At 36.9% G+C, this 136,605-nt stretch overlaps 2 protein-coding genes and 1 pseudogene across 19 annotated transcripts; 1 reads left to right on the forward strand and 2 right to left on the reverse strand.

Moving 5' to 3' along the window:
- Nucleotides 1-1,101: 1,101 nt before the first annotated feature.
- LOC110006331 (uncharacterized) lies at nt 1,102-1,685 on the reverse strand. The gene has a single exon (XM_020675053.2). It carries the CDS (start codon nt 1,683-1,685, stop codon nt 1,176-1,178), a length of 510 nt encoding a protein of 169 aa, XP_020530712.2. The 3' UTR covers nt 1,102-1,175.
- A 2,637-nt stretch (nt 1,686-4,322) lies between these two features.
- Nucleotides 4,323-84,332, reverse strand: HK1 (histidine kinase 1). 18 transcript variants are annotated; one of them, XM_088848101.1, is made up of 15 exons: nt 84,173-84,332; nt 83,787-84,067; nt 51,784-52,026; nt 50,902-51,693; nt 44,970-45,217; nt 43,668-43,827; nt 37,925-38,051; nt 34,088-34,177; nt 18,274-18,468; nt 18,059-18,128; nt 8,826-8,868; nt 7,797-7,946; nt 6,943-7,093; nt 5,531-6,765; nt 4,323-4,780 (listed from the first exon to the last, which is right to left on the reverse strand). In XM_088848101.1, exons 2-15 carry the CDS (start codon nt 84,030-84,032, stop codon nt 4,565-4,567), a joined length of 3,966 nt encoding a protein of 1,321 aa, XP_088704227.1. In that variant the 5' UTR covers nt 84,033-84,067; nt 84,173-84,332; the 3' UTR covers nt 4,323-4,564. The 18 variants fall into 18 exon arrangements, with proteins under 18 accessions (XP_088704227.1, XP_088704229.1, XP_088704231.1 ...); XM_088848103.1 differs by adding an exon at nt 69,257-69,284 and having other exon boundaries at nt 5,531-7,093; XM_088848105.1 differs by having other exon boundaries at nt 5,531-7,093; nt 51,784-52,004.
- Nucleotides 84,333-103,332: 19,000 nt separating this feature from the next.
- LOC105421625 (phytochrome B1-like) lies at nt 103,333-111,531 on the forward strand (annotated as a pseudogene).
- The last annotated feature ends 25,074 nt before the right edge of the window (nt 111,532-136,605 follow it).

The following is a 136,605-nucleotide window of genomic DNA, read 5'->3' on the forward strand; positions in this document are numbered from 1 at the left end:
CTTCTAGATACTTAATCTTATTAAGAGATATATACACATATATCCATAATGATGGATATCAATATGAAATCGAGATATTCATATCCTAGCACTCCCTCTCAAACTCAAGATGCTTTGATACAAAGCAGCTGGAGTTTGAACAATATTAAGTTGTCAAAAACGAGAAGTGATTTTCAAATTGCTTGAACAATAAGCACATATTGCTTGAACAACAAGCTTAGAAAAGCGGCGGTAGAGCTTTTCTATTTCTCTCCATTCTCCATTATTCATTCAATGTTTATGCATGTATTCTCCCACGATTTCTAACATGATATTAGAGCAAGGTTCATGATTTGGTATTTACCATTCATATATATGGGATGAAAGTGCATGGAATTTGTGTGCCCTATTTAAGTCACCATATAAGAATGGTGGTTCCTCTAAAGAGAGGGGGAAATAGAGCCTCTAGTGAATAAGATGCAATTTCCTCTTAGAGAAGAGGGCTTCTTATGAAGAGAAACATTGATGGTGCCTTCGACTCCTACAGAGTGAGAGGTTGATTTCCTGTAGAGAAACGGTTCCTATAGAGATTTTGAGTTGTTTCTCCTTTCAGTGAGATAAAGTCTTGTTTGCTCTCAAAGTTATTCTCTTCCTAGAGAGTGGTCTACTCATGGAACAAAGATGAGAGATCGGCATGGTGCTGTTTGGGAGAGCAGATTTAAAAGAGTTTGCTCGATTGTGTTTTTATCGGGTTTATTCCAAAATCTTTGATATAACTTTTATTAGTATCGTGGATTTTTGTTTGCCGTGCCTGTGGATGTAACCCTTTGGGGTGAACCCCGTAAATATTTGTGTTCTTGTAGTGTGTATTTCATGATCTATTTCTCATACTTTATTTGTCAAATATTACCCATTGGGTTTAGAGCTTCTGCGCACAACAAGAAGCGGTTCCCATAGAGATTTTGGGTTGCTTCTCCTTTCAGTGAGATAAAGTCTTGTTTGCTCTCTTCCTAGAGAGTGGTCTAGTTATGGAATAAAGATGAGAGATCGGCATGGTGTCATTTGGGAGAGCAGGTTTAAAAATGTTTGCTCGACTCTGTTGGTCCATTTCAAAACCCTAAACCCTAAAGCACTTAAACCATTGCTTCAATGGCGCTAGACCACATGCTCCACAACCTCTTCAGGTGTAGAGTATTTCAACGAGGCGACAACAATTTCCTCACTGGTACCTTGAGCAATTGCATGATGACCACCCTCTGCTCATGAGACTCTCTTCTTGTTTCAGCAGGTATGTACTTCGTTTTCTCAGTTCGCTCTATTCTAACTTCACCACCACCACCATGCTCTGACTCTTCTTCACCAGCTGTCGACTCAGCAAGAAACCCTAGAGACACTTGTTGTTCGGGAGTTCGATCATAAAACTTCACAGTCAGTGCTGGATCAGAGGAGGGAGCAAACAGGTTCTCAATGAAGTTATTGCCTGCAAGATCATCAAGTATGAAGGTAAACGACACATTTCCTTTTGCACAGGATTTCAATTTAATAAAAAACCGGTCGAAAGTTTTTGCTGTCTCAGGATCAACCTTCATTCGCTCCTCTTGCAAAGCTTGCAGCTCCTCTGCAGCTCGTAGAAGTACCCCTTCCACCGTTGAAAGTTTTCCACGTTGAGCTTCTGGGGGCATCTCAAAATCCAACTCTGGAATCATAATGGACGTTGAATTAGATTTCACCATCAGAGGAGGAAAATAACGCAGCTGTTAATAAAGACAATGTTGTGAATGAATTGCATATGAGAGAGAGAGAGAGAGAGAGAGAGAGAGAGAGAGAGAGAGAGAGATCAGAGTGCAAGAGAAGCTATGGATTAGAGAGATAGATCAGAGTGCAAGGGAAGCTACGGATTAAGGAAATGGTCTTGAAATTTCTCGACCTCAGATCTGAGGTTGGCGAGCTCACATCTGAGCAGAGGAGTCTATGGCTCTGAAATCAGCTACATGAATCCTATGCTCCCTAATTTTGTTAGCATGTTGACTATTATTTTAGATACTATTGTTAACGTGGTCAAGTCTTTAATATAATAGTCACCGTGCTAACAAAATTAGGTTGTATAGGATGATACTTGATAGGACAGGCTTTCTGTTGAGCCATGTCTCAGTAGGCCCAAACCAATTTGTTGAGTTTCATCTATCTTCTGAAAAACTTGTGCATGTAGACGCCAGAAGACTCCAAAGGCAATCTACTGTTTGTGGATTGCTTCAAAAACCAATTTTGGAATGTGGCATAACATAATCTCTATTATGTTAATTTGATTCTTGCCTTTATTTATCCATTTTGGGTTAATTTGAGTCCAGGCCATATTTCATTACTGAATATTCCCGGAATGGCAGGACGAGTTATTTGTAGATAGCATAATGATAAATTTCTCAGGATTTTGAAACAACCAAGGAAAAAGTCCATCTGGATTAGAATTGCTTGATCCGAATCGGTTTTCAAGAAACCTAGTTCCCTCAATATATCAGGAATGGGTGACTCTCTGACACGGAACGGTTTCCTAGAAGGCTGGTTTCCTTGAACCTGCATCCACTCGTCTCTCAAAAGCTACAGCTCCCTTGCTCCATGTGTTTTACCATATGGGCATGGCTGTTGAAATTTTCTAAAATTAATTCGCTTACAGCAATAAAATCCCACTTACTACTTTTCATCTGGTATTCGAAAATTTAACTACTCGATAGCCACCATCAATATTCTTATTTACAGGTTTTGGAAGAACATAGGTCAACAACAAGTGACTTACTCTTTAGTGTGTTCAAAACCTGGCTCGGGGACCTGAACCGGGTGCCTGCCCCCGGGTTAACTCGGCCAATATTAAACAATAACAGAGGCAAAAGAAAAAGAGAAAAGAGATGCCCAAAAAAAACATCAAACTACACAAAATCTTAGAATTCAGAATCAAAACACTGATTTCATATTGGAGGAACATTAAAATCGTCACAAAAAAATACCCCCAAAATAACCACTGAACCATAAATGAGATTTTTTGTTTTGATACAAAAAAAAAAAATCTTTTAGGGGTTTTGTAGATCAATATCACAGGAACATCTTGGGACAAATTTGAGCTAATTTGGTCAAAAGTGAGAAATCAAAGATTTTTCTGGTTTGGGTTAACAAAACTCCCAAAATTTCAAATCAAGATCTCTTTTGAGCAAAGGCGTCAATCCTGCAAATCATGATACAAACTTGGTAGAGGGATGTAAAACATTCACTTTGAAACAAATTTCAGAAACTTCGATGGATTATTGAAGGAGAAATCGATAGAAAGGCAGTTTTGAGTTTCATAATTGCAAGTTTTTTATCATAAAATTCCACCCTAAATTGGTTTCCATAACATTTGTTTGTACATTTGACACGGGGCTAGAAGACCAGTGTGTGAAAAATGGTTACAAGAAGCCATTAACGAAGGGCTACAAAATGTTATTTTTTAATGAAAATAAAGGGGGTGGGAGACCAAATGTAACCGAGTCCAATTAAGAGGGAAATCAAACTCCGAGTCGACTCGCCAGGTTTTTAAACACTGCCCTTTACAAAGAATCCTCAAAGGGAATTGAGTAACTTAATATAGTTAGTCAGAGCAAGAGTTACATATTCAGGTGTTTTTCACCTGTTTCTGAGGTTTCAACAAATCTCAATTTAAATTGAGAAACTAGAACGTAAACTACTTTTATCAAATAAATTCTAATTTGGATCTGTTTTTGACCTACATGGGATAACAGTTATTGATTGATGTCATTCCCTGATGTTTCAGGGCTCACATTTTTTAAGTGGTAGTGACACCTGAGGCACGGTCTTTGTCAATCATGAGACATGTAGAATTTTCAGAGCCATCCCAATGGTTTCTATGGTTTGTTTGGTGAGACCATAATTTGCAAACCCTGATCAGCTCTTTCAAGATCCGGTCTGGTCTTTGGATCACGGGAATCTGGTAAAAAACCATTTCAATTTTGTCTTCTTGAGGGCCCATAGGTTGTGTTATTCATCATCTCCTGGAAGTACTGTTGTTTAGGACCTAATCAATGGGGTCACAGGTTAACCTAAGCTGCAGGCTTCTCCATTCGGGTTGAGATTTCAGGTTGAGAATGAACCCATGAGGCCACCTAAGCACCTCATGAAACTCGTGTAGGTGACCACGGCCATCAAAAGGTTCACCATATGAATTAGGAAGAAAACGATGGTTCTATACTCCCAACTATTAGATCTGGGATGATTTTAAGTTAGTGGTTGGAGACAATGTGGATAGGTTCATAATTCGAGTATTATTGTGGTCTAGAAGTTGTAAGTTATACTACACGTTTATTGTGCACGAAGAATGTCAAGGATTTTATTCCTTGGATTCTGCCAAATTTGATCATTACAAGCACAATTATGAGACACGAGTAAGAATGATGGTTACATTAGAACTTTTAATATACATTTCTTTGTAAACTTCCATTTTAGTTGGGCCTTCAGATCGTAGCTTGGAGCCTCAATGTTCATCTTTGTCTTGTCTATTCATGAAATACCACAAGCATGCTTGGCTGGGTAGTAGTAAGAATCAGTCAACTCTTCCTACAAGGGAGAGAATTGTTGATACCATCTGCTTAGAATCAATTGGCTTGGTCAAATAGGCATCCATGCCCACTTCCAAGCATTTGGCTTCATCAGATGACATTGCATGTGCAGTCAATGCTACAATCGGAATGTGTTTTCCAGTCTCCGCCTCGTACCTTCGAATTGCTTTTGTTGCCTCATAACCATCCATTCTGGGCATCTGCAGATTCTTGAAGTGGTGATTAGTAATGAACATGGAAATGGCAGATAGATTTTGGAGAGTAAAAAACCGTCGATAAGAAACTCGAGAAATCAAATGAATATTAGGAAATAAATTATCCATATCTACAACAGTCTGAAGCAGGAGGATTTAAAAAAAATTTGTGCAATATAATTAATTTTTCTTCATTAACTGATTTTCTGGTCGACCAATCACATCATACTCTTTGGGAAACCAGCACAGCAAAGTTAATGTTAAATGAAATGGCTCACAGTATTGAGGTTTTATTTGAAAGTTGCTGATGGCGACATGCAGGATGTGTTTTGAAGACATTTTAATACACATCAGGTCGAAATAGACTTCTCTTTCAGGATTTCTTGTAAGAATCCATTTAATCAGTAAAACTGAAATATATTTGTTAGTCTTTAAACTTTTCAACTTTAAGCTTTCTGAGTGCAGATAATTATCCTAATTGTTAATTATTGGTCATTGGTATTAAGGGAAAATGGCTGGGTTTTTCTTTGATCATAAGAGTTGTCGATTTGCATGTGATAATTCTTGCATCCTACCACCCAAAATAGCCACCTTTTCATGAAAATACTACCAAACATAGCTATTCTTGGCATTTCATGAATTGAAATATGATCATATCAAAATGGGAGCATATTGTGGCTTAGAATAAGTAGCGTGATAATAGGTACAAGTAGTTCAGTTAAATGAAGCAGTTGAAAGAACAGTATTCAGAAATACCTGACAATCCATAAGGATAAGATCAAATACTGGAAGATCCTGCAATTGCAAGTTGGATCCAGCTTTCCCATCTTCGAGAGATGCACTGCATCTCCTGCAGCCATCTGCTGCAGAATTGAATCTGAGGGCATCTACAGCCTGCTGCCCATCTCCAACTGCTAATACTGTTGCCCCCATTTTTTCGAGCATGATGGTTGCCACTCTCTGAAGGACTGGTGTATCTTCAGCAAGAAGTATTGTCAAGCCTTGTAATGAACTCTTTGGAGAGAGAACAATCTTGGAACTTTTGCAATCCTTCTGATTGAACTCATCAGGAACTGCTTGCAATCTACCATTTGCGTAACTTCGGCATGAATTATCAAATGGCATCGTGGAAAGTGGCTGAACATCATCTCTATCCACTTGTAACTCACTTGCATCTGAACATTCGGAGTTACATAATGGCTTCCCATGTGGTTCCTCAATAGAAAATGAACAGGACGCTCTTTTGGATGGGTATTCTTGCATTAAACATATTCCATTGTTTCTGTAAGCTGGTCTAGATTTGATTAGGCAGCATTTATTCTCCCTGGAACAACTGTTTTTCCATTTGGGATCTAACCACAATGCTGAATCCCTCAATTGCTTCTTGTCAACTTCAGCATTTCTGTCACAGCTGATCATATGATAGGAAGTCCTACCAAATGCATTTGAAGATTCATTCATATTTTCTGACTTCACAAAACTTTGAGGCATTTGATGAAAGGCATTGAAGTGCTCCATGTGTGAAATTCGCCTTTCATCTGAAGAAACTCCCTTGCAACATGTAGGTTGCAATGTCGAAAGTCCGTCTTCTGCATCATTTACAGCATGATGATGTGCACAACTTCTTAAGTCACAAATTCCGTCATCAGATGTAGCAGAACTGTTGGAATAACAATCATAATCAAATTGGATGGGATCAATTTCATCACGTTCATGTGTTTTAGCTTCAGATGTCAGAGATGATTTTCTATCATTGGTTTTCCTTGCAAATCCAGTCTCCCCCTTCACTGACACAGTTTCCAAAATTTGGATCAGTTTGGATTTGTATAAGGGCCAGTTTACCATTAATTGATAGCCTTTCTTTCTGAGTTCCATTTTTATATTGTTTGATGTGTCATGGTTTAGAATCCATGCAAAGTTTGCTCTACCACTATACTTATCCAAGTAATCAAGTTGTTCTTTCCAAATATATGTGCTTTGGTCCAGTATCTCTGCATCAACCACAACAACAAAATTTTTGGGTCCCATGTATACCTCATTGATATCCTGGGATTCAAAATGCGTAATATTTGAAATGGTGACAATGCTTGCTGAACATCCTCTCACAAGGTCACATTCAACTTCACAAGAATCACAGTTTATTTCACTTCCAAGATGATTATGCGTACCAATTCCAGTATTTCTGTTGTGTTCGAGAGTTTGACAAAGAATTTGCATTAGGTCTTTCCAATCTGAAGCTTCATGAGTATCAATACCATTTCCTCTTAACCACCGTGACATGGTGATTCTACCCATGTTGCCATTAAGGGCAAGAATTACCTGCAAATAAAGAATTAGAATTTTCTGATACTAAACTAAGGTTTGCTTGTAAAACTGGTACATGCTAGAAAGAAAATAGGATTTTAGGATGAGTTATTTGGTGTGCGAAATGATCAGTGTAACAGTGCCACTTCATTCTCAAAATAGATTGGATGGGATGGAAAATGCAACAATCTTACACTACGTGCAATGTCGGAAAATCAATGTTCATCTGTTTAATCCAACTTATATATTGTATAAATAGATACACAGATGTGGGTCCACATGAATCAGTTTAATTTGGTAATAACTTGAGTAAGGAATGTTTTGAATGGGACATAATTAGAATCTTACAAAAGGCTTAATCAGTAGTGAACTGAAAGAGGGAATATCAAAAAATTCATAACTACCTTCTCCAAAATACACAGGGAAGGGCGACGAATATCAAGTATTTATGATTCATCTTTGCAATACTGAAAAGTCAGAATACTTGCTCAATTGTCACACAGATTTTGACTGGAAGGGGAAGCTAGAATTTAGTCCTGAAATGATGGGCTTCGCGAAAAGATTGTCTCACATAAAAGAAATTCTAAATATCACAGTCAAAATTTTTTTAATCACATTCAAAAAAGAAATTCTAAGTACTCATCGCCACTAAAAATGGGAAGAGAGACAAAATGGGTAGATTTTCATCCGTGTTTATAGAAAGCATTGATCAACTTACCATTAGCTTTTGCTGCACATATTCTTTTGGGTTTTTCTGGGGAATGTGGCACCCAAGTTCTACAGGGGCCCCAAAGACCAAGTATAGTTGCATCAAAGTGCCTGGTCCATCCTTTTTAACAACTTTTATTTGTCCACCCATTTTATTTACCTGAAGAATAACTTACTATTAGCTTTGATCAAATATCTATAAGATGAAGAGATTCTGCGAGCAAGTATGCAGAAAAATAAAAAGTAAGATGTACTTCACGATGATATTAAAAAAAAAAAAATTTCAATGAGAAAAATCAGCTGTCCTATTGCAAGCATTGATATGTTGGAAGATGTTAAAAAATTTAACCCTATGAGGCATATTTTTGCATCCATTTTCCTTTGGAAGAACATGCAAAGAGAAAAGAACATGCCTGTTGAAAACATTTCAAAACAAATGCTTCTCCATAGATATCTACAAAATCACAACTGGAGCCAGAATAGACAACTGACTGAAATTCACTTCAATATCTCTCAATACAAGGGAAGAGACAATATGGGTTTTTTGTCTCAATGAGCATACAGAGAGACTAAGAAGGTCATCTTTGAACAATTGCAATGGAAGAGCTTAACATCTCTGACAAGAATTTGTTCCCTTGATAAAGGCAACCAATCCTTCAAATTCTGAAATAACATGATTTGCCTCATCTGAAATGGTGGTCACTTTAGATTCAGAGTCCATATCAAAATCATGATGCCCTTCTTTTAAGGATGAACGAATTGAAATTAGTTCAACTATATTAGAACATTACCCATGGGTGGAACCATCATGAAAAATAGTAATTAATAACCATTTAGTAGAACTCATCAACTAAAGATGCTATAGACAAAACCAAAACCCAAGATATTGTTTCATTAAATAATCCTGTATCATGCACAACTTGAAAACGATTCACAGTGTGCAACTATGTTTAAAATTTCAGTAGTCCGATTTTAACTTTTTTTACAAGTGTTCAACATTTAGATTGGACTTGTAACAGTTGCAGACATCATATCTTACCAAGGTACGCACTATGCAGAGGCCAAGACCTGTCCCTCCATACCTAGAAAATACAAAACCCAGTCAGAGAAGAATATGATATTTACAAACCCATGTTTCTTTTTTAATAATTAAGAACATATTAGATATCTTATTTAGAGTAATGCACTAAAGTCTTAGCGATCATGAAGCTACCAACATATTGCTAAGACCTCAGGGATTTAACTGACAATTCATCTGATTTCACTCAGCTCATGTAATCTCTACTATGGATCTGGCTTGTAGATTTTGGCTTAACTCTTGAGTTGTCATGCAATTGAGGAGGTCACCACCTCATCAATTTGATCTTTTTTATCTTATTATAAGTACTTTTCTATAAAATTTTCTTGTTTTTTCAGAAGGGTCAGTATTTGTTTACTAAGGGTCTACTCATCATTTACTTTGTTAAGTTGTTTCTACTTGAAGAGCATTTAGGAGTCCAAGGAAAGTGGAGGTTTTATGAGGGTTGCACATAGGAACCTGAGGAAGGTGGGAATTATGATTAGGTCTAAATTTCCTTGAGGGTTTGAAGTTTGTGGGGAGTTTCACAAGTGTAGAAAGACCATTTCTTTGTTTCTTTAATGACAATCAACCTCGATGTGCTTTGTCTTCACATGGAAGACAGGATTAGTGGAGAGAGATGGCACCTGGGTCTTCCAAATGCATATAAATAGCTGCTATGACGTGCACTCCCACATATCGCTTAGGGGTGCTTGTAGATAAAAAGCACGCATACTATTTATGCCATGGCTCAATATTCCACTTTTGCTATGGATTGCATGGCTAGACTATATTTTTTGCTTCTCCAAGGAATCATATCCTACGCTCCCCCCACTCCCACCCTTCTAAATGTGAAGATTGTAAATTAGCTGAACCTGTTGATTGCATAATTGATATCAGGTTGTGCCATGCTCAAAGAAATGAGGCAACCAATCAGCCTCTAGTAATTGCCACATCACTGAGGACCTCTCCTAAAGTTGTATCCAGCTTGATATCAATGTTCCAAAAGTCAGAGGCACCCATCTAGGCGGTTTGGAGGCCTGGCCTCCTAGGCAGTTGAGGAGCTTTTAGGGGGCAGGGTTTAGGGCCATGAAGGAGTTCTTAGGGCAGTTTTAAAGCCCCAAAGCCCCTGAAAATGAAAACAACAAAGAGAACTACAAGGACATAGACATCATCAGATTGCAACAAAACTCTTTGTACATGTACACATGACATTCACAAAAACTGATAAAGTAACCATCAAAAGTCAAAGACTGACGCATGATGCCCACTGCTCACATGTAATGTACCACTCAATAACTTAAAATGGCAATTCTATGTCATCACCAACCTTAATGGAATCTGATGATGATGGTATGCCATCATTGTTAGAGTCATTCCTCAACATATTGAGCATCATCCCTTGCCTCATCCGAATTTGATTCATCCTCCTCTCTCAATCCTGTCAACCTCTTCTTCTACATTGCCCCCCCCCCTGCCCCCCCTCCCCTTCCCCTTCCCCTTCCCTTCCTTTGGCTTTGGGATTGAGATCAAGTAGTCCGCACATGCTCAATGGTGTCCCTGCAGCCTCACGAACCAGGGCCCAGGTCAAGCCCTCTCCAGGGAATACCTCATCTTCCCTAGCATCAACTAGTGCCACATAGACACTTTAACTTTCCTTCTGTGTCGTGTGACGACATGTATCGACACGTCGACACTTGTTGACACAATTAGCACGTTGTGGACACCTTATCCATACCATAGTTGTTGGAAATGCCTGGGAACCCGAATCATTTTAGGAACCGAAATCGCGACCGGATCGAAGATTCCGGTCTTAGGAATCGTTGTCCGTACAATAGGAATCGCCAGGAATGAGATTCCTAGTTTTTGAGAATCGCGTTTTGACCGAAATAGATCCAAGTTTCATCCACATATGGAATCCAGATTCCTATCCCCTTGGAATCGACACTTCAAGAGTCAAGATTCCTTAATATACGGAATTGAGTTTCTGACATATGTGGAACAGAGATATATTGATATTTCGAATCGTGATTCTAACATATTTGGAATCAAGTTTTTGAAGTATATGGATCAGAGATCCATGCCAGTTTGAGATTGAGATGTACAATAATATGAACTATGGAATGCATTTGACGACCCCTATCAGGAATCGAGATTTCGTTTTTATGGAGAAGGAAGCGACAAACACATCTTGAGCCTCATCAACTTTAGAACCTATATTGGATGTTTCTTATTAGAAGGTTTTTCAAATTTTAAAGTGATTGTTTTGACTATTAAACTTACAGTCAATCCTTATATACAAAAGACAAGTATTTCTAAATTGTGATGACTTCATTATTATAAAGACAAAATAGGATTATCTTTACACTATGGTTTTACTTTTAATTGTATGTGTTGTATTTACCAGTTATATTTTAAATTTAAAGTAAAAGCGATCCAGGGTGGCACAAGTAAAATAATGAACCCTGCAGCCACTAGAAGCATTCGAAGGAAGATTTCTACTCCAATTGACGTGCAATCAAGATTTAATTCTCGGTAGAATCCATATCCGATATTTTTGGGAACGTCTACCCGCAATTAATGGGTTTAAGTTTTTAAAGATGTGTTGGATCAAGATTCCGAAATTAAGGAATCGAGTTTCCTTGGTTCCGATAAATGGTTTCTAAAGATGTGCTGAATCGAGATTCTGAAATTAAGGAATCGAGTTTCCTTGGTTTCGAAAAATGGTATCTAAAGATGTGTCGAATCGAGATTCCGAAATAAAGGAATCTAGTTTCCTTGGTTCCAAAAAACGGTTTTCGTGGTGATTCCTTGACGAAAATGCGGAATCGGGTTTCGGAACTAGAAACGCGAGGTCGGTGGAGAGATTCCGGCAACTATGCTCTATATGCGTCTCAATATTTAGACCACCAATACTTTGTTGACACTTGAATAGAGTTTGTTTGTTATCAGACATGCCGTATCTCCTTTTTATGCGGAACAACATGGCATTTCTCTTCCAAGTTTCGAACTCGCAACTTGTTGGCAAAGTGCTAAAATGGCAAACCACCACACCACCATGTTTTACTATATTGAACATATGGGAGATATAAAATATTTATTGGATGAAAACACAACATGTCCACCTGTATAGTGCACTTGAAAAGTCAAAGTCCACATAATTTAAATTTTAAATAAAAGAACTTTTTCTATATCTATATACTTCTTGAGGATCGAGGTACTCATAAAAATAGCACATTCACAAATAACACATTTATTACTTGAAGAAGAGTTGAAGTATTTAAATATTCTTACATGACATCTCTCTCACTCTCACTTTCTCCTTCATCTTCTCCTCTATATTTTCATAGAGGCATACACACATATATACCCCATTTATCACGTGTATACATATGCTATTAGGGGCATCAATTTTTTTCTTCTATATATATATATATATATATATTCCTTTTATCATATTAATAAAAGAAAAGGATACAATGAGACCATTTATCTTTGGTACAAGGTGGTCACAATTAATCTTGACCATTGGATGTGAAATTGGGTGGCTACATTTATTGTATTGACCGAGCTCAAAGCTCAAAAGAAATTTTCTCGAACTTTGTGACACATCCAAGCTATCAGATTTCACATCGGATGGTTACAAGTAATTGTGACCTCCTTGTAGCAAAGGTAAATGGTCTCATTGTATACAATCCCATTAATAAATATGGTTTATACATTAAAATTTAAACTACTTTTTACGGATATATTATATTATCAACGGTTCTACAAATTACTTTTGCATAAAACAGTGGAATATATTTCTACTTTTGAAACATAATGAATTTATATTTTCATTTTTAATTTTAATTTATTAAAATTTGAAATTTTTTATGATTTATATATATGATAAATTCATATATAATAGTTGTATGGACGTGACGGGACAGTACTGGGTTTTTAGACAGAAGAATTAGATGCTTAAGACACGTAATAGACACGATACTTGTGTCCGTGGACACTGGCATCAACTTTTGATAATGCTGAACAAAGACAACGTCGTTTAGTCGTTTTTACTAAGTCTATTCCTCTTCTTTGTATGGACCTATTAGATAGTTGTTGAATGAGCAATTAGAATGTACAAAAACATAATATAGATTAAGTTAATAAACTACCTAACTAGCTAAGTAAATACAAGCAATATTACCGTTTCAAACGTGTTCAAGTTGCGATCACATCCAAAAGAGCTACAAGTCAGATTCACTATACGAATGGCCATCTGCCACAAATGTGGGGTGCTTCCCCCATGGCTTGTCCACCATGCAACTATTTCACATAAATATAAATGTAGCACATAACGCATCTATATAAAATTGAAATTTAATACTCAAATCATGAAATCAAAATGAAGAAGTTCTAAGCTCACAAGGAGAGATCTTGGTCCTCTGCCTTATTGCCAACTCATTTCCAAGAGACCCCCTTGAGAGCCTATATTTGCTGTATTTTTCTAAATCCAATGTTACCTTGTCTTGGACTTCATGATCAGAGTTGAGTTTGATATTGCATTGGTTGATTTTCTTCCATGAAATCAGTCTTGCAATGTATCTCATGATCAGGGTTAAGGTGGTCCCCTTGCTAAGTGTAGGGGCCTCTCAAGCTGGTAGTTCCATTTATCTTCTACATTCTTCAATTATTCTTCATACTTAGCTTCATCATTCCCATGAAATTTCTTGCTTCTTAGCATCCTTCATAGCTTTATAAATGTGACCCATCACAGGTTCCTTCTCAGCATCAACCATCTTGAGTACCTTTACTAATGGCTAAGAAACATATCATGCATAATACTAAAGCCTATTTCTAAATCGTGAGTCCATGACAATCTTCATTGCTTCCTATCTTATTTCTTGGCCGACTTGGACTTGTTCCAATCCTCAGACAAAACATTAACCTCAGCTTTCCATTTTGCTCAAACAAAGATTGCAAAGACAAGTAGGAGGTGGAAATCTAGTCACCCCAACTCTCACCAAATCTCTACCCTCAGTGAACTTTCTCATCATGGACAAGACCTGGCCAACATAAATTTCCCTTACAAACTTACAATAACATTACATAACATGTATGTATTCAAAAGGAATCAAAACACGTACCAGCACAGCATAGTATAAAACTCATGTTCTTACCTGAGTGTGTATGTATAAATAGACTGTGATGGTCTTTGCTTTTTCGATGGTTGTCTTCATGGACTTCCTCTTACCAATTGCCTCACGCATGAGGTCTGTGTAATGTGAAATGCAAGGCGACCAAAAATTACGCGGCCTCTTTGCCATCAACAACCTAGCTGCTGCCATATTGGCTGAATACATATTGATCACTATTTAGACCACTTTATCCTCGCCCACCTCCTCTACGCACTGGTCCACCAAATCTTGTCGAAAGCATCAATAAACCTTAAGAACAATGGGCAATTCACCATCAAATTCATAATGCTTCTATTTCGCTTATCATTGCAACCATCAGTCATAATAGTGTAACCGTATATTCCCCATGCATCCTTGTGTCTTCAAAAAGTTATTAATAAGAATCCATAGGCCCTCTTCTACGAGGTCTCTTATGCATGGACCCCATTGGCCTACTAGAAGATCCAACCTCGGCATATATATTCCCTACCTCTCCCCAAACTCAAAAAGTATCCACAGTTCTGACAATTTCTTCATGTCTTTTCCTCACCTACTCTTTCTTGTTTTTAAACCCCTCCAAGTGCTCCAACATCTCTCTCCTAACCTCAGCTGGCACTTAAGTGCATGGGATCACATCCTCTAATATTGTCTAAATGTTTCTTTAATATGTTAATACCGGCATTATATGATCTCCTGCAAAACTTACACTCCACCCTATTCTTGTCAATGGGATTTCGACAAGATCTGTACTTCCAACCCAAATCACTTTGCTAATTTGATCTAGTTCAAGACATTTTCATCACTCATGACTTACAATACAACTAACAAAGTCACAGTCATTCACTGAGTATCACCTAATCAACAAATTTGAAAGATACAGAAGATGAAAGTATTTAAAAAAAAAGGAAAAAAAATTTAAGTTTTAAATGAAGGCTATAATGTAAACAAAACAAACTATGGTGGTCTCCACTTCTTTTTGTTTCCATCTTGTATATACTTTGAATTCCTTTTTTCCAACATCAACACCATAGGATTGTGCCCCTCTATCCTCCAGAGCTCCAAAATCAAGAAAAATAGGAACAGGAAAGGGAATATGAGAGCTCTCTTCCGCACTATGCACCCTTTGAAGAGAGGTAGGGAAAAAAGAAAATAACTCAGAATTTTGCATCCATCGAAATAAAAATTTCTACCTTGACATTGCATCATAGGATTTATAACCCTTTCGAGAGGATGGATAACCAAGAAAAATACATTTCACATATTTGGGGTCCAACTTTTTACAAGTTAGACCAACAACATAAGCGAAGCAAACACAACCAAGGACTTTAGGAGGAACACTAAAATGTGGACGATCAGGTGGAGAAGTATATAAGGAGATTTGTCGCCAAGAACATGAGAAGGTATGCAATCGATGAGATAAGGTGCATAAATATTGCTTCTGACCCATACTTCTTGAGATTCACACTCAAGAGAAAAGCATGACTAACTTCCAAGAGGTGTCTACTCTTACTTTCAGATATCCCTTTTTGTTGTGGGGTATATGAGTAAGAACTATAACGTTCTATGCAAGTTTTTCAAGGTGGGACAACAACTCTCTGTTGCAATACTCTCTACCTTGATCAAACTTAAGTACCTCAATTTTAGTATCAAACTGTGGATGGATCATCTAATGAAAGACCTTAAAGGTTTTAAGAACTGCATCCTTGGTCCTCATAACATATATCCGCGTACACTGAGAGTAATCATCCTTGGTCCTCATGTGACTCTCTCTCTATCTCTCTCAGCTATCTCTCCAACTTTTTCTCTCCTCCTAAGTCTTGATATTTCTTATACTTTTTAATTTCCATAAGTTGAGTGGGGACATAAAAACATGGTGAAAGCCTACTTTGGTAGGTGATCCCTTACAAGATTTCAATTTTTTCGCTCCCAAAATGGAACTCAGAGATCTTAGTCTTTTGGTCTTCAGGATCCGCTCCTTTTATAAATGGAACGAATTTCCTTTAGCTATGCAATTTTGTTCTCGGCCACTATAGGATCTAATTCCGGAGTGATATGGGTCTCGATCCTAAGAGTCGTCGCATCTAGATTCCATTACATTGGAACACAAGGATCTTCTAGTATTCTCTCTCGTCTTGTGGTTGTAAGGGCCATACTTTTGGATGTTGTTCTCTCTCTCTCTCCCTATATATATGTATAAATATACCTCAAGTAATATTTTATTATAAGTTATAGTTTACACTTACGCATAGTTTTACTTTTACATGTATCAATAATTCTCGGTGATCCTCTAAAACGAATGCTCTGCCTTCCTTTGCTTATTTAGTAAGCAATAATAAAAAGAAACTTAGTTCGTGTAAATATAATTTTGGGTTATATTTTCTTACACATAGCTATTCAAAGAAAAGATGGCGGCAATGAAGTATAAGTTTCGCACTTAAAAGTTAAAATTGTAAAGTTCATAATTTATTTAATGAATTGATGTATCTACTATATTAATATAATGAACTATGGAGTAATTTATAGTACCTAATTTATTTAATAAAATTTTACATATCATTAATTAACAACATTGGGAACCACCCTATAAAGCTAGGGAGCCCAAATTAAGCTTAAACAAGGATCTCGTTTTTCAAGTAAATGGAGCTCACTCCTATATAATTTAACCCTCGCTTCATATTATTTTGGATCATTTTTCCTATTGCACACCTTATGTTAAGAAGCTCAAAAACTTGCACTGGGAACTTCGTTTCCAAATCAGAGGATCTCGCTCCCTAATGTTATCATAATTGATCCCATCTAATAGAGGAACTTGATCCCTAACACACCTAGACCAGGTTCCCTACATTTGAGGCTCTGCTGACATCGATCCCAAACATAGGGATCTTCGAGGTAGCTTAGATCCGTCGATCCTACCCCTGATTCTTGAACCATTCCCAACCCTGTTCCCAAAAACTATGGTGCAAATAGAGAAAACATGTGCCAATAGTAATGCCTTACTTCAAATTTTTTGATTTTTTATTTATTTAGTGTTTTTAGAATTAATGTCTTTCTGGTAACTCAAAAGCTCTCTAGAGCACGTGTGGTACCTCCAATCACAAACTAGGTTCAACATCCTGCTTTCGAATACAACGAATATTAGAACAACACATACTCCTCTCAGTAACATGATGGAGACCCTAAGTTAGGATCATCAACCAAGCCTTTGGTTTGATGGTGAGACCCCATTTTGCTGTGAGAAAGTTCTGAGATAAACTACTTTAAAGGAGATTTGGGGTTTGAAGTATGAAATAGGAGAATACATAGACATGTGCAGCACAATTGCAACTTGTGAAACATGTGAATGTACTGCTATCTTGTGATTGCATAACTCCAGCTATATAACTTTCAATTGAAGATGTTCATGGAGTTTTCGCAAGATATAACCATGAAACCCTAGCAGAGAAGAACACAATTATTTCTCCATCAAAATGATGTCAGAGTATATCCATTACATAAAATATATCTGGGAAAAAAGAGAGAGATTTACACTTGCACATAAACATCTAATATGAAAATCCATTGTAGAGACTTATGCATATGCATATACATCAACAGATAGGGCTGCAACACGGTGTTATTTGGTTGGAATGGAAATACATCCACCCAAAAATATGATATGTGAATCTCACTGATCGATGGCAATGTGATATGTGAATCTTAATGACTCTATAGAGAGTCCTAAACATGTTACCATTCAGATGCTAATTCAAACATATACTATAGTAGGCTTCTATGTCTATTTTGTGACTGTTTCCTGATCCTAAGAACACCAATTATCTTCAATGCTGATTTGTCACAGAGGCAATGAATTAGACAGTGTCTTTTTTTATTTTTACAAATTTATATTTTTAATATGTTCGTAATTTTATCTGAGGAGCTGCTGATAAATTTAAATGATGATGCCCATTTAGCCCTTTTAGGAATTGCATCTAAATAAATTACACAATTAAATAGGAGTAACACCAGTTGCCAGAACAAACCAGTGAGATATCATAAAAGGGCCATATATTTACATACATTCGAGTGGTTGATGGGTCTGCTTGCTCAAAACTCTCAAAAACAGATTCCCATTTGCTTGGAATGATTCCTACATAAATAAACAAATAGGAAAGTTTTGATCCCCAGAAATTGATTACCATTTGTGACAAACTGAAAATATTAAAATTTCAGGAACAGCGACAACAAAAAACATGCTATTCATATAATATAATTCACTATAACTTTAAACATACCACAGCCTGTATCATCAACTTCAAACCAAAGTGTGATCTGATCATCCCTCTTGAATGATCCTTCTCCAATGCCACCATGTTGCTTGACTTTCTTTTTAAGGGAAACCTGGGTGTTCTGTTCATCAAGCCATGGCTTTCTTTTGCAGCTGAAATTATTGGAGAATCCAGTCCATCCTCTTAAAATGAGATGCCCCGCTATTCCCAATTCAGAACATCAAAATGAGTGAGTTAACCTTATAGATAATATATCTTGAGAATCCCAAAAACAAGACTGATCAACATAAATAACATTCATTTTACTCCTAATGGTTCCAAATAAGTAACAAGCATTGTTATTCCTAATGGGCTTGTCCTTGAAAAAAAACAATTGGTATTCACAAGCTTTGAATTGCCCTTTGTCACACTCTGCCATGATTACACAAGATAACAGCAGGCAATCATTGAGAAACTTCAGTAACAAATCAAGATCGACATCAATATACAACCAAAGATTAAGTTTTCTTGAGAAGTGGACTTGTCCAACTTGGATATCCTATGACAATTCCTTACTTGGATGCTACATGTTGTACCTTGTCATGCCAAAACCTGGTTGAGCACCTACAGGAGTCCAGACAACTTCTGTAGTCTGAGTCATGAAATGCTGTCACTAACAGTAAATTAAGTGATGAACAAGTGCAGCCTTCTACTAAGAGTAGACCAGAAATGGACAGCAAAATGCACTGAAGGCATGTGCAATTTTCACGGATAATTGAACATAGATGTCCCCTGAATGTGACAAACTGTCTTCATGAAGTAGGATCTTGGAGGAGATCATCATCAGATGCTGAAAGCCCAACATTAAGCTCGACTGATATGTCAACCGCCGTCCTATAAGACAAATAAGGCTTGTGGTGCATTTCCAAGACCATAGATGACCTTCCTAAGTGGATGAATAAGGAAATAATCATTCACAACCCCGGAAATATAACTTATCCTTGGTATCATAATGTGCATCTGTATCATTTATTCATTTCCTATTTATTTTTTTTCACTTATTGATTGTGGTCGTTCTATACAAGAGCTGGTCCAAGGATTGCTAATATGTTGTTAACAACCACATACTTCAAGTCAACAAGTCACGATATCGAGGTCACATTATCAGTCTTCTCTCCAATAGGAGCAACAAAAAGCTACATTGAGTTTAAGTTGGGCAATTCCCAAGCATATCCAGCAGATTTTAGATCAATTGACCGTAGAGTGTGTCTCAATCTTGTGCATTTTGTTCAACATACCTTACAGCAATGTTTTAAAACTGTCCATCTCAGGTGCCTAGGCAGCACCTTGATGCACCTCATCTAGGGCTATGCAGAACCACTAGGCAGGGCGCACACTTAAAGGCTGCCTAGGCATCTGAAAAGGCGCATAAGCAGGAGTTTCTCAACTCAGCCGAGGCACCTGCCTTGGGCTTGCCTACCCGAGAACCCAAAACTCCCTTGGAGGTAAATGCATTGGAGGGATATTCTTACCCTTCTTGAAAAACAAATCAACCAATAAGTTCTTGAAGTCAATCTTAAGATTAAACAAAATACCATTTTTGAAGAAATCGATTTTGATGTTGATTGGATTGGACTACGTTAGAAAATACAAGAGAGGTTGGAGAGGAAGTGTTGAGGACTTTTTGAGTCTAAATATCTACAACAGCAGCTGATGATTGGGCAAGAAAACGCTAGTTCCCTAAGTTCTCTATTAAATTTCAATGTATTTTGAATTTTCCCAGTTCAAACAGGAGGGGTGTTACAGGTTGCAAATATGTTTATAACCAGGATAAAATGATCAAGATAAGGTTTAATGTAATTTTTGCTATCAAGAAACAAATGAGGGAATTAACAAATCAGAAAAACATCTTGCTGCTATTGGGGGGATGATGCCCATGTAAAAACGTTTCAGCAGATGTTAGGAAGGATGCTGTAAAAATAAAAAAAGTGGATAAGGAGGTTATGATTGCCAAGTTGACGGCCGGGATCAATGTTTTGGTGATGAGGAGGATGATGATGATGGAGATACTGATGTAGGTTCCTCTTTGGCTAGTAGTAAGAGAATCAATTGAGTTTAGGAGGCCCCATGCAAAAGTCGGTGTTCATTTTCCCCCCAACCTTGAGGCTATTGAACATGATAGGGAGAAGGGAAGAAGCAAACCACCATTGAAGACAAATTAAAAAAACATAGGGACCGGGTTTACCAGTATATTGCTGATGGATGTACCATGGGGGCATTTCCTTTAATACCACTCACATAAAAAGTTATTATACAATGTTTGAGGATGTTGGCCGATTAGGGCTAGAACTTAAGGGCCTAAACCTCTAGGAGCTCAGAAAGCCACTGTTAAGGAGTACCTCTAGACCCAAAGGGTTGCATGGAGCAAATATGGGGCTACCACATGATAGATAGCTGGAGTGATAAAAAGTGGTGTAATGAACTAGATGGTGGAATTGTCCTCTCGGACAATGTTTTTGAGACATGTTGGTGCTTTTGCTCATCCTCATGATGTATTGTACATCTTCTCTCTGGTTGGTAAGTACATTGAGGAACTTGGAGAGAAGCAAGATATACAGGTGGTCATAGACATGGCTCAGCCAATATGGCTGCTCTGATTTTATTGCACCAAAAGCAACCTTGTATTTGGACACCAAGTGCAGAACATTGTCTTGGCCTCATGCTTAAGGGAATGTCTAACATGCAAGGGGACACTTTGTGATAGACTAAACGTTTGTTTTTTACCGATTCATCCCGTGTGGGTGACTTTGGACCCTCACATCCATGTAATCATTCTCCCCAGCAATACAATGTTAACTTTCTCTCAAAAAAAAAATGGGACACTTGATAAAGCTAAGTCTTTGACGGTGTTCATCAAAAATAATATGAGAAGAAAATGCACTCAAAAGAGGGATTTGATGAGGCCAATGGCTACAAGGTACCACTACCATAACTCTACAGGGCATCATCGATCACAGAACAAGCTAATTGTCATGTTGAGCTCTAGAGATGGCATGTGATATTGTTTATAGAACTCATTTTGGAAGGAGTTAGTTTACTCCATTGAGGTTTAAAAACAAGCATTGTGTATGGTGAACAACAAGGTGTAGCCAGCCGTGGGCTTTATATTTGATGCAAACAAGGGAGCCAAGAGAGAGAGAATTTCGCCTTGGAGAATGATGAGAACCTGTATAACCCTATATGGAAAATTATTGAACAAAGTGGGACATAGAGCTTCATCACCCCTTGCATGCAGCTGGGTCCTACTTGAACCAGGGGCGTTTAGGTTCCATGAATGAAGTCAAGGCGTAGGTGGTCAAGATGATGAGGTGCCACAATGTGACGTCCTAAGTTACGTTTCTACTAGATCCTGAGTTAACATCAAAACAAAAAAAAAGAATGAAACGAAAATGAAAGAAAAAGAAAAGAAAGAAAAAAGAGGGCATTTAGGTCCCAGGAAATGAATCTTCAAGAGATGTATTTCCTAGAATTACAGTTGGGCAACCTGTTTGGCACCCAAATTCGGACGCAATTCTTGAATTTGTGCCTCCATAAAAGGCAACATTTTCAACAAATCCCCATCCAAACAGATAGTCGGAATAGCCATCTCGATGGATTGGCATCTTTATGGTCAGGAATAAGTACTATTCAGCCCAATGAAAAACGTTGCATTTCTAGCATGTTTAGAGAGAGAAAGGATATAGAGAGAGGGCACAATTAGAGAAGGAGAGGAGTAAGATAAAGACACGTTCGAGAGAGAACGTAGATCGGAGAAAGAGAAGATAGTGTGAGAGAAAGGGCATGGTTAAAGAGAAAATGGAGTTAGAGAGAGTATAGAGAGAAAGGGCACTAGAAAGACAAACGATTTCGAGATAGAAATGACACTTCAAAAGAGGGAAAGGAATTGTAAAGAAAATGAGCATCAAGTTGACGAGAGAGAAAGGAGTCAAAGAGAGAAAGGGAGTGGTTGGAGAGCGAGAGAGGAGCTAGAGAGATAAAGGACACAACCATTCACATATTAAGCGCTACTATAGTTACCAACACACCCAAGAAGGGGGTCGGTCCAGCTCCAGAGCTCGACCCTACATTCTAAGGGAAGGGATCTCGATACTTGATTTTTTAATTCAAGGATCGCGATCCTCAGTAATATAGGAACCAAGATCCCTATCATAAAAACCATGGGTCCATGAATAAAAGGAATCAAGCCTCCACATTGCAATCAAAATTCCTTTTACAATGGGACCAAGGATCTCCATCACATTTGAGATTTTTTTACCATGGGACCATGGATCACCAACTGACCAACACATTTGAGTTGTCTACAATGTTTTTAAACCAATGAGTTCTTGACAATTTAGCATAGATTCTTTACTTTGGGAGGTTTTTATGACCTATTGTTATATTTTTTTAGACACCTCGTTATTAGTTTCAAAAAAAGTGGCAAGAGAGGGCAGGGAGAGAGTGCCAAGCAAGAGAGATCTTATTAAGAAAGAGATAGGGGTGAGAACAGAGAAGACAAAGGATGTTGGGTTGCAGTAATTCAAGCCTGGAAAGAGGTGGTCGTTGAGAGGATTAACCTCCTTTAGGCTAATTTAGTAGGGTCATGTCCACCTCTCAAAGATCTCCAAGTTCTACAATCGTAGTGCTCAAGGTTGCAGAGAACGCAAGTGGTTTGCAGAGCTATCTGCGAATCACAAAGGGCAGAGCTTCGTTACAGCCTGCGATCAGAATCTTTGTATGGTGGCCATTAGCCCAATCTCAGTTTCTAAAAAATTTTAACATATAAATTTATGAAGCACACTCAAAAGGATAACAAAAAACAAGACGTTTTTTAAAGATGGGAATTTTTGTATTTAATGATATTTTAAATTCAGAAAATGAATTAGTCAAATTGTTAAATAAACTTCCTTCCCTAGCCAGATTACCCTAATGAAGTCCTCTTTGGGGGCCACGATTTTAAGCTGGACGACCTTGATCTCGTGTACTTTATTGTTCGATCCCAATATAATTGGATTGTACTCCCCTTCATTTTCGGATAAAGGCCCCTTTGTCTCAAGGCGTATGGATCTCGATTTCTGCTTGTCTCAATCCCGCGATCCCAATCCCGATCTGGGATTTGATACCGATCCCACCAACTATGAGTTCGATGTGCAACTCATCCAATTGCAAGAGGAATTGCGTTCAGTTGAGATGGTACTTGTCAATAATTAAACTATTTCATGTTCCTAACATTCATTTTAACTTTAAATTTTGAGACTACGTTTTGTATTTATAATTTTCCACTCCATGCTCCACGCTTTATTTTCACAAAGGTTTAGGTGTCCAGGGGGATCTGGACACCTAGGTGCATTGTTGGGTGCCTCGGTGTCAACCCCCCCACCCCTCCCCAAATAAAAAAATAAAAAAATGAAAAGAACCAAAAGAATAAACAAAAGAAAAAAAACAAATATACATTTATGCATATATAGAGGATTAAGGTGGGTGTCCTTACGCATCATGCACCAAGCACCTGCCTTAGGGCAGGCCACCTAAAAGGGCCATATTTGGTTAGATTAAGCGCTTCGGCACCCACCCTACCTCAATGAGGCCACCCAAGGCTCAATGTAGACTTTTGTTTTTCTTACATTAATTTTCACATAATTTCACACGGAAAAGGAATAGGTTTGAGCAAAGGAAGCTCAATGATTCAGCGTCCAGAACAACCAAAGGCTAAAGAAATGCTTTAATAAGCGTGACAAGATTGACTTCATTTGAGTGAGTGAGTGAGTGGTTGGTTGATTCTGGAGGTCTTCCCTCGTGAGGGTTTGACGTATATGGTTAAACAAGTTTCAGGGCTTGGTTCAGAGCCTAGGAGAAGCATTACAGTGCAACATCTGGTACACAACGCTCTTGAGAAGCAAAAGAGAAAGAGGAGGCTGATCCAGAGGAGACAAAGGAGGGTCATTAAATGGAGGAGGGTGATAACTATAAATATGATGGGCTACATTCAGATGAACGTGTTAGGGTTGAAGGTGAATAAGAAGACTAGAGATGATGCAATTCATTTTCTTCTGTTTGCTTGTTTCTTTTGGTTCTTTGTTCTGTCTACTAGTTTGTGATAATGTTAAATGGGTAGTGTCATGTGGTACATTTTAAGTGTCTAGTACTCTAGCATAAAATGCTAGTACGGCAAGACACATCCGTACAAGTACTTTGTTGAATAAAATAAGTAGGTTTTTAATATATAATATAATTTCTAATTTTATTACACACAACACTAAATGGCCAAGTGGTAGATTATGTTTCTCCCTATCAAGATTCCAATGTTTGAGCTTGCAGTGCTGAAGGATTATGTTTTTTATTATTTTGTATTAATTATATCTTCACATTATATAAAACTATTCACAGATCATTTTGATCACCACTTGCGTGGTGGTAAACCTCACCACAATTTTCCAAGAGGTCCTGGGTTCTAAACATGCGCGGTTTAATGTCTTTATTTTTAGCATATAAAAGGATAAAAAAATTAAAAAGAGAGCTTGTAGTAGGATTAGAACTCAAAACTCACTATCTTCCATAGGAAGAGCCAATATACTCAACCATGCAACCCTTCGGACCTAGCTGTTAAAAAAATGTAAGTCGCTTCTATAAGATGTATTGATACCTACTAAAATACCATGATGCCATATGATACGTACGATCAACATGTTGGGGCCACATGTCCAAGTGTGGAAACTTGCTAAGTGTTGACACATGACATGCGAAACAATAGATATGTTGAAGTACTCATATAACACTGGTTGAATAAACATTTGCTTTCAATATATGGAATGCAGATTTTCTCTATCATATGATTCATTTCAAACAATTTATTCAATCATTATAGTCCACAAAAAGACTTGGAAAATTTCATAACAAATTCCAAAAATAGGAAGAAATTAAAATAAGAGCAAGTTGTGTACGGACGCTAATGGGGGTGGTCAATTACCAAATGGGCACACATTTGCCTGAAATTATGAGCACCACACCTTCCCCTCTCGTGCAGCATTTTTTTTTTCTAAGTTGCTCTCCTGTCCAGTAATTCAAATACTAGATAGGGGGAAGGCTAATTTTGGTTGTTTGTTGAGCTACTGGACTCTTTGAATGTACAAAACCACCTCGTCACCAAAAAACCTAGTCTCAACCGTATCTTTTCTTCCACCAGATTGTTCCATCCCAAATTCAAAGGCGAAGATCTTCATGAAAAACCCATTGCAAATCCTGCAATTCTATATACAAATATGGACTCGAGAAACCCAATCTCTCTCTCTCTAACTCTCACAACAGCCTCTCTCTAACCTTTTTTCCCTCTTTCTCTCTCTATCCTTCCACTGCCACTGTTAAGAAGGCCAAATCCTCCTCAAGTTCAAATAAAAATGGGGAAACCCACCTCCACTCCTTCAATGGAACTCAACCAATGGCTAATCACTATAACTAGTGTGGAATCACCTGTGATTCAAATTCAATCACACAAATCTCTCTTTCTAATTGAAAGCTCTCTGAAAAAATCCTGATTCAATATTTGACTTAAAGAATACCAGGAGATCTTTCTTCTCTCTCCAGTTTCTAGTAATCTAGAGGGAGAAAGTTGACTCTCTTAATCAAATCTAGATCGGGCAGAAAACATTTTTTTTGGTGTTATGTGATTTGTATAGTGCTTTTTGACTTACCCGATCTTCGTTTTCATCTGTTGAAAAAGCTGTGTACTAGAATTTGGCCTCAAAGAGAGGGAATTAAACCAAAGTAGGTAGGAGAAAACCAGACCATGAAGACAATAGAATGGTTTAGAGAGATAAGGATGGGAATTTTGTAGAAAACATAAAGGGGAAAATGAGGGAAGAACAGTTGGATCCTTGCGCTATTTGATGAGGAGCAAGAAAGAAGTATGGGGCATCCAAATCCATGAATTGCCAGATAGCTCTTTTCCGTCGATGAGGTGGTTTTGTACATGAATTGTCAGATAGCTGTCAGGTATTTGAATTGCCGGATAGCTCTTTCACTTTTAAAATTAGCCATTTCAATTTCTGGCATTTGAATTGCCGGACATGAGGGGAACTTAGGAAAAAAAAATACCACGCAAGGAAAGGGTGATGCTCTGTAATTTCGGGCAAATGAGTGCCCATTTGGTAATTGACCACCCCTAATAGCAGTGTTCAAAAAAGCGAATTGCCCAGCGCCTAGACGGCCGTCTAGGCAGTCCAGAAGGCCTGGGCGCATTGTTGAGGCCTAGGTGGCCAAACTAGGCGACAGTCCCTGGGCAGCCGCCTAGGCAGGCGCCCAGCGTCCAGCCCTGGGCCGGCCTGCGCCCCGCCTAGGGGCGGAACTTTTATTTTATTTTTCGTTGTATTGATTTTTTTTTAAACATAGAGGGTTTTAAGGACGTTTTAGGTTCATTTGAAACCTAAACCCACAAGAACCTTTTTTAGAGAGAGAAACCTCAAGAATACTAAATTTTGTTACTTTCATTGGATCGAAGTGTTTCTCATAGTTACAAAAACGGATCCAAACATCACACAAGTAGATTTGATTTAGTTTTGGAGTTTTCTAATTCTATTAGATGGTTTTTTTATTATTTTAGCACCATAAAACATCTCAGAGGTGGGAGTTTGGAGTTCGAGCAATCAAAGTAAATGCAAAACTTTATTTTTTAGATTGCTTGTTTTATTTTGAGATGTCTTCTTCAGGATCTAGTCGAACTGGAGATCCGGGTTGGAAATATGGATATAACCCGAATCCAAATGACAAAAATTGCATTAGATGCATTTTTTGTGAAAAAGATACAAAAGGGGGCATAAACCGGTTTAACAAACATCTTGCCGGTACTAAGGGAGATGCTACCCCATGTAAAAATGTTCCTGAAGCTATCAGAGTGGAGATTAAACAATATATGAGTTCTGTAAAACAAAAACAAGAACAAAATCCTTGTCATTTGAATCGATCTACTTCTACTACTTCTAAAAGAAATGATCCAGGTGGGAAGTATGGTTATAACTCAAAACCAAACGATAAAAATTGTATAAGGTGTAATTTTTGTGAAAAAAATACCAATTGGGGTATTAACCGGTTCAAGAAATACCTTGCTGGTATTAAAAGGAATGGTACTTCTTGTAAAAAAGTTCCTGAAGCTATTCGGGATGAGATTAGACAACTTCTGAATTTAAAAGAACCAGAAAATGATGAAAATGAGCCTTGTTCTATGGAAATATCTTCTCCAGGTTCTTCTAGAAGTGGTGATCCAGGTTGGAAGTATGATTATAACCTGAATCCAAATGACAAAAATCGTATTAAACGTAATAATTGTGGAAAGGATACCATTGGAGACATTTACAGGTTTAAAAAACACCTTGCCGGTATTAAGGGGAATGTTGCCCCATGTAAAAATGTTCCCGAAGCTACCAGGAAGGAGATTATACAATATTTGAGTTTAGAGAAGCACAAAAAGATAGAAAAGGGTAGAGCAGCCAAGACTCCTAGGGCCTCATCTGCACATACTAGTAAGAGGGAGGTAGAAGAAAGAGTAGGAGGAAGAGGCAGATTCAAAAGAAACAGAGAAGGACGAGCGTTATATTGAAGAGGTAGATGACTCTGATGATGATAGCCTCGAATCTGATGCCTAAATTGAAACTTACCCTATTCTTTCCGATGACGATGATGATTGAAGACTCTTGGTATTGAGTGTTGACTGTTGTGTCGAGTGTTCACTTTTGTGTCCTAGACTGTATATTTTCTGAATTTTAGTATATTTTTCTTATTTTTAGTTTCTACTTACTAGTTTCTAGTTTCTAGTTCTACTATTTAACTTTTGTGTGTATAGTCTATAGTGTATCAGACTATCAATGTATGCTTGTTTGGTTTTACTGTTTCAGCATTGTATTAAAATATGGATTATGGTCTTATGGATTATCAAAATTCTCTTCTAGACTTCTATCTTTTTTTTTTTAACTAGGATTATGGTCTTATGGATTAATCATTATCAGTCATCAGTTTTTTTTTTTTTTTTAACTGGGCTACTCAGGTTTTGGGCGCCCGCCTAGGAGCTGGGCGGCCTGGACCCCCATGGCTGCCTGGGTGCCGCTTAGCGCTTTTTGAAACTCTGCCTAATAGTGTCTGTATGTAATTTTCTCTTAAAATAATTAAAGTGATAAACTTTTATGAACAACATAAAAATCAGTGTTTTAAAATGCGGTTGCATCGCCGCATATGCAGCCCCATCATGCGAGATACGCTCCCATCCGCATCGTGAACTGGCGCATATGCGCTTTTGACAGATGCAGCCACATATGCGCCGCATCAGGCTGCATCATGGTTGCATCTTGCATCGCGCCGCATCTGTTTTCGGGGAAAATTTTTTCGATTTTGCCCCTTGGGGAGGGGCAAAATGGTCTCTTTGTGGTTTCAAAGTTTAGGGAAACTGTTTGGGGGCTTATTATACCCCCTAAATGAAGATTTCCAGGCACTTCGTGGCTTTTTTTGCATCAAATTGAGGGAAAAAAAAATCTGGCGAAAATGTTTTTTTCATTCAAATCTTTGATTTGGCGGTTGTTTGATACTTGGATGTTCATTTGATGCCTTTGACTGTTGATTTGGGGATGTTAAGGTGAATTTGTGATAAGAAATTGGGGATTTAAGAGGCCGTGAATAAATTGACCACTACTTCACAGAGTCGGTAACTTTTATTCCATCTTGTACAATAATACTGTTATACTTATTTTTGGGGCAATGTCTTCTTCCCAATCTTCTAGTAACAAGGATCCGGCTTGGAGATATGCTAAACTAAAAAATCCGAAAGATAGAAATTGTGTGATATGCTTGCTCTATGAAAATACTTATATTGGTGGTATTTTTCGACAAAAAGAGCATTTAGCCAAAATTTTTGGGAATGTAAGAGCATGCCCACAAGCTACAGATGATATAAAAAAGAAGATTAGAGAATATTTTGATAGATTGAAAAAAGATAAAGAGAAAAAAAAAAAAGAAAGAAAGGAATTACTTGATGATATGCAATTATTTGATGATGTTGATGATGATGGTGATGATGATACGTCTGAAGTTGCTAGGCAAAGGGGTACTCATACTCCAACCTCAAGAGAGAGGGTTATAAATATTGATGGTAGTGCTGAGAGATGAACACCTCTCTCTAAGGGGCCAATGGATTCTTTTTTCACCCCTAGCCCCGAAATTGTGGTTCAGGAGAGAGAGAAAAACAAAACAAACCACAATTGACAATAAATATAAGAAAGAACAAAGGAAGTCGATATGTAAGTGGATTGCAAAGTAGATTTACATGGCTGGCATTCCTTTTAATACTATAACTCTGGATAGTTTTGCATGTATGGTCCAAGCAATTAGGCAATATGGCCTAGGACTTATTCCTCCTTCACAACATGAGGTTAAGGAGCCTTTGTTGAAGGATATTGTATTTGACGTGAATAAAATTTTGATTTCTCCGAGAGAAGGGTGGGAGAAATATGGGGCCACTATTATGTGTGATGGTTGGTCCGATGGGAAATTAAGGGCATTCATTAATTTTTTGATTAACTGCCCAACAGGTACGTTTTTTGTTAAGTTTATTGATGCATCAGACAAGTCACATGATGGTACATACTTATTTGGCTTGATGGATGAGATTGTCGATTTTGTTGGGGTGCAAAATGTGGTACAAATTATCACTGACAATGGTGCCAACTATGCTGCAGTTGGGCATTCATTGACTTTGAAAAGGAAGCATATGTTTTGGACTCCTTGTGCAGCTCACTGTGTTAATCTTATGCTTAAAAAAATGGGTACAACATCTTTATTTAGTGGGGCGATTTCAAGAGCTATGTTTGTTGTTAGATTTATTTACAATCACACCATAGTCCTAAGTATGATGAGGTCTTTTACAAAGAAGAGAGAATTAGTGAGACCAGGTATCACTAGATTTGCAACGTCATTTCTCACTTTTCAAAGCCTACCCAAGAAAAAAGTGCTGAGAACCATGTTTGCTTCAGAGCAATGGAGTCAAAGCAAATGGTCAAAGCCTAAGGATGGAAGAAAGGCTGAAAAAATTATTCTGAATACATCTTTTTAAAGTCAAATAATTATTGCATTGGAGGTGGTTCGCTCTTTAGTGAGAGTGCTTCGACTAGTTGATGGTGATGCAAAGCCCGCCATGGGCTACATACACGAGGCAATGACTAGGGCATGCACTGAAATAAAAGATGTTTTAAAGGATGATGAAAATATACGTAAGGCTATACTTGAAATTATTGATAGGAGATGGGATACCCAGCATTACAGACACCTCCATTCAGTTGGTTATTTTCTAAACCCATCTCTTCACTACAAGCACCCATCCATTGAGTCAGATCTTGTAATAAATGGTGGGTTCTTAGATATGCTGGAGAGGTTGGTACCAGACCATGAATTGATTAAGTTCAAGTTAGCCTTGGGAAACGTTGGGAAAGATATTGCCACTCGAAATAGGGACACTACAGATCCAGGTAAAGGCCAAAAGCTCAAAAATAATCTTACTTGTCTCTTACTTTATGTATAGTTCCATTATTTATTTTATACCCTTAATTTTTAACTATATTCTAAATTATAAGATATTATACAGCTGCATGGTGGGCATTATATGGAAGCGAGACACCAAATCTACAACGTCTCGCTATTCGAGTGTTGAATCTCACATGTAGCTCATCTGGTTGTGAGCGCAATTGGAGTGCATTTGAGCATGTAAGTCCTTTACTCCTTATTCCTTAATCCTTATTTCTAATCTAAAATCTAATTTATCTGATTTCAATTTTCTACCACAGCTGCATACAAAAAAAAGAAATAGGTTAAAGCAGAAAAAGTTAAATGATTTTGTTTATGTGTAGTATAACAAACGGCTTAGGGAGAGGTATGAAAATCACACGAAGCTCAACCCTATTCAATTATATGAAGCTGATGGTGATTCCATAAGTGAGTGGACCATAGATCCAAGACAAGAGCGTGTGTTTGAAGGTGAGGATCTTACATGGTTTGATGTCGAGCTAGCAATAGGGGCTAATGAAGAAGATCAACCTAACACTAGAGCACAAAGGAGTTGAGGAGCTGTTGGGTCTAGTCGCACTCGCACATTAGCTTCAGAGGTCGAGGAGGAAGCTAACTCAAAGGAGACCGATGAAGAAGAATACATGGAGACCGTCGAGGATGATATTGATGATGCGCATGACGACTGTCAAGATGACTTGTCTGATTGATATTTGAAAAAAAGAAGTTCAAATTTCAAAATTGACTCTCAAAATGGATGATTGTATTAAGTTATTATTTATTAACTATTAACTCTTCTTGAGCTTGACTTTTGATTTGTATTTTGTAATATCATTATTATGTGCTTATGGTTGTACTTATGGTTGTTGATGGTTGTGCTTAATTATAGTTGTGCTTGTGGTGCAAATTTGTGCTGATGGTTGTTGATTGTTGAATGCTTTATGAAGCTGGCTTCAAGTTTCTAGTTTCTATCAAGGAATAGTGGATAACTAGATATAGAATCTTCGACAACTAATAGTTTTGAAGTTAATCATTAAACTAAAATACCTACTATCACATATATCACCTTCATATTTTTTTCTATGCATTAACTTATTTTTTTACATTTTTTAAAACTTTTTTACATTTATTGACCTAATCATCGCGATGCACCCGCATCCGGGCCGCATTGAGCCGCATCGGCCCCCACCGCATTAGGGCCGCATCCCGCATTTTAAAACACTAATAAAAATTATACAAAAAATGCATCAAAAATGTAATTGATAACATCACAACCATAAAACAGCCTTTTTGCACAAGAAAATTGGAGAAAATATATAACCAATATTTTTTTGATAAAATGTAATTTCAAGCGCCACAAATATTACTAGATTGATTAATAATACTAAATGGGATTGTCTACAAAGAGACCATTTATCTTTCGTACAGAGGTCATAATCATTCCCACTCATTAGATGTAAAATTAGATGGCTTGGGATGAGTAACAAAGTCCGAGAATTTTTTGTTTTTTAACTATCTATTCAATGAAACTCGTACAACCACCTATTTTCAAATTTAAAGGACGAGAATGATTGTGACCGCCATGTACAAAAGATAAATGGTCTCTTTATAGACAATCCATACTAAATATCCAAACAATTTTATGAATTTAAATAAAAATAAAAATTTCATGAAATTTTGAGGCCGGTTTCCCAATCCTCATGCTCGATAAGAATCGAGGCTTCAAATCCTTTCCAAAGTTTTCTTATGCAAACACAATCAAAACCCCAAACCAATTTCGGGTATCGACTTTTAATCTAGGAGATCCAAGCCATTCCAAATTTTGGATAAATAGTATATCCAAAATTCAAAACTATGAAATCATACTTTCTTTCCTTTTCTTTTCTTTTTAAATTTCATCGAAGATTGGCCATCGTTTTCGAAGAAATTGAAAATTCTCAAAATCAGGCAAAAGCTTGATTCTTTGATCTGCAAAATCAGCGGTTTTTTCTTAAAGCTAAGACTTCTAAGCTAGTGAAAATTTAGCTTAGAGTTCAATTATGGATAAAAACTTGGGGCCAACAAGTGAGAAAAGGAAAACAACAGGGCATATTCCTTTTTATTTTCTGATGCAACATATAGCACTTGAGCAAGTCACTATGATATATGCCCAAGAACTATACGTAGATTCCCACCCCAAATTGTGTACCTCATAGTTGACTCAGTAAGGTGCCAAGGCTGAGAAACTTGGCAGAGCCCTAGTACACTCAACTGATTTTTCAAAAGCTGATAAATAATTATATTACACGCAATACTGTATGTGTGTAGATTCATGGCCTTGCTAAATAGGGGACGCCCCAGTCTTGAGGCATCCGCATAGGCATGTCAGCACCTTTTGAAAAACTGATTTGCAAATCTCAGTTCCTTGTGTGAGGTATGCTTAAAATCTTTTGCTTATTGACTCCTTGACCCATCCTCCACTGCCATCCCATGAGATCCAGCATGTGCCACATTTTTTAGACACCTGTCAGTAGTACCATAAGCAACTGCATCTGAGTTGCTCAACTGTCTTATTCATTTGATAGGACTTTGATAATACTACTAGATTAGTAGTAATGGACAATGATATTGCACAGTTCACAAAAGCAGCCAATCTCCAGTCTCAACCAAGTCAACTCCAGCAAGTGATTTTCTCATAAATGTGAGCTTCACAAATCCTCAGCTGTATTACTTCTTTGACAACGCTACTGAAAACAAAGAAAATGGGCCTTTCTGTATGAAACTTACAATGGGTAGTAAATGATATGAACAAGATTTGTGAGCGAAGAAATATGCTAATGGCATTAGATGCAATCAGATATAACCAAGAGAAGTGTTCAAGGCTACAAAGCAAACGTTGGAAGAGAAGGCACCTCACGTTAAATTAATCTGTAAAATCTGAAACATAATGAACAAAAGCTACTCAGTGAGCACTTATCATAATGAAATCATGAAATGCTGCATGGTAACCTGATTCTGCTGCGCAACGTGACCATGTCAAATTCAATAGTAAACATTACAGTGACATTACCTAAAGGTGAATAACAGCAACTCTGTCAACCGCTCTAAGTTTCATAATTAAGAATGACAGAGCATGTCAAATCCTGAATCTAGAACTAATGGATTCCACCGCTGTTCACATTATTCATATTACTGGAGGGCATGCGCCATTTATGCAAGGACATGCCCATTTCTTTAAAGGAAGTATATTAAAAAAAAGAAAGAAGAAACAGCTTAAGGAAGCACTTACATGATGTGAACTTAATAGAGTTGCTGATGAGATTTGCAAATATCTGAACCACTCTAGCGGAGTCTCCTCGAACAAGTTTTGGCATATCATCTACAAGCAATAGCAAGAAAAGCAAATTATATTGCATGCGATGTAATTTGTAACATCACTAATTCTTGATGAAAAACACAATAAACTAGGAAACTACTCGATTAATTGGATAGCTTTGAGAGAAGGCAACCTCATTAGGAGAGGTACCTTGAATTGCGTCATTCAGTACCCTTTATAATAACTACTGACTCAATCATAGAACATAATTAAGTTTCAGTTAATAATATGAACTAATGTTTTTATTTCTTGTTCGACATAAATCAAGTTCTAGTTGCTGCATTTGAATATCAGCTGAATCATTCTTGTCTCGCTTCATTTCTTTGAATTTCATGCAAGGTTTACATCATAGTTACTGGGATCTCCTAAGGAGGTGGTCGCTCCAGCTCCAGAAGCTGGATCCCACAATCAGGGAAAAGGGTCGTCTACTCCAAGATTATTTTTAATTTAGGGATCTTGATCTGCATAAGTGGGGATCTAGATCCCTGGTTAATGGGATCCAGATGCCTCGTATCCAAAGTATGGGTCCATGTTTAATTAGAATAGTTCCTCCACGAACTTGGAATTGAGCTTCTTCTACATTAGGAATCAGGTTCACCGACTCATTTGGAGATCATTGACAATGGAAGCGTGGATCACCAACATATTTTAGTTGCTGTGAATGTCAATTCTTCGGTCTAAACTATGAGCTATAGACAATTTGACACAAATTCCCTACTTAGGAAGGTTCTTTATTCTTTTATGACCTACAATTTATCTAATAGCATTGATTCTTACATCGTTTGCATTAACTGTTTACACACCTTGGTAGTCATGACTTGTGACTGGTTTCAAAGAAAGGTGATAGGAGAGGGCAGGGAGAGAGAAGAAAGAAGATGGAAAAAGATAGTGAGGATAAATGAATTGTGGTATTAAAAGTGAGAATAGAGATCGTGATTGAAAGGCTTAACTCCCTTGAGACTAATTCATTGGGTCCTGTCCACCTCTCAATTTTTTTTATTTTCATTTTTTTATTGTGGGGGGGGGGGGGGGGGGGGGGGGCGGCGATCACAATGTACCCCATCAAAGAATTTGGAGAGAATACGATAATGCACAAAACTCCCCAATTTGTTAATATCTGAGAGAGAGAGAGAGAGAAATGTCGCAAGCATTGTGAATGAGAAGCAATGATTGCAAGCCCACCACTTTTTGAGAGAAAGCACAAAAAGCGTCAAGAGCATGAAAAATTTAAATTTTTAGCATTAAAAATATAAATATGAAGAGAGAGAGAGGAGGGGCCGGGAGAAGAGAGAGGGATAAGAGGCCTTTGCCCTCTCATTGACCATATCCCCATATGGCAACTAAACGAAAGGACCCTGAGGAGGCAAGTGATGGGGTTATGTGGCCATTTAAAGGCCCAATGAGAGCAAGTACTGAAAACTTTATATAGTAATATGATAGACTATGTGCCATGGTCCAGATAGACTGCGTGGTACGGTCCGGATAAACTGTGTGGCATGGTCTGGATAGACTGTGTGGCATTACTAATGCCGTGACTCACGAGAGTTTCGATGGGCTAGGCTCGGGTTGATGCCTAAACATGTAGCCCTGGGCATTGTGCACAACCGATAAGGGTTTCGTAATGGGGTTATTCCTTGATGAGGTTAGAGCTATGCCTAAGGTGGACTGGATGTGATCCATGTATGCGGTGGATGGCTGAAGGGGCCAAGGGCCAAAATCCTCATTATTACCATCGCACAACATGAACACTAGATAGCCATCTAGGAAGCAGCCCTCTGGGGCAGGTCATGTATATGTGCCAAAGAGATGTCTCCTTGCAACAGTGGACTTTGTTGAAAGGACCCACAAAGTATTGTGCAAGAATTGGACCAAGACTTGTCCTCAGAGAGAGACATGTACTCCATAAACTAGGATCGTATCTCCTTCACTTATTGGTTGGCTTTGATGGACCAAGCATGAACCCCTGCAATGGTATGTGGGTCATGGGATCTGTTGGGTGAGTTTGAGAAGATGACAATGGGATATGGTCGTTTAGAATAGATGGGAGTCCTCAATGTATTTGTGGTATTCCTAACTCTTTGGATCTAATTCCCAACAAATTCATTTTAATATGTTTAATTACACTTTATTTGATTTTTAGAATACGAAAATGAATTTTTGAATCTCTATTTTATTTTGGCTAAGAGGTGTTTCAAAATAGCCTAAAGTGAATTGTATGTTAATTGTTTCCAAGAGAAAATAAAACTATTCATCAGTTTGTAAAAATTAATCATAGAATTCCAAAAATTAACTTGAGGATGTGGGGGCCCATTTGAGTTGTGGGCCCACCACCCACAGGCATATTATGAGGAGGCATGGACAAAAGTGCCCACAAGGTGGCACATCCCACCTTCTCTTTTCCTCTTGAGTTGGCTTGTTCAATGAGCCTCCTAGTTGATGGTTTATTTTTGTGGGAAGTGTTTTGACATGAGATAATTGATTTCAAAAAAGGAAACTATTGTGATTGATTGAAATCAATAAATAAATGATCTTATTTTCTCTAATTAAAAATTGATGGGAATAGAGTTACGAAAACTGAGGGATAATGGTTGTAACACATTCTTTTAAATCATGATGGCTGACTTAAGGAATATAAGGCTAAGATCTCTTCACCCCACAGGTCTCCAAGATCTACGGTTAATATTAAGTCTCACAATGATGGCAAACTCTAAATCTAGCTTTTGCACTATAAATGCCCCTTCTGTGGGGGGTAAAACTCTACACATCAGAGCTTAGTCTCTCTCTCCCCCTCAGGCAGACACGCCCCACTCTCTCTCTTTTCTCTCCTGTTCAATTTTTCTCTCTACTAAGGTTTAAATAATTATTATTAAAAAGGGGCACATCCATGGTTGGTAAAGCCTAAATCTTATGAGAAGATTCCCATCCCATGTTCCCATATGCTTTCACTCTTGAGTACGGGTTTTGCCTAGGCTTCTTGAATTATGAGACTAGGTTAGGACCGAGATCTCGTGTGCCTCAGTGGGGGAGACCCCGGGTGGTGTGTATGAAGTCCTTAGTGGTAACCTGAGGCAAGGTATTTGGTAATTCTAATAGCTCCATGTTTCTTCATTCAACTTCATGCATTGTGTTTTGTATGATTGTAAAGAATTGTAATGGCTTGCAAGATATGATCCTAGATTCTATTAGGACTTATTTTATGAATAAAATTATAATTTTGAACACTTGTGAGTGTTCTAGCGGGAATGAATAAAAGAAAATTTTTAATTGTATATGCTTAGCTAGATCATATTGTCGAACTTTCATGAAGACCCAGTCAACAACACTGAGATTTGAATTGTTGAATTCGAAGTTGATCCTGAACTACAGTAAACCTAGTTAAGTGATCTTCCGGAGCCTAGATTCAAAGCTTCACGGACCCCGATCCCATATACTTTATCATTTGATCCTAGACTATATCATTTTATCATTACTTTATAATTTAAGTAATGCTCCCTACATGTTGGGATCTAAATTCATTTACCATATGATGTATGGATCTCGATCCCCCAACTACGAATCTCCAAGCATCATTGATCCCACACTCCCGCTTCCCTCGCTTAGATCCCTATGACTATAGTTTACATTCTCTTGTGTCTAGGAAATTATTTTTCCTTACAAAGATGTAATTCATCAGGTATGAAGTTTTCATTAGGTGTGCTATAAAAACAGTAGTTAGTCAGAAACTTTTAAAGATAAGGTTGCATAGCATACCAGCTAGATCAAGCACGATCTCTACATTATGATCGATACACTGTACAGAGAACATGTCCACAAGCCCTTCTAGTTCTCTCTCCAAGTCAAACTCAGCATCTTCTAAAACCAACTTTCCAGATTCAACCTGCACTATCTTACGCTGAGTGAAACTGAGATAAAGAGAGTGAAACCACTAACTCGCACATTATTACAACAAAAATAATAAAATGTATTAATCAAGTCCGGTGCTAGAACTAAAATTAAAAAAACTACAAAGAACAAAACCACATTTTTACCATTGTTAAAAGTTCTTTTATCTATGTTCTAGGACCTAAGTGTCCTTTCAGATTTTGTATGGGGAATTTTCCCCCTCATGTTTTTTAATAATATAGAAGTTGGTTAAGAGGTGCATGAGGGGTCTGTTTTGAACCTCACATCTCTCATATCTCCCTCTCTCTCTCTATTCTTTTTTTCTTTTATTTTTTGTCTCTCTACTTTCTCTGACACGGTATAAGAGCAGATCTGATCTTTCATCTTCCCCTTTCTCTAAACCCTAAACTTTCACCTTCCCCTTTCTTTAAACCCTAAACTTTCATCCTCCCGTTTCCATTTATATTCCCGTTTCTCTAAACCCTGTACTTCCATCTTCCCTTTGTCTTCATCTTCTCTTTCCCTTAAATCCTAAACATTTATCTTCCACTTTCCTTTCACGAAAAAAAAAAAAAAAAGAGAAAGAAACCAGTGATGCTGATATTGTCAAGGGGTACCCTAAGACCATTCAATAAAAACCCTAGGGTTGTTTCCTAGGGTTGTTTTGTGTGCAAAAGGCCATCTAATCTGCTGTTAGTGTGGTGATGCTGCTGCGTGTGTGTGTTCTCTTTCAAGAACAAGATCTACTATAGTTTCAATAATGGTGGCGTGGTGATGCTCAAATGTATTTAATGTGGTATTGCCCTAATTTATTCAAGTGTGAGAACATGACCAGATCTGAATGATAAGTATCTCTCCACTTTATTTGGCTTCTAACATTGTATTAGGGTTGTCTGAGTGACAGAAATTTCCCAATCCTGGTTGTCATCTTCCCCCTTTATTTTATATACTCATGGACAAGGAAATTAAACCTAGAAACCATAATCTTTCTAAAATTGACAATACAAATCACATCGGTAAAATTAAAGGAGTCTGATTATGTTGTATGGGCTCAATTTGTCAAAGTGTCCCTTGGTGCCTCGGGTAAAGTAGAATACTTGATTGAAGATAAACCTAGTAAATCTGATTGTCATTTGAAGTGTGGATGAGGATGGATCGGACAATCATGAGTTGTCGAGAAGTATGGAACCCCAAATAAGTGCTAAACCCCAAATAAGTGCTAATGTGATGTTTCTTGATATAGTTAAAGAATTTGGGACACTTCGAAAGAAACATAATCATCAGATGAAAATAACTATGGGTATATGATCTGTTTGAGAAAATGTTTCAATGGCAACAAGGTAATAAGAGTGAGAATATTATTACAATACTCTAAAGGGTACGTGGGAGGTGCTAAATCTATATCAGCCTATATCTAGCGATGTGGAATTACAGAAGAGGCACATGAAGAGTTTAGGGTCATTATCCTTAGTACTATTCGGTATGTGGACAGATCTTGACAAACAATCAACTACCATCGCTCACAAAGGTTTACGCACACATTCAACGTGTCAATATATCTGCTTCTCCCACTCCTTCTGGCTCAATATTAATGATGGATCAGCCTTGAATTCAGTTGTATGGAGAGGTGATGGAGGCAGAGGTCGAGGACATGGTCATGACTAAGGAAGAGTACGAGGTCAACGTCATGGTCGCAAGAGTCGAGGAACTCGCAAGTGTAGGCATTGTGAGCATACAAATTATACATTTGACAAGTATTGGAAAAAGGTTGGTACGCTTGCCTGTGCAAATCAGGCTATTTACACATCTGAGAGTGATGAACCTTATCAAAATGGACCTGGTGATTAACAACAACAATCAGATTTTGCTGGTGACCCAGTGTTGCTTTCCAAATAAGAATATAATATACTTGTTAAACAAGTTCAGCAATCTATGGTTCATCTTCCTCTTCTACTGCCACCTTTGCCAATTCACATACTTTTGTGCTTCTTACCTCTCAGAAACCTGCTCCCTTGGTTATTGACCCAGGAGCCTTTGATCACAACTGAAGAGTCCTCTATTTTGAATTGCTAAATAAGTGTACTAATGCACAGGCAGGGACTTAATGTGGCCCCTCCCATATCTATATAAATATCCCTTTTATACCGAATGGTAAAAGGACTCGGCCCTTTTATGTTCATAGGGATTCATAGAAATATGAAGGATTCTTTTCTTCCTTACCAGCTTGGTCTTGTTGCCCCCGGCAACAAACATGAATGAACCATCGAGTGGCAAACGTGTTCGGATAGCCCAAAAGTCTTGATAGTTAGCTCTAGATCTTCCGATCGAAAAACAATGCCGATGATGCATAGGTGCACTATTACATGGTGGGGATTGCAATGGATGCACTTCATTCAAATGATACATGGGAATGGGAACGCACTAAGTTACCAGCTGGAAAAAGGGTTGTTGGGTGTAGATGGGTTTAAAAAATCAAATATCAACCTGTGGCACCATAGAAAGATTAAAAGCCAGATTGGTAGCAAAGGAATACAATAAAACATTTGGCATTGACACCTAAATTTGCCCCTATTGTGGCTGGCAACAAGGGATGGCGGTTGTGGCAACTTGATGTCAAGAATGCTTTTCTCCATGGTGATTTACAAGAAGAGGTGTACATGGAGCAACCAAAAGGGTTTGTTACTCAGGGGGAGTCAAATAAAGTGTGTAAGTTATGGCCTAAAATCATCACCACGTGCATGGTATTAAAAAATCAGTGAAATTGTTACGGCATATGGATTTCAGCATAATCATGCAAATCATTCAATGCTTATTTGAAAATAGGACCCCCGAATAATTGCTTTAGTCATCTAAGTTGATGACATTGTTGTTACTGGCGATAATGCAATAGGCATCGGTGATTTAAAGAGACATCTACAACAATATTTTTAGAATTTAGGTTAGCTAAGGTATGTTCTCGGAATTGAACTAGCCACATCAAAGCATGACACTAGTTCGTCTCAAAGAAAATATGTGATTGATTTGTTGACAGAAACTGGAATGTTGGGTGCTACACAAGCGGATATGCATATGGATTCAAATACAAAATTATTGCCTGATCAGAGGGAGTTATTAGAGGGTGCAGGAAATTACAAAAGACTGGTATGGGGCTGATTTATCTCGCCATCACGAGGCCTGATATTGCTTTCACAGCAAGTGTTGTGAGTCAGTTTATGCATGCTCCAAGGATTCCTCACTGAGATGTGGTTTATAGAATTTTAAGGTATCTGAAGGGAGCTTCCGATCGCGGTTTGATTTACAAGAGAAATAATTATTTAGCCATTGAAAGTAATTCATGTGCTGATTGGACATCTTCAACATCAGACATGCGGTCTAAAACAAGTTATTGTACATTTACTGGTAGAAACTTGGTAATATAGAGAAGTAAGAAACAAAATGTTATGGCTAGATCTAGTGCAAAGGCTAAATATAGAGCAATCACACATACTACATGCGAATTTTCCGTATGTTAATTTCACCAAGTTGCACCTAGGGGATTCCCTTTTTTTGTGCAAAAAATCAATGTCTTACAAGTTACAAGTTACAATTTACGAGTTACAATCTCTTTGAGACTTGTATGATTGTCTCATCCGTAAATATATTATGTGATTGTACTCATTGTAGTATTGTATTGTTGTACTATTACGTTTTCGTCTATTTCATGATCACGGGGAGTTTGGGGCTCTAAAATTGCCCTAAAAACTCCCTAAGGCTTTAAATCATGCCTTCAGAACTCCCCTATTCTTTATGTTTGGGGTGGGGGGAGGCTTTTAATTTTGGTGAGGGCACCCTGTCTCGGGCGCCCGCCTAGGCGGTCAAGCACTCAAACCGCCTCGCTGCCCAAATCTGTCTTTTTGAACATTGAGTTCATCCTAGCACTATTAGAAATGCGATTCAAGCCAATCCTAGCACTATTAGAAGAATTGGAACAATTAGAAGCATTCGAATCGAATGAAGATTTCTACTCCAATTACCTTTAAAAAGTGGTAACCATTCAGGTAATTGGATGTTATGTACTTCAAATTGTTTTCTTTATGATTTTATTTATTTTATTTTATTATTACTATTTGCTTGCATTTACATTATGCAATTGTGGTAGGGGAGAAATTCAATCTAAACATCAAGCACACACATGGATACATTATTGCAGGAATTAAAAAACAACATGTGGTTAGAGAGAAATTTTGACATCAAACAGGTATCTAATGGAGGTCGAGCCAAAGTTCTATGTTGATTGAATCGCAATTCCTTTCTCCTACAAACCGAGGTCTTTTATGTTGTAGATTCTAGATTCAAAACCATAACAAATCAAGATTCCTTAAATGTGGAATCAGGAATCAACAGACATGGAATCAAAATTCAATAAATGTTGGAATCGAGATTAAAAACATTTGGGGCCGAGATTCTACAAATAATGGGATCGAGATTCCTAAAAAGCTATGAAACAAGATTCCTAACTTATGGAATCTAGATTCCTAAATGGATTCTGTGAAGATCCCTTTTAGGAATCGCCGAATCGGGATTCCGAACCAGAATTGTGACCTCAGCAGAGAGATTCAAGAAACTATGGCAAGGACTATTACTGAGGCAGAATATAGAGAAATGGCTCACACTAAGAGTGAGAGAATGCGGCTGAAGACCTTGATGCAAGAGATGGGATCCACAACCAGTGGATCAATGAAGATATCTTGCGATAATCAATCTGCCATTCTATATAGCCAGCAACACAATGTTCCATGAGAAAACGAAACATATTGAAGTGGATAGTCATTTTATTCGAGAAACAATAACTAATAAGTAGATATCTAGTCCACATGTGAAGTCAAAGGATCAGTCAGTAAATGTATCAACAAAGCTCATAGTCATAATCAGATTCAAATGATTTGTTCCAGGTTGGGTATGGTTGACATTTATGCACTAGCTTGAGGGGGAGTGTTAGCCCTACCAATTATGCGAATATAGGGCATTCTTGTCTTTTTCATATACTTTAAGGAAAGTTTTTGCAATTATAATCATTTATTATTATAAATAAGATTGCAGGGGGGGTGTAGGATACCTAACCCAAATACGACGGCCCTTTCTCTTCTTCACTCTGTCAAATCATCTCCCTAACTCCTCTCTCCAAATCTCTTTTTCTCCCTATAGACTCTATCTCATTTTCTCTGTTTTTTTTTTTTCCTGTGGTTCCACCCACTTAATAGATACCATCTTTCTAATTAAATAACATGCCCCCAATCCAGATGAGAAAAACACAAAATGAGTAACAGCAACTTTGTGCATCTTTGACATGTATTCTTAAGCAGAAATGTCTTTATAGGTAGGTAGCATGATTCTTAGTAACTGCACTTAAGTCAAATCACATGGACATCATCAAATATCTAAAATAAAGTATAATATCCAAGAGGAAAGTATTGCTTTGGCATGGCACAAACTGGTAATAAGTTGAGCCTTATTTGCAATAAGACCAGAAAGAAATAAAATGAGGTTTTATTGATTTACAGCGGATCATTACAACATAACAATACAGAGTAGTGCACAAAATAAATTCAGGCATACGATTTAACTTCCTCACCTTACTGAGATCCAAAATGTTGTTCAGCAGTCTTAGTAAAGCAGTTGAACATTTATGGATCTGAGAAATTGTAGCAACCTGCTCATTTGTCAAGCAATCATCACACATAAGAATATCCAAGAGCCCAATAACTGCAGCCATAGGTGTCCGCAATTCGTGACTGCAACATTAGCAATGGACAATGAAATATTTGAACAATATACGGACACATTGAAACAGCTCATATATGTTCCTGAACATCTGATTTAGTATATCAAGCATGAGATCAAAGTCCCGATATTCAAAATGACAAGGTTGCAACCCCATATTCAAACTGACATAAAAGGGTCAGGTGACCCATATTTGTCTTTGATAATATTCTTCAAGGAACATAAAGTGTTTCTGTACAAAATGCATGCGTTTAATGAACCACAGCTGTACAAGAAGCACAAAGGACATATGAAATTGTGAACTTTGAAGGCAACATCAAGGTAGTAACAGACTGATCAAAACCAAATCATTGGGATTTGTGCTACATCGACTATATAAAAAATATTTTTTGGTTAGCATGAGTGTATAAACTGTAGTTAAGTCATGTGAAACACCAGAATTGTACAGGGGCGACAATTAGTGGTACAAGAAAGATATTGACTACTGCCCAAATCATGGGATGATAAAATCAGTCCTGGCTTTCTACTCAATAAAGGACCAAATGAACCTTGGCAACTAAATGTTTATAAAACAATTTCTAACATGGTTCTATATATAGGCATCATACTGTTATATATATATTTAATTATTGAGCAAAGGAATATAGATAATTCTCTCAAATTTCACGGCTAGAGAGCCTCACTCTTTTCCAGCTACTGCAAAAATAGGTCTCATAACAACTCAGGGAATTAAAGGGCGGTAAATGCAATGCATAATAAACATTTATAGGAGGATTTTGAGCCCTTTTTGAGACGTGTTATCTGAGTTTGTGGGTGTTTCTGGTTAGTATATTGTCAGGATTTTAGGGGATACGATCACAATTCTAAAACTTCAAGGTCACCCACAAAAAGCATTGGTGCAATAACTAGGCAGAAGAAAATACCCATTATATTGATCAACAAATAACTTAAGAATTGCAAAAATGGTATTGGGAAGAAAAAGGATCTGAGAAATTGCTTTGCAAATGAGCTAAAATAGTCTATAAACCAAATGTTTCAAAAATATGAAGTCCCAAAAAATTGAAGTGTAAATCATAGTAATTCATTGTCAACTAACAATAGCAGAAAAAGAAAGTTTTTTAAAAAATTAAAGAAAAATCAACATAATAGTTACCTCATGTTTGCCAGAAACTGACTTTTGTAGTTATTTGAGGCCTCAGCTCGCCTTCTTGCATCAAGATGACTTATCAATTCAGCTCTTAGTTTCATTTCCTTCGATACACCACTGGTCAGAATCATGATGCAAACGCAGCCAACAAGCAGGATACAGAGAGATGCTGAGATCAGTATAACTAGAGTTTCATAACTCCTTTGGTCAACCTTTCCCATTACATATGATCTAGGTATGATGATGACTCCAACCTGAAGAAATTTGCCATTACAAGAACTTCAATCACATTCTGTTTGATGCAGCAATTCAAGGAGATGCAAAGGAAAAATTCCAAGGAAATGTAAAGAGCAAATAGCACAAAAATAGAGATGTGCTGTGGGTTGCAAGAAAGCTTGTGTGCGTGTGCCAACAAATATCATGGGTTTTGTTACGCTACACCATGTTTGGTGTAAAGCCTTATCGTGCACAACAAAAAGTTGACCATAATATCAAAAGATCCAATATTTTCTATATTGTTTGTGAGGGCATTTTAGTCCTTTATAACCATTTAAGATTTTAACTTGAAAACTCTCCCCCAAATCTCGCTCCAAGACTCATGGTTCCCATTCGCTCAGCATCTTTGAGATGAGAGATGCAGAGAACCAAAGTCTCCATCCCACGTGGCGTGTATGCCCCAAAAGCATTCTCCACAGCCTTTGCCAACACCCCATTTGCAATGGGCCTGCAATACCAGATCAGAAACCCGAAAGCCATACCTCAGTGACGCCTGTTTCTCTCTCTAGAGAACCTGTTTGTTTCTCTCTCTAAAGAGAATTTTTTCTCTATATTCCACAGTTTTGTACCAGGGCTAGGATTCAATTGACTAACATTAGAGGATTATTTGTGCAATTTTTTGGAATTGTGGTTTGTTTTTGCTCATATTACTTGGGAAAATATTGGCCTCCCATTTCAAGGCTTTATTGGAGGCCCTTTTTCCCACCTTTTCTGAACATATATTAGTTTCACAAAGAGAATTTTTATCCCTAAAGGTTCGAACTTGGGGGTACCCCTTTTTGGCTATTTTTGGGTTTTGTGAGATAGGCGATCTTGAGAGGGAGTGGGTTCTTAATAGAGAGAGGAGGGCAGTTTGGAGTGAGAAGCGATCTTGAGAGAAGGGATTCTGGAGAGAGAGAGAGAGGGGCTGTTGCAATGAGAGAGGCGATCTCGAAAGAGAGAGGGTTCTTGAGAGAGTGAGAGAGGCTCTGTGACAAGGTAAGGAAAGAGAGGGAGGTGGCGGGGGAGAGATCTAGTGAAAATATCTCCCACGTAAAAAAGGATTGAAATAGCCCATAGTAGTTAATAGCATTTATTTAACCTTGTTGGTTTTCTGTCCAAAACTGTTGAGGACTTTGAGGGTTTACGCTACAAGTGTTGTAGCATAACAAAACCTTACAAACAAAAGCATATATTAGTTGATGAATTCTCAATTCATATATTAGTTGATGAATTCTCAATTCAACCTCCTGAGCTTCCTTCATTTACACAAAGATGAGTAAATATTTCGATTTACAACTTCATGGTCCACTACATCAGGATATTTTTATTCATTTTTTGAACTTAAAAAAGGTTTGATTCCTCAGTTACTGTGGAGAGAAACATTATGTTTGTCACTGAGTTGAATTTCTGAATAATACATCATCCAAAACTAGGTTTACATTCCTACAACCTAATGGGGCCAGTTTCACAGCCTTATGCGATTTTTTTTTTTTTTTTTTTTATGTTGTTAACTGTTATAACATTTTGTTTGCCTCTTGTGCAAATTAAATTTTTAGAAGCCATCTTAGAATACATGTCTAATCACTGATAACTAATTGCAGATACATGATATGACTTTCTTATATGAATTACTAAAATGTATAAAAAACGTAGAAATATATGTAAGCATGAATGAGATGATCTTGTAACAAACTAAATTAAGCATCAATTCTTATTTTTAACTTTTGTTTTAATTTTAAAGGATTTCTATTCCAATTATAATTTTAGGAAAAAAAATTTAGCGGTTCTAGGTTTCTTTATATTTTAAGGATTTTAAGATTATCTAAAAAAGTAGATAAGGTACTTATATTTTGTTTTATCAAGGCTAAAATATCATTACGAGTATTGTTTTAAGTTAGGATTATTTAGCTAATATCATTTTCGAATAGGGGCATTATTGAACTTTGTAAGTAAAAATGGAATAACAAGAGGTGTGTGGCATGCAGTAGGGCTATTCACGTGACTTTGTGAAGAAGAAGAAGGCCTAGGAGGCTTTTGCTCTCGAGTTAGGGCTTTGGGGGGTTCCCTGGTTCTCTTCAATTGGTGCTTTTCCTTTTGCTCAGAAGTTGTTTAATTTTCAATTGTCTTCATCAAATCCCTACATTAATTCTTATTAGAGCACAAGATTCTTGAGAAGTAAAGGCAGAAATCTCTGGTCAAGTCTAAGTTTTATTAAATTTAGGCCGAGATTTATTAAATATACGGGACTTGGTGTGACGGTAAAAGGCTCGGGTAGCCAGCGCAAGAGCGCAGGTTCGAGTCTTGAGAGTGACCACTTTGTGCATAAAAAAAAGCCGAAGGTTAGGACCATTTCCACCTCACCCCTCTCAAGACCCTGTGTAGGCGGGACCAACACCGGGTAACGGTCCTTTTTAGGCCGAGATTTGCTGATTTCAGCCAAGAATTCGTTGATTTTAGCCCAGAGGTTTACTAATTTCAGCCTAGAACTTGCTAATTTCAGCTAGGCACTTTGCAGATTTTAGGGTTTGCGATTTCAGTGAACCTATGGCAGCAAGAAGGGTTTGTGGAAAGGGAGCTCTTGCAGACCTACTCCAAGATGTCAGAGGTGAAGAAATTGAAGATCTCAAAGGGCAAGTTTAGTAATTTGCACGGCAACTCACGGGCATCACTCATGGGCAAGATAGTGATCTTCCGGCTCAAGACGTCAAGTATGACCTGTTGCACAGCCATGCTCCGTGTGACGACTTGAGTGAAGAGGAAAGTGATAGAAAGCCTAGACCTAGGGAAGATCATTGTAGGGTTTTCAATTTGAAGGCGTACATTCCTAATTTTGAAAACTTAATTCGACTCACAACCAGGGAAGCGGTAATGCTCCTTGTGAGTGTGATTTGGTTTGTGATATTTAGGATGTCGACTATGGAGAATTTCTATTCTCATCAAGTTATTTCCAAAATCAACAGTTTTTAGATTGGGATTCCCCACCATTATTTGATACATGCTTAGTTGAACAAGAAGATCTCTTGGGAGACATCTATGATAAGATTCAAGTGGAAGATGTCAAGGATACCGAAGAGTTGGAGCATTCAAGAGATTTAGGGCATTGGAATCAAATTAGGTATCGAAAGGGTGGATGGCTCATAAACCGCAAATTGCGACCTTGGATTCAAAGAGTAATGATATCAAGAAAGTTTCTAATGACCAGAAAATTGAGTTTGAAGTTTCGTATACAATTTTCAAGACAATATCAGAGCTAGCCAAATTTACTAAATGTATATCGATTCCTCAATATATACATTTCGGATCCATTTCTTGATGATTTCTTCTTACAACAATAATCTTTAATCCAACAAAGAAGAAGAGAGCTGAAGAAGGTCATTTTGAAGCTGAATTCTTAACATGGCTCATAACTCGAGGACAAGTTTTCTCCAGCTAGGAAGTCTCATGTGTGTGGTTTTATGGCTTTTAAAGGCCTAGAGAGTTTATAAATATGTTATTTCATAGTGGAATATGCATTTCAATAGGAGTGTGTGTATTGACTGACCAAGGGTTGAGTGGTTTATGCCCTAGTCATATCTCTCACCCTTAGGCATGTGACACTACCGAAAAGGATTTGTAGTGGATCATCCCTTGTTGCAGTCGGAGAGATGGTCATGGATGATGTTTGTCGGCCAAGAGAATTGTGTGGTCTCTTGTGTGCAGTTATGAGCCTGTGAGAGCAAGGGCCAAAGCCTCAACAAATTTTCGCACGACACCTACACATGATAGCTGTGTTATTGGGAACCAGCCCTATAGAGAAACACATGTACATATGCATGGACAGCACCCTTTGCACTGTGGTGACAATTGCTAAACTTGCTCCTAAAGTAGCAAACTGAAATTTACATTCCAGGATCATGATCCCACTATTTATTATCCAACATTGACAAGCCAATCATCAGCCTTTGAAATAAGACTGTAGGTCATGGGTCTAGTTGGGTTAGATAAGATGACAGTACTAGATCATGGTTTCTGGGACGAATGGGGTGCCCTTATTGTCGCTATTTTTGACCCATTGGTATCAGTCCATTCCTAGTATATTTTAATTGGTATTATAAATGTTATTTTAATTTTTAAATATGTTTTCAAAATTTTAAAATATTATTTCTGCTCTAATTTTTTATTGAAAGGGTATTTCTGAAATTTCAGAACTTAAAATAACAGATGTGGGACCAAAGATCCAGCCCCACATGTGCGTGTCTTTTTTAAGTGACCACGTGCCACCTTCGGGCTACGCCCAAAAGTTTGTTAAGAAAAAAGTGGCACGCCACCTTTTTAGGGAAAAAGGGGCACACCACCTTTGTAGGCAGAAAGGGGCATGCAATAAATTTAGCATAAGGGGAGGCACACCCCATTTTTTTAATAATTGATTTTGATTTAGATAGGAAATCTTTTTAAATAAGATTTGGTTTCCTATTCTACATGAAATTTTAAAATATAGATTACCATTTATTTCCAATAAATTATAGGAGATCTAGATAATGATAAGATTGATTATACTATAAATTTAAATAGGAGTTAGATATGGGTCAAAATTTAAGGGTATAGAGTTCCTATTTTCCACCCAAAATCATGATGAATGATTTGTGGCATGGATGGCTCTGATCAAATCTCTCTCTCACCCCATAGATTTCCAAATTATCGTAAAGGTCAAGCTGGAAATTGGATGACACATACTTAGATTGGAATCCTATTCAAAATAGGAAATAGATATTGATTCTATTTAAACAAGATTTCAACCCCCTCTCTTATGACAACAAGATTTCTCTTGGATGCCCTAAGATCTCTCTCACACCACAATCTCTCCCTTCTCTATTTTTTATTTCTTCACGCACAAAAAAGGGGAGATCTCTCTCTCATGCCACCCTCTCTCTCCTCTATTTTCTATTCACACCACCCTCTCTCCTCTATTTTCTGTCACGCTACAGTCTCCTTCTCTCTCTTGTTATATTTGAGTAGCTTCAATTAAACAAAGGAAAGGAGGTGGTACTATGTAAAACCCTAGAGCTAAAGTTTGTTATATTTTGAAGAACAACGAGAGAAGCCTAGCATAGAGAGAGATCAACTCCCAAGACCAGCTCTAGTTTGTTCATATAGGGTTTCTATAAACCCTAGTTGTTTTTAGCTATCTAAAAACCCTAAAAAAAGAAGTATTGCCTACAAAGCTTCCCTATCTCAAAATTTCCAACAACATCTAAAGGAGTAAAAGTCCGTCATCGGTTATGGAAGCGAGTGTAGGGTGTACCAAGACCTGGTAGGGTAACTCCATGCATCTTCCATTAAGATACCATGAGTTCCACATAGCCACACCTTTCATCATGCAGGACAAAATTATTATAATTTTTAAAATTTATTCAATTTCAAAGGAAGTATATTTTATTTAGGATTTATTTTAATTTTCTATTTTCTTCATCAAATCACTACATAATCATATTCCACATTGTAACTATGGGTTCAATTCTAAGTTCTTATGATAATATGAAATATAGGTATTCTTGATTAATGTATACAAATTATCAAATTAAACACTAATAGTTATTTGAGAAGCAAAAATATAAATAAAGATGCAATATTAAATAATAAATGAAAGAAACCAAACACATTCTCTCTAAAATCATGCAAACTAGCAACCATGCAAACGTACCAAAGGCAATCTTTTCAGGTTGAGAAAGAAAGAATCAAGATAGTAACGTTGGTTTTGAAGTATGACATTCTCCATATGAATCTCATGATTAAGTTGTAAGTTGCCCCCATATGCTTTTTGCAACCTCCCAGCACCTGATCTTATTATGGGGTATTGTGAATCAACAGCCATCATGAGTTTTGGACCTGTTGTCGTATTCCTGAGAAGTGGGGTATCTGTTGATGTTGCCAGCAAATAACCCTCTTGAGAAGTCAAGTATATGTACCCACTATGAAATTCAACCAATTCTCTCATCAGCTGACCCACACTAAAAAATGTTGTGGTGACTCCCACTACCGCCGCAATGCTTCCATCAATAGGATACCGCACTGGGAGTGCGGCTGAAAGCAATGGTGAGTCTGTAAATTTACTGACTGTTACATGCCATGAGGCAGCACCATCACGGATTGCCGAGATGCCAGCAATATTGATAATATCATCTGGTGGAACTTGTCTTCGAAGCCCTATCCTTTTTCCAGTGATGGGATCTAGTGTTTCTTTATACCAAATCGCTGAGATGCCTCCAGCTGAAGATCTGTTGCGCCAAAAATGAGATGATGCTAGCATGTCAACCATTTGCATTTCCTTGCTTTGTAAATTTGTAAGTTCTGAATACATGTAATATGTATTGTTCTTCTTGTGATCTCTATGAAATGCCTGGACATGTCCATCCCCATAGCTTATAGTTATTGCATTGAGAAATTTCCGACTTGAAAAAAGAGCCCATGTTATATCCCGCATAACCTCATACAGCTGCTGACAACAAAATATATATATATATTTAGATGCAAACAACAGAAAAAAGGAGTATGCTACAGAATTCAAACATACACTAAAGTGCACCTCAGCCTGTTTTGCATGGGTGTCTGGATTTGTGTGCTGTCCAATTACGTATTGCGAGAGCTTTACTTGTGCCACAGTAACCTCAACAGTTGAATTTAAAATATTCCACATCCGCAATATTGGCCGTTGCAAAAGTTCATAACGAAGTCCATAAGCTAAGCTATTTATAGATTTTGTCGTGTACACCCTCGTAAAATGCCACGTCAATATAGTTAGCATTCCTATTAAGATAGCCAGCATAACCTGTATCAATCAGAAGGTCAAGTGAAAAAAGCAAAACGTCTTAATACTTTAAACGGCGGCCACTATAACCAGTATTCATCTGGATAAACTTAAAATTAAAAATACAAATATGACAGATGATAGCCATCACAAGAAGTTCCAACCAGATGGAAACTAGACACTTCCATACTCCTGGTTAGAACATGATATCCTCACCACATCATACATAATTACCCCTATATTACTTCAAATATGACCAGCTTAGACATGCACATGCACACACATACACGCGCAGACATGGTTTCTTTAGCCTTAACAGCCAATTCAGAACAATAAGTCTAAGGCATGATGAGTCGTGAATGGCATATGTACAAAACACACTTGCTTATTTATAGAGAAACTACTTTAAATGGTTATTGTTGCCACTAGGCAAAGGAACAATCATATTCTTGTTTAATCGACAAGGTTATTTTGAAGTCAATGTCCAGGTACTTAATAAGTCCAAATATACCTATGTTCTATAGGGAAAATTTCAATTATATTTTCACTAGAATAACAATGGTACAACTTGTCCCTCAGCAATAATATCAAGTATATGCCAACCAAATGATCAGACTGTCTCTATAAAGTGATGAATATACAAAAATGTATGTAAGATTTAAGTAGAAATGCCATTTACAATTCATTCTAGTCTTACCATTTGTTTTATGAGCATTGTGATATATACAAATCAGTGACTGCAGGAAAAGATTGCATACTACCCAGTACCTATGTACACACATTCCAGGGGAAGTTAATGGGATTTGTTTGACCACAAAACATTCAAAGCATTTTTATTCATATCTAAGGAACTATCAAGAAAACAAATGACGTATGGCTCAAGAAAAGGTGCAACTCAATCCGCCCCCTCTAAGATTGACTCTGGATTTTCCATCAAATTGACGATTAGATCAAGGGCTTTAAGAGCTCAAAAACACTTTGTTTAGAAGTGTCCACAAGATGAATTAAAAATGATTTGCAAAGTTTCAAAGCCAAAAATTTTTCTCAACCTACCTTTTGCTCACAGAAAACATGTACATTTTGATACACAGGACTTCGCTAGCTCTCTCTCTCTCTCTCTCTCTCTCTCTCTCTCTCTCTCTCTCTCTCTCTCTCTCTCTCTCTCATGTGTGTGTGTGTGTGTGTATGTGTGACTCCCAGGTCTAGAAATTTTCTGCCAAAGTTCCAATATCCAAGTAAACACCCTTTTGAAACAAGTAATCATGGATTTCCTTCCCTTTCTCAATATCCCTCAGATCAGTTGCTACCACAAGAACCCCAACTATCTGCATTTGATTAAGACTCAATTCTCTATATTCAACTGATCAATAATCTACAAGGTCTCGACCCTACGCCCAGTCTGAGAATAAGAAATATCATCTCTTCTCTAAAAGTCCATCAAAAATTTGGCAAGGAACTTCCATCTTTTCTCATTTTCAGTAAAGATCAATCAGCTCATTAGATATTGAAAGCTTATACTCTCTCTTGATTACATAAAAAGTAAAGATCTACAAAAGAAAAGACTGGAAATTGAGAAAAGGAAAAAGTTTAAAAAGATCACTGAATAGGACTCTTTGGCCCCCGCTTGCATCTCTTTAAAACGCTTTCAATACTTCTCTAGGATCATGAACTCTTGAATATCTAAATATCATCACATCCCAAGCCACCACATTTCTCTCAATCATTTTACTTACAAATTCTATGTAGCCAAATTTACAATTCATATCAACTAGACCCATGCAAATATGACCAGCTAATTCAAATCCTCTCTTAACAAGCCCATCAACCCATCTCCAAACTGAAAATTCCAGTACATGCCTTCAAGAAAAAGGTAAAAGCGTATTTATCAGGTTCAGTGGCCATTTTTTTTAGAATAGATTCAATGGCCATTCTTAGGAATCTTAACATATCGTGATACAAACCTGATATTCTTTGTAAAAATTACTCATGGTATTAGCTTTTATCATGGAATCACAAAACCAGACTTGGGTTTATTGAGAAATAAAAGATTGAGGGACTCCCAGCTGGTCTATAAAAATATGAGTATAAATTACGGGGTTTCCTCCTAATACATGGACTGGTTCAAAGTCTTGAGAGAAATAGTTACTTGGAGCAGTTCAAGGCCTCTAATAATAGTTCTGGGGGTCTAGTCCAACATAAACATAATCTCTAGATAACGGATGATGAACATGACATGAATAAATCATTTCTTAGACGATGCTTTCTCCAATTGTTCCCAGTTTCAAGAGTATAGATTTTTTTTCTTGTTTTTCTTTTTTTTTTTGATGGGGTTAGCGAGGGCACACACACACACGCACAAAGAGGATTTACGTTGAGGGAGAGATTGGTTACAGATTTGTTGAGGGAGAGGGAGAGATACAGCTGAGAGTTCAAGCTTGTGCAACCTTGTCCATCTCTTTCCCACATTGAAAACCCTTATCGACAAATGACATTTGGAAATTTTGGGAAAAATAAGTCTGACGTTTTTTGCAAAGGATTGAATGGGGCTTATTTGTTAGGGGATACAAATTGCAGAATCAAATAGCACAAGGGACAATTTGAGGATGGTAAAATTCAGAATATGCCACAATCATAATTAGGGCAATAAATGAGATAAGAACAAAAGAATATTGAGTATCTAAACTCCTAGAACCAGCAGTCCAATAATCAGATTGCCCATGGTCAATTATGTTGGGGTTTATGGCCTTTAAAGCCCGTGAAAGCTTGTAAATAAATAATTATAACACATTGCACAATTCAAGGGGCATGTGTGTGTTGGTTGACTGACATAGGGTTTGGTGGTCTATGGCCCTGGTCATGTCCAAAATGCTTACTCGTTGACATGAGGGGTCACCACTTGTTGAGGTCGAAAAGATGACCAGGGATGGTTTGTTGGCCAAAAAAGCTTCGTGGTCTCCTGTGTGCAAATATACGCCCGGGAGAGCAAGGGCTAAATCCCAAAGAAACTTTCTCACAACATGTAGCCGCATACCAGGAAGCAACCTTGCAAAAGGTACGTGTACATGTGCACAAAGAGAGCCCCTTTGCATTGTAATGATATGTGCGCGTGACTTGCTTTAAAGGGGGAAACTAGTACTCCACATTCCAGGACCATGATTCCACCATTTATTGGTCAGCTTTGACGAACTAGTCATGAGACCCTTAACAAGACTGTGGGTCATGGGTCTCATTGCATTGGTTTGAGAAGATAATCGACGATCACGATTTCTGGGTCAAGGTGAGTGCGCTGCCAGTCGCTTATCTTGACCCATTGTACCAATCCATTGCTAGATATTTTGTTTCCAGTATAAGAAATACTTTTGTGAATTTTAGAATTATTTCAGAATTTTCAATTTTTTCCAGCGGTAAAAACCCCTAAAAGGGCATGTTTGAAATTTTTAAATAGCGCAGGGATAGTACGTCCAAGTGCCACATATACGCCGCACCCATATGTGTGGCACGTGGAGCCCACACCTCACACATGTCCACAGAGAGAGTCCCTTTGCATTGTAATGATATGTGCGCGCGACTTGCTTTTAAGGGGGAAACTAGTGCTCCACATTCCAAGACCATCCACCAATTATTGGTCAGCTTTGACGAACAAGTCATGAGACCCTTAAGAAGATTGTGGGCCATGGGTCTCATTGCATTGGTTTGATAAAATAATCGAGGATCACGATTACTGGGTCAGGGTGAGTGCGCTACCAGTCACTTATCTTGACCCATTGTACCAATCCACTGCTAGATATTTTGTTTCTAGTATAAGAAATACTTTTGTGAATTTTAGAATTATTTCAGAATTTTCAAATTTTTCTAGTGGTAAAAACCCCTGAAAGGGCATGTTTGAAATTTCTAAATAGCGAAGGGATAGTACATCCAAGTGCCACATATACGCCGCACCCATATGTGTGGCACGTGGAGCCCACACCTCACACATGGAGGTCGAAAGTGCCTCTGCCCCCCCCCCCCCCCCGCCCCCCCCCCCCACCCCACCCCACCCCCTTTTCCTTCTCAAAACTTTATTATTAAAATAAACATGTTTTGTCTAGTAGAAAATTTTTGGGAAAAAAAAAAATTGTCCTTATTTGTAGGAGCTAAGAATATTTTGTTTTTAAAATTATTCTTCAAATATTTGGAATTTGATTACAATCTTGTGAGAGATAAGGGATTTCTAGAAGATCTGTTTTTATTAGTCGATTCCTAGGTTGACTGGAAGTGAACATGGATAAAAAATTCAAGGGATTCCTAGATTCCTCCCTAAATCATAATCACTTAATCATGGGATGGATCGCTTAGATTTGTTCTTTTCTCACATCACAAATTACCTAAAATTCTTTTGGTTCATGATGAACCATCACTAAAAATGGTATACTTACGGCCCCTGAGCCCTATATAAAGAGGGATCTGCTCTCATTCTCTATACAACTTTATAGCCTCTCTCTCTCTCTCTCTCTCTCTCTCTCTCTCTCTCTCTCTCTCCTTATCTCTCCTCCATGCCATTCCATTCTCTCTTATCTCTCTCTCTCCTCTCTAGACCCTAAGGTGTGACACGCACCATGCTAGGCAGATAAAGATGGCACGCCACCCATAGCCTAGCAAAGAGTTGCAAGCCCAGCCTTAGCAAACCAAGGGAGGTGCCACTTGTGGCATGCCCTACAAAGGTCGGCAAGGGGTCTAAGAAACCATAATCATTATTATGCCCTCAAAACTTTAAAAGGATATTGCTTAAGGAAGCTACCGGACTCAGAGAATTCAGCAAGGCCAATAGGATTAAGGCATGCCATCGGTCAGGTAATGAGGTGTGGGTAGTGCGAAGTCCTAACAGGATGACCCTAAGCACATTCAAGTCTTCCCGGCTATTTAGTTTTATTTTCAGTCAATATTGCACAGTTTATTTCAATTCCCCAGGATTATTATTTGTATTAAAATATATAGTTAAAGCTCATTTTTTAATCATAGTTTGAATTATATTTGTTTGGCAATAAAAGGAAAGATCCTAGGTCCTATTTAGACTTGTATTTCTTATTTACAACAGTGTTTTATGGCACTTCCAAGTAGAACATGATAGAACAAGCTAAGCTCTTCCTAGATTTCTGGGGCCAAGCAGTTTTGATGGCCAGTTACATTCTTAACCGGATTCACACAAAGGTTGTCTAACTAATGAATAGAGAAATTTGGTAAAGCAGTAAAAATCAAAAAGGAACAAGTCAAACACAAGTATAATTCAAACAAACCTAGGGCTTCTTCTCCATACCCCAAGCTAAGGTTCCAAAAGCCTAAGCTTCCCTCTCTTTCAATTTCTAAAAATCATGTGGAATGACCCTCTCAAGGTCCACACACCTTCCATATATTATAATTCAATGCTCAAAAACATTACATGTCTATAAAATAATTAAAAACCCAAACTTAAATGCAAAATTTACAATAACAGTTTTACCCCAGTGAACAGTACCCATTAACGGTACTCGTGAACCCTAATTGTGAATGGTACTCATGAAGTAAATAAAAAAGCTAAAACCCTAAATCCCTAAAAAACTAAAAGACCCTATAAATAAATCTTAAAACTAAAATTATAATATACATCTTTCAAAATTGAATAAAAATTAAAACTAAGAATAATTTTGCCCTCCAATATTCTCCCCTGATTTGAGAAAACTTGTTCTTGAGTTTTGAAGTGTGCAAAGATGACATTGGTGTTAGTCCAGAAACATTCTTCAACTCGAATATTGTAAATATGATCCTGGGAGTTTAGGGTTACAACACTAATCAAAACACAATGATTGTGCATTGGAATTGAGAAACCCTTGAGCAAAAGGTCATTCTACGTCGATAGAATATTTTTAATCACATAAACTTGTTGAACTTGAATCACTTCAGCCATGTAACCCTACTGAATTTGCCCAGGCTCTACTCTGGAACACACCACGGATGCGTCTTTATGATCAGTGACTACACCAACAACTTCACCTATCGATTCTCCTTTGAGTCCATCTTTTTCCACATCAAATACCAATTTAACCACAAAATCATGATCATCATCGTAGATCGGATATCCGACAAGATCTTGTTCTTTATTTAAGTATTTGTTGAAGATTGGGGATGAACGCCAATCTACAACTTGCTGATTTTTGATGGAATTTATCAAAATCAAGAATCGCATCCTCCAAATCGAAAACCTTAGAGTGATATTCCCCACATCTAGGTCTTATATTACTATCCTCAAAACTCAACTCCCCACACAGAGCGCAAAAGTGAAAGGCTTGTACTCAAGATTCTCTAGGGCTAAAAGATCACCACCGCGCCCATTAGTGAGGTTTGCGAACTGCTGCATCAATTGTTGAACTTGCCTTTCAAGTTCTTCAATTCTCTCATCTTTGGGATCACGGAGAGGATCTATAAAAACCCCCTTGCACGGCCCCTTCTTGCTGCCATGGGATAGCCGAAATCACAAACCTTGGGCAGATGATCAACAAAAACCTACTGAAATCAGCAAGATCTAGGTTTTGTTGTTGATCTAGAGCACAAGAAAATCGACACTGCAGTATTGCGCTACAGTAATTTGCTAAAATAAGGTGCTACAATACTATATGTACAATGCTACAGTAACTTCCATGCAGATTGCAAGCTCTGATACCAATTTGATGCAGGGAAAATTGAAGAACAATAATAACAGCAAGAACAAAAGTTTTTTTTTTTGGGTGAGTCAGTGGGGAGAGGGCCCCTACCCTTGGTAGGAATTGAGCCTAGGACGTAGCGTTGCAAATCGTCAAGTGCTAACCAATTAAGCCTGAGCTCTTTTCCTAGCAAGAACAAGAGCTATACACAAGCATAATACAAAGAAACCTGGGGTTTCTTCTCCATACCCCAAGCAAGGATTACAAAAGCCTAAGCTTTTCGCTCTTTCAATTTTTAAAAATTATGTAGAATGACCCTCTCAAAGCCCCACACACCTCTTATATATTATAATCCAATGGTCAAAGACATTACATGTCCATTCAGTAATTAAAATGACCCAAAGAGTCCTAACTAAAATATAAAATTTGTAATGACAGTTTTAACCCTATCAATAGTACCCATAAATAATACTAGTGAACAATAATCGTGAATAGTACTCATGATGTAAATAAAAAAATAAAACCCTAGAATCCCTAAAAAAAACTAAAAAACCCTTGAAATAAGCACTAAAATAAAATTATAATACACATCATTCAAAATTGAATAAAAATTAAAAATAAAAATAATTTTGCCCTCCATCAACTAATTCTTCACAAGATTTTCACTGGTTGTGCTTTGTCCCTTGACCACCTAAAAGTGTACAGATGCTCTACCCATGTCCTCATACCTCATCACAATAGGCAAAATTAGAACTCGAGACCGTTAAGTGCATCTTCATAGGATACCCACCAACTGGTAAGGGATGTTGATCATGGGTTGTCCTATAGTTGTTGAAAACGTCTGTGATTCCGAATCGTTTCTGGAATCGGAATCGGGGAATCACATGTATCAGAAGTTTCGAAATCTAGAAATCATTGTCCATATATTTCGGATTTGAGAAAAATGATTCTCACTATTTCGAAATCGCGATTCAAAAAATTAGGAATCGTGTTTCCTATTTACAAGAATCGATGTTCCTTCATGTTAGAAACATGTTTCATACCAATATGGAGTCAAACAGGACCTCACTTGTTTTGGTGGTTGCTAGAATCGTGATTCCTAAAATATGGAATCGTGATTCTTAAAAATAAGGAATCGTGATTCTTAAAATTCTAAAATCGTTGTCCCCATGAACTTGAAATCAACATTCTCAACATTCCAAAATCGTGATTCTCCCCATATTGGAATCGAGATTATCCCCTTACTAGAATTGCAAACCAATTCCCTCCGATATATGAAAGAAATATTTAAAAAATATATCAATTTACCCATTACTACAAGATCGAATTTTGGTCTGTATATACTCAGTCCAAAACTCCAAGTACTAATGTCAACCTTTATGATATCTTTGTGGACAATCCCATACAATGGACTCGGTCTACCGATAACCCTATTATGCCTACAAAGTCTGGAGCTAGTCTACGACATAAAAGGAGTGAGAACAAGAGCAAGCTCCCTTTATCTACTTTCCTTAAATTATAAAATAAGTACATGACATAGTAATTCTTCTTTATTAAATGTAGTTTTGAGTCTTTTAACGTTTGAAAATTGAGTTATTCAATTTTTAGTCAATTTCTCAGATATTTAATTATTAATTTAACATAAAACACCACACAGGGAACTTCGCTCATATCCATATTATCGTCTTATTTTACTTAAAGAAACGCATTTTTATCATCTTATTCAACTTAAAGAAATGAAGGTGCCGATCATATATTAAACATTATCACACTAGTAGTTTAGTACCCACACCATTTACCGAACAGTATTAAATTTGAAATAACATATTTTTAGTATTATTTATTTTTGGTAAGAGTTCTTAAAAAGTAACATGGATTGAAGGATGAAAATTAGTAAATAAGAAAATAGAAAGTTTAACATATTACTTATATTTAAATTTTGATTTTATTGTCGTGCGCAAGAACTTCAAATTCTCAGGCTCTCATACATGTTGTGCTCACTCATGATTTTATTGCCATGTGCAACAACTTCAAATTCTCTCACGCTCTCATACATGGTGCGCTCACTCGTGATTAAGCACACATGGAAGGGTTTCTGCTCTCCCTATGCTCACAGGTAACATGGATTCACAATTCCTTAAAACATTGAATCAACGTTTAGCATAAGTAGAATCGCAATGTTGTGTAGCAAGGAATCATGATTTCTGCGATATAGAAACTTGATTCCAAACAACATGGATTCACAATTCCAAAAAATTTGGAATCAACGTTTCTCACAAGCAGAATTGCATTCTTGTGCAGCTAAGAATCATAAAGTCCTTGATATGGAATCTTGATTCTAGCAGTCCAGGAATCGCGATTCCTAAACTAGGTGGAATCGCGTTCCGCAAAAATGAAAACGTGATTCCTTTCTTTTAGAATCGACTTTCACCCAAGGAAAAGTCGAATCAAGATTCCAAAACAAAATCGCTACCCTCATAGGCGATTCGGGTAACTATAGGTTGTACTGAAAAGCAAGGATGCATATTTCCTTAAGGACGAGTTACTTGAGGGACGTGCCACTCATAAACAAGCTAATTTCTATAAAATAGTGAGTGACACAAGTCAGGCCTAAGATCGATCCCAAACCACCTCATCCTAGGAGAAGAAATAGAATTAGGAGGAGACCTGAATTCTTCATATTTTTAGGTGAATATAATGAGAGAATTGAAGTGGAATCCTTGCATGAACCTTGCTCTTACCAAGAAGCTATTACCTGTTTAGAAAAGGCAAAGAGGAAAGAAGCCAAGCTTGATGAACTTAACTGAATCAAACATAACCAAGTCTAAGACTTAGTGAATCCACCCCCAAATAAAAAACACATAGGCTTTCAAGTGGATCTTTAAGAAGAAATTGAACTCAAAAGGGAAATTAAAAAAGTACAAAGCCAGATTAGTAGATAAAAGGTAATCCAAGAAAGAAGGAAAAGATTATGATGAGACCTTCTCCCCTGTACCTAAATTCCTATCCATAGGAATTCTTGTAACTATAACAGCCCACTTCAACTTTGAACTCCACCAAATGGAAGTTAAGATTGCATTTCAATATGGGAAGTTAGAAGAAGAAATTCATAAGAAACAACCAGAGGACTTCATAGAGAAGGGAAAAGAAACCCTAGTGTATGAACTTTCGAAATCCTATTATGGCCTTAAGCAAGCATCGAGGTAGTGGTATATTAAGTTTCAAAAGACCTTGTCGAAAGTTTGTTTTGTGCCTAACCTAGATGATTATTACATACATATAAAGGTCAGTGGAAGTGATGTAGTATTCATCTCCCTGTACGTGTATCACATGCAGATTGCCTTCAATGATCCTCGTACTAGAAACAAAAGCCCTCTTGTCATAGCATTTTGATATGAAAGATCTTGAAGAGGTTTCATATGTTTTGGGAATCAAGATCACCAGAAATAGAAGAGAAAGAACAATTCCGTTATCTCAAGAGCCATACAGCAAGAAAATACTAGAAAGAATCAAAATGGAAAATTGTCGGCCTAGATTAACCCTCGTAGAAAGTTCATTAGCGAAAAACGTTCATGTTATAAAACTTGGCACTGTGATAGAAACGATCAAAACATAGAAAATATAAAAATACTAAGAAAATGCTAAACGAACAGTAAATAAGGCCAAACTTAAGGTATATGATAATCTATATAATAAAACTGGAACAAGAGAAGGTGAAAAAGACGTCTTCAAATTAGCAAAACTAAGAGAGAGAAAAATGTACGGATCTAAACTGTATTAAATGCATTAAGAGTTAGGATCAAAGGGTGTTGGTGAGAGATGACGAGGTCAACGAAAGGTGGAGAATTTATTTTCAAAAATTATCAAATGACGAACACAATGGGAACATAGCAATAGAAGGAACTGTTGGTACAAATGAGGGCAGAGGTCATTGATACATTCATAGCATTAGGATGTCGGAAGTGAAAGAAGCTTTGAAAACGATGAAGTTATGAAAGGTTTTAAAACCAAATGATATCTCGATAGAGGTTTGGAAGTGCATCGGGGCCATTGGCATTGACTGGCTAACAAAGTTGTTGAGAACAAAGAAAATGCCAGACGAATGGAAGAAAAGTTTGTGTTACCTATTTACAAGAACAAAAGAGACATACAGAATTGTGCGAACTGACTAGGGATCAAGCTTATGAGCCATACTATGAAGCTCTGGGAGAGAGTGATTGAGCAACGATTAAGGCATGAAACAAGTGTATCTGAAAACCAATTTGATTTTATGCCAAGAAGGTCAACAGCTGAGACTATTTTCCTACTTAGGCAACTAATTGAGAAGTTTAGGGTGAAGGGAAAAGACATCCACATGGTCTTTATGGATCTAGCGAAAGCTTATGATAGAGTACCTTGAGATTTGATTTGACGGGTATTGAAAAAGAAATGAGTCTCCGGACACTACATCAACTTGGTGACAGACATGTACAATGGAGCGCTAACTAATGTACGAACAACTCGTGGAGAGACAAGTGAGTTTTAAATGACAATAGGCATACATCAAGGGTCAACATTGAGCACATACCTCTTCGTCTTAATTATGCACGACTAAACTAAGCACCTACAAAATGAGGTATGGTGGTGCATGTTGTTTGCAGATGACGTAGTTTTGATCGATGAGACCCGAAACAACATCAACACAAAGTTAGAACTTTGGAGGGATGCTCTAGAATCCAAAGGTTTTAAAATTACCCAGACTAAGACAGTTTATGGAATGTAAGTTTAGTAATAATAGGAGTAAAGACAAGGAAATAGTTAAGATTGGTGACCAGGAAGTACAAAAAAAACCGCACTTTCGATATCTTGGGTCGATAATCCATAACAATGGAGAGATTGACGAAGCTGTCGCACACAGAATTAGAGTTTGGTGGGCAAAGTGGAGATGTGCAACTGGAATTTTATGTGATCGTCGCAAACCAATGAAGCTGAAGGGCAAGTTCTATAGGACAACTATGAGACCAACTTTGTTTTATGGGGCGGAATGTTGAGTGGACAAAAAATAAGATACTCATAGAATGAGCGTAGCGTAGATGAGGATGTTGAGATAGATGAGTGGCAAGACAAGAAGGGATCAAATTAGAAATGAATCCATTCGGGACAATTTAGGCGTGGCACCAATAGGCGATAAGATGAGAGAGAGTGGAGTTAGATGGGCTGGACATGTATGGCATCGACCAAGTACAACACTTGTTAGGAGGTGGGAGTTAGTTCAAGTAGAAGAACTGAAAAGGGTATGAGGAAGGCCCAAAAGGACGTAGTTGGAAGTAGTTCAAAAAGATATGAGAACTTATGGCCTTACGAAGGGTATGCCATTTAATACAGCAAAATGTCAGATCAGGATTCGCGTAGCCGCCCCCAATTATTTGGGAAAAGGCTATGATGATGATGAGATAAGAAGTTCAAGTTAAGCCTAGCCATCTGTTCCACAAGTTCAAAAGAAAAAGAGTCCATGGAGAGAATACCATACAGAAGTACAATAGGGTCATTGTTGTATGATATGATAGGGACAAGACCGGACTTATCATTTTCTATGAGCATGATTAAAGTAATCCAAGCATGAAGCATTGGAGGGTAATAAAAATTGTTCTGTAATATTTGACGGGGACCGTTACTCTTATGCTCACTTATGGAGGAGGCTCAGACAAATAGATACGGAGAGAATCAGATGTGGACTATTATGGCGATAAATATGACATGAAGTCCACCGGATGCATCTTTAAACTTGCAAGTGGAGTTGTTTCTCAGTGCTCAAGGAAACACGACATCATTCCAATCTCAACTACGGAGTCAAAGTATGTGGCTTGTTGTCTGGCAGCAAACGAAGCTGTCTAGTTGAAAAACTACCTAAATCAGCTCAAATTTGATCCAATGAAGTGTCTATGCGTGAGAATCTACAACAACCAGGCAATGATTTGTATGGGCAAGGAGCCACGGTTTCATCACAAATCCAGGCACACTAAGATGGATTATTACCACATTCGCAACGGGGTCTAAGTAGGAGAGATCAAGGTTGCTTATCTCCAAACAGAGGCTATGTTAGCAGAACCTTTGACAAAAAGATTGGCGACAAATGTATTTGCCAAACATGTGCTTAAGATGGCCTTGAGAAAGAGTGGAAGGGAATAATTGTATGGGTTTCCAAGATCAAATGGGAGATGCTAGGGTTTGTCCCTTCAAAACCCATGACTGCTTGTAAATAAAAAACTATAGTGGATTGCGTAGTATGCAATGGGAGAGTGTGTCTTGATTGACTAACCTAAGGTTAAGCACTCTATGGCCCTGATAATGTCCAAAACCCTTACCCCTAGGCATGTGGCACTACCCAGGAGGATTTTCATAAAGTCATTCCTTATTAATGTCAAAGGTGATAGTGGATACAAAGACTAGAGAAAATTTTCAAGCCGAAAAACAAGGCAAAATGGACACCTTCAATAAACCACTTGCTAAAAACCAAGCTAAGTGAATAAGTTACAATCTTTTAAATAACAATTAAAACCATTTCTAGCCTTGTATAACCATTGTAAAAAAACTCAAATACCAAACCCTTATGGGGCAATTACATATAAAGCAAGACTAGCTTATGAATTACACTTTCATAGCACAAATTACATAAACTATGTCCCAAAGCTTAAATACATCATGCAACTAATCGAAATAAATTCTAAAGAATAAAATCAACTAAACAGGGAATTCAAATGCCAAATTAAAATAGGGAAACCAAGTTTCGAACCCCTTGTGCCGGGGCCACGCAATCGGGCCCTATAAGGACTTAATTTTGTCCCTTCAGATTGTACAAAAATTGTTCAATCTCACAAGAGTGTCTAATCCAAATGGGAAGAAATTACACACCTTAAATCACTTCTTAAGATCTCAACGCACTGGCATTATCATCTAAAACAGAATGCAAAAGGTTTGAATCGAATCGGATAAAGAACAACGGAGTTATAGCCAAACTACACACGGTGGTCCCTCGGACCACCAAAACAGTCTTGTATCGACAGATTATAAACCCCCATAAGTAAAAACGTGATGAAAAAGTTCTGAAAATTAAGTGACACTCTGAGACTAAATTGATTTAAAGCAAAGTAATCAATGGATACTATGCATGATCATGGATTCTTATGCATATAGGCTATAACTCATGAAGGACCATACTATGAATAAGCATGATGAAAAAGACGATCAAATGGGGATTCTAAGATCAATGAAACTCTTCTAAATTCAAAACTCCAACAACTATAGATGTCAAGAATATGACCTTATGAGAAAAGAAAATTCAATGGAGTTTACCTTCATAAATGCACACTATGGACTTAAGCATAAGAAAGGAGGACCACCATTAATGAAACTCTAAAAGGTCTCTCTGTTCAAGTTTCTCTCACAAAACCTTAGAAGAAGGAGGGAAGCAACAATTTTACAAAATGGTTCAAGAGTTAAGAAAGTTAAGGTTTGAGATCTCATGATGTGCTTTTATAACATGGGTGTAACCTTGGACTCAATCAACACCCTTGATGAACTAATCCAAAAGCACATGAGAAACTAATGTACCTAGCCACCCATCCGCATCCAACCATTAGGATGAAGGGATGGGATTTCACACCATTATCAATCACCCTAACCCTAAGTTATGCCACTTTACTATTTTGTCCTTGACCCATGTTTTTGTTCCAATTGTATCCAATATGGCCTTACAAAAATACCCTTAGTTTTTTTAATAATGTATTAGAGTAGATAACCACAAAAGCTAAAAGGCAAAGAAGTAATTGGCAAAGCTCACACATGTGGAGATATTCTACTTTATCAAAGCCAATCACTTTGTAGATCTAAAATTTCAAACCAATCAATTTAAAGATAATATCCCCTTCACATATGTGTATGAAGATATTTTTCAACTCAAATTTGAAAATGCATTTTCTCTTTAATATCAAATAAATTAATTAATTAAACTTCACACATGCCATGCATGACCCATGTGTGAGTTAATTAAGACGTGATAAAAAGGGGGCCTTAATTTATAATATTATATAACAAAATATAATAATATATAACAAGACACCATAACAAAACCCCTTATAAAACAAGCAACCAAATGCCAATCTAGTCCCCCACTTAGGGATCGACGCCCAACTGAGCGGTGATCCTAGAGTGAGGCGTGGGGTACCACGTGGCAGCCCTATAGCCACTCGAATGCCACATGGCACTACCAAGTCAAGACTAAAGTGGAATTTGAGTCAAACAATTTGAAAACCCTCATTTTTTTAGCAAATTCCGAAAAATTCTCTAAAATTCACAATAAATATTTAAAGTATTTTGGGCAATTATTAGGTTTTTCTGATAATTATAAACTCGGACAAAAGGTATAGTGAGATCTCAGGCTAATAATTATAAGTATCAGAGTACTCCATTGGGCTAATCTCGAATGATGTTCCGTCGAGTCTCAGATCGACCCAATAGACCTATGTTCCACAGTCTAAAGCAGGGACACGTAATTGGTCGTATCAAAGCTGCTGAGCCAGAACTTCCAATCATTCGCCTCTCAATAGATTACAGGTGTACCCCTGTGGAACATGATCTAATTCAATTACAGGGGTCCTCTCAAAGCACATGTGCACTGACTCCTCCAAACTCGGATAATGCATTTGGAAGAGTGGCTTCCCGTACGAAATGAAAATACACATACCATGCAATGGTCTCGTGTTAGGATACGAACTTATGTCCTATAAGTCTTGACCATTCCATACAGGGCGAATACTCAATAAGTACTCAGGTTCTATTTTTCTCATTTGGATTCTCCAAGCCCTGGCCAATTGCAGCTAAACATGAGGCCAATCTATAAAATCCTGACTAAGAAGTGACCCTCACACCACCTTGAGAAATTGATTTCTCAACACGTGAACTCTCGATGCCTCATGCATAATCAGGGTAAAAGAATCTAGGCTCCATTTCGCAAGACGCCAAGATTTCAATCTCTCAATCGCTCCCACTGAAGAGACTATTAGAATTTAGGCCTTGATAGGCCATATTTCCAACAAAAGGAATGTGCATCAATGGTATGTATGCTAGGAGCTTCAAGGTCTCCTAGCAACTTCAAGTTATTGAGAGAAGGATGGCAAAGCCAACAATGCCATAAGAAGAGAGAAGCAATAGAGTGAAGAGCAGCACTAATCAGCTTATCATCGAAATAGCATAGGCCACCTAACTCATACCCACCACCATGCATGGAAGTGAACTACAAGGATGGACACTAGGGTGTTGTACTAGTTTTAACACATTTATGCTTCTATGCACAATGGTCACTAGCAAAATTTGGATGTAGGTGATGATCACTAGACCCATTCAGATAAACATCTTCACCCTCAGATGTGAATGTAATTTGATTTACCTAAGTAGGCTTACCAGTCTTATCCCAACACTTATCAACTGTATGATTTGTATGCCTACAATGCATACACTTTCGAGTTCCACAACCCTTGCCGCCATTACAGCTACCACAAACCCTTCCTAAGTCAAGACTACATCCCATACCTCTGCCTCCATCACCTCTTCCCACAAATGTAATTAATGGCGATCCATCACTAAAACTTCAATCAGAAGGTATGAAAGAGGCACATATGTTAACACATTGAGTGCAGCATAAACATTATCAAGGGATCGCAGATCAGTTATTGTCAAAATCTGTCCATGAAAAGGATGGTTATCGGGATTAAGACCCCATAAAAATTTGGCAACTTTGAATTCTTCATGTTGCTTCCGCTGTAATTTTACATCACCACATATAGGCATATTAAAATTCAACTCTTCCCACATACCTCTAAGAGCATTATAACTTTCACTCAAATTCTTATTACCTCATTGCAATCAAAAACTTTTCTCAAACAGTTCATACCTGAGAGATGTTATCTGGTGAATATGTTTTTTCGAAGTTCTGAATTTCTTTGGCAGAGCAAAGAAACATCACATTTGCACTTATTTGTGGCTCCATTATACTCCACAACCAAGTCATGATTATGTAATTCTCTCTCATCGACGCTTCATATCTACTGCTAGACACACTAGGCTTCTACTAAGTCAAATACATCAATTTCCCCTAACACCAAGGGATACTTTAATAGATTGAGCCCAAACAACATGATTGAACTCCTTTAGTTCTTATTGAAGTAATTTGTATCACCACATGTCCAAGAAGATTGAAGGTTCAAGGTTTAATTTCAATAGCCATGAGTTTAGGAAATAAAAGGGTCCACCACACCAAGCTTAGAAGAATTCTAGCAAACATTGTTTTTAATAAAAAAAGGATAGAGAAATACTTATCAATCAAATCTGAGCATAGCCACTTTCTCACACTTGAACAAACTAGGAAATACCACATTATTCAAATCTAAGCATCACCATGCTACCAATCTGAGTAGACAAGAACAACAACAGTCCACACAGAAAAACTTAAGGGAGAAAACTGTAGCGAATCATCCACAATTGCCCAGAAACTTCAAAAGTCAGTAAAAATTCCTCTACTGATTTCAATCTTTAAAGACGAATGACATGAATAGCAGCCTCACCATATTAAATGCGGATCCACATGGGTCTCTGCAAAAAAAGGGGTGAAACAAAAGTAGCACTCAGATTTGTTAGGTAGAAAAGAAAATCAATATAGAAGATTAAAAGGAAAGATTTTTTCTTTTTTTGTTTGGGGGGGGGGGGTTTGCAGGGGGGGGGAGAAAAGAGAATCAGGAGGGAGAGAAAGGAAAATCAAGAAGGAGAAAATTAAAAGGGAAATTATTTTTTTTGTTAGAACAGAGAATAAAATCAAGAGGGAAGAATATTAAACGGGAGATGTTTAGGATACAAAAGAAAAAGGACGAGGTAAGGGAAGGATCATTACTCTGATTCGAAGTCAGAGAAGGGTGAGAGAGATAAAAGAAAAGAGGGGGAGGAAGGGAGAGTAACATTAGAGCCCCATTTAGGTCTCAAGCACCTCTCACATCAGTTTTAGATAAAATTAAATAAAATGGTGAAAGGGCGCAACTGCCTATACGAACCGAAATAGGACATACAAATCCTATTAACTTACAATAAAAGAGAAATAAGGACTAGAAAAAGGACTTTTTAACACTAATATCTAAAAATAATCAATCCGATACTTTTTGAGCTTGAAGTGGTTGCAAAAAAGCAGTTTCAGCAACCAAGGGTCACCAATTCAATCAAAGATCCCCTGCTTTTCCACAGGTTAGTATATTAAAATATTTGAATTAGCATTTGGAGAAATTTTTATATAATGGGTTCTGATTTATTTTTCTTTCCTTCTGAGTTCGCGCTTTTGTGTTGTTTATACTAGTTTAGCTTTGGCTTTTTGGCTAATATTCACGATTTGAGTTTTGGTTTGAGTTATTGACATTCTATTGAGATTGGGTAACTCAATCATAATAAAATGTAATTAAACCTATAGTTGTTGGAAACGTCTGTGATTCCAAATCATTTCTGGAATTGGAATTGCAGAATCGCATGAATCAAAAGTTTCGGAACCTAGGAATCGTCGTCAGTACGATTCGGATTTGAGAAAAATGATTCTCACTATTTCGAAATCATGATTCAAAAAATTAGGACTCGTGTTTCCTATTTGCAAGAATCGATGTCCCTTCATGTTAGAATTGCGTTTCATACCTATATGGAATCACACATAACCCCACTTGTTTCAGTGGTTGCTGGAATCGTGATTCCTAAAAATATAGAATCGAGATTCCTAAAATTCTAGAATTGTTGTTTCAAAAAACTTGAAATCAACATTCTCACCTTTCCGAAATCGTGATTCTCCCAATATTGGAATCGAGATTCTCCCCGTACTAGAATTGCGAACCAATTTCCTTCAGTACATGAGAGAAGTATTCAGAAAATATATAAATTTACCTATTACTACATGATCTAATTTTGGTATGTAAATACTCAGTCCAAGACTCCAAGCACTAATGTCAACCTTTATGATATCTTTGTGGACAATCCCAAACAATAGACTAGGTCTACCGATAATCCTATTATGCCTACAAGGTCAGGAGCTAGTCTATGGCATATAAGGAGTGACAACAAGGGCAAGCTTCATTTATCTCCTCTCCTTGAATTATAAAATAAGTACATGACATAGTAATTCTTCTTTGTTAAATGTAGTTCTGAGTCTTTTGACTTTGGAAATTTGAGTTATTCAATTTTTAGTCAATGTCTCTGATATTTAATGATTAATTTAACCTAAAACACCACACAGGGCACTTTGCTCATATCCTTATTATCTTCTTATTTTACTTAAAGAAAAGCTTTTTTATCTTCTTATTCAACTTGAAGAAATGACAGTGTCGATCATATATTAAACATTATTACATTAGTAGTTTAGTACCCACACCATTTACCAAACATTATTAAATTTGAAGTAACAAATTTTTTTAAGTATTATTTATTCTTGGTAAGAGTTATTAAAAAGTAACATGGAATGCAGGATGGAAATTAGTAAATAAGAAAATAAAAAGTATAATATATTACTTATATTTTAAAATTTGATTTTATTGTTGTATGCAACAATTTCAAATTCTCTCACGCCCTCATACATGTCGAGCTCACTCACGATTGAGCACACATCAAAGGGTTTCTGCACTCCCTATGCTCAAATATTACTCATATTTTAAAATTTGATTTTATTGCCGTGTGCAATAACTTCAAATTCTCTCACTCTCTTATACATGTTGCACTCACTCAGGATTGAAGCACATATCGAAGGGTTTCTGCTCTCCCTATGCTCACATTGCTTCCTGACAACATGGATTCACAATTCCTTAATACTTTGAATCAACGTTTAGCATAAGTACAATCGCATTGTTGTGTAGCAAAGAATCATGATGTCTACGATATAGAAACTTGATTCCAAACAACATGGATTCGCAATTCCAAAAAAAATGGAATCAACGTTTCCAACAAGCAGAATCACATTCTTGTGTAGCTAAGAATCATAAAGTCATCGATATGGAATAATGATTCCGGCAATCCAGGAATCGAGATTCCTAAACTAGGTGGAATCGCGTTCCACAAAAAATCTTTTAGAATCGACTTTCGCCTTGGGAAACGCCGAATTGAGATTTCGAAACGAAATCGCTAACCTCATAAGCGATTCGGGTAACTATAATTAAACCCATAAGAAATGTATTTTTTTCGTACTTCATTCATCTTAAAATTGTCCTAAGATTGAAAAACGATTCCTCTTGTACATATGCCGATTCCAAAATTAGGAGTCTTCCAAGTGGTGGTGATTCCTCAATTCCGTTTCCTAAATCAATTCAATTTCGGAATCGCTTCGAGTAACTATGGAAAGGATTATTGTACGATCAAGTACTAAAGTAGAATATAGATCGATGGCTAATATTACATTAGAAATTGCATGGATTTATCAGCTTTACTTCACTTAGCCAAAACATCTTGAGGTCATTAACATGTCCTGACAAACAAAGTCCTGACAATCCATTGCATCAAGGAAAACACAAACCAATAGCGATCGATCAACATTTGGTTCGAGAAAAAATAGAAGACAAAGAAATTGAAGCAAAGTTCAAAATCAGATTGATGACACTCTTTACTAAGGCATTGATTTCATTAGGCCAAGTTGTCCATGGTTCAAGGATGTGTACAACTTGAGGGAAGCAATTAGGAAGTGACTTGTAGGAGAAGTGTAGGGGCAAAGTTGTAATTTTGATGTCCAGAGAAGTCTGGGGGTATCGCTGTAATTTTGTAATTGCAAAGACATGTAACACATTATATTTGTAAAGAGTATTATGTAGAATAATACCCTAAAGTTGCAATAAATAAAGTGAAATGAATTGATTGGCCGACCAATCTGAAAAAGGGCAGACGACTCTCTCTCTCTCTCTCTCTCTCTCTCTCTCTCTCTCTCTCTCTCTCTCTCTCTCTCCAAATCTTAGTTTTCACAATAACTTGCAATTGATCTGTGCCTGGACCACATGCCAATTGAAGTAAACAAAAGATATAAGCCACAGATAATACACTATAGGCAGCAAGAGTCCCTATCCAAGTGTAGCAGAGGGAATACAATGAATTGCAACAATGTCAGGTGATCAAGGGGCCTAAACACACCAACTGAAACAAGTAAAACTGTAACTGATATCAGGCCTAGTAATAGAAAAAGATAGCAGTCAGCTACGAAGCAATAGATATGGATGGAACTATATCAAAACACAAGCAGTATTTCAAAAAGCGGACCGCTCAGTGCTTGGGCGGCTGCCTAGGCGGTTCTGGAGGCCTGGGCGCATCACCCGGGGCTAGGCGAGAACAAAAAGCAGAAAACCCTGGGCGCTCACCTAGGCGCCTAGGAATCTGCCTAGGCGGCCTTCCAAGGCCTGCGCCCTGCCCAGAGGTGGAAATGAGTTTCGATAGGGGCATTTTTGTCCTTTTTAATGATACTAAAGGTTCAAATTTCTTGTTTTTAGGTTTATTTGTAACATATTAGAAACCATTTTAGAGATAGAAAAACCCCAAAAACCAAGTTTTTGTGTTTTCTTTAAGATTGAAGGGTTGCTCAAAGTTATGAGAAATTGATCAAAACATCATCCATTGATATTAGATTTAATTTATGATGTTTTATAAATCTATTGGAGGGTTTTTTAAAACATTTTGAGTCTTTAGAAGCTTCTTTGAGAAGGAAGTTTGGAGATTGAGTAATCAAAATAAGCGTTTTTTTTTATTGCTTGTATATTTGGAAATATGACTACAACCTAGATCCTAATGATAAAAATTGCATAGGATGCAAGCTTTGTGAGAAGAATACAAAAAGAGCCATAAACCAGTTCAAGAAACAACTTGTCGGTATCAGGGGGATGTTGCCCCATGTATAAAGGCTCATGATTCTGTTAAAGAGAAAATAACCAAATTTTTTAGAACGGTAAAAATAAAAAAAATGAGAAATTTGCCTCCATATTAGAGATTAGATCTGGGGTTTGAGTCAGTTAAGATGATGATGATAGTGATGAGGATGGATAGGGATGTAAAGAGGTAGAACAATCCGTTATTAGGGGAAAGGAAAAGGGAGTTGTAATTATTTCTGGTTCTGGTTCTGGGAGTAAGAAGCCTCGAGTTAGAGGCCCTATGAATAGTTTTTTGCCTCGGTCTGACCTTGAGGTTGCAAGAGAGAAAACAGAGAAGTAAACCACCATTGAAAATAGAATGAAAAAGGAAGAGAGAGATAGAGCTGCTTTTTATATTGCTACATAGTTTTATGAGGCGAGCATTCCTTTCAATACCACTCGCCTAAGCAGCTTCTATGCCTTGATAAAGGCAATTGGCCAATTTGGGCGTGGGACGAAACCCCCAACCACATATGAGCTTTGAAAGCCTCTTTTGAAAAAAGCGGTGAGTGTCACGAAGGACGATGTAGAAGTTAACAAGGATGTATGGGCTCAGTATGGAGTCTCTATTATGACTGATGCTTGGAGTGATAGGAAGAGAAGAAGTCAGATGAAGTTGCTCGTGAACTGCCTTTGGGGACTGTTTTTTTGAGGTCTATTGATGCATCTGATTATACTCATGATACCCATTACATATTCCAAGTCATAGAAAAAGAAATCAAGGAGGTTGGGGAGCGTCTTGTTGTACAGGTTGTCACAGACAATGCTGCTCCTAATGTTGCTGCTACTAATTTGTTGCGCATAGCTTATCCCAAAATCTTTTGAACACCCTGTGCAGCACATTGTATAGACCTCATGCTTGAGGCTCTTAGCAGTTTAACCGAGATATCAGGTGCAGTGAAGAAGGCAAAGTCAGTTACAAATTACATTTATAGCCACCATCTCACCCTCAACATGATGCGTAGATTAACAAAGAAGAAAGAGATTGTGAGGCCTAGGGTCACGAGACTTGCGACCTAGTACTTATGGCTAGATAGCATACATTCGAGAAGAGTGCAATTGAAGCAGATGTTTACCTCGGATGACTGGAGAGCATGCAAGTGGTCCAAGGATCAGGTTGAGAAGAAGGTGAGAGATATTATCCTTTCTAAGGCTTTTTGGCGATGGGTAAAGGTCGCTCTTACGGTATTTTTTCCTCTTGTCAAAATCCTTCACATGGTTGATAGTGACAAGGCTTATATGGGTTACAAATATGAGGCAATGGAAAAATGCATAATAGAGATAGCCCAAAATTTTGATGCTGATGAGAACCATTACAAGCCTATTTGGGAGATTATTGATGAGCAGTGGGATAGGCAGCTACATCGGCCATTGCAGGCAGCGGGTTATTATTTGAACCCAGCTTTTTTTTTATGTTGACAAGGATATACACACAAATAACACAATTATGACTGGATTTAATGAGTGTGTAGATGCGTTAGTCCCTGATCCTGATATCCAGGTTATATGTGTTGATGAGCTGATAAATTACAAGTGCTCATTAAAGTCTTTTGGGAGTCCAATGGCGATGAGGTAAAGGACCAAAATTGATCCAAATAGTAATAATATTCAAGCAGTCCAGTTTCATTTTTATAATTCTACTATTTATCTATGATTTTATTCTATATCTTTGCAGCCAATTGGTGGGGCCAACATGAGTGTAGTTCTCCAAATTTACAAAAGGTGGTCATTCGGATCTTAAACCTAACCACTTCCTCATCCGGTTGTGAGCGCAATTGGAGTACTTTTGAAGGGGTAAAGTCGTAAGGGTAATTTGTATAATTATATTAATAATACATGAATCATAGATTTTAATTAGTTTCATTTGATTTTGTTAGATTCATACAAAGAAAAAGAACATGCTTGAATCAAAGAGGTTCAATGACCTAGTCTGTCAAGTATAATCGACTCTTGAAGGACAGATTTGCTAAGAGAGATAAGAGAGACCCCATCAGATCAAAAAATATGGACAATGCTATGGAGTGGTTAGCTGATGATGATGAGGTCGAGGGGCATGAAGGATTGACATGGGACATGGGACATGGTCATATGCTTCAGAGACATCAGTCGACCCTCTTAGGGCCACTAGATCTTCTGCACAGAGGACGAGGATGGAGGAAGAGGAGGAAGAAGAAGCAGATTCAGAACAGACGGAGGAGGACGACCAATATGTCGAAGAGGGTGATGACTCCGATGAATATGATGCAAATGCGGCTGACCCTACTTTTTCTAATCATGAATGATGAATGATGAATAATGATTAAACTTTGAACATTGATTGAAGATTCTTTTGAGTCTTCAAGTATTACTTTCATTTTTGCTTTCTTCCTCTTGGTTGTGTATTATGGATAGTGGATTTGTAGTTCCACTGGTTTGGTATTTGGTAACTTTGGTTTGGTAATTTGGTTGGCAAATTTTAAGTTTTAATTGGATATGGACCGACTTATAGTTATTCTTATGGAGTGTGCGCTAATGTGCAGCATACTTTGAATTCTGATGTGCCCTAAATACCTAATTTTTATATTTTATACAAAATATATACTGTTAGAGACTGTAGAATCCTTTTTGGATTCAACTGGGCCACCCAGGTTTTGGGCGCCCACCTAGGCACTGGGTGCCTGGACCCCCCAGGCCACGTAGGACCTGCCTAGCGCTTTTTGAAGCACTAAACGCAAGTCCCCATATTGTGCAAAGAATTGAACACTAAGTTCAATAGAGGTATGAAAAGATTTCCTTTTTCTTTGTCTTTTTCTTCTTCTTTTTTGTTGTTTCCCTTCTCCCTTTGAATGAAAGGGGTATCAAAAGAATTGCGACCTGTGAGAGGTACTCGAGAAAGAAAATCATATGCATGCTTTCACTGAGTTGGTAGCAAGCCCTCAAGATGATTGAGTAATTTTCCAGTCAAGAAATTTTGACAAAGATCCCACTTTATTGTATCTGAAGCCATCATTGTAGAAGCCTTGCATCCGATAAACAATAATGATATCATCATAAAGGAAAATGACATCATCTATCAGTACGACAACAACCTTCCTAGCAGAGTATTGAACAAATAATGGAAGAATTTGTGGAGTATTGAAGTTATCCCACAAATATAATATGGCAATAGAAATTGATTCACAAACTCAAGAAACATGCTTAAGCTCATAAAGGGCTCATTTAAGACAACATAGCACTATAGCAGTATAGAATTTGCCATGTATCCTAGTGGAAGCTGCACATAAACTCCCATAAAGAATGACTTTTAGGAGTTTATTCTTCAATGAAAGTGGTGTAGGTCCCACTCTCCAGCTCGCACTGCAGATAAAAAAGAACCTAAACTGTTAAAACTTGGCAATAAGAGCAAGGGTCTCTTTCTAATCCAGACCAGTGTCGCCTTTAGCTACAAAGACGGGCCTTGTATCTTATGATGCTTCCATCAACTAATAACTAGACCTTACTTAACTCATCAACACCTAATAAGATTCTTCCTAGAGTTAAGACCCATGAAGCCCCAAATAGTGATTTGTGCCAGAGAATCAATAACTTCAGCAATAGTATGTTCCTCGAAGTCATATTTCACATCCTGCTTATACCTAGGAGGTTCATAAATAAAGGACAAAAAAGTAATGAAACAGAGAAAAGCAGAACTAGAGGAAGTAACAGAAGAATAGTATACCAACAAAGACAAGGAAACACTTAATTGAGACTCTCAAGTTGGTCCGCTGAAGATAGACATTCAACTAAAAATCATGGTCTAGGATCTTGAAGAAAACCTCACCTAACATTATTTGTGAAATAGTGGCACAGAAAGTGTAGAAAGAGAAGAGTTAGGGTAGGGACGAGGAGAATTCAGAAGCATAGGTATTGAAGAGAACTGACTGCATTTGTCTCACAGTGATAGTAAATACCTTCAAAGAGGGACACATGATGGAATGCACAAAAACAACTGAACAGAAAATCATAAAAGTAAACCTTTTGCTCGATCCCTAACCAAAAGACTGTGTTTTATATCACGTGGAGTAAGTTCATTCAAAGCACAGACCTCCAAAACTCAAAAAGAAAATTTGGACACTAGTGAGACAGCAGAGAACCAGGCATGTGAATCATTAAACAGATAACAGTAATGACGACTTCAGTAAATGGAGGACATGGACATGCAGTGAAAGAATATGAGTGGTCTCAAGAATGTGTTGATTCACATGTTTGGCATGAAAGGTTTTCGAAAATTGAAGATCAATACGCACCACTATAATTTTGACTAGAAAACCTTGATTTCTTCGATGAACTGAGTCAGAATCTACAATGAATGATAAAAAATATCACAAGGTTAAGACTATTGCTTAAATAAATCATTTGAATAGTGCAATGATCCACAAGAACAGTAGGGAATTTATAGCCAGACTTGTACAAAGAAAGGTTTGGACTTCTGTTTAAGAAACAGTAACTTTATTATCAGAAATGCAAAATAATAATGCTGTTTGCTATTCAAGCATACCACTTTCACAAGTCAGGTCATCATTCACATTTGAAGAAAACAATTGAGAAACATAACAGAAAATCCCATATTTAAACACTTCCAAAAGTCTAATGGTATCCCATGTATAGGAGGAACAACATAGGAACACTTAGGTGGCTCATGAAGGTAATCCAGATAAAACAACTCTCCAGCTTTACAACTTCTAGCTAGTCAAAATTAGCTTTCTCAACAAGCTTCCTAATATCAGACACAAGAGGTGAAAAAGAGAGAAAAGGTTAATGAAAAGATAGGCACAAAAAGAACATCAAGGGGGGAAAAACAAGCAGCAACATCTCCTTACCAGTTCAAACGGAGTTTCGAATCTCTGAAAAATATCTAATTAGAGCTTCTAGGAAGAATGGTTGAGTTAGAATTCCTCATCAAATGACACGTAGCTTTATAGTAAAATATCCAGACAGGATGCAAAATAGAAGAATAACTAAATAATTGAAAGAGAAGCTGAGAGGACATGGAGAATCTACTAGCAAGCTACATCAGAGAGAGGTTCACAAGATAAAACTTAAGAAGTAGCTACATATAGGTGGTAGACAAGGTTACAACATCTGATGATATTGTAATTGTTGAGATTAGTTCTTATGTAGAAATCCTCACTTTTAGTAGTATCAATTATGTGCATCTTAGTCTGGAACATTAGGGAGGTAGTTAAACTAAGAGAAGTGCAGTGCGGGCCTTAGTTCAGACCTATCAGCCCGAAGTAGCTGCAATCATACAAACCAAACTTCCTAGGCCTATTCTATTGGAAGTAAGGCCTATGGCATAAAAGATTGGATTGAACGCCACCCTTCTCAGGCCTATTCTATCAGAAGTAAGGCCTATCTTGAGTAAGGTCCCATCAATGGGTGGCCAAAGCAGCGTAGCGAGCATTCAGGGACATTTGAGTTCTTTGGGACTCTACTCTTAACACTTCGTTTTCTTCTTCTGTTAGAAGTTTTTCTATCAATCTTACCCTTACTAGAATCTCCCATGGGTTTTAGTGGAAGGCCTCCTCCATCTACAGTCCTAATGCTTCAATCCTTAGACAGGATCCCTTGCCTGAACTCCAATTGACATCACCCATCCCGTCTGTTCACTGGTTCTCAGGGGAGACTTCAAGATACCAAGTGGATCCATGAGAGAAACAGCAAGGGGACAATCATATTTTGCATGAGAAACTTCTCAGACTTGATCATAATCAACTCTCTCCTCAATATTCCGCTAGTCGAAACTTCTTTCACCTTCCCTAACCTTGTGGTGAATCCTTTCCGATGCAAACTAGATCGCTTCCTACTCTAGAACACTTGGAATCTACATCTGCAGGGTCTTTTTTGAGTGCCCCACCTAAAACTATGTCCAACCACAAGCCTATCCTCATATACACCCATCCCCTCCATAGACTCAACAAAGCTTTTAGATTGGAACTCCAACGGATGGATGAAATAGATTTCGCAAGAAACCTTTTGCCAATGGTGGTGCTCCTACAATGTCTTTAGCTGGGTTGGGTTCCATCTCACTAGGAAGTTGCAACTTCTAAACTTCTCTCAAACTTGGAGGAAGCTCTCGCCCAAATAATCGCAACCCTCTTATTTTGTCACTCAATTCCAAAATCAAATATTTTGACACCTTAAAAGAATTCAGACCTTTGACCCAGGCCAAACTTGCTCAAAGACTGGAAAGCAAAACCAACCTCTATGCAGCTCTGAAACTTGAAGAAATATATTGGTGCCAAAGGTCCCATGTCAATTGGCTCAAACATGGAGATAGAAACACATCTTCCTTCCATAAGTCTGCAAACTCTAGAAGAAGAAATAAAGCAATCACCCAAATCCGAGTGGGCAATTGGATTTTCAACATTCCCCAACAGATTAATAGAATCATCATCCATTATTTTCAAAACCTCCTCTCTAAGCCCAAAGATCCCAAACCTAGGATGGCTAACATCTCTTTCAACCTCCTCTCAGATTAACACTGCTTCTCTAGAGCGCCCATTCTCATAGAGCAAAATCAAACTAGCTATACCTGAAATTGCTCAAGACAAAGCCCCCAGACCAGGTGGCTACCCCATAGTTATCTTTAAACAGTAATGGAACATCTTAGCTCTGTATCTTCTGGCCTTCTTTCATGAAATTTACCATCACGGCCAACTCCATAAAGGGACGAACTCCACCTTCCTTGTAGTTATTCCTAAGGTCGAAGGCGAAGGATAGATGAGAGAATTCTGCTCTATCAGCCATTTGAACTCGTTGTTCATACAAAATCCTCACCAAAGTCTTGGCCTCTAGACTAAAACTTCAGTTAGGCAAGGTCATCTCCAAACCTCAATCAGCTTTTGCCGCTGATAGGCAAATTGTTGTTGGGGCTTTGTTGGCTCTCAAGGCCATCCACTCCAAACACCTTTCAAGAAAAAGAGGGCTTTTTCTTAAACTAGATTGGGCAAAAGGCATTCAATCAAATAGGATGATCGATTCTACAGTGCAAGATGGGTTTTGGTAGCAAATGGAGCGGGCAGGATTTGAGGTTGTATTTTCTACACCAAATTTTTGGTTCTCTTCAATGGTTCTTCGGAAGGTTTCTTCATGACCTCGAGGGGCCTCCGCCAAGCAAACCCCTACCCCTCTCCTATTCACCATAATGGGAGAACCTTTTTCCCAATCCATCTCTAGACTGCTTCCAGATAACTAGAGACAGTCCCACTATCTCCCATCTACTCTCTGCAGATGACACTGTCATCGTTTCCGAGGGCTTGTCCCACCCAAATTGACAACATGTGGTTGTTTTCTAGGAGTTTTGGAATAGCCACAGGAATGGCGGTCAACATGTCTAAGACTAAGATGCGATTAGAATGAGACAAAAGAGGAAGTTAGTGCCTTGGCTAAGGACCTAAGCTACGGAATTGTCTCTACCATAAACATATCTAGGACTACCTCTCTATCTAGGGAAAAAGCTTGTGGGACCCCATTGTGGAAAAGTTTAAGCAGGGGATTGCGAATTTGAAAGGTCGCTATCTCTCACTTGCAAGTAGGGTCAACCTTACCAAGCCACCCCTAGCAAACATCCCGATCTTCAGCATTAAGTTGTTCTAGATGCCGACTTTTGTAGTTTTCTACCTTAAAAGCCTCATGCAAAATTTTCTTTGGTTCAGGGCAGAGGACCACCATAAGTTCCATCTCCTTGCCTAGGACAAGGTCTATTGCTCCAAAGTTAGCACGAGACTAGGGATAAGAAGGCTAAAACAAAATAACTTGGCCCTGCTAAGCAAGTGGTGGTGGAGGTTTGCAGCTAAGGAGTCCCAGTTATGGAGAGAGGTCTTGCGTCAAAATATGGTTTTGAGGAAGATGACTGGCTTCCTATATGTCAGTCTCACAGAAGCTCCAAAGCATGGACCTACATCGCTAAGTGCAGCTAGGCCTTCAGAGGCTTGATTAGGTATAGAGCACGAAAGGGGGATAGAATTAAGTTTTGGAAAAATTGATGAGTGGGAGATTCCACCTATAGGAAGCAGGTGGCCCCAATGCCTAGCTATAGCAAGCACCGATGAGGCTTCCATGGCAAATTATGTTGATTCCGAGACTGTACTTTACTTTCGGGTCCCACCTTTAGGCATGCCCTCTCAGATAGTGTGTAGCACTCTAAAAGTTGCTCCTTTTTCTCATAGAATTATTTGTGGCCTCAAAAGGAAGGGATCAACTGGTGCAGTCTCCAACCCCAAATGGTACTTTCTCAATGGGTTCCTTTTACTCCCGCAGGCCCCTTCTCGCATCTCCCTCTTCTCTAAAAAAAATATGGTATACACTGTTGCCGCATAACGTCCAAGCTTTCTCAGGGACCATAACTCATGGCAGGGTGCTCATTGCCAACCAACTTCAAAGGACGGGGATGCATCTCCCAACCCAATGTACCATATGCCTCCAAGCAGAAGGAAATATCAACCACCTCTACCTACACTATATAGTTGCCAGCATCCTCTGGTCCTCCCTTCTTCAACTATTTGGTCTTAACTGGATCACCCTGCAGTCAGTCAGATAGCTGCTCACTTCTTGGATGTCTCCACCTTTCCCCAAGATTGGCAGTCTCTTGTGGTCCACTTCAGTTTTTGTTCTAATTTGGAGGCTATGGAAGGAAAGAAATGCTAGGACTTTTCATGGCCTCTGACGGCTGCCCGTAGTCATTTTCAAACAAATAATAGCTGAAACCATCTTGTGGGTTGAGTGTCTTCCTCACCTTAAAAGCCTTAGCTCTGTCTTCAAGATGAATTGGTCAAATACTGCACGAATAGCTCCAAGAGTTCTAAACCTCTTTGGATGCCTCCACCCATTGGCTCTCTCAAGCTAAATGTAGATCGTTGCTCTCTAGGCGACCCAAGTCCCTCCTGGTTTGGGGGTACCTTGTCCAGCCCCGGAGGGGAAATTTCAAGCTCCATTACTGCGAAGTCCATAGCAATGCTAGAGGGTCTTAAGCGCTCACTTCCTTTCGTTGCTTGGGAAAGGATCCCTTATATTGGAAGGGGACACAAGGAATGTCATCAATGGGCCGCTAGGGGCAGCCAACCTCCATGGATACTTGCACACATTTTCAATAACATTTATATGCTTTGCAGGAACATCACAATCACACTATGCCAGGTCCGTAGAGAAGCCAACCACCACGCTGATTGTCAGGCTAGGGAGGACAAATCGAGGTAGCTCAACTACAAGCAGAGTTCCATTGGGTATCTCTCCACCTACATGACATTCCGTCCTTGTTGAGGAGAAATCTAAGTCCACACATTTACTGTACAATTTTGTACTGCTAAATCTACTTGGCAGCATATTTTAGTATATTCACATTACAAGAATGTCTGTAGCCATTGGATGCCCCCAAAGGTTTGTCAGTGCAAATACATGTAGTCATCGGGCACCCATATGTCATTAATTTTCACTCTCATGGCATTTCATAATATCAATCAATAGTCCCTGCAAAGTTACCCCATATTTTTGTATTTCTGCAGTTACTTAACTCCTTCCTTGCTTGCACAGAATGAAAATGTAAATGTGCATTATCCAAGTCATTGCGTGCAATGAAAAACTATAATTCATATACCTCCATGATGTTTATCTAGAAAGCCATCCTTATATTCTATTTTGTTAATTGCAAGAGAACAAACTTTGAATTCCAGCATCAGAGGGCCAAACCATACAAGTGAAACATGCATCGGCATAAATTTTGGTAAAAATCTCAGACAATCTCTCAAGAACCCTCTGGCTCTAGTTGGAAGCTAACCAGTTCTATCTATAAACATGATTAACAAGTATAAGTGGTGAGTGGAACCTAAACCGCATCCATCAAGAGCAATCTCTCATTCATGTCCAGCACAACAGGACCTAGACGCAAGTGTATATCAAGCCAGTAGACTAGCTTCATAGCAATGTGAATTTCATATAAAACAAAAAGCAACATACATAAAACTCTATATTATGGAAGCTAGTTTGGTAATCTTACACCCCATTCTTCAATCCCCTCTTCCACTTCTATTCATGAAATCACATCAGATTTGCGACAAGCAGCACAGAGAGTAAGAGAGACGATAATGATGAGAGATATTAAGAAAAAGAGAAAGAAAAACCAATTTAAACTAGCCAGTCATGAAGTGGGATTCTTAAGCTCTAGAGTGAGGGAAAGCAGTACCATGATAGCGAGGCGAGCAACAAAGACACTGTAATACGACGAGAGACACCTCGCATTCCCATACTGCAAATCCCCGTCCTCGACGCCCCCTCTTAGTAAGTGTTGGCGAGGCACTCTGCGCCTCCCATGCTTACAGAATCCCACAGAACAGAGCAATATCTCACAGAAGCTTCTCAGCCATGGCCACGGCCTCAAGTGAGCATCAAATCTCAGAGCAGAAGAAGAGGAAGGCATTTGTTCTGCCATAGCTGTTCACTTTCCCTCTCTGGAAGGTAACCCACCTGCCTCGACAGACCAACAACGGTATTTCTAGAAGGGGAAAGAAAGAGGAATCGCATTTGGGTGCCTGAATCTAGAGAGAGAAAAGGAAGATCAGCGTGGATTACCAGTGGGCCACACAGAAGATATGCTATAAATTCATCCTCTCTCTCGCTCTTCTTCGTCATCACCCACCATCTCTTTCTAGGGCATCAATCCATGTGGCGAGGTAAAAGAGCGCCCCTTCATTCGCATTCATCTTCCTCGTAACACCGCACTTCCCTTCCCACTAATTAATTAAATTCTCCTCACTTTTAAACCTTAAACCCTCACCGGGGGCCTCAGATATAAAATATGGCATTTTTTTGTCTCTCCTGAAAATGACTCCACGTTGCCTCCATTTTAAAGAGAATTGAAATCTTGTATTGATAGATTTGGATCTACAATTTTCAAAAGCATTTTACGTTACTTGTGGACGGTTTGGGACCCTAGATATGCAAATCCTTCATCTAGATTTTGATGGCCTATCTTCATTTGACTGTACTTCTTGAGAGCATGTCCATGATATCCACCGCAGAACCTCCCGTATCCGGCATTTATTCGGATAAAAAGATGTACCAATGAGCAAATCCAAGTTTTTGAAAAAGCTATAGCTTTTGCATTAAGGCAAGCATCCCTTTTCTTTTTCCTTCTCATTCTTACAATAATGATAATGTTTTATATTTATAATATAGAAAATTTTATATAAGTGTGAGGCTCTAAACGATCAAATTAAGGTGCACTTCAAAAATTTTGTTAAAAGACGTTGTTTTGATGCCCGAATATCCTTGGATGTCAAGTTTTAGAAATAATGCATCTTGTAATGCATTTTTTGATTGTCAGTTTTCAAGATTTTCAAGTTTTCATAGATCTGCCCGTTCTACACTATTTTTTAAGCTCTAAATTTTATAATTAGATATGAAAATATATTTTAAAGCTATCACAAAGAATTCCAGTATTGAAACCTCATTTCTCGACACTATTTGAAGGTGCATTTTACTTTGATTGTTTAGAGCCTCAACTCTATATAAACAGCACCTTTATAATATTCATACTCATATTTATATTATTATTATTATTATCATCATCATCATCATCATCATCATCATCATCATCATTTTTTACATTTATTATATTTTTTACATTTATTATGAGATACTCACTATAATAAATTAGTACATATCTATTGATTTAGATCTTTGAAAATTTTAATTTTTTCTTTTAATTCTTTGTCCCTTTCTAATATTTCTTTTATCTTTGACATTTTCCACTAAAGTTTGTAGTACATTGAGAAACTTAGCTCTTTTCTTTTTTCCTTTTCACTCCTCAAGTATGTAGTTCATTGATAAACTTAGTTCTTTTCTTTTTTCCTTCTCACTCCTCACAATAACGACATTATTTCATAATAATAATATTCATATTATTATTATTGTTATTATTATTATCATCATTATCGTTATTATCATTATTTTTTATATTTATTACGAGACACTCATCAACATAATTGATTTTAGTATTATTATATTATAATATATTATTATATTAAACCATTACAGTGACATAATATTATTATATTTTCATTACAATAATAATTTATTACAATATTTATATAATTTTTTATTATAATGATAATAATATTTATTATATATTATTTATTATGACATTTATTAATTTATTTAAAAAATATATTTATTTTGTAGTATAATATTACTACTAATAAATATACCATTATATAATTTTTATATTATCATAATTTATTACTAGAAATTTTTAATTTATTAAAATAATAATTTAATAAATTTATTTATTATAATATTTATTACTTTATTATGATATTATACTAATACTAATAAAATGACATTATGTTACTATATAATTAATATATTTTTTATATTATTGTGCAATTATTTATTTATTTATTTACTATTATTGTTGTTGTTGTGGTTGTTGTTGTTATTATTATTATTAGTACTACTACTTTATTATTACATTTTTTTATAGTTGAAAGTTAAAACAAGTGTTTTAAATCCAGAATTGGTAGGGCAAATCGTTTACCCTGCCTCGAATTGCTAGATCGACGATCTAGATTGAGGTCTAAATCTATTTGAATCGATGATAAATAAATAAAAACTATTATAGATAAATAAATAAAAATAGAAGTTCATACAGTGGGGATTTAAGGTGATTTTAAACAATCGAATAAGCTTAAAAAAAGGGGGGGGGGGGGATGGATATATTAGGGGCGGTTTTAAGATAAATTAGGTCGGGACCCATACCATCTCATAACCAGATAGATCAAGAACAATTTCCATCAGAATCGGAGATCCAGATCAAAAATCACGAAGTTTTAAGATACTACTTGAAACACATCTCAAGTCGCTTTCCATGTATTTTTGCTCTAGATCTATGAATTTCAGCTCAAAAAATATTGTAGATCTAATAATGTACACTGAACTAAAATGAATGGTCTAAACATAAAGTTTAATAAACTAATAAAGCCTAAGGTGTAATTTTATTTTTTTTGATATTCATGATTATAGACCTATAAAATTTATTGCGCCATTTCATGTCTAAGATGAATTGAAAATTACATATGTATCCGTTATAGTTTTTGTTATTATCAAAATACCAAATAGTTTCCATTATTATTGGAATGTCCGTTTTTTTTACTTCATAACAAAAAAATTTTAAAAAAGACTTTTTTACCCTTTTTCGGTTTTTGAACAACCAAAATGTCGGGATTTTCGGTTGTTCAAAACTGAAAATAAGCTAATTTTGGTTCTTGAACAACTAAACATAGCGGGGCTCATTTAAGCTTCTGGAATACGCATTCTTATTTTCCGTCAGTCGTTGAACAACCGAAAATATGACATTTTCGGTTATTCAACAACCAAAAATATAACATTTTCGGTTGTTGAACAATCGAAAATAAGAATGCAAATTCCAAGCTTCTTTTTATTTTCGGTTGTTCAACAACCAAAATAGGACATTTTCGGATGTTGAACAACTGAAAATACGACATTTTCGGACGTTAAACAACTGAAAATAGGACTACGTATTCCAGAAGTTTGCTGGAATACGCAGTCTTATTTTCGGTTGTTGGTTGTTGAACAACCGAAAACAAGACATTTTCGAATGTTGAACAATCGAAAACAAGACATTTTCGGATGTTGAACAACCTAAAATAGGACTGCATATTCCAGCAAGCTTCTGGAATACGTAATCCTATTTTTGGTTGTTCAACAACCGAAAACAAGACATTTTCGGTTGTTCAACAACCGAACATAAAAATGTAAATTCCAAGCTTAAGCCTATTTTCGGTTGTTCAAAAACCGAAAAAGGGTAAAAAAGTTTTTTTTAAAAAAAATTTCGTTATAAAGTAAAAAAAACAGACATTCCAATAATAACGGAATCTATCTGATATTTTAGTAATAACGGAAACTATAACGGATACATGCGTAATTTTCCCTTTGAATAGGTGTGTGAGCTTAGGCACCAAAATCCCATACTTGTTTTATTCTTTTTCTTTCTTATCAAATTTCATTAAGCCAAAGGATTTGTAAACCATGATATATGTGGCATGTTTTTCATTCTGTTGCATAGAATGTTCATTGTCACTAGTACATGCTTGCACGTAGAGTTCACATCAACCGTCCTTATTTAACGATCGACAACTCATATTCTAAGATACTTAACAATATGCTACATGTATAAGATATAAATCATGTTCCGGTTTGGCACATGCATGAGTAATTGGATGGGTTGATACTGGATGCATTTTTCTTTTTGTCTTTTTCTTTTTTTTTTGACGGGATTACGAAATTTAATCACAAATGTAAAATAACGAAGTTACAATGTCATCAAAGAAATAAATGAAAGATCAGCTTGAACACCATCCTTAGCCAACGAATCCATTTTGGTACCAACATTTAAACCTAAGCAACTACAGGTTTTGATGAAAGCTTGCCTTGTTGTCATGAATAGGCATTGTCTCATCCCATTCAGTGCTTATTCACGTGTAAAAATGAGACTTGGGTGGTCTGCCTCTTGCTTGTGGGTGGACCTCTATAGAAATTTTTTTTTTACAAAGGTACTTACCTTTTATTGACTAAATGGGAATTACAACTCAAAACTAAAATAATTGCAAAAGAGACACTTAACGACTCCAAAACAGCTCCTTCTTCGCCAAAGCATTTGCCACCTCATTCGGTACTCTATATACATGATGAAAGCTATCTGACCACGAAGATGTTAGAGTGCTAGCCGACACACTACTTCCTATAGACAACCATAGCCATCGCTTCCTATCCCACTTATTCATTAGGGCAAGCGAGCTATCGCTTCCTTCTCACCCAATCTGTTCTTAGTCCAACCCGGTTGTCACTCGGCGTTAACTAAGTAGGTCTCAGCCCTTCTTTCTCCGTGTCAGGTATAAGCTCTCCCTCCCATATATGTGATATATGGGTGGCCAGCCGGCCCATAGACTCTACAATGGAGAGTCATTGTATATAAGCGGCGTGGTAGGGGTCGCTGGAGCAAGGGGAGACCGGCATGTCCCCCTGTCCATTGGGCGGAAGGGTGAGTCAACATGGTCCCCTCGGCGTGGATGGAAAGGGTGAGTCGACATGGCCCCCTCGATCGTGGAAAGGGGCAGGGGCAGAGGTAGGTGTATCAGTGTACTTATCATTCATTCATTCATGCCGGAGTGGATGGACATGCCCGAAGCCCGTCCCGTAAAGGCATAGAGGATAAAGAAAGAAAAAGCATGGCTAAAATCATTTGAACTAAGTGGTCGCCCTTAACCAAAACCCAACCCAATGATAGGCTCCATAACTTGCAACCACAATGATCTAAGACGTCAAGGAGGTCTCAACATCTTATTACACCAGTTAATAATATTTAGAGAATATTCTTCAATCACCAACAACTCACCAAAGCATCTTTCTTTCCAAATTAAGACCCCTTGCACAAGAGCAGCCATCATTTCGGCATGATTTGCATAAGCAATGCCACACAGGCCAGCATAACAGAAGATAATCAACCCCGCACTCTCTTTGCAAACTCCTCCCAGCCCTGCCACACCTGGCTTACCTAGAGAAGATCCATCAAAATTTAATTCGAAGCACCCTATTATAGGTGGCGACCATATACTTCTTGGTCTAACCTTTATAAAACAAAGTCAGATCAAACTTGCCAAATTGATCACAATGTCAAGTTTTGATGTCCCATAACCTTCTTTAGTGACACTGAACCAACTCCATATTGTATGCAAAATCCTATCTTTAATCCAGTGTTTGCAAAATCGAACTAGAACGGTTAACTGGACATGAGGCCGAAAGCGGTTTAACCGGCCTAATCAGTAAACCGATCGATTCAATCGTTCTAACCAAGCAAATCCTGAGTAGTCAAAAAATTCTTAAAAAAAAATGAAAGGGCTACAAAAAAAATCTACTATAATATGAAAGCATATAAAGAATGATTAAAACAAAACACATTCAGATGAAGTTGAAAATTAATGAAAAAATGGATCTTAAAGAATCAATTTGTGCCTAGGGGTTTATTTAAAGTTTTCTGAAAAAGATTGGAAAATATAAAAGTGAGTATTAATGACCAAAACAATTTCTAATCTTTACCATAATGTAAAAAATATTAATAAATATATTACAAACCAAATTCCTTATTTTTAGGATTTTATATATTTTTTTGAATTCCTTTTTTTAAATACCTGCTGATCACCTAAACCGCCCAAAACCGGAACCGACCAGTGCTGATCTAACCAGACGGTTACCAGTTAGATCACCCGGTTTTTCCAACATGGCTTTAATTCCTTGTGTATCCAACGAAATTCCATCAAAAGTTCTTTTATTGTCGCCAACTATAATTCCCAAATTATCACACCTCTAAAATTATCCCAAATAATTGCGCCGACTTTGGGAAAGCCACTAAGCTTAAGATAATTTAAAATGTTCATATGAGAATCTAGAATCATCAATATAACATCAACGTTTTGCATCGCTCAACACCATATGTGATAAGATAAGGGATCAACGACTAAACCAAAGGGTTGGGGACGATACCTTCACCATTATAAAAAAGACCAAAGTTTTTGGGCAACAAGCGAAATAAACCGCCTGACTTGAAGAATTGTTACAAAGAGTAAGGGCGGGCACAGCGTGACCAAAAAGATGGAACACCAGTGCATGACAGAAAAGGGTGTGGGCCGTTGGGGACAATGAAGAAACAAATGAGAAACATTTTCTTCATCTTGTTTACAAAAATAATATTCATTGACTAAAAACTTTCCTCTCTTTCCAATATTGTCTATAGTTGTAATTTTACCATGAAGTATCACCCAAATAAAAGCCTATACCTTGTGAAGTATATTCCATTTCCATATTTCGTTCAACTCCTGTTGATTCCATCTCAAGTGATTATTGAACAATAACGAATATGCTGACTTTACCGAAAATATACCATCATGTTCTACCTCCCAAATAACTTCATCATTACTTGCAGATGAAATATGTACATTTTCCAGCGATCCCAGCAAATTAGACAGTTGATTAAAAACTAGCTGAGGAATATGATTGTAGGCGCAAGCAATATTCCAAAGAATAGAATTCCCAATCACCTAAACAACCTCCCTTACCTTTGCCATTAGATGAGTGCATCTTTGAAACAAATTAGGAAAAGAGAATTTGAAAAGCAGCATTAGAAGCCCATTTTTGGTGCCAGAATAATGCGTTATCCCATTTGCCTACTGACCATCTTATATAATTAATTATGAAAGAGTGCATAGAGAGAATACATTTCTAAATATGGGAGTGAGCTATTGTAAGAACTTAGACTTTTTTCGGCTTTGGGAGGTGGGCCGGTGAGTTGTTGGCACGGGTGACATGGCGGGCAGCTGCTACCACGCGCGACACTGCTGAGCACGATGCTGCCGAGCGCGACGCTGCCGAGCTTGATGCTGCTGCACACGACGCTGCAGAGCCCGATGCTGCCGAGCGCGCGACGCTGCCGAGCACGCTGCTATTGCCGCGATGCTACCGAGCGCTGCTGCCGCGCGCGACGCTGCCGAGCGCGATGCTGCTGCGCAAGACAGTCATGAGGGAGGAACTTCTCCTCTCTCTCATGATTGCTGCATGACTCTTGCATGCCACGTAGCACTTGCATGCGCCCTTGGTTGCCACTTGTTTGTTGCCTGCTGCCGTCCCCTCTCTTTGCTTTTTTAAACCCCCCATTTTCAAACTCCCCTCCAAGTGTTTGCTCCCTCTCTCACCTATGCCCTTCCTCTCTAAACTTAAGAAACCATTCTTTGAGCTTGGCTTTTGGAGGGAGCCTATGTGGGGAGCCTTGGAGTCCCTTTTTGCTGTAGGTAAGTAGATTCAGCTTCCATGCTTTCATGCTTAGATGATACATGTTTCCTTAGTTCATCCAAGGGTAAAGTTAAGCATGATTATAGATGTGATTTTGGAAAATGAGAATGAGTGTCCAAAGCATGAAGTTTAAGCATAATTATGTGTGTGACTTTAAATATGAGTATGAATGTTCAAATCATGAAGTTTAAGCATGATCATAGATGCAATTTTGAATAATTTGAATATGAATGTGGTTGCACGCTCCTGAATTCTTGCTGGAATGTGCCTGTTTTTCCAGAACTGTGACCCCTAATTGTATGATTGTTTGAGTATTGAAAATACCTCTGTTGATTATGAAAATTGGTAGAAAAGTGCCTCTTTGAGTGTATCTTAAGATGGAAAAGATATCTTGCCAATATCTCTCTTGGGTTAAAAGTTATTGGCAATTTCATGAGATATGTCAGAATAATGAAATGAATTTTCAGGGACTATATATGTTTTTGTGTAAGATTGTTTACTGACCAAAATATTTCAGAATGAGGCTCAACTACCTCTAAATGAAAGATGAACAAGTCTTTTTCGAAAATAGTTTTGGAACTGTGATCAAATTTCATGTGGATTGGAAGTTATGCCCATTTTTCTATAGGAATGTCACATTAGAAATTTTTCTGTAAAAACAGGAATTTTCTAGAACTGTGACTCCCTTTTGTGTGATCAAATGGGTATAAAAACACCTCTATTGATCACGAAATTTTGTGAGAAAGTACCCTTTGAGTCTATTTTCAGATGAAAAATACTTCTTGCCAATATCGCTTTTGGTTTGCAAGTTATGAGCCATTTTCAAAAGTATGTCAAGACTGTGAAATGATTTTCCAGGAACTTTGTGTGTTTTTGTATGGAATTGTTTACTGACAAAAATATATTAGAATGAGCTCAAACCACTTTTAAATGGTAGATGTATGAATCTTTTTTAAAATGGTTTTGGAAGTATGATAAAATACCATGTGGTTTGAAAGTTATGTTCAACTTTTTACTAAAATGTCACCCTGTAATTTCTGTTGTGACAAACCAGAAGTTTTACTCATGTTCACCAAAAGTTTGACAAACTTTAAGCCAACATTTAACAGTTATTCCCTTCATGAAAGTTGTGTTTTCATTAGCCTAAATTGTTATGAAATTGGTTTCGTATCTAAATGATTTTTGAATTTCATGATATGAATGCATGAAAATGAGATATGCTCTATTATGATATGAATACATATAGTAGGACATGCTCTAATATGATAAGAATTGTGTAAGGCACTACGCAATCGATCATCCATTGGTAGTGTAATATAATATGATAAGAACGTGGCATGAGGCACTACGCAATGGGTCATTCGTTGGTAGTGTTATGTGATATGATAAGAAATCTGTGCCGGCAGTTGAAATCTTTCCCTGACTCCCGATGATAGGAACGGAGTTGGGATGTGAGTCACATGAGAGGGTTCTGCCCCCCACTATGTGTGTATGGCACTACGTAATAAGTCATCCATTAATAGTGTAATGCCCTCTAGCTAGAATGTAAATGAAGGTCATGTCTTGCAAGGCCACCGCCTATCAAAAGCCCCAAAACACGCTGGGGATTGTGTGTGTGTGTGAAGACATTACAAAATGGGTCATCCATTTGTCATTGTCTTCCCTCCTGAGTAATAGTAGAAGTCTTAAGTAATGAGTTTGGCTTGGCCTGAGTGATAGGGCTTCTACTCCGGGAATAGGTGATATTAAGATTGCCTGCAATTATTCTATGTTTGCCTGAATTATGGATTTTGATAGAAATATTTGATAAATTGTTAGCTCATGTGATATCTGATATCTGATTTGTGCTTGCTCTACTATGAAAGAAATTACTCATGACACATTGCTAATAAAGAGAACTGTGATACATGACTCCATGTTGTAAAACCTGCATGAATCTTGGGGATGGTTATGAATAATGTTATATAGGCAGGAATGCATGATGCTTTGCTCTACTTATTGGGTTTCATAGCTCATTCCTTTGACTTTCTTCAATGTAGAGTAATAACTCACAGATTAAGGACGGACGATTGGGTGATCGCATCTGGCTGTTGGAGTCCCAAACTTGGTGAGGAAGCTTCTTTTTTATTGTAGGTTTTAGATGGCAGTTTGGCCCTATAATTATTTTGTTTTGGTGTTATGTAATTGTTGTTGACCCTTTAATGCCTTGGACATATTTGAAATAATTTTGGAGCTCTTGTATATATTTTGGTTTTAGTTTGCCCAGCTTTTGATGGTTGTGCTTGGAGTTTTGTTTTCTTTCGTGGTTTGCTTTGATTCTTTCTTTCAAACGCATTGACCGCACTCCCACCTGAGTAGTATTCGCTACCATTGGTCGCAGTTCCGCACATTGTTGCCCTCCAGCAAATACAGCAAGGGGGCAGGAGGCGAGGTTGTAACAGCTATACCACCTCTTCCCTTAGCAATACACTAGCTTAAAGGATTAATGCCATACATTGCAACTAAAATCTCTTTCCAAAGATGGTTTTCTTGATAGAGGGACCGCTACCACCATTTAGCAATTAGAGCTAGGTTAACTAGCTTGAGTTTTTGAATGCCCAAACCCTCTTCTTTTTTTGGTGTACACACCTTCTCCCTGCATAGAATCCCATAAGAAATTCCTCAGGAGCTGCTCAATCTTCTTTATAATTTTTGAAGGCATACTAGCTAGGACATTTGACAAATAGGCAGAATAGAAAGGGAGGACGTTTTAAGCATAATTCTACCTCCAAGAGATAGATTATTAGCTTTCCAAATTTTTAAGCATAAGGCTAAATGCTTCCCCCACAAAAGTACATAAGAAAGGTGAGAGGGGATCCCCTTGTGGAATACCTCTTGAAGCTTTAAATAAACTTTTAGGACTACCATTTACCAATATGAAAACGTAAGTTGATGAGAAACACCTAGAAACCCATTTTCTCCACATATTCCCAAAACCCATAAGAAGAAGAATATCATTCAACACTTTCCATTCTACCCGATCATAAGGCTCTCCATATTGAATTTGATAAGGAACTCGGCTGCCCACTTAGATTCCTCGCATCAACACATTCTTGTGCAAACAAAAACTCATCCATAATCATTCTCCCACTAATAAAAACATACTGGATCCCTGTAATAATGAGATGTAACACCCTTTTCAACCTTTCAGCCAGTACCTTTGAAATGATTTTATATAAACCAGTCAACAGACTAATTGGTCTAATTAGTTAACAGACTAATTGGTCTAATAACCTAGTCACCAATCCCCTCAATTGATATTTTTTTGGAATTAAGGCAATAAAAGTGGAATTAATACCTTTGTTCAACACCCCCTATCCATAAATTCATTCACCATTAATAGCAAATCATTTTTTAGAGGCGACCACAACTTATGGAAGAAGATCAATGGAGAACCATCCGACCCTGATGCCGGATCACCTGGTAGTGAGATGACTGCTTTCTGGAGATCCTCCAACTCTAACTTTCTTTCCATATCTATAGTCATGTCTTAAGGGAGCATTTTAAAAGGAACCCCCTCAAGTCGGACTTAGAAAAGAAGCTTGGAGGAAAGGTCTTCTTAAAGTCGTTTACAAACTCCTTCTCCCAAGATTCAACATCCTCCGCATTCTCTCCTTGAAACTTTATAGTGGATATATCATTTTTTCTTCTCCTAGGATTAACAATAGCATAATACTTAGTATTTCTATCTCCCTCCTTCAACCACTTCACTCTAGATCTTTGTTTCCAGTATATTCCTCCACTCATCAAATCTTGAAGCGAATTAATAAGACCCTCTGTTTCTCTCGTCACATCTGTCGACATATGACCACCACCATCATCAATATTGTCATTTATGGCCATAATATCTCCAATCTGAAACTTTATATTGAAATTATGATCCTTCCTCCACTGCAACAAATTTTGTTTTACAATCATGAGTTTTTTGAAAACTTTCTAACCTGCCCATCATAAGACTTGTGTTCGACACCTTTCTAATCAGATCAACAACCTCCCTCTCCTCCAACCACACTGCCTCCATTAGAAAAGGTCTGTGGCCAATAATCACATTTTCATTTGCAAAATAATAGCTGTATTGTCAGACAAAAACCTCCCTAGAGTAATTACTTTAGCCAAAGAGAATTGGACTTCCCACTCACTAGACAACAAAAAATTGATCAAGCTTACTCATTATCGAATTTTGAATAGATCAATGTGGTTAACTAACTAATTTGGATAATAACATTTCAAGAGAATCATTGAAAAGAAGGGTTGTACAGAAATAAAAGGGTGGTTGTATGCAACTCTTCCTAGGCCTTCCCACCTCTCTTCTAAAAAGTGTTGAAAAATGCCCATGTCCCTCTCTCTTTTCCTCTTCCAGAAAACTTTCAGTAAACCCTAACAACAAATCCGTTTTTTGGTGAAAGTGAGAAGTCTCGAGCCATCCATTGAGACTTGGGCTTTATGATGTGAAAGTTCGAGTTTTCAAAAGAGGGTAGACTTAAGAGGGAGCCATAAAACACTTGACATGCAAAAGGGAGCAATCAAATTTAAAAAAGAGTCAAGATCTGGAAAAGGTATGCAAAGTAAGTCTAGGCGGACCACTTTATAGACAAAGATGAGCAAAAAAATGTAGGGTCGTCTAATGTTTCTATTGTTAGGCTGCACTACAAATGAGGTGGTTCCATATTTTAGACAATGGACTGCCTCATAAATAAGTGTTTCGATGGTTGAAACATGGAAACAGAGGCAAAATGGGAAAAAAGAAAAAAAAGGGAGATTAAGACCTCGTGGTAAAATTACTGAACTTATGAACCAAAAGACAATTTCAATAATTTTATCGAATCGGCATATTAAAAACCAACCCAAAAAACAAATTTTTTTTTGCCATGGTTCTCTCAAAAGAAGAAGGCACCTACTTTACGCCATCCAAACCCACTCTAAGAAGTCCCACCCCATGTAATAAGTTAATTAATAATATAAACTCACACAAACACAACCTTATCCCATCTTTGGAATGCTAGTTATATTTGAGAAAACAAGTGTGTATGCTTTGTAGGTAGAGTAAAAATAAACAATATTATCTAGGGAGGTCACAATTATATATATATATATATATATATATATATATATATATAGTGCTTGTCTAGAGTTAACAACCCCTCAAAATACAAAGGTTTAAGTTAGAAGGGGTTGTGATGGGTGTATTTATCAAAATAATGATTATTTTTTTATTAAAACATTATTTAAATAGGTAACTTTACTATCAAGCAAAGGCAAATTTGAAATTTTCACAAAAGTACAATAGCATTTGGAAGTTAGTGTCCTAAAACTTTATTTGCAAAATGTCATTGTCCTTTAGTTAAAATTTCAACTTTACCCTTTATAGAGATGACAAAAGTATCATTTGTCTTGTAATAATATTTACAAAATTACTCCACAAAAGTATTTTTTTAAAAAAAATAGACTACATACTTAGTAAATCCACCTTCACAACTCTCTCTAGCTTGAACCTTTGTAATTTGAAGGGTTGTGAAGTTTAGATTATCCCATATATATATATATATATATATATATATATATATATATATATATATATATATATATATATATATATATATATATGTATATATAGAAAAAGCTGGGATTAGCCCGCTAGCTCATATGAATATATGAGCCCAACGGCCCAAATTGAATTTAAGCCAATCTGACGATCACGGATGTCCAATGGTGTTTGAATTTTATTTTATTTTTACAAATCCAAATATATATATATATATATGGGTTTTAACCCCTCAAAATACAAATGTTCAAGTTAGAAGGGGTTGTAATGGGTGTATTTATCAAAACAGTCATTATTTTTTTATTAAAAATTATTTAAATAGGTAATTTTACCATTAAGCAATGGCAATTTAAAAATTTCACAACAGTACAGTGGCAATTTGGAAGTTGGTGTCTTGAAATTCTATTTGTAAAGTGCCCTTGTCCTTTAGTTAAAATTTCATTTTACAACTTATAGAGATGACAAAAATGCCCTTTGTCTTGTAGGAATATTTACATTTTTTCCCCACAAAAGTAACGTTTTTTAAAAAATAGACAACAAATTAATAAATCCACCCTTCACAACTCTCTCTATCTAGAACCTGTGTAATTTGAAGGGTTGTGAAGTTTAGAATATCGCTATATATATATATATATATATATATATATACATAGGAAGATGCTAGGGTGAGCCCACTAGCTCACAGAATAGTATAAACCCAATGGCCCAGATTGAATCTGGGTCGATCTGACTGCCGAGAGTACTTGAATTTTAATTTATTTATTTTTTATAAATCCAAAAAATTTGAAATTTTAGGTGAATATTCTTCTCATCAAGATGCACCTAATAAAAATATAAAAAAAATAATCCATAAATTAAAAATAACCAAAATACCCTAAACATTTTATAGAGGTATTTTGGTCATATTTTTCATGTAAAAAAACTTTTTAATATTTTTAAAATATTCACCTATATTTTATCAATACACGTCTAAAATTTTAAGTGAATTGGATTTGTAAAAAAAAAAATTAAAATTAAAATACTATCGGGCATCTGTGACCGTTAGATCGACCTAGATTCAATCTGGACTATTGGGCTCATTTTTCTTGTGAGCTCATTGGCTCATAAAAGTATTATATATATATATATATATATATATATATATATATATATATATATATATATATATATATATATATATATATAATTATAATATTTAAATATTGCATGTAGAGATTTAATATATATTTTTAGTTATAATATTTAAATATGAGATTGTATACAATGAGACCATTTACCTTTGATATAGGGACGTCACAACAATTTACAACCGTCTGATATGAAATTTGATAGCTTGGGCATGTCACAAAGTTCAAGAGAATTTCTTTTAAACTTTGAGCTTGGCCAATGAAATAAATGCAGCCACCCAATTCCACATCCAATGGCCAAGATTAATTATGGCCACCTTGTATCAAAGGTAAAGATTCTCATTATATACGTTTCCTTTAAATATTGCATATATAAATTTAATATATTTACATAATCTATTTAAATACGAAACAAGATACTAAACATAAATAATTAATTATACAGTGCTTTTTAAACGTGTTAAGAAACCCGGTAAAAAGAAAATCGAAAAAATTACTAATACCCCCCCCAATTTGTACTTTTTAAACACTCTACCCCCACCTTAATCTTTCTCACTAAAATTTTATTAAAATGTGACTTTTATGACTAGTACCCCCCAACCTCAAAAAAATAATAAAAAAGACAAGTTTACCCTCCATCTTTTTTAACCTCCTATTTTACCTTTTTTCACATCTCTTGCGTTTTTACCTTGCGGCTTCCTCTCTCTCAGCAGTACCTGCGGTGATCTCCCTTTTGCCTCTCCTTCAGTGATTTCCCATTTTCTCACCTCTATCTCCCTTCACGATCTTCTCCTACCTGCAGTATATCCTTCATCACGGTGAAAAAATCCCCTGCGTGCATTATATCCTCCATCACGGTGAAAGAGTCCCACTCTTTGAGGCCCACTCACTCTCTCTCTCACGACCTACCAAAGCCCCACTTACCACTTTCTACCTATTTTTTTCTTAATCACTCACTCTACGACGGCCCACTCACTCATTCTCTCGTACAAAAAACCCATGTTTTATCTCTCTCTTTCTCTACAATCCAATCTCTCTCTACAATCAAAGGCGTCACTATCTATATGAATTTTTTATGTCCATCTCTCTCTACAATCGAAGGCCCACAACTATCTACAAAGGTCCCACAGAGCACATCTATCTTGAAACGAGCCCCATCACAGGGCGAGCATGATTTTTAAGGCCCAGGTATGAAAAAATATTTCAATTAAATATTTTGAAATATTTTTTATATAATATTAATGTTGTAACTTCAAGTTTGGGGTTAAAGATATCCACGTTGTCTGTATTTAATTTGTTATACAATTGAAAGAATTGATAGGTAATTCTTAAGATGTATTAATTTTTTTTTAAATTGTTATGGATATTGTCAGTGTGTCTGTATTGTCATTTTAAGGTATGAATGTTATTGGTGGTACTCAGTTTTGGGTTTTTTTTTTACTGTATTTTGTTGATCTTATAGATGTTGATGCATACTATTTCTTTTGTTGAAATTTAGTAGCAATTCTTGTTTACAATAATCTTTTATTTGCGTAGCTTATTAAAATTTAATTTGTCAATAAGAATTCAAGGAATGGATTGATAATGGCCTAAGATGTATTGATTTTTATTCTTAATTTATTATGGATATTGTCGTTGTATCTGTATTTGTCATTTTAAGGTATGGATGTGATTGATGGTAATAATGTTTTTCTTATTTTTACTGTATTTTGTTGAATTTGTATATGATCATCCATCATCTTTATATTTTTAAAATTTAGTACAAATTCTTGTTGCAAAAAGCTTTCTTATAATTTGTCGAGCTACTTTTAAAAAACAAATTTTAATGTATAGATGTCCTTGGTAGTAATAATTTTTAGGTTATTTTTACTACATTTTGTTGAACTTGTAAATGATGACTCATCATCTTTCTTTTGTTAAAATTTAGTACCAATTCTTGTTACAAAAAGCTTTTTGAATAAGCATAGGGCAAGTTCAAGGCTAGTATATTGGTAGTGAAGTTACTACAAATATTGTACACGACAAAAGAAAATGGGTGATAACAGAGTAATTTATTACATTTTTTGTGGAGAACTCCGAAAAAGTGGCGATGAGATTTTAGATTATATTGGTGGTGATGCATTTACCTTTTTCACTAATTGTAGAACTAAGTTAGAGGACATGTGTTTCTCACTTGACATGCACTTGGAATCACTAAGGTATTTTGTTTCGGAAAATAGAAAATTTATGGTAAACCTATTTATTGATGATGATATTGTTAGGATGTTGAACGCCCATGAAGGCGAGAATCAAGTGCTCGTGTATGTATTTCATGGGAGTGAACATAGGGGTGGAAGTACTTCAAATACTATTATAACAGTCGAAGAGGTCAGGCCCCCAGAACCCTCTAATGTTTTAGTATTTAGCTCTGAATAAAGCAATGCACCAAGGTTGCTTAGCACATGAGCGGATGCACTTGTTGGGGTAGCACAACAGTTCGAAGCTTTAGAAGATTTCTGAAAAGCCTTTAACAAGTTTGTTATAGCAAACCATTTCACATACTGTCTTGTTAAAAATGAGGGGTTTCATATAAGGGCAAAATGAAGGGTGATGGATACAAATGGGAGATATATTGTGCGAAGTTTGGTAGGATGAATGCTTTTCAAATCAAAACATGGACACAAGATCACTCATGCAATTTAGGGATGAGCAATGATGTACAGAGAAGAGTGTCACAAAAATTTGTTGCATCCTTAATCAAGGATAAATTAACTGACACTGCACATTACAAGGTTAGAGAAATCATGAGTGATTTATCTCGAGATTATGGGTAAGAAATACCCTATTGGAAGGCTTGGCGAGGAAAAGAAACAGTCATTAAAGACATACATGGTTCGTAAGATGAGGCATACAACCAATTACCAGCATATGTAAACCGCGTGATGGAGACAAATCCTAGTAGTTATGCAACAGAACAAGTATGATCAGGAGGTAGATTTTGTCGATTGTTCTTAAGCTTTCATGGGACAATACATGACTTTAAAAATGGATGTCGTCCACTTTTATTTCTCGATGGGACATCACTAAAGGCACGATACCTACGGACTCTACTTGCTGCAAACTCACTCGATGGGGATGGTCAAATGTTTCCCATTGCATTCGTAATTGTGGATGCTGAAAGTACCAATAACTTGTTATGGTTTATGGAATCTCTAAAAATTGCTATTGGGACGGATTGTGAAATCATTTTTTTTTCAGATAGACACCCTGGATTAGTTGATATAGTTGTTAAGTTTTTTATAATGCTCATTATGCCTTATGTGAGCGTCATTTAGCGGAGAATTTCAAGAAGGAATGCAAACACATACCTAATGTCGTTAAGAAGGCAGTTGTATGTAACTTTATTACAGCATGTAGAGCATATACGCAGCAAGAGTATTTTGATAAGATGGTGGAAATTAGATCACTTTCTGAGGATGCATTCAAGTGGTTCATGGAAGCATCACCAAATCGTTGGGCCACATCATAGTTCAGAGGTAATCGATATGACCAAGTAACAACCAATGTGGCTGAGTCATATAATAAGTGGATTCTAGAAGCACGAGATATGTCAATTCTCCAGTGTGTTGACTTAATTAGGAGACAAATCATAGAACTAATGGCCACTCGTAGTTTGAAAGTTGAAACCTGGAGTACAACACTTACCCCGAAAGCTCAAAACGAATTAAAAAAAATCATTAAGGAATCCCTTTCCGTGAGGGTAACTGTGACATTAAATGGAGCACTGTATGAAGCAAGGGGTGATCGCATGAATTATACGGTAAATATTATTGCAGAGAATGTGAATGCCGGGGTTGGCAAATAACATGTTTTCCTTATAAGCATGCTTGTAAAGCTCTTCGAGTAATGAATAGGGACCCTATTGACTATTGTCAAGAATATTTCACAGTTGCAAAATTTCGTGAAACATATTCTGTAGCTATTATGCCAGTTACTTTGATCGACTTGTCTGGGTGTAGATTATGTGAATAGCTTCATCCAGAAGAAGTAAGAGCACTTCCACCTCACTCAAGACATCCCCCTGACCAACCTAAAAAGAAGAACATCAAGTCACAATAAATATCAGTGCGACCTATGCATTGTAGTCGTTGTAAAGGAACTGGTCATACAAGGTAACATGTAAAGCACCCACTTGAAGGCATGTGCTTGTACTTTTTTTTTTTTTTTTTGATCTTTTTTAATTTGTAGCAACTATTTTGTGGAAAATATTGAAATTTGTTCTATTTATGTAAATTTTGCGCTTGTGGGGCATATATATATATATATTTCAAGGTTGGATAGGGACATGATGGTTTGTGAATTGTTTTTCTTTTAATATCATTTTCTACATTATAGGATCAAAGAGAATTTTATGTTATTATAAGTCCATATTTAGCAATATTGTATTAATTCAAATATTGGGCAGCAGAGAGGCTGAAAATTTTAGTATATAATTGCTTAATCTACCATTTAGTGTACAATGGCAAGTGCACTAGATGGCTTTGGTGTGTGTTGCTGTTTGGTGTGTGTTCTTTCAGTACCATGCTTGTATGTTTTTTTTTCTTTCTTTCTTACTTTTGAGTGTGCTTCTTTCTCTTTTTCTCTTGTAAGTGTCATGGGGTGTTTTCTTTCTTTCTATTATGAAGAGTGGGTTTGGATTGAAACCTTGAACGTACACTCTCAAGGTTTTTCCATATGAATGAAATGTACTAAATTAAAGGAAAAGTGTGTAAAAGTAGTTTTTCATGAGTGAGTGTGTCTTATTCCATATAATTTGATTCATGAGCTATTATTTTCTCAATTTATCTATGAAATGGTTCCTTGTTTGTTTTTTCTTCCTACCTATAGTTAAAGGAGTTTGCATACACAGAGGCTTTTTATTGATTGCTGATTTGGGTTGGAAGGACATATGGCTTGTGGCCCAATGATTTGGCATCAACCATCCTATTGTTGATAGACTTCTTATTTTTTATAGACTTCTTATTGTTACATCAAGATTTGGCATCAACCATCCTATTGTTGATAGACTTCTTATTGTTCATATACTTCTTAGTGTTGCATGAAGATTTGGCATCAACCATCATATCGTCTTAATTAATGTGATGTGCACATGTAAAACTCTGATAATATATATAGATTTAACGATGCAAGACCCAAAACTATCAAGAGGAACAAGGGACCCATCCACTTCGTTCTATCAAATGGAAAAGGTACGATAATCTATTTACTATACTTCAATATTACATTTATTAGATAACTCTTATATTGTTTATAACTAATGTATGTCATTTCTTATTGAACTTCATTTCAGATGAAAAAAAATGTCCGTATTAATGAATCAACTAAGACCTTAGGAAAATGGGAGCTAGATCCACGACAGGTACCTTTGGTCGAGAAGACCAAATTGAACTCGTTGATTGACATCGGGGTCTCCAGTATCAATTGTAGTTTATTGAGGGCCTTCATGGGGAAATGGTGCAAGGTGACAAATACTGCATGTTTGACTGTTGGTGAGATGACTCTAACCTTACATGACGTGTGGCATATATTGAAGATACCTGTGATAGGAGAGCCTGTAACCGGTATCAGACCTACAGACTACAAGGCTTTCTTCATGAAGTATTTGGGAGATTGCCTTAAAGGCAATTGCTTATTCCGTCTTAAACATACTTGGTTGAGGACGAAATTTGGTCAACCATATCTCAGATATTTAGTCGGCACAACGATATTTGCCGACCCATCTCAAGGGTCTATAACTGTTCTAAGGTCTCGATGAGGCTGGGAAGTATGCATGGGGGACAACAACACTTGCCTTCCTGTATCGTTAATTATCTAAGGTCGTGGACAGGGATACACATTTTAGTGGGCAACACTACTACAGGTAATACTTCTACTTTTTTTTTACATATTTACATATTTGCATCAATATTTACATATTTGCAGTCTTTTTGGCTTGAAAAACTAATACTTCTACCTTTTTTTTGTGCAGTGTTGGATCTATGAGAATTTCTCAGTTATAGGTACCAAACCTAAAACTATCACCATAGAAATGCCTAGAGCTTGCAAGTGGAAGAAACATCCACGTTGCAAAGACCCATTAACAACATTTGAGGACATCTCAATTGATATGGTTAGTGTTATGTTTTTGTTGTAAGTGACATGGTTAGTGTTAAGGCATCTCAATTGATAGTGTTTAATGCAAAGACCCATTAATGGTGTTGTGTTATGATATTGTTGTAGGTGAATTGGCAATTATATGAGCAGTACACCCCACTAGATATGCTCAGTAAAGAGAATACATTGTGTCAGTCATATCTGATAAGTTTTCACATTGCAGAGTATTATATGCCGGATCGTGCACTGTGGCAATTTGAGAAATCACAAGTTATTCCCGTGGGCCTCCCAAGTGGGAGAGGAGGGAGAAGGGGGGTCTACACCCCACTAGTTGGGGTGATGATTTGGCTAGCGAGATAAGCGACTGGCAGTAACAAGAATACAATGTTGTCAAGGCAGCCACAGATAAAGATGGTGGAATGCCTACAAAGGATTATATGGCCTGGTACAACATGTCCACTCATAGATATGGAAATACTCCCTTGTGCCCCCCCTCACAGTCGCAATCAAATGTGCCCCCCCTCGCAAGCCATGATGACGAGAGGAGATTGATATATTATTTCATTAATATATTTTAGTTTTTATTGATTTAAATTAATTATCTATTGAAAGCAGTTATTTATATTATTTTTATTGTCAACTTACAACGTTTAACCTGTATGAGGATGCTACAAGCTGCGCTTGGTGGTGAAGTATTATCAAGGGAATCGAGACGTTTGGTACAGGCGACCCATGATTTGTTAGTGCAGCACACTCCTATAGATAATTCCGAGGAGATGGTGGATGTGAGGGTGAGGAGACAGATGGTGGAGATGATGACAACAATAGTGAAACTGATGAAGAAAGTAAGACTGAAGAGGGAGATGGTGGAGATGAGGAAACAGAGAGCGAGACTGATGAGAAAGAAATGATAAGGAAAGAGAGATCGAGATTAATGAGGAAAATGAAATGAGAACAAAGAGCGAAAATGATAAGGCCAAGGGTATTGTAAGTTGGCCAAAGAAATGGTTGAGGCTAAGAAAGTCAACATCGATGTATGTTTTTGGAACAAATGTAAATTTAAAAGCATTAACCTCTTTTGAGACAGAAGTTGAGTATCGAGATTGAAACTGATGTTCAGTTATTTTGTACAATTGAAGCTACTCTATCATAGTAGCCAATTAATGAAATGTTCAGTCTTTTTGTTGTCATTATGTTAATGGAATCAATACCCTTTTAAGTTATTTTTGTTGTCATTATGTTAATGGAAACTGCTTTGAAACTTGGTCACGCATATGCCAATGTATTCTTTGTGAATGTGTTTATAAAGATTGATATGATTACATAAGCATTCATCTTTGCATAAGCATATGCCAATGTATTCTTTCTTGGATCATTGCATAAGCACTTCAATTTCATCTTGATCAAGTTTTATTGTCTTTTGGCTTTTGCATTTGAGCACATAGCAACCTCAAATATGGGGGTCTCTCCTATTAGAGTGGTAAGAGTTATATCTGAATTGGCTTCATTGGCCTCTTGACATGACTTCCCCCTAGCTTGGTAAGAGTTATATCTTACTCTTGTTCCTTTGATTATCTCTCTTGCTTCTATTTTTCTTTTTTCCTGTGTTGTGTAGTGGTTGCAGAGAACGAGGAGAAATGCTCTCTTGGTTGCTCTAAAGAAGATCAAAGAAGGTTATATTCTTGCATATGAAGTTTCCATCATGTTTTTTGCTTTAATGGTTTCATGCTTTTTTCTTTTTCCTAATTAAGGGGGAAACTTGTGAATTAAGGGGGCATTTGTATCTATTATGTGTTAAAAGGATTTCATGCTGATTTCTAATAAAAGTTGGAAGCTATGAATAAATCTTTAGGGTATGTTATGACTGTGACATGAAAATCCAGGACTGTGCATGATTTTGTAACACATGATTAACCTATCAAATGGTGCGTGAATTACCTCAAATTACTATCATTAGAAAGGTCTTTGAGTCTATTTTAATATCTATGTTTGGGTCCAATTGAAATTCTGAATAATTTGAAAGCTATACTTCATCATATGCACCTATGTCACTGTTGACAGGCTATATAAATTTTCAAAAGTATCACTATAGTTGTACTGTAGTTTTGTTTGACTAAATGAAGTCCAAATGACTCATAACCATAGCCATTTTAATGATACATGAGTTTACTATGAGTTTCATGTTTTAATCTTATCTAAATTCTGTATAATGCAAGAGTTGTGTTTCAAAGTATGTGGATATGTCATTGTTGACAGATTGCAGAAAACTCAGAATTTTTGTTCCTGTTTTCATAAGTTTTAAATGATTGAATGGAGTTCAATTTCCTTCAAACTACTGTCATTTGAAATTTCTATGTGTCCTTTTGAATTCACATGTTGAAAGAATTTTGAAATTATTTCTAAATCAAGAGTTATACATTAAATTATGAAAATACATCACTGATGACCAAACTCAGCAATTTCCATAACTATTGCTTCTGTTACCTTAAGCTTTTGATGGAACCAATGGGGTCCAAATGCTTTCAAATTACTATCACATGAAAGCCAAGAATGTTAACTTGAAAGTTTGTTTTGGAATTCTATTGAAATTCCGTATAAAATTGATGTTTATATCCCTGTTTATGAAACATACCCCAATATGACATTTCAGAATCTCAAGATTCTATATTAATCTTGAATTGGTCATGCTCAATCAAGCTTCATACTTTCTGTGATTGAGGGATGCTCATACCCACTCTGAAAGAGCAATTGAAATGAAGTAAATTTCCCTCACAAAGTTGGATGTTATGTCTCACCTTGCACATGCATATTTCTGATAATAATGACAATGAATTCTTAGTTGTCGCGTAGATCATACATCTGCTATGCACCGATATGTTGAACATAGATTGATTTTTTTGCAAGATGATTGAAGTTCTGTTATAAGATACTGAAATGGTATAATAGAGAGAGAGAAAGAGAGAGATGGAGATTTTGCACAATAGAGGCACTCTAGAGAGAGAAAGATGGAGATATCACACAATAGAGGTATTTTAGAGAGAGATTTCACACAGCATCGATGTTTTCTAGAGAGAGAAAGAAGGTTGTTTGGTGAAAGAAAACCAATACTTATAACAAACAAAGAATGAAGGAACAAACCAAAAACTTGGAGCATTTTTTATGGATCCGGCATTTTTTGAATGCACTATGGAGATCAAGTTCGACATTTCTGAAACGCGCTCCGGAAAAACTGAAAATCACTTCGACATTTTCTGAAAGCACTCCGGAGATTAGTTCACTATAAAAAAGCAGTTCGGCACCTGTAAAAAGCACCCCGACAAAATTTAAACTCGCTTCGGCGTTTCTTGAATCCACTCTGGAGAATGATTCACTGTTAATAGGCAGTCCAAAATCTAAAAAAGGTGCACCGACAAAACTAAGACGCACTCCGGCGTTTTCTGAATGCGCTCCAGAGAATGTTCACTATTAAATAAGCACTCCAGCATCTATAAAATGAACTTCGGCAACATTAGAAAGCACTCCGGCATTTGCTGAAGGCACTCCGGAGATTAGTTCACTATAAAAAAGCAGTCCGGCATTTGTAAAAAGGACTCCGGCTTTTCTTGAACCCACTCCGGAGATTGATTCACTGTTACTAGCCAGTCTGGAATCTAAAAAACGCACACCGGCAAAACTAAGAAGCACTCTGGCATTTTCTGAATGCACTCCGGAGAATGTTCACTGTTAAATAAGCACTCTGGCATCTGTAAAATGCACTCCGACAAAACTAGAAATCACTCCGACATTTTTTGCAAAGCACTCCGATGATTATTCACTCTTAATATGCAGTCCGGCATTTGTAAAACTCACTCCGGCATATTTAGAAAACACACCGGCATTTCATGAGCTCCTATGGCGAATTGTTTACTGTATAATAGTGCACTCCAGCACTTGTGAAGATCACTCCGGAGAATACTTCACTGTTAAATAAGCAGTCCGACTTCCGTAAAATGTGCTCCGGCATATTTGGAAAACACTTCGGCAATTGATGAACTTGCTTCAGCGAATAGTTGACTAAAATTGACACTCTGACACATGTGGAAAGCACTCTGACAAACAGGTCTATGTAACAGTCCGGCCCATGATGAAGCCACTCCGACGCTTCATTCATATCAGTTCGGCACTTAGCTTCCTAGACGAAAGGCCAATCTGGCAATTCACTACCTCAGTCCGAGGAATAGCTCACTGGAATCACGGGCACTCCGGCATATGAGGAAAGCAGACTGGTCGTTTGCTTCCTGGAATCCCAACCACTCCGGTGTTTGTTTGCCTCGGTCCGGCAAAAATGTCACAGAAATCGTGGGTTATCTGGCATGTGAAGAACATCGAACCGGCAGTTTCCTCCCTGGAAATTTTTCAGTCCGACGATTCATCATATCACTCCGGCGATATGTTTCCTGGATACACAGGTACTTCAGTCCGGCGTTTTAGATATTCGATCCGGCATATTGTTTTTTCATAAGCACTCCGATGAATAATAACCGCGGTCCGGTGTTAATGAAAATTGGGGTCCGTCCACAGGATTTGATCACACGTTCAAGGTACGGGAAGGGGTATTTTTGGCAAAAAAAATAAAACATTTTCAGTTGGGGGTTTTAGTAAAGAAAGTAGGTTTTTTTTAAAAAAAGAGTAAAAAACGATTAGGGTGAGGGTAAAAGGTCTAAAAAGCTCATTTTGGGGTTTCAGTAATTTTCCCAAGAAAATTTGCAACTATGTAGATATTTTTTAAACAAATGTGTTTATGAAAAGTTTATTAGCAGTGGCTCTTTCATTCAATTGCTTTCCAATGTCCGGGGAGGCGTGGTGTGACACATTTGGACTGTGTATTTAAAATTTGGAGTTGAGCTCTTTAATCATGTGATAGCCTCCTGGCCACAACTTCCAATTGGTTAGGTAGAACAACTAATTTAATTGCGTGGTCCCACCCGGTGCACCATTTCTTCAGGTGGGATTTAAAAGAAGAAGAAAAAGGGTTCGATTACTTTTCGATCTCCAATTGGGTTTGCTCTTAGAGTCATGGCAAAGCAACTTTCAACTGGCATGGATATGAGGCTCCATCATTGGACAATGCATTTGTATTCACTTGTATGCCTAATGTAAAGGAAAAACTTTCCACGTCCATGAAAACCTCATATAATAAAAACTAAATAAATAAATAAGAAGAAGGAGAGAGAAAAAAACTAAAATAACACAACAAAAATGACAAAATACCTTTATACTACTTTTGATATTAATAACTAATGCCAAACGATTTTATGCTTCCGTGGGAGCATACAGTCCATTAATTCCCTAAGGTAAATCCCAATCAAGGAGTAATTTTAAGACCCCAAATTTTGGAGACATAACCTTTTTGAATTATAGACTAACCTCAACAAAATAAAATAAAATTCCAATCACAATATCTATGCGCTTGCAAAAAATAATGTTTCAAGATTGAACAAAGACCATCCAACTTTTTGGCTGTGAGATCTATATTGTTAGAAAACTTAAAATTCAAAATTCTCTTGGAAATAATCATCTAAAGATTTTTAAGTAGTTTTCAAATTTTTTAATAAAAAAAATCCTCCCATATTGGTCATCTATCTGAGAGAGTAGATGTATAAGATGCTCCCGCAGGAGTACACTATATGTACTCATAACTAGCTCCTTATTTATTCTTTTCTTCGAGCAAAAATATGAAAAAAAAAAAAAATCATGGAAAGATGCCGAACTCGGGAGTCACAATTCTACTAATCTTATCAAAATGGATACTTTTTATGAGAGAAACGATGGATTCACTGAAGAACAATTGTTTCATGCGGGCTGGACCCCATTTGTACAATAAGCGGTCCAGAAGTATAAAGCATCAATCTTAAAGATGTATGCAAATAGGTGATCCATCTAAAAACAATTGTAAAATATAATTCTTATTTTTATTTTTTTAAAATTTATTTATTCATTCATATTCATGATCTCTATGTTAAAGATTACATATTCTCTAAAAATTAGGATCAATTTGTATTTACAAAATATATTTATTGCCAAGCCCTCATTTCTACATGTGTGGGCTTGGCCACATGCTAACCGCACCCTTCACTAAACATCGAAGGAAAAAAAAGAACTTAGGGCCAGTTTGGATGTACCTAAAATTGCAATATTTTTGGATTGCAATCCAAAAATATTGTGAAATTCATTTGACCCGTTTGGACAACCACCCAAAATTATAATATTTTTAGATTGAAATAAAAAATCCTGCAGTTTCAAAGCAAAAGTTGCAATAAAAAAAAATTCAAGTCTGACTTGAATTTTTTCTGATGAGCTTCTCTCACCCGTTCATGAATAACAGAAACACCCAAAAATCCAAACCCCATCTCTCTAAATGCCAGAACTTTCTCTCTCACATCGGCGAGGTTTCATGTTGTGTTTGAGCAATCCGGTGAATCAAGTAAGTCTTTCGATTATTCTCAATCAGTCAAGTCCACCACTGACTCAGCCTGAAAAACAGATCACTACTTATCTCTCTAAATTCAAAGAGGTGGTCATATACAACCATTTGGGTACATGATTGCCACTGAAAAATTGAGTTTCAGGGTCATAGCCTACAGTGAAAACGCCATTGAGATGCTTGATTTAATGCCTCAATCAGTTCCAAGCATGGACTAGACTGAAATTCTCAAGGTGGGTATTGATGCTAGAAACAGTTTCACCCCTTCGAGTGCTTTATCACTGGCAAAGGCAGCAAGGGCTCGAGAAATCACTCTTTTGAACCCTGTTTGGATTCTCTGTAAGAATTTTGGAAAACCTTTTTATGCAATTCTCCATAGGATTGATGTGGGTATTGTTATAGACTTAGAGCCCTCGATCAGAGGACCCTACTCTCTCTATAGCAGGGGTTGTTCAGTCTCAGAAGCTAGCAGTTAGGGCAATTTCGAGGCTCCAATCTCTTCCTGGTGGTGATATTGGCTTATTGTATGATACGGTGGTTGAGCATGTTAGAGAATTTACTGGTTATGATAGAGTCATGGTGTATAAGTTTCATGAGGATGAGCATGGTGAGGTTGTTGCAGAGATTAGACAATCTAATCTTGACCCCAATCTTGGCCTTCATTACCCATCTACTGATATACTTCAAGCCTCGAGTATGAGGAGAGAGCGTATGTTATTGTGAGAGGAGTGCAAATATGCCTCCTGCCTACCCCTGTTTCAGCGCCCTGTCCTATGTGAAACTCATTTTAATATGTTCACGCCATCCAAACAGTCCAACACACTAATTAAAAAAGATAATAATATTTATAAATAAGGTTGAAAAAAATTATAATTTTTTTTTCAATATGAAGGTGTTTTTATTTGACATCCAAACTAGCCCTTAGATTCGTAGATTGGTTCCAAATACTTTGCCACTCGTAAGTTGACATAAGGGAGGCAAGGGTTCCAAATTCGATCAGCCAACCCTAGTGGGGAAAGGACAAGATACATTAGTCAAAGCATGTTCTTGAGGATAGTCAAATGTACCATTATTCTCATCAGCCCCTTTATTCCCAAACAAACCGTTGGGTTATCTAAATAGCATCTTGTGCTATTAATCACTGGGTGAGGTTTGTATGGACAACCCACCTTCAAATAGTATCGAGAAATGTGATTTCAATACTATAAATCTTTAACTAACCTTAAAATATATATAGAATTTTAATTATAAAATTTAAAACTTCAAAACTAGCGTAGATCAAGTAGATCTGTGAAAACATGAATAACTTAAAAATTGATTGTCCAAAATTCTATTAAAAGATGCACTATTTCCAAAACTTAAAATCCATTTTTTTCCTGAAGTTCATGTATCTTGATATTGAGATGATCAATTTGAGGATATTTGGACATCAAAACAACCTCTTCTAGTGAAATTTTTGAGTTAGACTGTAATTTGATTGTTTAGATCCTAGGCTCTATATAAACTTTGCCCTTAATCTTTTAAATGGATGCAGAAAGTAATTTGCATTAAAAAATAAAAATTAAAAATCATGTAGAAAGTATTTGTGTGCTAGCTCGGATAATCTCCTCAAAACTATTAAGAGAGATAATGTCTTTTTTAACATTATAGGAAAAGTATACAATGAGACCTTATATATGGAAAAGTCTTTCCAACGCCTATAAGCGAAAATAAATAGTGATTTTGCCTACTCTCATCACCGTCCAAATTTCATCGTGCAGTTACGATTATATGGTAGAGTTTATTTTTCATTTTTTTTTTCTATAAATCTAAATGACCTGAAATTTGGAAGGTATGTACATCTTACTAAGGCGCATCTCATAAAAATATAAAAAAAATTATCCGTAAACTAAATTGATCAAAATACCCCTGAAACATTTCGGGGGTATTTTGGTTAATATTTTTCATGTAAAATATTTTTTTTTTTAATTTTCGAAGATTCCCCTATTTTTGATGAATACACGCTCCAAATTTCAGGTCATTCTGATCTGTATAAAAAAAATGAAAAATAAAACACTACTGGACAATCGTGACCGTACGATAAACTTTGGACGGTGATAGAGGTAAATAAAATCACTTTTCATTTTCACTTATAGACGTTGCGTAATATTTATATATATATATATATATATGGGAATATATATATATATATATATATGAGAAAGAATGCCTTATGCAGCCTCGCGTATTTGAGACCCGTGCGCCAAGAGCTGAGATTTGCCTGACTTTGGTGGATGAAAAGCGATGGCGTAAATTCAAACCCATACGTTTTCTATTAATTGAGAAGCCCCTGGACATCTGCCAGAGAGATTTATAGAAATGGCTGAGCCTTTTCTCTCTTTCTTTGCACGAAAGATGTCCCATCTCTCTCTCTCTACACGAAACTCATCTCTCTCTACACATCAGGCCGCTCTCGCCTCACAGATCTGTATCTCTCACGCAGCAGCCCTCGCTCTCCCCTCAGTTCTCTCTCTCTCATGCAGAAGCCCTCTCTCTCTCCTCACAGATCTCTCGGTCGGTCATGCAGAAGTCCTCCCTCTCTCCTCACAGCCCAACCCTCTCGCTCTCTCCATCACTCTCCCTAACGCAGAAACAGCATAGCACAACCCTCTCCATCGTTGTAGAAGCAGCAGCAGCAGAGCCCTCTCACGCTCACACTTAGAGCTTTGATTATATTCTGAACTACCTATGGGAAGCTCCATTTTTTTTTCCATATATTCTATATTTCATCACCATTCCGTTGATGTATGCGTAGTTGCTGTATTTTTTTCTTTAGGTTTTTTTTCTTCTTTTTTTTCTTTTGTTAAGAATTTGTGAATTACGAAATTACAAAAAAAGAAAATGTGAAGCCTGAATTTGCAGTACTTCATAGTGATTCTTCCCATGCTGATGTACCATGTTTCTATGGTATTCATACTTTGATGGGAATTTGCTTTTTTTTCTTGATATTGTGGCCTATATATACATAAAAAGGTTGGGTTATACGCTGTAGTTGTTAACTATTGTTGGTTGTGACACATAAACACGTGCTGTCAGTAATGATATCCGAACTTAATATGTTTTGGTGCATTTCTTCTATTAATGAACCATGATTAATACCATATCAGTGTTCCTCAAACAACCCTTCTCTTTATCAACCTGAGATTGAGATTCTACTTTCTCTTCTTTCCTTCCATTAGACTCATGCAGCTACAATAAGCCAACTATAGGCTATATTCATAAGAAATTCATATTAACGTACATGGACATAAGATGTGCTTGTAATGAGAGAGAGAGATTGAGATTTTACAACAAAATTAGTAATTTTGTTTCCATCAAGTCATTCTTGTTTCCATCAAGTCATTCTTAGTCCCATTTTCGCATCAAATCTTATTCATAACCAATAACATTTACATGTATATAACTTGAGAGAGAGAGAGTTAAAGGTTCAAATCAGAACTTCCCATTGAATAAGAAAAACTTTATTCATGTAGGCACACGATAAATTACATCAATTGTTTTCAAATTTAAGATAGAGCGAGAGATCTCCATTAGCACTACTTGTATAAAATTCAAATTATATGATTACAACACTGTTATATCTCTCTATGTCTTTCTCAAGAAGAATTTTTGGCCCGGAAAATATATGAGCTAAAAGCTCTCATGCCTTCTACTTTATGGCTTTGAAACCAAATATCTTCATCACCACACTTCAAACCAGGGCCGCCTACTCTCACTACCGCATATAGTTCCCCATTCAAAATGCACACCAGAGTAAGCTGTGAATCTCCCAACTCTCTTGATCCAAATTCTTCAAGTCTAGCAAGACAGAGAATAGATCAAACAAATAAATAAAACCATTACTCAAGAATTTCTCCAGTCTTTTTTGTCATCAAATAATTATTATATTGAAAATAACAAATAAATCATTCACTTGATAAAAAAATGTAATCCTTTAGCGATGAAAAGAATTGTGGAATCAAGGGAAAAAAAATCAAATCAAAACATGAAAATCTAACTGTATCTTGATGCATATTTTGAAGCAAGAATGTGAATCAAACTGCTCTCAATATGTGGGACTTTTAGTATTGGAGTTGCCTGAACAAACCCAAATACAATGAACAATCAAAATGAAGAAAGAACCCTACACCAACAAATCAATCAATACATAGATAAAAAGAGTAAATTCCAGAAAAAAACCCCAAAAATAAAACAATAAAATGAAAGTAAATGGCACTGAGCATGATATTCTTACTTGGAGGTGAATGGAGATCTCAATGGCTGGCATCACATGTAGTTGAAAATTAGGGTTTTCTAGAGGTGAAAACTAATGTGTCGAGCTCTCTGTCACTAGAAATATTGGCACATATGGCTATTAGGCCTCACGTGATTTAGCTAATAATCGTGGGCTTGGAGGAATCTCATTATCCATAATTGTCTCCAACGTTCATATGGCAGTGTTGGATGAATATCCCTGAGATCAAGGAATACTTTTTCTCAGAGACCCATTGGAGAAAGATAACTGTTAGCCCTTCTTCTCCCTATAAAATTGGGAAGCCATAGAGAGGAAGGCACAACAAGAAAAAGGTGTACAGTTCTCTTCTCTCTCTTTCTAAAAGCGAAGGGATCTAAAATCTGGGCTCTGCCATCACCAGCTTCACGGTATCCTTCCTCTTTGATCTCGGGTTTGGTCTCATCTACGAGCCATCAATTTTTTATTAACATAGGTATCAGAGCGATGCAGGTTTTATCTTATTCATATCCTTGGAAAAAAAATTTTACGGTATAGGATCTGTTATTTACTATCCTTCTCCACATGGATATATTTTCACCATTCATGCTTGAGTTGTTTGTCTTGTATATAGATCATGATATTTTTCTTATTTATCTGTTGAAAGTTTTTTTTTCTTTTGTGAATATATATGTGGCCGCAATCATTTGGATATACATGTTTTAATATAGCTTCTGACATATCCCTTGGGCTTTTAAGGATAAGAGGAAGATCATCAACATTTATGTTTACACCAATACTTATCTTCTCTTGTTGATGGATCTGTGTCTTGTTGAATCTTAAAAGGTAGTGATAATAATATTTTATTATTCCTTTATCCCTTTCTGTTTCTTTGAACTTTTCAAACCATAACACATGAGAACCAAAGCAATAGGCCAACAAAAATAAAGAAAGGGATAATTCTTTCTCCTCATTGGGTCGTCTCATTACCTATATATGCCAAAGGGTTTTCTCTCCAAAACGTGTGGGCTGTTTATCTAAGCTTATTGACGTTTTTTTTTTTTTTTCACTGATCAGCAAGGGTTTCTTCTTTTTTGACGTTTATTTTTTTAGATATTCTTTATACTGTTAAAGGGGAATTTTATTGAAACTTGAAAGGATTACATGGGGATCACCTCCCTAAAGCATCTTTTATATATATATATATATATATATATATATATATATATATATATATATATATATATATATATTTTGCTTTCACATGCAAAAGTCCTCTGTACCAATCACTGTACCTCCTAACAACCAATAGATGGTTTTTCCACTCACCTCGTCATTGCCTTGCCTATTCAAGACATGTGTTTTATCTCTCTTCACCCAACCTAAAAGCACAAAATATTATATTACAAAATAAGTGAAGGGGAGGAACATGCGAGAGCTTGGATCGTTTTCTAGATAGACTACTGTTTCGATCATATTTTTTTTTTCATTTGAATAAAGACTGTTAGTTGATAAAACTTGTTTATGCTAGTTGGTAACAAAATTTGGTTAACTCATTATTAGCATATATATCTTAACTTAAGATATTGTTATTACTTGGTGATATTGGCAAAAACGATGGATGGATAAAATACTTTAGATTTAATATTCTAAGGTAGACTTTTCTATTACAGAGATATAGTCACCAAATTTATACCGCCTCTCTCAAATTTATACCATATATACATATATTGTGCTATATTGTTGCCATATATATTGCTAAAATACATACTTGATATTTGCTCTTTTATTGTAAGGGCTCACCCTTGATATTGCTCATGCACCCTAAATAAATGATATAAAGGAGAAATTTTATATTATCTTTGATAATTGTAATACTTACTTATAGATTGAGAGATTGCCTATTTCATTTTTTTTAGGCATCACTTAATAACTTATATTGTTTATGAAATAATTGCAGCTCTATCTGTACAAGCATTGACTACATATTAAATTTTTAGTGCCTTATTTAGCTTCTTTAGAACTTAGAAAGTATTAGGTTGCTCACACATAACTTAGCAAATGATTAGTAGAATTGTAATGACTGAACTTTGTAGAGTTGAGAAATTGAAAGGAACCAATTTTGGCATTTGGAAGAGGCAGATGGAATATCTCCTCATCCAAGATAGAATCATATATGTACTAATAGATGATCCACTAGTGGTTGGTGATAAACCAACTTAAGAAGAAAAGAAAAAGTTAGAAATTTATTTAAAAGATGACCTCATAGCAAAAACTTCTATGTTAACTTTTATGCAAGATGACCTTATTAAGGTTTTCAAACATTATGAAACATCTAACAAAATGTTGGAGGCAATAAAAATTAAGTATGACTCATCCTCTGAAACACACTTCGAATTGCTATTAGAGTAATATAACTCATTTAAACTGAAGGAGGGTAATAATGTAGTGGAACATATAAACAAGATGTTTGTTATGGCTAAGGACTTAGCCATTGCTGGGAATGAAGTCCCCGAGCTCATGCAAGTTTTTACTTTCTTAAATAGCCTTCCACCTTCATGGAGGATGATAACAATTGCACTTTGGTTAAATGCAAAATCTCTTATATTAGGGGACCTACTTATGCAACTAGCCTTAGAGTAGGAACACATGAACAAAGATAAAAAGAATGAGCTCATGCTTGCTCAAGGACCTCCAAAATCTAGCAAACCCAAGTCTAACAACAAAAAATTTCAAGGGAAATTTAATAAGAAAAACAATAGGTAAAAAAACAGAGGAACTAAGCCCTACAACCAAGAAACTAAACAAGGACCACCAAAATGCTTCTTATGTGATCAGCCATGTCACTTCAAGAGCCACTGCCCATAGAATAGAAACCCACAAAATCCAAATAATAGCATAAATGAAAGCAAGAGGTGTGAAGTTGTTTGTGTGGTTTCTGAGTGCCTGATGGCAGACCACGACATCAAAGGATGGTGGGTAGACTCAGGCGCTAATCAGGATATTGCAACCTCAAAAGGCCTCCTCGAGGACTTCAAATAAATAAAAGCAAGGGAGAAACACATCTAAATGGAACACCTATTTTGATGTATTAGGTATAGAAACTTGTAGGTTGTATGTAGGGACAATCGACCTTGTATTAACTGATGTATATTTTGCCCATTGTATTAGACAAAATATTGTATATGTCCCCTTACTCATTAGCAGAGTTTTGAAGTCCACTTCCGATAATTAAAAGTATCAATCGAAAATCGTGAATAAATTTATGCTTGGGGACACGTGGTTGATGACCACAACTTATTCATTCTTCATGTAAATAAGAAAGCTAATAATAAAATTTCAACTTATTTTGGTTATGTTGATTGTGTAATGGTTGTTGATGCATATACTTGGCATCTTAGGCTTGACCACATAGGAAAAAATAAAATAAATAGGTTAATAAAGAAATGTCTTATTCCAAATCTAAATAATGTGAAATTTCCAACTTGTCAGGAAAAATGATTAGAAAATCATTCAATAAAGGGGAGAGAGCTAATGAGTTATTGAATGTGGTCCACTCAGACATTTGTAGGCCCCTCAATGTTAAAACTCATAGAAGGATGTCATATTTCATCACTTTTATTGATGATTTTTCTAGATTAGGATATGTTTATCTAATCCACCATAAATCAGAAGCTTTAAAAAAATTTAAAAAATATATAAATGAAGTAGAAAACCAATTGGGTAGGAATATCAAAGCTCTTAGAACTGAAAACGGAGGTGAATACACATCTGAAACTTTCAATACTTATTGTCAAGGATATGGTATTAAAAGACATACCACTATGCCTTATACGCGACAACAAAATGGAATAGCCAAAAGGTATAATAGAATCCTCTTAGAAATGTCTAGATCCATGATGACTTATGTAAATCTATCAAAGACCTTTTGGGAGAAACAATAAGCACATCTATGTATATTCTTAATAGGGTTCCAACTAAGACTATAGATTTTACCCCTTATGAACTGTGGACAGGTAGAAAACCTGATCTATCTAACTTTAAGAAGTGGGGGTTGACTACTCATGTCCTAATTCCATATCAGCATAGAAATAAATTAGAAAACAAAACTCTAATTTGTAAGTTTATAGGATACCCCGAAGGATCAAAGTGATATCAATTTTATCATAAAGATAAGGGACTCATTGAACGCAAAGATGTTGAGTTCCTAGAAGATTTTATTGAAGAAAACCTACTTGTAGTGGATAATGATAATCCACTTAATATCATAAATAACTTAGAACTACTATCTATAGTGGATATGGATAGCCCTGATCAACATGAAGATGTTGAAGTACTCACATACCCAATGTTAAGTGGTCAAAAGTGGTCTAGAGCTTTTCTATGTCTATATGGATGAGGAGATAGACAATTTTATTGATCTAGATGAAATCCATGACTTTTTTTACTTCAATGATGCTATGAAGTCACAAGAATCTCAAGAATGACTTAATGCCATGAGAGAAGAATTAGATTATATTGAAAAAAATAAGGTTTGAGATCTATGTGATTTGTAATAAGATAGAAAACATATAGGTTATAAATGGGTACTTAAAAATAATTTAAAATCTGATGGATCAATTGATAAATGTAAAAAAGGTTTTACCCAAAGAAAAGGAATCGACTATGTTGACACTTATTCCCCAGTTCCAATGTTTATTTCCATTCGAATAGTTTTGGCAATTATTGCATACTATGACCTAGAACTTTACCTAATGGATGTAAAGCCTGCATTCTTGAATGATGAACTAAAGAAAACCATCTACATGAAACAACCTGAAGGCTTCATAAATAAAGGTCAAGAAAATAAAGTATATAAATTAAATAAGTCTTTATATGGTTTAAAACAATCTTCAAGATAATTGTGCTTAACATTTTATGATGACATCCTACATATGAGATATGAAGTAAATAATGTTTACGATGAAATCTGACAGATTTTTCGTTGAAGATCTCTCGAATTTTAACACCTTAAACTAATTGAAAAGATGTAAATAAAGTGGTAGAGAAAGTGGGATAGATCGAATTCAGATATGAGGCCAGATTTGCTCGGAAACGAATAGATCTACTCTCAAGTCTGTGGCAGAGCCAGCATGATCTAGAGCATTAAATACGATTTTTAGGACAAGTTAACAAATCAAAAATAAATAAAAGAAACAAAATAGTAAAAAGAAGAAGAAATATACCGGAAGAAATAATACCAAACAGGGCTGGATGGCCCGAGATTCGCGAGCCTTTGAGGCTCGCCCGTATCAGAATCGGTCCTCTTTGCCTCTTTGATTCGGATGTTGACCAGCAGATCTCTGGTGTAAAGGGATCGATCTAGGGTTGTTGTGCCCTAATTCTAGTTTTGATCTAGGGTTTTGTGAGTTAGGACTTCAGGAGGCTAGGGTTTCTATCTTCTATAAAGTTTTCAATCTAGAGATTTTTCTAAAGCTGTCGGTCTTTCTCAGGGTCTGAAGGAGAATTTCTTTAGTTTTCTAAGGGTTTTGTGATATCCATATGTTGAATATGAATTTTGATATTTTCTCTAATTTTTTTGGATTTTTCTTATATTTTTAGGAATTTTCTAAGGGTTTTTTCTATTTTTGGATAATTTTCCTAATTTTGAAAATTTTTAAGGTTTTTTTGGTCTCTTTTTCTCTCTCCTTTTGGGTCAGAGAGAGAGGGTATTTATAAGATTCATGGTGATTTTTCCTAAATGTTTTGGAGTCTTTTGAAATTTTTTGGATTTATCTTGAAGTTTTAACCTTATTTAATTAAAGAAAATGTGTTTACTGCATCATCAGATGCGTTGACTACGTCATCAACCCGCATCTGGGTCTGTCGGGCCCATTATAGCGTGGCCCATAGCCCGACAATTGGGTCTCACAGAGACTAAATTGTCCTTTGTTATATCTCTTTTTTCATAGGTCCGATACAGGTGATTCTTGGACCGTTGGAAAGCTCTTGGGCTCTACTTCAAATTGGGATAGGATTTGGATAGTATTGGGATAATTAAATTGGGTCTACTAGAATGATGTGGTCCCAAGGGTTCAGAAAACCATATAATTTGTCAGATTTAAAATGGGGTGTCTACAGTTGCCCCTCTTTGACACTTCCTGTCATTCGAGGGACAGGTAAGTGGTAAAGAAGTAGACACTTTGGCATTCACTGTCTTTCGAGGGGCAAGTGAACATAAAAAATAAAACAGAAATTTTAAATTTCTTCTTGAGGTCACGTGATCCGGGGGCACACCAACTATCCCTCCAAGTCATTGCGCTCACCAAGCTCACCCACCTAGGTCATTTTTCTTCCTAGGGTTTTCAGCGTCAGATGTCGGTGTGTTACACAAGCTTGAAACTCGAGTTTGATTTTCTAACCATGCCACTTAACTTCAAGGGTTTTTGTAGTTTGAATTTTTAACCCTGGCATTTTCTTTAATCTCTTTAGGGTTTCCTAAGGCTATCTATAAGAAAAGGCTTTCTATAGAAAGAGACTCTTCTGGCCGAATCCGAAGTGAGAGACGAGGCAGCAACGTGGCAATCGTGGCAACACGGTAATCATCATATACGGGTGTCAATGCTCCTTTATTTTTTTAAGACTTTTTTAGAAGTTTTGAAAGTAGGGAGAGACTTGAAATAGAACCCGGAGCAAGGACAGGTTACGATTTTAATAAAGAAAATACAGTTTTTAGAAAACACTAGACATATAGTAAAAATTTTGAAAAGAGAAAGATATTTCAAAAAACAAGGTTGGTTAACAGTTTTAACTCCTGCAACCATAGCGCACTCTAAGCAGTTTAGTGTCATGCAGCGATAGGCCATACACCTGACCCTTTTACGTCAATATGGGAATAGACGGAATCCATCGAATAGGGTGGTTGTGCCTTGAATACACCTGACTTTTTTTGACATACGGGGCTAGATGGTAACTGCCTCAGCTCTTTTACGTCACACAAGTTTGACGTTTTTCCATCGATCATGGTGGTTGTGCCCTAGATATACCTAACCTTTAATGTCATATGGGCATAGACGATACTTACCTCGGCTCTTTTACGTTGCACGAGTTTAACGTTTTTCTATTGAAACAAGGTGGTTGTGTCGTAGATACACACGACCTTTCACGTTATATGGGGCTAGACGATACTTGTTTCATCTTTTTTACGTCACACGAGTTTGACATTTTTTCATTGAACAGGGTGGTTGCGCCTTGGATATACCTGACCTTTCACGTCATACGGGGTTGGACGGTCTCTATCTCGGCTCTTTTACGTCCCATGAGTTTGGCGTTTTTCCATTAAACAGGGTGGTTGTATGCACACATTGGGATGAGCTTGCATCATTTCGCCTCAGTGAATCTAGTTGAGAGAAAAATGCTCCCAGACTAGCCAATATCATCATTGGCGAGGTTCACCCATGTCCGATATGTGGTAGTTGGTAGTTACACTCATACAACCATGGAGTGCCTGGCTAGTTTCAAGCCTTCATAACAGGTGTAGGAAGTTGGCTTTGAGAACGAGGCTAGATCGACTAACAGTTTAACCTTTTGTAGTGATGGAGGAAGTCCTTTTTAAAAGGGTTTTGAAAATTAAGGGTTTTAACAATCAGATTGAAAAAGCGCTTTTAAAAGGGACGGGCCTTACAGTTTTGCCACCTGTGGCCACTTTGGTGGTCATTTTCTTTATTATATTTTTCCCAAAGATGATGAATGGATTTCCTTGTGGGATCGTGAGAACTCAAAAGTCTCAAAGTTGTCTTTTTACCTTTGAAGTTTTCATCCTGTGCTTCGCGGGTCCATGAAGAGTTCTCCGGATTCTTGCTAAGCTTCTATCTTAGAGAGGTCCCGATGTTCTTCTAGGATTCGTCGAAGTCACTTAGGTTTTCCATTCATATCACGCTCCCGCATCTTTCTGAGTTGACTCTGTTGGGAACCTGCAGGGTTTAGGAGGAGTCTTCGTCCTCAGGGTCTGCTTGTGCCGTATTGTTGGAATTTGCAAGTACTCGTTTGTACTTGAGTGTTTTTGAATCAAAGCTTCTTCTTGGAGTTTTTTTTTTTTTTTTTTTGTTTACCCGTGATGCCTTCTCAGGTTTTCACCACATCCATTTTTTTTTTTTTTTTTTTTTTTTTTTTTGTGATGTCTTTTCAGGTTTTCACCACTCTTTTGAGCCCTTTACGAGTAGTATTTTATCAAATACATTGCATTGATGAGGTCGTTGAGCTCGCACCCCTCTCGATTCTTGATCTTATAAGAATTGCTTGCGTGCACTCGGGTGACCACAAATGGCCCCTCCCAATTAGGTTTGAACCTGCCTAAAGAGTGTGGGTTTGCAGGAGTGTGGAAGATTTTCTTGAGTACCATGTCCCCTTCCCTGAACTGTTGAAGAACAACTTTACTTTAGTATGCCCCTCTCAATTTTATGCTGAAAAGCAACAATATTTTTTGTTGCTCGTAGTCGTCTTTCATCCAAATTAATGAGGGCAGTGATTCGTGCTTCGATGTTTTGTTCCACATCTCAATCTTTATGAATAAGCACTCAGAGAGACAGTATCTCAACTTTAATGGGTAACACTACTTCCATACCATACACCAATGAGTACAAGGTCATACCAATAGGAGTCTTCTTAGTTGTCCAGTGGGCCCATAGCTCGTCATTTAGCTTTTTGTGCCAATCTTTGCCACCTTCTATTATTCGGTCTATAATTCTGAGAAGTCCTTTGTTTGTAGCCTGTGCTTATCCATTTCCTTGAGGGTAGTAATGTGTGGAGAATTTCTACGTTATTTCAAACGTTTTGCAAACATTAGAGACCTTTTCATTTTTGAGATTTGATCCATTATCAGTAATGATTGACTTAGGAACACCGAACCTGAATATAATATTGTTCTTTATGAAACGGGCAGCATGTTGTCCCTCAATTTTGATAAATGATGTGGCCTCTACCCATTTGGTGAAGTACTCTGTAGCCGTTAATATAAAACGGTGGCCGTTTGAGGCTTTCAGTGAGATCATTCCGATGATATCAAGACCCCACATGGCAAAGGGTAATACAGGCAGTGTTGAATTGAGTGGTACGGACGATGCATGGATGAGGTCTCCATAAAGCTGACATTTGGGGCACCTCTTTACGAACTTCCAACAATCTTCAGCCATGGTGGTCCAGTAATAGCCTTGGCGCCTGATTTTCTGAGCTAAGGCGGTTGTACCAGAATGACATCATTCATTGTGAAACTCTGTCAGTACTTGGTCGATTTCTGTCTAATCAAGACATCGTAGAATGATGCCATTGAAGGACTTTTTGAACAGGAGATCACCTCTTACTAAGAATCCCATAGAAAACCTTCGAAGGGCTTCTTTATCCTTTTTGGTGGCTCCTTCAAGGTACAACTCATCTTCAATAAAGACAGAACATCGTGGAACCATGGTTTTGCCTTAAGTAGTGCATCTGAAGCCACGAGAGATATTTCCCCATTTTTCTTATTTTTCTACTCTATTTATTCTTCGATCCTTGGTGGGGAAGGATCATGTTTTGTTCCTGATATAGAATGGCATCGTGGTGATTTCTAGAGGAATATCAACCATTGAAATAAGGGTCATAAGGGCGTCGACGAACCGATTATTTTCCCTACTTACATGCTGAAAGATGATTTTCTTGAAATATGGGATCATCTTTTCCACCTTTTGTTGATAGGGCTTGAGCTTTTCTTTTTTCACCTTTCAAATCTCTTGAACTTGGTTTATGACGAGTAAGGAGTCACCAATCACTCGTATTTGTTGGATTTTCATTCTCATGGCGTTCTCGAGCCCGACTATCAAGGCTTCATATTCAACAATGTTATTGGTACATAGGAAATTCAATCTGATGGTTGTTGGCATTAAAATATTCTCGGGCTAGCACAGTATGACTCCTATACCTGACCCGTAGTCGTTTTTTACACCATCGAAGTATAACTCCCAAATTGAGTCCTCAATTGTGAAGAGGTTCTCATCAGGGAGATCCGTGTTGACGGGAGTGTTATCTGGCAGTGCGTGTTCAGCTAAGTGGTCAGCAATGACTTGTCCTTTGATTGACTTTTGAGTAACATATTCGATCTCGAACTCGCTCAATACAATTCTCCACTTCGCCAAACATCCATTAAGGACTGATATTTCCAATAAGTACTCTAGTGGGTCTATTCTGGAGATGAGCTTGACTGAATGGGATAAGACATAGTGTCTTAACTTCTGCGTGGCCCACACAAGCGTCAAGCAGTGCTTCTCCACATCTGTGTATCTTGTCACATAGTCCACCATAGTCTTGTTGATGTAGTATATCGTTTGTTCTTTTCCATGGTCATCGTATTGTCCTACCATTGTCCCCATGGTCTTGTCTCTCACTGACATGTATAGGATCAGGAGTTTGTCTGGACTAGGAGGACTTAGGACAGGAGGTTTTGTGAGGTACTCCTTGATTTGATCAAATGCTTCTTGGCACTCATTAGTTGACATGGCTCGAAGTTGACATGGCTTGAAGTCATCCGGGCTTTTGCCTATCTGCTTCACTGTTTTCATAGGGCATATGTTTAAGGATGCCCCAATATCAACAAGCACTCTTCGTATCTCATATCCTTGCATGAAGACGGTGATGTGCAGAGGTTGGACGTGAAATCGGTTGAAGCTGGCTGGGAAGTCATCGTCTATGAATACGATTGGTGTTGGTTCCATCAGCTGGTTGATCATTCCGCACAACTCATTCGGCTGTGTGTTGCTCGGGATGTGTGTCTTAGCAAGGACCTTCTCAATCTGGGCTCTATGTGCTGGTGAATTGGCGAGTAACTCCAAGATGGAGATTTAAGTCTGGATCTTCTTAAGATGAGCTGGTAGATCGTAAGTGGTTGCAGATCCTTGAATTTCTTTATTCGGCTCATGATCTACAACCCCCACTGGTTGTTTGGTTTTTAAGGTATTTCCCATTATTTCATCGAAAGTATCGGCCATCAATTGAATGAGTTTGAACACTCGGCCTCTTCAGGTTAAGGATTCGACTTCGCCAACCTGAAGCTCGATAGGGTCATCCTTAGCAAGAGTAATGAGAGACTTTGGGGTGTTGGCCCCTTGTTTGAAAGATAACGCCTTTTCATTAGTCATGACCATATCATTCTCTAGTGTGTCATCTTCGTCATATCGGTCCCATTTGGGAAGGTTATCGAGGTTTAGAGATGAATGGCTTCCTTTTAGGAGGCTCAAAAGATCTTCTTCTGGTTCCTGAAAGTGATACTCACAATCCAATATGAACTGACTGGGATCCTCTTCTTCGTCTCCACACTCAATCATGTAAATGACAACGTTCTCTATCGAGTTATCTTGAGGTCCCGGCTTTTCAGTCATTGTGACCATATTTTTCGGAAGAGGATTTGTGAAGATACACATATTTTGATTAGGCTCTTCGACATGTTGATTTCTAAGTGCGACAGTGATGTCCCCCTATTGATTAACCCTTGAATCACCCGTTTCAAATATATGCAGTTTTGAATATCATGAGCATGGTTTTGATACTATGTGCACCACCTGCTCTTATCCATGACTTGAAATGGTGGTTCAAATGGTGGCAGGAGATAAACCATATTCTTAGCCAAGAGTAATTCCAACACATTTCCTAATGGGTCTTTGAGAGGGGTAAAATTATCCTTTCGCCTTTGGTTATTATTTTAGGCGTTGGCTCTAGGCTGACCCCTTCGGTTTTGATTCTCATTGTTACGTTGAGCAGCTGAACCTTGGGCTGATCCGTTAACGAAGATCTCATTAACCTGACCGAAAGCATTCCCCTTGTTTTTATTCTTATTTTGGGGAGCTGTTATCGGCTTATTGTCGGGCTTGGTGCTGAGGGGTGTTCCTCTGGCTCTTTCATGTCGCGCCACCCGCTCGATCACTCTTCCTATTGAACTTGTTTCTAAATTCTGAGACGACAAATCCCAGGGGAAGGTCTTCCATGCCTCCAAGGGTCTCATGAACATAGGCCTTCAGGGGTAGAATTTCATGCATGCCCATTCTTACAAGCATATCTTGCATTGCTTTTAGATGCCTTCTTGTTGAGTATTTAGCATGGCAGTAGCTCCACTGGTTGGTGGGTTCCCAAGTGTAGATTGATAAGTTGAGACTTGGGGTATATGTTGGCGTGCATGGGCCTGAGATTGATGAGCCACAGGCACCGGGGCGGTTTGATTCATTGGTGCCTGAGAGGTGTAATGACCCATAGGTGTCTCCACCGTTGCATAAATTGCACAGTTTGTTGGACCGGATGAACTAGAGGGACCAATTGAAGAATTGACTGACTCGGCTATGCTAAGGGTTGACCTATACCATTAACTTGGTTTGTGATCGACCCGTAAGCTGGGGCATGAACAATGTAACCTAGGTCAACTAGACATTTGAGTGCAGCTTGGACGCCTATCTCGCCTAAGGGTCGGTTTGATTCGACACCTCTGCTTCGTACAATGTTCAGGACATCATGAGCTATACTATGGTGGCTCAAGGTTGGGTTAGATCCCCTAGACTTAGGTTTTTTGAGATTATTGCACCTTAGAGTTATGTTGGTTCGAGTTACATGAATTGGCTTTAGATGTTGCATGAATTTCTTCCCTCACTCGACTTCTACTTTAATTGCCTAAAATCCCCTGTAGGACGATGCCTGGTCAGACTCCCTGATTATTCAAGAATTTTTGAGAGGAGCCGGCTTTTCAGGCCACACAGATCTTAGGATTAAGAGTGGATAATTGGGACTCTGCCTCTAATTGAAGACTTGGGCATTAGATAATGGATTGTCATGAGGTCTGTCGATAACTCCAAGAGATTGCAACATACTGGTACCTAGGTTTGGGAAGGTCAAGCTTAGAGTTGGCCGTGGAGCAATCATCATGGTCACTTTGACTGACTAATATGGTGATTGCTTTTGGTTGGGTTCTAAAATCTAGACTTAGGGCAAACCTCGCCTGACACTAGGGGGCAAAAACCTTAGCTAAGACCTAAACTGTAACCTAGACTTACTACACTCAATGGATTTTGGTTAAGACCTTGAACTAGGCCTAGTCTAGATCTAGAGGCAACTCTTAAGTTTAGACATATATTAGATCCTAGACTAAGATCTAGAATAGATGGTGCACGAGTCTCGGCTCGAATCAAGAGTGGGTCTAGGTTTATAGGGGTAAGCAACTCTAATGTCTATATATATATATATATACATATATATATATATATATATATATATACATATATATATACATATATATATATATATATATATATATATATATATATATATATATATATATATATATATATATATATACATATATATATATATATACATATATATATATATATATATATATATATATATATATATATATATATATATATATATATATATATATATACATATATATATATATATATATATATATATATATATATATATATTTTATCTTTTTAATTTTGATGAAACACAGTTTAACTAAGTATGGTGAAAGCAGAGAAAATATGATTTCAGTGAAAATTAACAAACTAAAATAAAAGTATAAACATAACAGATCTATCTGAAGAAAAATATTTTTTTTATATTTTTAAAAATTTTATTTTAGGTAAAAAATGGTCAACAAAAGTCCTTAGAATGATCCTATGGCCTAAAATTTTTTAGGACACTTGCAGTTGGACGACACGGGTGGTGTCGCCCAGGCGACAGAGCTAGTGTCGCCCTTGCAGGGTGGGTGAAACGGCTGGTGTCGCCCAAAAAGTTATTACTATTATATATATATATATATTATCTTGTTAATAGTGATGAAATGAGACTTCTTTAAACTTGGAAGAAGCAGGAAATAAAAATATTTATGATGAAATAAATTAAAATAAAGTAAAACAGAAAAGCCTAGATTGAACTGAAAAATATTTGTTTTGTATTTTTAAAAATTTTATTTTGATTTGAAATGTTTTGTGCAGTCACAAAAGCATCCATAGAACAAATCCACAGAGTTCCAGAAGTTTCTGAGACATTTGAATTTGGGCAACACTGGGAGTGTTGCCCAGAAAAAGCAGAGTTTCGGAGCACCGAAACCCTGGATTTTGGTCACAACCGACTTTTGGTATCTTTTGTGACTAAAAATAATGAAAAATAGTGAATAAAAATCGTGTTTTAAAAGCTTGGATCAAGCTCAAAATAGCCTTGCGGTAGGTGTCAAACTATTTACGTAGAAAATTTGACAGATCTTCCGATGAAGATCTCTCAAATTTTAACACCTTAAACTAATTAAAAAGATGTAAATAAAAGTGGTAGAGAAAGTGAGACATATTGAATTCTAATATGAGGCCAGATTTGCCCGGAAATGAGCAGATTTACTCTTAGTTATGTGGCAGAGCCAGTATGATCAAGAACATTAAAATACGAGTTTTAAGACAAGTGAACAGATCAAAACTAAATAAAAGAAGCAACACAGTAAAAAGAAGAAGAAATAAAGAGGAAGAAATAATACCAAATCGGGTCAGATGGCCCGAGATTCCCGAGCCTTCGAGGACTCGCCCGTAACAGAACCAGTCATGTTTGCCTCTTCGATTCGGATGTTGACCAGCAGATATCTGGTGTAAAGGGTTAGATCTAGGGTTATTGTGCCCTAATTCTAGTTTTGATCTAGGGTTTTTGTGCCCTAAGTTTAGGTTTTCTTAGTCTTGAGGGTTAGGACTTCAGGAGGCTAGGGTTTCTATCTTCTCTAGGGTTTTCAATCTAGATATTTTTCTAAAGCTATCGGTCTTTTTGCGATCTGAAGGATAATTTTCTTGGTTTTTTAAGGGTTTTGTGTTATTCAGCGGTTGAATATGAATTTTGATATTTTCTCTAATTTTTTGGAATTTTTCTTAAATTTTAAAGAATTTTCTAAGAGTTTCTCTTATTTTTTGTATTTTTGGATAATTTCTCTAATTTCAAGAATTTCTACGGTTTTTTTTTGTCTCTTTTTCTCACTCCTTTTGGATTAGGAGATGGGCTATTTATAAGATTCAATTGGTGATTTTTTCTAAATGTTTTAGAATTTTTTCGAAATTTTTTGGATTTATATTGAAGTTTAGCCTTATTTAATTAACGAAAACGTGTTTACTGCGTTATCAGATGCGTTGACTGCATCATCAGCCCGCGTCTGGGCCTGCCGGGCCATTTACAGCCCGGCCCACGGCCCGATAGTTGGGTCTCACAAGGACTAAATTATTATTTATTATATCTTTTTATCTGTAGGTTCGATTCAGGCGATTCTTGAACCGTTGAAAAGCTATTAGGCTCTACTTCAAGTTGGGATAGGATTTGGGAAGTTTTGGATTAATTAAATTTGGTCTACTAGGATAATGTGATCCTAAGGGTTAAGAAAACTATAGAATTTGCCAGATTTAAAATATGGTGTCTACAAAAATACTTAACAACTCAATCAATGTACCTAGTTTTGTTTTGTGATAAAAAATACACCCAACACTTATACAACTAAATTTACATTTTCATTTACAATTATGCTCCCTAATAATTTATATAAGTTCCCTTCTCGGGCGCCCTATATTATAACTAGAACCCCATTTGAGATTTTTAATATTCCACCTTGCTCAGTGATTTGTAGCTTTCTATATCAAGAGAAGAAAGTGAAATCAAGCTCTTATTTAAATCCGGTACATGCCTCACATTTTCAAGTATTTGAAGAATCCCATCATACATCCTTATGCGAACCGAATCCATTCCGATCATGTTACTCAAGGTTTATAAAAATAGATTGATGACTTGGATCGGTCACACCCATACCAGTGTCGCATTGAAGGATCGGTAGATCGGATTGGAGAATTGACGGAATCGACAGTTTTTGTCTCAATTTTTTTTGAAAAATCACTATAAATATTTAAAAATAGTATTCTTTTAGTTTTTAAACGTAATTAGGAGTGATGCATTATTCACTTTCATTATTTTGTAAAAATAGGTGAAATTGAGAGTCTAAGTCACTATTTTCATGTCTAGATGTCTGTTGTGTTAACAATTCATTCATATCATTGAAAAAAAAAGTCTACAATAATCAAGTAGAGAATACAAAGTTCAAATAGAGTGTACAACAACAACAAAAAAAAACTTAATACTAAAACGAAAGGCAACTTTGTCTTTGCTCCTCATCACGTCGTTGCATCTCATTGTATTCTCTCGACAACTCATTGAGTTGGTTCATGAACGCCTTAGAATCACCGATATCGACTTGACTATACCCATGTCCCTCAGGGTTGGTGCCGACTTGATTATACCTATATCCCTTAGGGTTGGAGGATTGTTGTGCTCCTTGGCCATAGTCCCCAAGGCTTTGCCAACCCTCGTGATGGCTCCCACTCACTTGCTCAACCTCATACTCTTACCCGCCGCCACCCTCTTGATGTTGTATCTCAGGTTGTATATATCCTGGTTGGGATAGGGTTGCCTCATAATCATTATTTCCCTCGTTTCCTCCCCTACCCCCATTGTTCTCCTTCAACACATGCAACACTGCATACATCTCCAACAAATTGCTCAAATGTCGGTGGGGGGGGGGAAAAGGTGCGGGTGTGTTGTTACTCCCCCCTCCCCCCTACTCATCAACATCTTCTCCTTCACCCTCCTCCTCACTGATTGCCTTAAGGAATGCTCTCTTGCCCAACACTTGAGGCTCTTCCTCCACCAACCACTCCTCGGCTGTATCAAAGAGAAATATCGAATCCAAGTTGATTGGGATGTAATCCTCAAGCTTCCTTGCCAGATTTCAATGTCGGAGATTTGAATTGTAATAAATAAAGACGAGCTTATGAATCCGAGCAGAAGTCACCCAAATTTTCTTTCTATGTGTATCCACTAGACGGTACTCCAGTTCTGCTCATATCCAGTTCCAAAACATATCTAGGAGAGCACCTTGATTGCTATCATCTTTAAGTGATGTACGTCTTCATTATGACACTCCCACCATTTAGCTAAAATGAGATGTAATGTTTGTTGCAAGAAAGAGGCAAAATATTTCATAAGGAAAATGATGTAAACATCCCACCATCAACACCGCTTCTTCAATTTAATCGGATGCTAATTCGTCAACTTGGTGAGCCTTATTCTTGGCTTCACCTTGCCTTTTCATTCCTAAATCATAGATTTTTTCCTTTTTCTTTGCTAACAAATTTTCTTTATGTGACCAAACTTGCCATAAATTTTCTCATAAGACCCCCTCGATTTTGATTAGCTACTTGAGGAATCTCTTGGTGAACCAACCCGTTCATCGAACCGGCCTCTTGGCACAAGTACATTCATTCTTGAGCCCAACAAATCATTCATCGATACCTTATTTCGAAGTTTATTTGCATGTAAAGCACTTTAAACCAAATCCAATTTGAGGGATTCTTTATTGTTACAACTGAAGGTAGTAACAAGATTGTCATAAGTCTCTAGTAATGAACAAAGTAGTATCACCACTTTTTCTTCCTCATCCATCTTTACCCAAATGCTATCGAGTTGACAAATAATGTTGTTGAATTCATTTGAGTGTTCAAATACTTTTATACCATATCTAATAATCAAATAATACAATTTTCTTTTTTAAAAAAATCTATTTGTGAGGGATTTAGTTTGGTACAATCTTTCTAGCTTTGCCCATAAATCTATTGTCGTCTTTTCACCTATTGTATATTAGAAGAATTTCATTCGCTAAACATACACGAATTGTGGCGGGGGCTTTCCTATCCAATTCTTTCTAATCATTATCCCTTATACTTTTTGGTTTCTTGGATTTTCCTTGTAGTGCTTTTATAAAGTCCTTGTTGTACCAACATATTATGAACTTTCATTTTCCAAAGTTCAAAATCATTTCTTCCATCAAACTTCTCTACTTAAAAAATTTATAAGTAGCCATTATCCCAAATGAATATATGCTTCCCTTGAACTCTAGTACCACCTGTTGGGAACAGACTAGCTTTATTACCCCTTGTTGCGGTGCACCCCCACTGCTGAAAGTGTATATATACCAAGTCTAAGTGACATAATATAAAATTTCTCTTCATCTCAATACAACATAACTCAATTACATCAAATTTTAAATCATCATATACAATTCCACCAACTAAACCTAACCTCAAATACACTTTTAGAACAACACAAAAGACTCTAATTGGTCCCTTATCTTAGTCCATGACACAATATACGTCAAGAAGATTGATTAAGCACTTGATCATAGACATGTTCTAAAAAATACTGTAATATACAAATACACTTTAAATTCAAACTCCATTCTCCACCAAATTTAAATATTGCATGTGTGCATAGAATTTGATCATCGGAAGCTGATCATAGAGCTCATTTTGCCCTATTTTTGCCCTTGAGTGTTGGCTATTTGTCGTGGGAAGACTTCTGATGGCATAATCACATATAGCAATAGTAGCATTAAATAAAGAACCCTTTAAACATCATCATCTATATTTTCATGACACATTTTAGTATATAAGAGGACTTTAACAAAATGGATTCAAAATCATAGAAAAAAGTGGGTGAAAAAGGAGACACAAATCACTCTCAATTTGGTGAGAAAAACAATAGTTTGAGCAAGGACATTATGATATAAATCTTCCTTTTAAATAATCAATTAGAGAGTGAATCAATCTACTGATATACACATGAAACATGGAAGAATGTACAGAGATAAAATGATAAAACAAGCAGGAAAACCATGGAAGAAATTGTCGCTCTTAAATCACAAAATAAGTTTATAGAGTTTATAAATCGAGCCACATAAATTTGGCATAATATCCTCTTATGAAAACAACAATTTGAGGTATCAAAATAAAGATCTAATTGACTGATTTTGTTTTGAAAATCTCAGAGAACTATGAGTAAAAATGCTCCAAAACTCACATGGAAAACCTCATGAAAACATATCAATTTGAGGACCGAACTTTGCTTAATAAAATCTCCATCTTTTCTCATTATTGGGTTATGGCTTGAGAGAGAGAGAGGAAGGAGAGAGAAACTTTTGGGGCGGTATCCCTCGTCTTAAGGTAAATTTTTTTCTCTCTCTTCTCTTCTTTCCTTTCTTCTTCTCTTTCATCTTCTTCGTCTGAATGTATGGATGATGCCTTCAACTATATGGATCAAAAGAAATCAAAGTAGCATCAAACATATTAAGGGAGCTTGCTGTAATTAAGAATTTACAACAAGAAGAATTAACTAGAATCAAAGAAATTTGATGAAGGCCTTAAAACTAGATTATCCATAGGTTGAATTTGAGCTTTGAATGTCCATTAATAAAGCCTTCATAGAGTTTTTATAGAGCTTTCTCTCACATCACCTTCATACACTTTGAAAGAGAGTGAGGGAGAGGAGATAGCCTAGGGTGTATTACACTAGAGGGCTTAGAAAGAGAGAAAGTAGTGTGCCACTCTAGTGAGAGAAAGGTGAACTCAAGTGTAGAGATTTAAATGGGTATTTATAAGAGTTTAGATATGTTTTAGATATGGTTTAATCATGGTCATTGAAGTCAAATATTTATGGCTACAATGAGAGGCTTGATCTTGGTCCACATCCACCACCATACCATCTTGATGTGTAATATGGATTTAACACATTTATCCTCTATTTTTAATAACTATAATTCACTCCAATTTTCCTTGTACTAAAATATCAACGCTATTTATATTTAATTGAACTAAAAACTAAGGTAGAGGGCATACCATTGAGGTAAGATTCAAGTAAAAGGCAAATTTCAACCATTTTATAAAAGCATATGGGGCTAATCAAATCATATCACATAAGCTAAATAGTTAAGTGTACAATTACCACATACCCTTAGGGGTATTAAGATGCAACATGAGAAATACATTACAGTTAGATTACACGATTTAATATGGAATTGTCTATATTGCAACTTAAATTTGTTATTAAATTGCTCTTATTGGATATATTGATTTAATATGGAATTATCTACAAAGAGACCATTTATCTTTTGTATGCACAATCATTCTTGTCCTTTAAATTTCAAAATGGGTGGTTGTACTAATGTCATTGAATAAATACAAAATCTCAAAAAAAAAATTCACTTCATGACTCACCTCAAGCCATCCAATTTGATATCTAATATTTGAGAATGATTGTGACCTCCCTTCGCAAAAGATAAATGGTCTCTTTGTACAGATTTATATTTAATATTGAAATGCATATGTATAGATAACATGACTATACCATGCTTGTGATGCCTCAAAGAATAATAACTTAATAGTGTGAATTAATATTGGTCATAAACATTGAGTGAACTATTTTAGTTTCAACCTTTAAATATTGTTAATTTATAGTTTAAATAGTAAATGATGATGTATTTTAAAAAAAATTTACGGTGAAATAGTAAAGTATTTTAAAAATTAGATTGAGATATTAGATGAGGCCAATGTGAAAAAAAAAATACAGCTAATAAATTGTAAGTAATTTATCACTTCTTTATTTGTATCTAAACTCTAATCCCAAAAAATCCTTTTTTTTCTTCCAATGGAGTAATCAATATCATTTAAATAAAATATACTTTATCATTTTTTTTCTCGATCTAAACCCTAATCCCAAAAAAAATCCATCTTTTTTTTTTCAAAAGATTTAGCAATCATTATAATTTATCCCTTTTGGATTGATGAGATCCAGTCTTCATCTAATGAGGAGATCTCAAAAATCATCTGCAACAACCCATCAATCCAAATCCCTTTTGGATTGATGTGAAAAATTAAAAACAACATAGAACATACCAAAAATTGCTTAAGGGTTTGAAGAAGATGACATACCAAAAATTGCTTAAGGGCTTGAAGACGATGACATAATAATATAAGCGCTCATTGCTTCAGATGAGGGCTACAACCCAAATTGGGGATAGAGGGAAGTAGAAATGAATGTGCACAGAGAGTGTAGAAATGGATGTGTGCAAGATGTGCAAACACTTATAAATGGAGTTTAGAATAGATGTGAGCAAGATGTGCAAACACTTATTAGTGGAGTTTAGAAAAAGAAAGTAGAAATGGATTTGAGTGCTACAACCCAAATTGGGGATAGAGGGATGTAGAAATAGATATGCACAAGAGTGTAGAAATGGATGTGTGCAAGATGTGCAAACACTTATAAGTGGAGTTTAGAGAGAGAAGGTAGAAATGGATGTGCACAAGAGGGAGGGAGAATGGCAGGAGAATGGATGTACACAGGAGAGAGAGAATGGTAGGATATAGAGGATATTTTTTTTCAGCAAGAGACGCACCTAGTTAGATTACCTATTTAGTAAGTAATGGATTTCACAGCCATCCTGCACGTAATGGATTTCACGTATTTTGGAGAAATTTTGTGTAATTTATTTTCATTTTCTTATTGTTGAAGTGTACCCAAACGTGGTAAATCTCATATTTCCTTTCTTGTTAATAAGTTTCCCTGTAATAGATTTTCATGTACCCAAACGACCCTTAGGGTTTAGTTGGTACTTGTAAACCTTATGCCCCTTCTAGAAGAGCTTACACATGTTCACAAACCATTTGCTTTACACATTTAACCTGTGCCAAAATTAAT

Source organism: Amborella trichopoda, chromosome 9 (assembly GCF_054954075.1).
Source record: "Amborella trichopoda isolate Santa Cruz 75 chromosome 9, AtrichopodaSantaCruz75HAP2 v2.0, whole genome shotgun sequence".
Classification (NCBI taxonomy): domain Eukaryota; kingdom Viridiplantae; phylum Streptophyta; class Magnoliopsida; order Amborellales; family Amborellaceae; genus Amborella; species Amborella trichopoda.

Coding starts and splice junctions, on each gene's coding strand:
- LOC110006331 (XM_020675053.2), bottom strand. CDS start 1,685: ATGATTCCAGAGTTGGATTTTGAGATGCCCCCAGAAGCTCAACGTGGA.
- HK1 (XM_020675046.2), bottom strand. CDS start 84,032: ATGGCAGAACAAATGCCTTCCTCTTCTTCTGCTCTGAGATTTGATGCT. Junction 52,027..83,786: donor TTGCTCGCCTCGCTATCATG/GTACTGCTTTCC, acceptor TGATTGATACAG/GTTATGCTGGCTATCTTAAT. Junction 43,828..44,969: donor CAGTTTCTGGCAAACATGAG/GTAACTATTATG, acceptor CTAATGTTGCAG/TCACGAATTGCGGACACCTA.